Below are 125,826 nucleotides of genomic sequence, written 5' to 3' on the forward strand. Positions count from 1 at the left end.
TTGGATATTCTCGCGCCCCCCTACGGAGGCGCGCCCCACAGGTTGAGAATCGCTGCCATACGGGAAGCTTTATCCAAACCGGAGTTCAAGGGAAGACCTCCATTCGGTACTCTGCAGTTTACAAACCCTCTAAGTGAGTTTACGCTCAACATAGCTTTTTATAGTCAAGTGTATATACATATAAAAAGTAATTGCCCACGTTTTCATATTTTTTCTTTAAAAAAAGAACTGTTTTCATTTTAAGATAGCAGAATGGGGATTATTTCATGAAAAAGGGGTACAAAAAGGAGCAGATAGCCTTTTATAACTGAAATTTGAGCTCATAAAGTTTTTAATTTAAAGCTGCTTCAACGTTTATGTTGCTAATTGAAGCAATACAACTGAATCATCTTTCCTTCATAGTTGACTTTAATCCATTAGCAAAAAAATATTGCATGATATATATACGATGTTGTTCGATATTCTGAATATCGGCTAATATCATGGAGATATAACATGCTATTGGATATTTTGTGCTAATAAAATAGGCGAATTTATAATTAAATGTGCGTAAAAGAAAATGTAATTAGGTTGAAATTTCCACAACAAATAGTTAAGCGAAAAATTTTATCATTAAATATAAAAGTTTCCTTCAAAAATTTGGTAGTAAAATATTTGCTGAATTTGTTCAAGTATAGAAGAATGACCATATTAATATGGTATTCTGTTACAGCTTAGTCTTTGCAGAATTTTTTACTGTAGGATAAATAATTTCTTTAATATGTCTTAATTCATGCAAGAAATATTTTGTGCTAATATTTTGTACTGCTTGTCTCCATACCTGAACTGTTGTCGATTAGGAAGACACATGTTTAAAATGGCGGAACAATGCCATCAATAGCACTTTAAAAACATCTGTCTAATTCATTGCATTCTTGTAATTTTGATGTACAGATGAGAATATGATAAAGATCTGTATATTTTAGAGATATCAAGAAAAAATAGCATAACATGAACATTACATTAGCTTTTTGGATATAATGATATAAATTTACTCAGATATGGATGTAACAGATGTCACCAATTCAAAACCGGTTTCAGGAAAAAATAAAACAAGTGTATTGGACTGAGAAGTGTTTCTGCCGAGCTCACATTACAGACCATTTGATTTGAAATTGGAAAAAAACACCAAAATTATTGCATATTCAAATCAAGCAGAGGTCGGTCCAGAGGAGCAACATTATTGGATAATCATTTTGTAACAGGAAGTACGTTGTATTTCCGAATGAACTGTCATTGGATGTTTGTTCTTTTTAAGTAAAAAGAACAGACACCGCCTGTGTGTATATACCGTAACTGTATACTCTGCAAGATGCAGACCTTTTAGTTTTTCCTTAAAAGAATTTGATTTTAATCTAAATGCCTGGTCTTATTTTATACCCTACTATTTTTGTTGAGAAAAACTCCAACAAAAATTAAACTTTTTTATTAGAGCATTTACATAATTGACGGTATTTTAATTGCAAATTAGAGAAAAACAACAACAAAAAAAAGATATCAGTCAAATGCGATATCTATATTAAATCAATGATATGTATCAATCATCTAATTAATCTCACATTAATGAAGAATGATCATGCATATTTCAAGTTCGCTGTTGGTTTTTAAAATGCATAGGCAAGAAATAATATATAATAATATGCTACCAGGGAATCATAGAGCCTGATGAACGAAATCCTTGAATGGAAACAGGGATTCGCTTTTATTGCTATCTGATTTCATTTTGAAATAGTCTTTTACTGAAATATTAACTGAAATCTTTTGTAAATTTAAAGATTCTGTCGAAAAAGAATTTCACAAGCTGGCGCGCGTTGCATAAAGTGCAATACAGCAGATGTTTACAGCTAAAAATCTCAGGTGCAGCTGATTGCGCAATCAGAAATGCAAATAACTGTCAGGAAATGTGAAGGAAGATTCAATAAATGAATACGCATGGTGATTAACGCTCTCTATTGCCAGAATTATGTTTTAAAGAAAAAACAAACCACTGTTGTATTTTTTAAAACGGCGCAACCGGCGGAAGGTTAAATAATATTGTTATATTATATAGTTGACTGAAAACTGATCTTTTATGTGACCAAGAACTTCTTTATGAACAAGGCTGCAATAAGGTAGAATTTCAGGAAATATTCGATTTTCTTTCAGAGGTTTCTTCATAAAACAATTGGCAATGTACTTTACAGGGAAGAATCGAAAAATTTTTGAATTAAAGAATACCGTTGAAATTTTAACAGCGTTGACTGACGAATACTGCAATGAAATCCTGATTGGATTTTTCTTTTTCTTTTTGGCATATGTGATAATATTGCTGATAAAGAATAAAAAAAGTAATTATCCACCCGGTCCTATTGGATTGCCGTTAATAGGATATTTGCCTTTTTTATCAGAAGATGTGCATTTGAAATTAATTGAATTAGGGAAGAAATACGGAGATGTCTTCAGGTGAGTCATAAATATAGCTATTTGAATACACTATAGCTTATACCTTTGTGATACTTTTTAATAATGCTTTATTAAACCTTTTATTTACTAAGACAAAACTAAAATTTAGGATATTCATCTTTAAATAATATGCAAAATATTTTAAAATTAATGAATACTTTTTAATTCAATTTGAGCAATGATATATTAAAATGGTTATAAAATTTCAACAAAACGTAAACCTATACTATTATATTATGTGCAGGTATCGCATTTTATCTAGAATTTGATAATAAGTTGCTTTAGTTCCTTGAAAGATGTATTGTAGAGGTTTTATAGTGCTACATTTATAGTATTTACACAAGCATTTCTTGTTTTGAAATGATAATGCCATGTGTTAGTTGAGATTTTGTGATCGCATGCATGTGATTATATACATCTTGTTTTCGTGATAAATTAGATATTCACTGCTGTTAATAGTGATGTTAATTAATTTATTGCCTAATTAGCATGCTAGTCAACATGAATTTTCTAACACACTCTCTCGAAATTTAAAAGTAATATTATCCTACTTCCAATTTCTTAAATCTCTAATTTTTGAAATGATTATACACTTTAAAACAATGACTAATTGGAACATTGAAGATTTTTTCATTTTGCTTCATCTTTTCTTTGTGCATTTAAAACCTTCAGTTAGATATTGCGTAAATTGGAAGATACCGAACGCTTTCTCTGGGTTTGTATCGAACAGACTTAATTAATCTTTAACTTATCATTCAAATTAATCAAATATCCACAAACATCTGAAGAACGTTGGTTTCTGTTAATACAACTCCAAGCACAACATATGTTTTAATTTTTCAACCGTCTGTGGAATCTTGTGAATTAAACTGGCCTACAAAATAACAGAAGATATTACATTGCAACAACAGACGCAGAATTTAAGAATCATTGATTTAATTAATATTTAGAAATTATTAAAACTTCCATATTTTATATAACTTATTTAATAGCTTCTAATTTTGAATCTAGCATACGTCTTGGGTCTCAGAATGTCGTCGTATTACACGGAGGAGATGCCATAAGGGAAGCTTTATCCAAACCGGAGTTCATGGGAAGACCTCCATTCGGTACTCTGCAGTTTACAAACCCTCTAAGTGAGTTTACGCTTAACATAGCGCATTTATAGTCAAGTGTATATACATATAAAAAGTAATTGCCCACGTTTTCACATTTCTTCTTTAAAAAAGAACTGTTTTCATTTTAAGATAGCAGAATGATAATTATTTCATGAAAAAGGGGTACAAAAAAGAGCAGATAGACTTTGATGACTGAAATTTGAGCTCATAAAGTTTTTAATTTAAAGCTGCTTCAACGTTTGTTTTGCTAATTGAAGCAATACTACTGAATCATCTTTCCTTCATAGTTGATTTTACTGTATTAGCAAAAAATATTGCACGATATATACATGATGTGGTTCGATATTCTGAATATCGGCCAATATCATGGAGATATAACATGTTATTGGATATTTTGTGCTAATAAGGTAGGTGAGTTTATAATAAAATGTGCATAAAGGAAAATTTAATTAGGTTGAAATTTCCAAAACATATGGTTAAGCAAAAAATTATATCATGAAATATCCTTCAAAAATTCGGTAGTAAAATATTTGTTAAATTTGTTCAAGTATAGAAGAATGACCACATTAATATGGTATTATGTTACCTCTTAGTCTTTTCAGAATTCTTTACTGTAGGATAAATAATTTCTTTAATATGTCTTATTTCATGTAAGCAATATTTTGTACTGCTTGTCTCCATAACTGAACTGTTGCCGATTAGGAAGACACATGTTTAAAATGACGGCACAATGCCATCTTTAAAAACATCAATTTAATTCATTGAATTCTTATAATTTTGATGTACAGATGAGAATATGATAAAGATCAGTATATTCTAGAGATATAAAAAAAATAGCATACCATGAACATTACTTTAGCTTTTTGGATATAATGATATAAATTTATTCAGATATGGATGTAGCAGATGTCCTCAATTCAAATCTGGTTTCAAGAAAAAATAAACAAGTGCATTGGACTGAGAAGTGTTTATGCTCAGCTCAAATTACAGACCATTTGATTTGAAATTGGAAAAAAACTCCAAAATAAAAAAAAATTATTAGATCATCTACACAATTGACGGTACTTAAATTGTAAATTAGAGAAAAAAACAACAACAAAAAAGATATCAGTCTAATGTGATATCGATGTTAAATCAATGATATGTATCAATCATCTAATTAATCTCACATTAATGAAGAATGATCATGCATATTTCAAGTTCGGTGTTGGATTTAAAAATGAATATGCAAGAAATAATATATAATAATATGCTACCAGGGATTCATAGAGCCTGATGACCGAAATCCTTGAATGGAAACAGGGATTCGCTTTTATTGCTATCTGATTTCATTTTGCAATAGTCTTTTACTGAAATATTAACTGAAATCTTTTATAAATTTTAACATCACGTTTCTGCATCACCTAATTTTCCAAAACTTGCTTTTGTAATTAGTGTCTCTTATTTATATAACTAGAAATTTTAATATACAATAGCATTATACACAAATTTTTGCTTTTAAAATGCTAATTTATACAAATGTAATCTTTTAAACACAAAGTTACATTTCAATCTGAAAATACGTAGTGCTATTTAAAAGCATTTTTATAAATTTTTAATATTATCAATAAGAATATATATTCAGTGATATGTTTACTTTTCAGTTTAGATTTCAAGTTTTATATTCACCTACTATTTCTATATTTTTATAAATAAGTTGATTTGAAAGACAATCTATGCTGACAGTTAGGCCATATTACTTACCTTAAAAAAACCTTTTGAGGAAATCAATTCTCTAGGCTTTCTAGAGCCCTATATGAACTCATAGATATTCCTTTTAAATGTTTTTATTAAAAATCTGATATTCTTTGCAGCGGCGTTTTTTGGAGATAATATGTTGCTTTGGAAAGAGCAGCGTAGATTCGTAATGAAGTCTTTGAAGAATCTTGGTATTCGGAAAACAAAATTTGAAGAAGACGTAATGGTAAGTCGCAAATCTGTAATTAAAAAGAAATTTTAGGATTTCTATGCTTATTGAGAAAACAATTGAATCAAGAACAACATTTAAAACAATAAAGAGAAATAATAATAATAAAAAAACAAAAAAAATTCCTCATTACCGACAACCAAAATGAGGAAATTCAGCAACAATTTTTGTAAACTTGTGTTTTACACAGAATGTTCCAAAACTATTGTAATAAACTCTAGAATATAATACAATATAATAGATATAATATTTTTAGAACTTTAATGAAAAGTAATCCATTAAGGGAACCAGAATGGTCTTGACAATGAAAATTTCCGAAATGTCAATTGAAAATAAAGGTGATTGTTTCACAAGTAAAATTAATATCTTATAAAAGTTTTACTATATATAGAGTGAATGAATTATTTTAATTATAAAACAGCAGAAACATATTTGTTTCTTAAAGTATTTGTTTTTCGAGGGAAAGTCGAATAGATGTTGTTATGCGACAGTTTTCAAATTCATAACATAAATCTGTACACTCAGAAAAAAATAATTCCGAATAAAATCCCTCCAAAACTAGAATAATGTATGGGAGTGGATTTAATAATTGCAGTGAACTTATTTTCATTTAAATATGCTAAAATAAAAATTACAAAATTAAATTCTAATTATTATTACAAAAACTGAAAATCTAAAAAATGCATGCATGATAAGCAATCTATAAAAATTAATACTATTGCGCAAAAAAAAAAAAAAAAAAAATGTTTAGCAAATGATAATGTTTGTAAAAATTATTGTATAAAATTCCATAAGATTGTAATAAATAGAATACGTGCGTATACTATGCGCACTGCAGTTTGAAGAAGGCGCAGTATGGCCAGATATGGCTTTTGCGCCCTAAAACACCACAAAACCAAAACCAAACCAAGCAAAAAATGAGTTTCGAAATAAAGGGGGGGGGAAACTCTATCTTTCTATCACAGTAGATTCTACTAAATTCATTTTCAAAAAAAATTTATAAACTTTCAATTTTGTTAGGAAAATCCAAAATCCATCTAGGATATGTATGTTATAAAATCAAATAGGCTTGATAACAAATAGCGTTCTTTATACGATAAGCAAGCTCAAAATACAGGAGACAAAACACAGACTTTAAAGTAGTTAAGAACAGTATTTATAGTAAACAGCAGTACAGTGCTGTTGTTCTGTAGCAGAGAACCGCAAATGAATAACCGCAACAGCACAAAGCCCTAAGAGAACTCGCTGAAAATTTCGCTTTATTCAGCTGCGAACTACTCAGTACACATCTGCCCTCTTTTCTCTCAGATTTACATAGCTCCTTGAAAGTATATCGAATGTTCTAGAACAAATTTTAGAACTAAAGTTTTAATGGAGATATCGCTAAGTTTCTCGAATATTCTAGGTACTTCAGTTTTGCCACCCAAATCTGGAGATCATTGACTCGACATCCATTCGCATCCATTAATATGCTTGTAAAAATGTCTTCTTTACTAGGAAATTTATTGCTCAAGGAAGCAATGTTGCAAATTTGTAAAAATCTTCTGAAAAAATTTACTCTGTACATTTTAATTCATAAATAAAGACGCGTTTAAAAATTTACTTGTGTATTTTAACCATTTCTTTCTGTAATTCTTGCAGGCTGAAATAAATAATTTCTTAGAAGTTCTGAAGTTATACAATGGGCAACCAATAGATTTAAAGACTGCTCTACAAGCAAGCATTTCCAACAACATTTGTGCATTAGTCTTTGGAAAAAGATTTGAATGTAACGATCCTAAGAGGCTGTTTTTAGACCAAAATTTAGAAAAAGCCATGAACTCCCTTTCTATGATTAGTTCATATTCATTATTTCCTTGGATACGACATATTCCATTTTTTCAAAGATTTCTTTCCATTGAGATATCTCGAATAAGATATGACGTGTTACGCAAGCATTTCAGGTAAAGTGATGGTTGTTTTTATTTGCAAAGTAAAAATTTAAAAGAATATGTTGACATTTAATTTGTCTCCTACCGTACTCTATCACCAATTTCCTTTCTTTTTGTTTGCTCACATAATCGTGCTTCGCAGTTGATGCCCAGAAAATGGGTTGAATTCTTTTTTGTTGTTTGTGTACAGCTGAGGGCCATCGTTGTCTAGTGATAATATTTTGCTTTGGAACAGAAAGGCTTCAATTTCGATGCGATCCTCAGAAATATGTGGGTCTGATGGATATTTGATATCGAGGATCACCCAAGAATTGCTGCTATTAGTTTAATAACACCTTCTAATATGCTATACTCAGGTTTAAAATACTAGTGCATAATATTGGCTATTCCTTTGTTTGATGTACGATACAAAATTAATTTTGATTAATTTATTAGGTTGCTCAGTAATATTTTACAAGAGCGGAATTTTAGCGATATGAGTGATTGATAAGTGATATTTTGGTGATAAAAATGATATGTGTTAAATGACAACCAACATTGTAGACAATAGGGCTTTCTTTAGATATACAAATTTGATTTTACTGCTCCATCAAAAAATTTTTTTACAGTAAATACATATATTTGCTAAATAACTTACAATGAATTTATAAGTGAAATAAGAATTACTCGATCTCATTAAACTGTGTGTCTGGTATATGCACAAGAATGTAAATCAGTGAAAAAGGTAATTTTTCGTCATGCAGCCATGAAATTTTAGAAAACGATTCTTTGGGATCATTGCAGTGAAAATTCAACTCAGTTAATGTAGACAGCTACTTGAGTAAAAATTAACATAACTGCATGTAAAAACATCAGGACCCTGAAGTTACAGCAAACATGTGAACATACAAAAAGCGTAGAATTAAAGCACATTTCAGGGCAGTTTTAAAAAGGAGAGAAATCGCATTTCCAAACATTCGTTACTAGTGAAAGTGATATCGTGCATTTAAAATGGCCGCAAGAAACCATCAAGATGTATTTACACGAAGTAGAATCAGTGAAAAACTGGAAGAAAGGTGTAGTAGTAAAAAATGAGTACTGCCGAGGAGTTTTGAATTGACATAAGTGCTGTTTCATGTTCTTAGAAAGCACTTTAAAATAAATGTACATTTGTAAGAAAAGTTGATGGTAATTAGCCAAGGAAAATAGCGTGAATCGCAGACCGATATATTCACATGCTGGTGAAAATAGACAGGAACAAAAAAAAGGGGGTAGGTGATATTTTTCTGAACTTATTTACGGTAATTGGACAATGGTTTACTTTGGCCAGATGGCTGCATAAAATTGGCTTAGTTTCCCAGCGTTCGGAAGGCTGCACACCATTAACAGCAAACCATCAGAAGTACAATTTGCAATGGTGTAATTAACATAATAAAAATTCTACAATTGAGTCATGTCCTGTTTATTGATGAGAGTCGTTTTAATCTCGCAAAAAATTCTCAACGCCATTTGATATGGAGTGAAATAGGGACAACGTCTTCAACCCATTGCCATCAGGGATAGAGATTGTTGAGATGGTCTTAGCGTATTTGTGTGGGAAGGCATAGTGATGAATGGAAGAGTGGAGCTCTATGTGTTCGATGGACAGTATCTGGAGATCGTTAATGTGACAAGGTTGTTCCTCCTTGTCATAGGAGGATGGGAAACAGCGCATGATTACAAAAGTGGCTGGCAGTTTAAGAGTTTCTGAAAGATGAGTATACTCATCGAATAGATTGACCAGCTTTATACCCTGATTTAAATCCGAATGAACTTGCTTGAGATGTTTTGATCAGGCTTCTGGTGGAAAGATTATCCTCTAAAATTTAACAGACAATTGAAACAGACACTCATTGAGGAGTTAGCACTTTTGCCTCAAGAATTTTTGGTTAATATTGTGTTGATCATGAACAAGCAGTGCCATGCAACTATTGTCGCCCGGCGAGTTCATATATCTTAAATAAAGAGGTATGTTTGTTTTTCCCGTTTTTGTCCAGGCAATATTTCGTACCATCTCCATTCTATCAATAAAGTCTTTTTTGTTTCGTTCTCTAATAAATTAGTCCTATTTATTTTTTCCTATTAAACTTTTTTTCATTCCTTTTGAATTAAATTGTGCCTTTGTATACAGAATTTCATTCTTTCAATGCACGTTTTGAAGAGTTATAGAAATGCAAGGTAAGTTACTCAAGTTTTGCATATTAATGTATATTAAATCTAGATATTGAAGTGGTGTGGAATTTTGGAGAGAGGACGCTGTCTTAAATTTTTTCTTATCATCTGATCAATGTTCAAAATTACCAGGTGTGTCCCAAAAATAGCTATCATGTTTTTTTTTTAAATAGGGCAACAATACAACTAAATTAAACTAAATTCTGGATTTGAAAGAAAGCCCTTTTTACAATCATCGATGATATTTTTTAGTTAACTAATTTTCGATGAAGCATGGAAAGATAAAATTTAAAATTTCGGTATTCCTTTAAAAATAATAAAATCCATTCAATTACTAAAGTCATAGAATATAATAAATCTGAAAACGATAAGAGCTACACATTTTAATTAACATTGAATGCTTTATCATAATTTAACTCATTGGATAGTTTTGACAAAAAGAATATGAATATTCTTGATAGATGATATTTTTAATACTAAATAATACGTACATTTTATATTCTTTTAAAACCAAACGCAATTTAGTCAAATTTGCAGAAAAGGACTCACTCACATATTTAATTTATATTGAATGTCATTTTTTTTATATTGCAGAATTGAAGCTAATTTTATTCGCAAATTTCATGAATAACATCTGATAGTAGGAAAGGAAAAGATTATTTTGTGTTAAGCAATAGCTTCTCATTTAAAGCAAGAAACGTGTTTTCCTTATTTTAACTTTGTAATGCTGAATATTTTCCAAGTTTTAATCTTTTTTTATTAATTCCTTTATTTTTTCAGAAAAGAATTAGACGAGCATAAAAAAAGTCTGGATCCAAAACACATTCGAGATTATATTGACATATTTCTTTTAGCAACTGAATCCAGAAAGGGGAAAGATCTAAACACAAACTTCACGGGTAAGTTAACGGTTCAGTTTTTTTTAATATGATTTTCCTTCCATACCTTGCGTCTTCTTATGGTCTCGGATTCCGAATTCAAAACCTGATAGTTGAAATCCGAATAATTTAAATTTGATGTCCATGTCAAATGTCGTCCTAGTTGTGTGATGTGGAAATTTGGAATTCAGTCTTAGTTTAGTTCCCTTAATTTTAGTTATCCCAACACGATCAAAACTACTCGGGCATACCAAAAATGGCTCTCATGTTCCTTCAAAGCAGGAACTTAGTCATATTTTTAAGAACTTTTCAGGGCTTAGCTGCCTTGAGGTAGAATTTGATCTTGAAACCCATCTGTACCAAAGCACATACAAACTGATGAGAGGATGAATATATCAAATCGAAAAAAGAATATAAATCCGTGTGTCAGATGTCTTCAAATAAAATCGAGTACTCTGCCGGCGATGAAATTTTGGAAAGGTCGACATTGTTGTCTAACTGCTAAATTACTAGATGCGCCACAAAATTGAAAACATGCTGAAATTCAACTGAAATAAACTTATTCATAGCCTTTAAAACAATGACTTTATGTTGCATCATGGTATACTATTATTTTAACAAAAATGAAGAACTCGGCGATGATTTTAAACAAAGTAATTTGGCTTCAAGTTTGACAAATAATTTAGATGGAAGTGCCTATTTTTTATTTTCTTTTATTTATCTGATTTTGTATTAACTTTCAGCAACTAAAGGGATGGTTTTTGATTCATTTGAATTGGATGTTTATGGCTATAAAGAAAAGTCACATTATGAATGTATTTGAACAAGTCAAGAGTTTTTTTGATATAATAACAAGTAAACCAACAAATTTAATTTTTAGAAAGTGTATATTACATTTAGGGGCATCAAATATTGTAGTTGTAAAAAATACTAAACTTAGAACAGTTAGAACATTTAGAACAGTTATTTAAATTATTCTTGTAGCAGATTGCAGAGTGTTATCAGCTGTTAGGAATCATGTAGCAGTGTTTCCGAAGTGTCTGCAGTCAAATTTTCTAAAACGGTTCCAATAGTCTGGCAGCGCAATCATAATTAATAATATACTCCAATTCCTTAAGGGCTTTGGAAACTTTTTAATGCTTGTGCATTAAAAAAGAGGGAAACATCTGGGTTAAAACCAATAAACTCAGCTGATAAAAAAAAAAAATAATAATAAAAAAAAAAACCACGACGGGTAACCCTTTACTCTCGTGAGTAATCCAATGAATTATTATTGCTTTGTTATTCCACAATAAAAGTAAAAATCTTACTCCCCGATTAGACTTCCAGCTGTGCACAGTATGAGTTTTTCCTGGTAAATCATTGGATATTATGAGATATTTCAAATCTGTGCAGCGCTACCTTTCGCTAATATTTGGTACTAAAAACAAGAAACATACTAAAGAAAACTTCTTATTACGCTCTTGAAGCTTAATTTAAATGAATGCGATAGTTTGTCTGCTGCTTCATCATTGAAAATCTCCATTTCTTTTTTTGGACATGCAGTAAATACTGTCATAAAATATCTAAACAAATACCTCTAAAAATCTTTCTTATTGCAGATGACATGCTATTGGCAAACATCTTGGATCTTTTTGTTGGCGGAAGCGAAACGCTTACTTCATCAATTTTATGGTTCGTGTACAGCATGGCTGCGTTTCCGGACATACAGAAGAAAATCGTGCAAGAAATAATTGAGATTGTAGGTCCAGGAGAAAGTCCAGAATTCCACCACATGAAATACATGCCATATACTTATGCGACAATCATGGAATTAATGAGATGGAAGACTATTGCTGCATTGGATAAGCGATAGTAATCATAACTTTATTAATATTATTATATTTGAAATATGTAATTATAGAACTATTAACCATTGATACGTGAACTAGCAGGCCTATCCCCCTCCCAAAGCCAAAATCCCAAATCCCTGTATCTAAAAGGACCTATTTAACTTTTATTAAGTAAATGATATGAAAAGGAATTAATCTATTAGATAAGGAAAGCAATTATAGCATTGTTAACATCATTATATTTTAAGTGTGACTTTTTTTAGAAAGTTCATTTTATTTTGGCAAATGAAGAAAGTTCTTAATTCTACATTAAATGACTAAAAAAATAAAAACTTGAAACTTTAAATTAATTTTAGATTTATAAATGATTGACAGGGCCATCAATTAATTCTTCGGTCATTTCAATGAATTGAAATGAATTGAGTACTCTGATTTAAATATTTTGTTCAAATCTAGTCTAAACAAAATATTTTATTTATTTGTATTTTGTTTCTATAGATCTTATTGTTAGTCTTAAATTTTGTTGCATATGATTTTTTTTTATTTCATAATCATTTCTTTAGAAAATACAGAATTGGATTTTTATTGTTGCCTGTTACAATCAGATTAACATTTTTTCTCTTTAGAATTTACTAGATTCTATATTCGGCGTTTCTCAAAAGTCATAATTTCTAAATAATGCCGTGCATTTCGTGTTAACAAATATTGTCACTAATTTTCTACAACAAATACAAACATCTTTTGCACTTCTTTGTCGGCTAAAGCTCTTTGGATTAGGGCTTACAAACCAGATTGGTTAAGAAGATTCATTTAAAATTGCTCTAAAATATTGCAGAATTGCAAGTATCAAGAATTTGTTTCTAGGGAAACCAGGGGCAAATTGCCACATTCGTTCTACGCAGAGGCCGTTGAAAATTTTTAATCAGAATTTTTATGAAGTACAATTCTTATGAAAGTATCTATTCTGTATTATAGCAGAACAGTTAGTTCCCAACCGAAACAGATAATCAGAGGTTTTGAACATGTCATCCATTTTAGCTACAGTCAAACACAAAAGTCTACATCCATCCATAAAAATACAACTTTTATCAAGACTGCTTGAATTTGCAAAGTTTACAAAGGAAAAAGCACACAAACCTATTATTCTACCCTCTCAATATGTTAGAAAGGTTTTATAAATACTGGATTTGTTGTCGACAAAATTTACATATGAACCAATTCCTTTATCATCTTTCAATTTGAGGTAGCACGTGAAGTTTGGTTAATGCCGATCATCATCTCCCAAGATAGTCGGAATATTTAGTTCTATGTAAGCGATTGAATATAAAGTGAAAGATGTGGCAGAGAAAAAAACCTTCTTAGAACTGTGTTATCTAATTGTTAGTTAATTAGCAGTTTAATTAATAAAAATGGTATAGAGTATGGTAAATAGAAAATATTATTCTTTTTATTGTTACAAATTGCCGCATATCCGGGACAAGTTGTAACAACTGTCAAATTTAGAGAAAAAAATTTCTCACACGAAAATTGACAAAATGGTTTAATGCTTTATATATATACTAGCCGCCTTTGGCGACCGGCCGGTTCGCCAATCTTAATGTTCGTTAAAATTTTAATAATTAAATATTTTATGCAATTTCTACTTTAATAGCTTCTTCATCAAAATATTTTAAAACTTCAAATTTTGATTATCATATAATTCATTCATAATATTATAAAGGCCTTCAGTCATAACGTAATATGTATCTCTCTCATTTTCTGTTAGCACCCGTAGAATTTATGCTTTAAATTAAAGTGGAAAGAATTTATCTTCAATTAATATAATAGTATTTTTTACTGAAACAAAGCATTTTTTTATAATCTGATTACTGAAAATAGAGTCACTCAGCGTTTAAACTTTATGGGCACTAAAGAATATCTTTTTTAATTTATGTAATATCTCAAGAGTTGGTCAACAAAATTTTCTTAGATTCATTATGAGCAGATCGATTAGTTAACAATGTTTAAATTTAAATGCATCAAACACTAAGAAAATAAAACGAATCGTTTAAAATAAACGGTTGAAAACAGGTTTTAAAAAAACTACTTAAAAAACGATGTACTTAAAACTATAAGCATATACAAAAAATATATAACTAACATAAATACAATTTACTTACAAAAGCATGCAACTAACCCAAAAATAATTTAAATCATCCATTGATAACGTTGTCATGGCAACAATCAGAACAGAATGCGCATGCGTGAATTTTCTTCGCCGGTTACGTAACGCAAATACGTGATTTTTTCTACGCCAGTTGGGGTAACGCTATGCGGATTAGAAATTTTTAATTTCCTTTATTCTGTTTTATTTTAATTCAAAAGTACTTCAGAATGAATCTGAAAGATTGATTCATTAACAATGTTTAATTTTAAATGCATCAAACATTAAGAAAATAAACAGAACCGATTGAAATAATCCGCCGAAAAATTTTAACCCTAGCCTCATTACTGTTGGGAGAAAAAAAAACTGGAGCCTTTCTCGTTTGGCGCTGGGGATAATGGAAGATTTTTTTGGCGGAAAAGTTGGCGGTGGGGAAAATGGAAGATTTTTTTGGCGGGAAAGTTAGTTTTTAATTAATAATTAAAATTCTAATTAAAAATTCGAAAAAAGAAACCCTAGGTGCACATTCCCAACCTCCAAGGTATACATGTACCAAATTTGGAAGCTGTATGCCAAACGGTCTGGCCTGTAGAGCGCCAACACACACACACACACACACACACACACACACACACACACACACACACACACACACACACACACACACACACATTGAGCTTTATTATAAGTATAGATATACTATGAATGAAGAGTAAAGTATAAAAAATGTAGCTATAATCAAGGAATTGCAAATACATTTAAAAATATAATATTTTTCAAAAATTGCTAACGGCAGGTCCTGATCTCAATAACAGTAGTTTTATTAGAATAAAAATATAAAAAATTTCAAAATATTTTGCACTTAAAATTTGATAAAACTTCTTTGAAATGGATCTTACAAAGAATTTACATAGGAAAATGCTAGAGCTTTAAAGTGTACAAAGGCTACAATTTTATCAATTGTTTGTTACAATTCATGTTGTTTATTACTTTTTAGACATTCTGAGTAGACAATTTCGCAAGATGGCAAAAACAGATAACACAGTTTATATTTTAAACTATCGATAACTATTACTAGTGTCTTGGCAAGTCATTTGATAAAAAATGTTTTTCAAGCGATATAGTTCTTCGATATAGTATCAAGATCAAGTAAATCTTCGATCAAGTAAACAATAAATAAAAAATTAGAGACAGTTTTTTTTTAATTGCATAATTTGGAATAATTATCCAAGAGTATGTTATGAGAATTTACTTTGCCTGAACATTTCATGTTTTCTTATTTTTTTTTTTTTTTTTTTTTGCACCAAGTTATCAAATGTTGCAATAAATATTTCATATCATATATAATTCAAGTTAGAATGAGTTTGGATGGCAAATTAAATGTTTACAATTTAATGGCGAGGGGAGACGTTTCCCTGTTAATTATTTTAAAAAAGCCTTTTCTTTCTATTTATGAACAACAATTTAATCAGGGCCGATTATTTTTTTTTCTTTTTAATTTAACATTCACTGACTTCACTTGCTTCTTTTTAAAAGGATATAAGGCACATGAAAACGACAGAAAAGATTTTTTGAAAATATAATGCATAAAACATACATGTCGCATAAAATGTCAGAAAACAAATAAAATATACAAGTTCCATAATTTAATAATAATAATTATATATAATAAAATCTTCGAATCTAATATAAATATATGAGTTTCAGTCGGATTATCATCTTTTTATATACAATACCTTATATAATTCCACACCCCTTGTAACATTATCACATGTTATATTCCTTACCCCATTAAAGGATTAACTCTGCTATTAAATTTTTACGTCCATTGTAAAGAGATTTAAAGGATTTTTCGATATTAATTTCTCAACAAATCAAATATATTTTTAACTGTATATTAAAATTTAAAGAAAATTAGCTTTTCAGTAATATAATTTCCAACTTTAATAAATTTTTAAAAAGTAATTCAAGAGCATTTTATAATAATTTTTCCCTTTGAAATATTAAATTTATTTTCTGTTTAGTTATATTTATAAGTCTCGTGCTTTTGCCAATGTTGAAATTACTTTCTTCTGATACTTCTGTTTTAGTTAATTTTTTTAAAAGTTGAATTGGAGTTGAATTTGTATGTAGTACCTTTTGGCAAACGTTTTAAATTATCTTTAAAATTTTCTGAAAACGTTTTGATTGTTTGACCTTTATTGTCTCATATGTTAGTATTTAAAAAAAAAATTAATACGCCGAATCAGCAAATCACTCTTTTATTTTTGCTAATTTTTAGCTTGAGTTTATTGAATAAGATTTTATTTCACTTGATAAGTCTATTTATAAATTCAAAATCCAATAACCAGATTTTGAATATTTGATTAAATATCATAGAAAATTCGAACATTAACACACACACACACAAGCATTATTTTATATGAAGCAGAATGCAGGTGCGATAAGCATGAAGAGACTTTGTATGTTTAAGTTCGATTTATTCTCTCCCGGAAGGCAGGCATGATTTATTTACAAGAAGGCGCGGACGTCCGCAACAGCGCGTTACAAGCAGAAGTGGGACCGAGACAGAAATAAATTATCCCTCTTCTTATATAACATGAGATATTGATAGGGAATATATTTTTTACAGTGCTAATATATTATTAAGATTCTGATAGGGATTTCTGACGCAAGTCAATCACAAGTAAGGGAAACACAGGGATCTTTTAAAAAGAATGTGCTTACTGTGTGTGTGTAAAGAATGTGCTTAATTTCCATTTTTCTATCCCATCATGCGGAGCGTGTGAAAGTGCAAATGTGAGCATTTTTACAAAGCTTCTCTTGAATTAATTAAGTAGAAACAGTGGAATTGGATCAGGAAATAAGAGAATGAAATTACTACAGGCTAAATTAAGATAAAGCTTTGGAAATAAATTTGGTTTAATTAAGAGTTTAAAATAAATTTTAAATATAATATATATATATAAAATACAACCACTCTTGAATAATAAATAAATAATAAAAAAGGTCTAAAATGATAATGGAAAAATAAACACATAAACTTTATTAATGTGTAGTTCTTAAGAGTGTTCTTAGAATGAGAAGCTATCATATATTTTTGCTCTTTTTGTTCACTTGACAGTGATGATCTGGTTAATGATTCCATCATCGATTTTCGCACGAACCGTCTTGCGAGATTTCCATATATTAGACGTTTTTAATGGAGTTTATTTTGCGTGACTTATAGCGATTATGTCCTAATTTGAGAAGGTTGTATCATTCAAATAGCATTCAAATTTACGGTATGCAATAAATGTGGAACGCTTCCTTCTTTCTTCTAATTACTGTATATTGGTTCCATTATAAATGAGAGTTTTTCTTTTATTTTTTGAAGTATTATCGAATATGGATTTTTTGGTAGAGAAATTGTTTTTGAAAAAGAGCTTATTACTCATCTGTTCCAGAAGTTTAATTAGAAACAGTCGCAGAGTTTATATTAGACTCTAAACTTGTTCTTATACAAAGATTTAAAAAATGATTATCTTTTTTCTCTGTAACTACAAGGGTATAAATAAATCAATTTTGAAATCCGAAGGTTTTATTACACTATCATCAATTATTATCTATCTGGAAACAATTTTTTTGAAAATGCATGACAATCTGAAAGCTATAGTAGAAAATTCAATTCTTTTTCCAGTTTTACGATCAACTTGTAGCCATTTCTTAACCTTTTATATACCGAATTATTTTACTTTCGATTTTTTAAATTTTATTTTTGAATCGTTAAGTTTTGATGCAGAATAGGACCAAAGTAAACGATTTTTTAATTAATTAAAATAACTTATAAATTTTTAATTATTAATTAAATTAATGAATGCCTGCTGTCTGAGATACATTCTTCAAGCTCTTTTGAATACCTTCAGAAAAAAGCAGCAGAAAAATGTAATTCAAATAAGAATCGTACCTTAAATACGTATTTGTAACATTTAGAGTGGATATGACTGTTATTAATATTTTACGATTTATTTATATTTTGAATTATTGATTTGAAAGAAAAGAGACGCTATCCATCAGAATTTTGAAGTCATAATAGAAAAGAGAAAGACAACAGCTGTAGGAAAATAATTTTTCTGTTTTCGCTTAACTGCCTTGCGTTATTAGATTTTGAAACTGTAAAAATTTGAATGTAATTTTTCTATTATTATTTTAAGCTTAATAGTGTTAACTAACACAATGGTATATATAATATATATAATGGTATATTACTTTATAAAAAATAAATAGTAATGTAATAAATAAGTTTAATAAATTCTACAAATATTTTGTAGCTATATAAAATATAAGCTCAAAAAATAGTTAAAATAATAAAGATTAAATTAACTCAAAGCTCATGTTCAAAAATAAACGAGAATAATCAAGATCGTATAAACAGAAAATAAAGTAGATTGAATTGCTAATGCTACTAATACGAAATTACCATGAAAAAGTTACTAATATATAAACTAAAATTAAAAGAAGGAAGTGGAAGTGAAGCGAAAAAAAAAGAATTATTATTTTAATCAGTAAATGAATGTTCTTTAGGATACGACAGGGATGCATAGAAATTTTAAAATCTGAATAAATTATTTCACGTTAATCCCTGAACACGAATTGACTTCATTAACTTTTAAAATGAAGTTTGAAAAAATCATTTGATGTTAAACAACTTCAAAATGCAATCATTAATTATTATTACTTATTATATAATCTATTTTGTACATTAATCTAAAAAACATTTGTTACAGTACAGTGGCTGATGTTTCTATAAATGGATATAATATCCCAAAAGGAACAATCATTCTTGCGAATTTTTGGAATGCACACAACGACTCAAGATACTGGTTTGAACCTGAAAAGTTTAAGCCTGAACGATTTCTGAGCAAGGATGGAAAATCCGTGGTGAAATCAAAATATTATATGCCATTTTCCTTAGGTAATAATCAATATTTATTTATAATAATTATTGAAATAATTACTATATAATTATTTCATTAACATCCTTTATAATATAAAATTATATCAGTTAGATTAATTTCTAAAAAATTGATATTTCTTCAGCAAAATTATTTCTTTGACTTATTAAGTAATCAATGGAAATTTACTCACGTCAATTTTCTGGTATACTTTGACAATATGGTACATTTTGAGTTAGCATCGTAGTAGGTAAAGAAAATCAAACATTAATTTCATATCTCTTTTTTGTACTAATAATGTCCTAAATATTATTGTAGACTTGTAATTTTGCTGTCAAATTTATATATCAAAGTTATTTTGTAGATTACTTCATTTTAGAGTCATTCCGTACTCAAATACATGGATTTTGATACCTAAATCCTTAAAAAATTTGGTACAAAGTTTAACCTTAAATTCTTAACTAATTTTCATAATTTAATTAGGCGACACCTTTATTTTCAGGAATGTATTGTCTTATTCATTCAATTAAAAATCATAGGATACATGAAGTGTTTGTGGGTTATATGGGATTTTTCTATCGAATTATCGCAGCTTAGGATGATTTCATTTTTATTTATAAGTTTGAGATGTGATAATGCGACATCCGTAAGACTCGTGGGCCCGACAATTAACAGGTTAATATATATCTGAAATTTTGGCGATTACGCTATACAGGAAATAAAAATCAAAAAATATGCAAATGCTTCTTTTAGTTATAAAGCGAAATAGCTGAAAGAGTTAACAATGATCATCCACTTAGTAATACCCACACTCAAACTAACATAAATCTGGAACTATACATCTTTTTAATAAAAACAAACATCAAAGCGTCGAAAATGTAATATAATCTAAAACACGGAAATCACTTGTGCCAGATTTGCTGAATTTCAACAAGCTTATATAAAGTAGCCACAAGAATTTACATATGTCATAAAATTTTTTTTCTTACAATAAATAGATAAAAAAATTTTAAAAACTTCATGTCCCTAACGGTAGCGTTGAATAGTAGTTGATAGGCGTCATCGCCAAATTGGTGTGCAATTTAGCTTTTTTAAGATTCGTATAAATATGTATATTTTTATCTAAGAGACTTTTATTTAAACTAGATAGGAAATAAAACCTATAACTAAAAATGTATAGTTGAAAAACAAATATTAAAGTCATCTTCATTTATTTCCAACAGATGACTATATTATTCATTGAAATGTTTTGAAATTCTCGAAAGAGTGTATCTTTTAAAACAGTTGTGAGATTTCACTTTATCATGAAATCGCTAATATTTAAAAAAAAAGAATAATAAAAAATATCAGTATTGGTAGGTTCGATGATAAAAATATTTAAAATAAGATGAAGAAAAACCGCTTATAATAGTAGTGCAACGAAATATTTAAAATAAGATTAAGAAGAAGAGCTTATAATAGTAGTGTCCCGAAAGAGACTCAACTTTTAATATGTTCAAAAATTCCCAAAACTTTAGAATTACTTCCGCAATGTGAGTGAATTACGTTATTTTCCTCATGTTACTGATTAATGAGATAAATTTTCAACTATCTCATATTGTTACAGCACTTGTGTGTATCCCCTGATTACAGACATACAAAACTTCTCGCCGTGACGAAGGCGAAATCAAGGGTGATCAATCATGACAAGATATCGATTCTAAGATTTTCCCTGACATCAAATTACCTATCAAAAGATCTCATTTCGGTATTTTCAGAAGTAGCTTATTCTACTGATCTTGCACCATGCGACTTTTTTTTCTCATCTGAAAAAAATTGCTGAAAGGATAAGGATTCTTAAGTTCCAAAAAGGTGTAACAAGAAGTAATGAAGACACCGGAGTATTTGGGAAAAAGAGATTAGCAATATTTATTAATATCTTTTATAGACGATGCCAAAATTATTTAGTGATACAGAATAAATACTTTGAGGCAATCATGCATATTTATTTTTGGTCACCCATATTTAGAGTCACCCATATTTATTTGAGTCATCCATATTTATTTTTTGTGTCTGAAAATAAGTTCGGGAACTTTTGGAATGTAATAATGAAATCAAGCTTTACTTTCACCATGTGTAATATGCCTCTCAGTTATAATTTCTTCAGAAATATTGAATGGATTATTCGAGAATTTTTTCCTCACCATTTAGAGATCAATAGAGAATTTACCCTCATAAATTTAGTAAGATAATCGAATTCATTTGCGCTAATTATAGCGGAAATGATTTTTCTTTTTATCTTTTCCAGGGAAACGAAACTGCCCAGGTGAATCTATGGCCTATATAGAACTGTTCCTGTATATCACATCAATATTGCAAAAGTTTCGCATAGAATTTCCTAATGGAAAGAAACCAGTCATCAAAGGGAAACTGAACATTACCTACAGATCTGAGCCGTTTTTAGTGCAGTTTAAACAAAGGAATTAAAGCATTATAATAAAACATTTCAAATGCAAAAAAATGTGTAAAAAATGGATCATCCTCATTTCCTATGCAAAAATACACAAACACAATGAAAACGAATTAAACGTATGAACATTTGAAGAACTATCAGAGGAAGTATATGATAATCATAGAATAGCGATTGCATCAGATGTACAATGTTTCCACGGAGATAAATTAAAAATGTTTTTAGCATGATAATGTTTTTAGAATGGTTGCTGCGTAAATTGAACGGCGAATCATACGACTTCTGCTATATCTGAAACTATCAATTTTGGTTCGTATAAAGCATTTATTATCCAATAATTTACTAAAATGTTTCAAGTTAAATGTTTAGTAAAAAATTAATCAAAATTTTAACGTTGACAATTTTGAAGTATAATATTACGCTAAAACTTTTTTCACAAGTCATTAAAAATCGATCAAACATTAAAAATAACCAAAAAATATCAATTTTTCATGTGGTTTTTTTTTATTATGTTAAAATTCGACTGATTCTGCCAAAAATTAAAATTACGAAAAGCCTCTTCTTTGCAATCACTTAATATACAAAATGTCAAAACATGCCAAATTGGGTAGCTCTAGATCCAATAGTATGTCCCGAAAACCATTTTGCATGATTTTTTCCTCAAATATTTTGCTATTTGAAGAAAGATTGGCAGTCCGAAAACATTATTATATTAAAATTTTTAGATGTTATAAAGGTAATCAAAGTAAAATTATGATGAAGTATATTTTCGTATTAAAAATAGGAAAATTCACTTCAAAAAAATTTCGTTAGCAAAATTGTTAGGTAATCAAAGGATATATATGCATTCTAAATTATTCAAAATTTTTTTTAAAAGAATGAAAGTTTCAGGATTTTTTCAAAGGAAAGATGTTTTACCTTTTTTTAAAATCCTTGTTTCTAAAATGCTCTCTAATGTAAGAAGAAAAATAGAATTAAATTTAACAGTGATTGAAACACACTTTTATTTTACACTAAAAAATAATTTTTTGGTTTAATTTCTTTTTCTTTCTGCTATTTGTTTCAATTTTTTAATTTCTACTTTTACTTCTCATTAAAATGTTACGGTTTTTATGAATACCTCTCTGAAAGTGGTGCTAAAAGGAATAAAAACTTAAATAGTATATGAATCAATTTATTGATAATGAATTTCTGAGATTATAAAAAAAATTGTCATTGCAAACATACAAGTGTACAAAACTTGTGTAAAACTAACACATAAGGAAACGAGAGAGCAATTGAATACAATATAGCATTTGTACAAATTTGGAACATGTCGAATTAAATAAACATGCACAAATGTATTTTGAAATTATCGCTTCAATTATGTCTTTAATGAAAAAAATCCTTACTTTTGTTGCTCAATCATGAAATTGGTTTAGCACTCTATATTTTTATATTGGCAAGAACAGCATTGTTTTCAAGAAAAATTACAAACAATAAAAGTGATAACAAAATGTCTAGTCATTACGATATAGTTTAAGCGATAATTTAAGCATATTCTTGATATATTTTATCATACAATAGGAAAATAGATAAAATTCTGATAACTTTTAAATACCACTTTTTTTCCCAATATTCTTACTAGTAATTTAGTGCCCAAAGAGATGCATTCGACAGAGAAATTTCAGTTTTAATAGGAAATCACTATGGAGTATTTATATAAAACCATTATACCTAAAATGAGAAATGAAATTGGAAATATTACTCCAAAACTTGAAGTTTATCGTTATGAAATTCTGTTAGGAGTATTTGCATTCTTTTTGGCTTATGCGATTATGGTGTTTGTAAAAAAAGCAAAAAGTAATTACCCTCCTGGACCAATGGGACTGCCGATTGTAGGATATTTGCCTTTTGTCTCTAATAATTTGCACTTGGATTTTACTGAATTAGGGAAGAAATATGGTGATGTATTTAGGTAAGTTGAAAAATTCTATTGCCAGCAAAAAATAGTATTTGAACAACTGGAAATCATATTCCATTTAATAGATTATAGGTTCATTTTCTATTAATTGAATCGGCATCTATGCATCAAAAGTTGCAACCAACTATGTTTAATTCGCTGTAAAATTTAAATTACATTGTAGCATTAAATTCAGATTAAATTGCACGGAGTGCGATAAAGTTTGTAACCTAAAAATCGGTTTTGGGACAGTTTTGCAATAGAATATTATCTACAAATTTATAAAAGAAACCTCTTGCTAAAAAGTGTATTTTGGAGTTCGTTTACGATTCTTTAACTGCGCACATTTCTTTACCAGCCTTTTACGTACTTTAATACGTAGTATAGATAAAGTATTATGATCATCAAAAAATTCGATCTCGACATTTTGACAAATCTTCATGTTTAAAACTCTGAGTTCGAGACATTTGGAAAATGTCCTTCCGTCTGTCTGTGACAAAGATAATTAAAAATGTTTTGAACTAGACGGATGAAATTTGGTATGCGGTCTTTATACAAAATTTGTAGACTTCTGTCAAATTTTGAACAAAATCTGCTCAGAGGGACACATGTTGGAATATAATTTAACACGATAATTACAAAACAACGGGAGTTAGATGAATATAATTTAGTACTCGGATTTAAATTAAAAGTGTGGACATATGCCAAATTTTAAGCCAAATCTAACAACCGATTGACTGTCTGTCTATCTGTACTTTCAAAAGAATGTAAATGCGACAACTCAAAAATGCAATGACTTAAATATTACAAATTTGGCATGGGAATTTTTTGATTAGAAGTGTAGTTTTACATTTTTGTTTCAATTGGTTGGAAAAAACGAGTCTAAAACACGATATTAGTATACTATCATATATTGACACGTGATTAATAGTATATTGTGTATTAATCTCTGGTATGTGGTTAATAGTATACAATTTTCGTGTACTATTAAACCACATGCCAGGGATCATTCTCCAAAATACCCGCCAAGAATGACACGATGAATTCAGTAAAAAATGTATCAGTGACAAATTTACGCCAAAGTTGAATATTTCTTAGCTATTGTAATTCGAATGCATGGAAGGCATTTTCTGAGATAGCACCTTTATTACTGAGTATGCTAGGAAGTTTTGAAAAAAACCTCATTTCCGCTGGTTTTCATCGGTTAAGCATAACAAAAAACTTCTATCCAACTTCACAAAAATCAAAGGGAATCAAAACTCTAACAATTTATATACACAGATATGTTGCGGCAACATTAAATCATTTTTTTGTGTGTGTCCATTATTAATGCTATATAATTGGGAATAAAGATTAAAATTGTATCAAATCTTAATATTATCATACTATAATTTTCCAAATTCTAAATTCGAATAACTTTTTATATACATAGACGAGTTATTTTTGACTAAAACTGGATGCAAATGCAAGATTCACTTATTAACCCACGTAACTCATCCTAGTAGTTTATTAGAGGGATTGAAAATGACGTGATCCCATGGATACTACATGCTTTTCTATCTGTATCAAACATTATTCCATATATAATCTCAGCTTATCTGATTGGTAAAAACTCTCATTGTATTTCTCATTTATGGAACGTAATTGCACATAGTACGCTGGATTGTAAAATGAAAAAAAAAAAAGTGGATTTCTTGAAAATTTAGAATGAATAAAATTAAAATTCACATAATGCGTAAGTTGCATAACATAACATTAATATATATCGTAATTTTACAAAGCAAAATTAACTTGAAAATTAGGACAAATAGACTCCATATTAAAGGAAGTGATAGATTTGGAAGCAAATTACTATAAGTGAATTCAGAAATTTTAAAATTTTGTTATAAATTTACTCTGTTTCAGCAATAAATCATTGCATGCTATTTTCATTTTTTTAAATACTCCTTCCGCAAAAATCTTCCACTGAAATTGAAGTAGAATGATAGATAATTCAAATTTGTTGTAATATTAATAAAGCTTTCACTTTTTAGATTTAAAAGAATGGTGAATCAGAGTCGCCAAATTGCGGATGGAATTTCAAAAACATTGATAAGATTATTTAAAAGAACTCTGATAAGATAATTTAAATGAATTCCAATTCTGCATCAAATTAATGCATAAATTAAGCTGAGTGAAATGAAAGTTATTAATAAGCAATTTTCTCGAAATTGACAGCCGTTAGTGATATGCTTAAGCGCATAATATATACCAAAATATATTACAAATTTTCGAATATCATGCATGGAATAGATTTCAATGTAAAAAATGTATAAAATACCCAATAAATTTTATCATGCATAACATCGTCTTTTTACAGGCAACAATATTTGATTTGATACACATATCGTAATTTTTCACATCTATGTTATTAATATTTCCAAGAAAATAAGATATGAATGAATAAGAAATCAGAAGTTATACTTCAGCTATTAATCTTTGCAGTATTTAATAAATTCATAATAAATAGAAATGAAATGTACCGAAAAATTAAAAAAAATAGTTAGTAGCTATTTTAGAAAAGTAATCTTTATTAAAATACTTATAAATAATGTATCATGATTATACTAAAACGCATATGATTATATTAAAAGCAAATTTAATAAATTAATACAGACTTGAGTATTTTGAAAATGTTTACATATTGTTTTCAAATTTCATTAGAATTTTTCGAAAACAATCGTAAACATAATTAAGAAGAACATAATGTGTATCAATCTTCATTATGAGCTTAAAATCAAAATTTAAAAACATAAGCTTAAACTGTCTAGAAAATTGAATTAATTCAGACTTACCTAAACTCAATATTTTCACGTAAATATTCTGATAAAATAAAAAAATACAAATTCTGCATTCAATTTAGTAGTAGTATAAGAAAAGAATAATAAATTTATTTGATAAAAATGTTGCCACATTCAAAAAAATCGCATGCCAGATATGAAAAATCTAAATTATTTTGCAGACGATTTTTAAAGTAGATATTTCCATAAAATTTTCTTTTATTTTTTTAGTTAGAAAGTAAACATTTGTTCAGACAAACAATAAAAAAATAAAATAAATAATAAAAAGTACATTTTTAAAAATAATGTTATTAAAAAAGTAAATCAAAAAATATTTATTTTTGAACTAAGTCAACCGTTAAAATCATTAACAATAATTTTTGAATTTTACATTAGTTAATTTTGAAATACCTTTTTTTTTGCCAATGGAGAATCAGCAGACATTTTAAAATAATTGATTGTTGTATTGTGTATCTTAATTTTAAATTTCAAGTGTGGGACAAAAATATGTTCTAAAATATTTCCTTTATTTATTTGATTTATTATTTCATTGTGTTTTCATTTTTCTGCTTTTTTTATGCAGTGTGAAATTAGGATCGCAAAATATTGTTGTACTTCATGGAACTGAAGGGATAAGAGAAGCTTTCAACAAAACTGAATTCCTTGGAAGACCTCCATCCAATTCACTGGAGCGTATAAATCCATACAGTAAGTTCCACCTAAAATATCAAAATAATGCATATAAGTGGGATTAAGAAAAGCGAAACTTTAAAATAAATTGTTCATTGATAATGTTTTTCTCTACATCTTAATATAATATATCCTTATGACAAATCTCTCCTAGTATATCCATTTCAATATTTTAATTTATGTTTTGATATTTGCATATACAGTGGCTCCAAAAATTGAGATTACACCTTACTTTTACTCGATAAATCCGATTTTCAATATAAATAACGCATTGGCGGGAAGTGCAAACATGTTTTTATTTTTACACATAACGAATGATTTAATTTAGAGTAAAAATAAAGAAAAATCAGAGAAAAACTTCTAATTTGAAAAGTTTCAGAAGCATTTTAAATAAACATACGCAGAATTTTGCATCAAAAAATTGAGAATACACAAATGAAATTTTTGCAATATCACGCATAGAAACAAAGTGTCACTATTAAGTCGCATGTCTTTTGGCTCTTATAATGGCCTCTAAATGTCATGGTACCAATTCGATCCATTTTTGGTGGCATCTGAAGATATTTTACCCCATTATTCTTGCAACACTTGTTTTAAATGGATTTTGTTTCTAATTTTGTGTTTTTGAATCACTTTTTAGTATGGACCACGAGTATTCAATTGCATTGATGTCGGGGTATTGTGGTGGTGTGTATAACTGCTGTTTACAATGAAAAAGACATCATATGTGACGTTATGTGCATTCTTTTTGGAGTCGTTGTCCTGCTGGAAAATGGAATTTTCATCTAAACCCAAATTTTTAACACTTTCCTTTAGACTGCTGCGACCATATGGTTCATCCAACTTGTTGCAGAAACTTTTCAAATCATAGGCAGAAGTGTAAGTGCTCAAATTGTGAGAAATGCCATTAGACAAACTGGATATAAAAGTCGCATTGTTAGAAAGAAACCATTCATCAGCTTGCAAATTCAGAAAAAGCACTTGAAGTTTGCAAAACCTCATCAATTGGAGACCAATAACCTTTGGAAGAAAGCTATATTTAGTAATAAAAGAAAACTCAACATTTTTGGCAGTGACAGCCCTCGTACTGTATAGTGAAAGCCTAATACTGCTTTGGATCCAAAAAATTTACGTCCTACAGTTAAACATGATGGTGACTCCTTCATGATTTGAGGTTGCATGGCTTCATCCGGGGTAGGAAATTTAATTTTTATAGATGGCATTATAAACGATATGGTTTTCTTGGATATACTAAGCAGAAATCTAAAGAAAAGTGCTAAAAATTTGGGTTTAGATAGAAATTTCATTTTCATTTTTCGACCCCAAACAATGCACGTAACGTCAAAATATGGCGTCTTTTTTTATTGTAAACAGTGGAAACAGTCTAAAGAAAAGTGCTAAAAATTTGAGTTCAGATGGAAATTTCAATCTGTGGCCCAAAAACACAAAATTAGAAACAAAACCCATTTAAAACAAGTGGTGCAAGAAGATTGGGGTAAAATATCTTCAGATACCGCCAAAAATTAGTCGAATCGGTACCACGATATTATGAAGCCATTATAAAAGCCAAAAGACGTGCAACTAAATACTGACACGTTCTTTCTATGCGAGATATTACAAGAATTTCATTAGCGTATTCTCAATTTTTTGTGTCAAAATTCTGCGTATGTTTATCTAAAATGCTTCTGAAACTTTTCAATTTAGAAGTTTTTCATTGATTTTTCTTTATTTTTACTCTAAATTAAACCATTTGTTACGTGTAAAAATAAAAACATGTTTGCACTTCCCGGCAATGTGTTATTAATATTGAAAGTCGGATTTATCAAGTAAGAGTAAGCTGTACTCTCAATTTTTTGAGCCACTGTATGTGTGCACTGTATTTTTTTAGCAAATACGAGCACCATTTTCAATTTGCCACTTTATTGCTTTCTTGGAATGGCATCTTTATGAGACGGTATGTGAGAAAGTTTTGGGGAGACCACCTCTGCTGGTTCAATAATTAATGAATTAAATACGGTTATTTCCAGGTCCTTTCTTCGGCGGAGATTTCCACGCTTGGAAAGAACAACGGAGATTTGTGGTACAGTCCATGAAGGACCTTGGTCTAGGAAAGACAAAGATTGAAGATGAAGTAATGGTAAGAGAGTAAATACTGAACTAATTGATGGCCATTTTATGCACATATGATGCATATTTAAATCTTTAATATATGCCATAAATAATCATTATAAAATTATAATATCTTATAATCATTTTTTTAATTCCTTATCGCATGATAATTTCAGAAATGAAATCAAAATTTAATTCTCATAATTAATTTATTGATCAGATAAGTAAGGTCTAGAAATGTTTTAATTTTTCGATATCGCCGCCAAAAATTTACATGAAATATTAAAAACCTTGAGCAAATGAAACTGAGTGAATAAACGAATTAAAATATATGAAATAAATTGTTAAAAGAAAATAATGAAAAAAATTAAAAAAAATAAAGTTATATAAAAGTATTTAAAAACGGCACAGTGATCAAATTACTATATTAAGAAAGATAATACTTTAAATTTTAAAAATTCTTCAAAGAATGTTGTATACACTCGACGAACATACATTTTCCTTGGATAACTTTCAAGTTATTCCGTTAATGATCAAAATTTCTCTGGGCGTTTATACTTTAGATTTTATTGATAAGAACCATGAATGTTGACTGCGACGGTACATCCACTTTTGACCACATATTACAATTGATATTATTTGACCATAAAAATGTCGAGGTCAAAAAATCACGAGACTTATTTACTTTCTAGTGCATAGTATAATCATCAAAAATTTGAGCTCATCAGCTTGGACCACAACCGAATGTCGGACTTCTCTGAATGAAAAAGAAATTATATTTATGTCTATCTGCCTATAAACATGATAGCTCGGAATAGCTATAATGTAGGTGAAAGTTAAAGTTCATATGAAATTTTCATCAAAGCTGACTTCCTTTCAAATTTCGATTAAAATCTGTTTATGATAATTCTGATGGTCTCTCTATACATGTTATACGGATACGATAGCTCAAAAAAGTGACAAGAAAAATAAATGAAATATGTCTGATCATTTTCTAATCAGAAAAGTAGATGGTATCAAATTTTGGTTCAAGATTATCCAAGATAATACAATTTTTGACCTTTCAATATGTACACGCATTGGCAGATTTCCAACTAAGCTGACAAGATATCTGCTTAATACGTCTAAGCTGAGTGAATATCGCTAGCAGGTTAATTAAAATGCTTTATTTTTCTACTTGACAAGTGAATAAATTTGTAGTCAATAAAAATTTTCTGAATTTCAATAATATTAGCATTTTATCAAATATAATTATTTAGGTTCCCACATATTTCATTAAATTTGCTTAATTATAAGAGTTTTTAAACATTATCATCTTCTTTATTAATATTGCGCACAATGTGGATGTAGAGTAATCTTGATTCAGTATAAATATATTTTATAAAATACATCTGCACGAAGTTAATTGAATAAAAAATTAGTAAATTAAATCATTAATTTGTTGATTAAGTAAAAATATATTGAAATGCAAAACTAAATCGACAAATTTTATAGCAATGCTCTATAATGTGTATATGCATTGCCTAATCCACCATTTAATGCACACAATATTCAAAAAGACAGCAATTAATTTAATAAAATTTGATTGTTTCAACAGTAAAATTACAGATCTATATGAAATTGCGAGTCTAAATAGCCAAAAAAGACGTAAATGAATATCAAATTCTCTTCAATGTAATACGAAGTAAAATACAAAATGGACCATATTCAAGAAATATACGCTTCGCAGAACACGGGCCTGCCTACCTCAAAAGGTTAAATCTGTCGAAGAGTGATCTGTGCAGTTGTGTTGGGATTGACGCGGTACTTCATTATGCTACAGAATGCATCCTCACAATCATATATACGGTGTATGAAAAAAGCCATCACCAAGCCTTAAACAAGAATGGCTGAAAAGGGTCAAGAGCAACTTCCTTTCCAGGCAAAAAATCCATAGGATCATAAATTTCATCAGTGAAAATAGATATCTTTTCTTGCCTCCCTACCTTTCAATATCAAAGACCCATAAGGACTAAGGAGAAAAAAAAGCACCAGTTTCTTCACGTACAATATTCATCAATATCTTTCAGAGATTTTCTTTGTTACCATTAGCCAAATTATTTTTATAACTGCATTTTCATCTAGTATGTTATGATAACAAGTAAACACATAATTCATTTTTTTTTCATTCATAATATCTTTAATCACATTATTATTCCAGATTATTTTTCTATAATATTTCAAAATAGAAAATAAACGGCTTTATTTTATTATTATTTCTTATATGTTTGTAAATTCTGTACATAGTTATTTTTGTTTTATTTTCTGAAAGTATTCTGGTATTTAATAAAATTCCTGTAACACGTTCATCAAATCGTTCAGTGATCAGAATGGTTACGGATACGGGGGTATGAGACGGCGCTCTATTCTGTGGAAATATATGAATAAAGAGAGAAAACTCTGTCGTTTTTTCCTTTTATATAATTTTTTTTGTTTTATTTACAATTAGCCGCCTTTGGCTACCAGCCGGTTCGCCAATCTTAATGTTCGTTAAAATTTTAATAATTAAATATTTTATGCAATTCCTACTTTAATAGCTTCTTCATCAAAATATTTTTAAACTTCAAATTTTGATGGTCATATAATTCACTCATAATATTATAAAGACCTTCAGTCATAACGTAATATATATATACATATCTCTAATTTTTCTCTTAGCTTCCGTAGAATTTATGCCTTAAATTAAAATAGAAAGGATTAATCTGCAATTAATATAATAATATTTTTTCTAAAACAAAGCATTTTTTTATAATATGATTACTGAAAACAGAGTCACTGAGCGTTTAAACTTTATGGGCACTAAATAATATCTTTCTTAATTTATGTAGTATCTCATGAATTTGTCAACAAAAGTTTTTCATATTAATCTTGAGCAAGTATATTAATTAAAAATGTTACATTTTAAATGCATAAAACACGAAGAAAATAAAACGAATCGTTTAAAATAATAGGTTGAAAACAGGTTAAAAAACTACTTAAAAACGATGTACTTAAGCATATACAAAAAATATATAGCTGCATAAATACAATTTAATTACAAAAGCCTACAACTAACCTAAAAATAATTTAAATCAAGTCCGCATCCATTGATAATAGTTGTCTACAATCAGAACACAATGCGCATGCGTGAATTTTCATCGCCAGTTACGGTAACGCAAATGCGTGAATTTTTCTATGCCATTTGGGGTAACGCTATACAGATTAAAAATTTTTAATTTGCTTTATTCTGTTTTATTTTAATTCAAAAGTACTTCAGAATGAATCTGAAAGATCGATTAATTAGCAATGTTTAATTTTAAATGCATCAAACATTAAGAAAATAAACAGAATCGTTTGAAATAATCCTGCCGAAAAATGTTAACCCTTTGCCTCATTACTGTTGGAAAAAAAAATCTGAAGCCTTACTCATTTGGCGGTGGGGAAATGAAAAGATCTTTTTGGCGGGAAAATTAGTTTTTAATTAAAAATTCAAAAAAGGGACCCCAGGTGCACATTCCCGACCTCCAAGGTATGTATGAGCCAAATTTGGTAGCTATAGGTCGAACAATCTGGCCTGCAGAGTGCCAACACACACACACACAGACGCACACACATATACACATTAAGCTTTATATAAGTATAGATATATGACAGAAGATATAAATTTTAATAAATGTTTTTCATTTTCAGGATGAAGTAAATCATTTTGTGAAGGTCTTAAAAAGTCACAGTGGGCAACCAATTGATGTAAAGAAGCCTCTGTCTCCAAGTATGTCCAACAATATAAGCGCTTTAGTCTTTGGGAAACGATATGATTATGATAATCCTGATCGCCAATTCTTGGACGAAAATCTGGAAGAAACGAACGAATTCGTCAGTGAGACTTCTTTAGAATTTTTGTTTCCCTGGATAAAACACATTCCTTTTATTTTTAAGAATCTGAATATTGAGAGGTCATTCGCAGCATTTCAAAGAATTCATATATTTTTCAAGTAAGGAACTTTTTTGATTGGTTAGTTCTTAACAGAAAGTCTTATAAAAAATTGTTTAACGAATTTTATCTGAAATTTTGTAATTTTATAAAATATGATCTTTATCAACAGTTTAATTGAAAGTGCGTAAAATTAATTTAATCCTTAAATGCCTAATTATTTGTTTTTAATTTTTAAAAAATCATTTATTATAGAAAAATAGTTATAGGTTACATAAAAAAATAAATAAATCCAAGTATAAATTTATTTTGAAAAATATGTATGCAGACTTTTGGTAACATACAGTATTTCCAAAAAAATCGAGCTTGTACCTAATATAATTTTCAAATACAACATCAAACATTGATAGCTTACCTGACAGCAGATGAGAAGTAATTTTTGAAAAATTAGATAGATCATTCCTTTATAGGGAACTCGGCAATAGAAACTATTTCTTCAAGTAACACTCTGAAATTTATCAGTCGTCACATTCAAATGTAAAAAATAAACGATGCAACTTACCTGCTAAAAATAATGTCAACTTATTTTTTCACACGTTATTTATTGTCTATGGTTATCAACGTGCTTTAGGAAACGGACACACTCGGGTTTTTGAATAAAATTAAGTGGAACTGATGTAGACAATTGACAAGAATCTACATTTAAGGGTTAAGCATTAGGTTGATTCAAACATAATTTAAGAATTTCGAAAACATATAGTTTAGCTACCTTTTAAAACAATTTCTGAAAATCATACTGCTTATTTCTTTTGATGTTACAAATCCTGTATTCGATCTTTTTGCTTTTGCTTAAGCATTAAAGCTTTTCCTAAGTATGTTTTCTAACCAATGGTTATATTAATTCTTTGAATGTGTTTTGAATCAGATAAACGGTTCAAAATTCGCCCATTTTAAGTATGGTCATTATTTGAAGCCAGTTAATGTTGTGGGAATCGGAATTTAGGTGGAATGGCGGTTTTGGCTTGTGGATGTGGTTCCATAACAGTTGTGCATGTCTAACTTTTTGGAGTTGTTGGAATTCGAGATTTCATTCATTTGTTGTTGTTGTTTCTTATGGCACTTTCCATGGACAAGCCCGCTGTTACGAAGACAGCAATTTTAAGCCGGTGGGATTTATAGTAGCGCCAACTAGAGCCAAGAGTACGACTTTGATACTCACGCATCACTCATTCGCTTGCCTAAACCTCTTTTGCACAACCCAGGACGCCCAGATCACGAGGAAGAGGCGCTACCCCTATGCCAGGACGCCAGCATATCATTCAGTGAACCCAGATGCCCAGATAGGAAGGGGGTTATCTTTGTGATTATAATTTAAACCTATTATTGTGATTACATATTAAACTTATTATATTACACAACATATTCTTTCACCTAGTTTTATTCAACGTTTTTTAATTTTATCTTAATTATATTAGCCTCGTGTTTTGAAGAAACGCTAGGACTCTTTCAGAACGGACCATTTTCTGTAAAAAAACCTATTTGAACAGCTGTCAGATTACGAGGATGTTATCAAAGTTGATGTCTTTCTTCAAGAGAGCATATGACTAACGAATTTAGCAACTGTCACACCCATTTCCAAGATAGTTCTTCAGACCCCATTAACATGAAATCAGAAGAAGATAGTTTTTTGTCATGTTTTGCTTTTTTTATTTTCGCTAAAAGAAAAAGTTATTAATGGCTGCAAACGGATACACGAGAAAGATTCCAAGTTCTTTTTCTTTCTTTCTTTCTTTTTTTTTTTTTTGTTAATGTGTACCACAAATTCTATAAATGCAGGATATTGAATTTGCAAGAAAGAGGCCAAATTGTTATTGAACAAATCGAAATGCATGTCACTTTCCGTTTTGATAGATAAAAGTTCTTATAAAATTAAACTGTGTTGATAGATTGAGTTTAAACTTTGAAAAATTAAAGTTCTATAAATATAAAACTTCGCAGATAAAAATTCTTCCATTGTTGCAAGATTAGTATTTTAATTCACTGGGAAGAAGTTAGTATTCATGCATCGATCTAAGAAGAATAAATGAAAAATTATGGCTAAGCAGCCATCAGAATAATAAGATAAGAGAATTGTGATTTTGAGATGGAAATTTTAAAGTTTTAAACAGTTTCTTTTACGTCATTGAAGCAGGAAAAAGTTAGCAAAGAAAAAGGAAGTGTTTTGAAAGGCGTAAGATACATGGAAGTTGATTGTTTTGTGTTACGTTTTGGACTCGTCAAACTACCACCAGTAATCCATTGAAGTTTAATCTTTAAGCTTTCAGTTTTCTAAGAATAAACAACAGTATGAAGAGGTGTAATGGTAGCTCATGAATGATGTTTAAGCTCACTTGTAGCGACCCTTTCACCTTTGATTTGGCGTAAGAGGAAACCCCTGAGTTCAGACTGTTTTCTCGTGCGAACTGGACCAAGAAATAGATGCTCCACTACTAAGCAGGAGACGAAATTCTCTTATTTATTATTGTTCACATTTACCTACTATTAAGCAAGGGTGGGTTCTAATATTTCAATTTTTTGATGCTTTTTAGCATTAATCAGATCATAATTTGGCATATCTTTGTTGAATTTCACAATAAACTGCTTAAAAAATTACTTCCCATTTCATTTTATAGAACTAGAGATAAACGTAAAGGGTATCGATATCTGTTTATAGATTTTGAAGAGTAGGATATTGTAATACTCCCATTTTTTATCTAGTTAAAAAGTAACTTTCCTATGTTGCTTTTATGCAAGGAAACTTATTTCAAGACCTTCAAATATGTCATCAGTAATCCAAGAAAAAAAATCGTTAGTTCGATGAAGAAAAAAAAATCTTCCGGAATTCACAAGTTGGAAAAATATTTTTAATGATAGATATTTACAAACACTTACAAAGCTATGTTGATAAAAGGTATTTATGCTCTAGTATTTTAAAAAGAAAGTCTAAAAATAGCATGTGACTTATGATGAAATTATATCAACAAATAAATAAACACTTAAAATATTATGATGATTAAGAATATATACTATTCATGAGAGCTAATAAATAGACTTTAAAATATTATTAAAAGAATGGTACATTTAATATTCGAATTAATAGAAATTCTTTTCCTCCTCTTTTTTTTACAGAAAAGAAGTAGACGCGCATGCAAAAACTTTGGATCATGGTCTTGTGCGAGACTTCATAGATCGATACCTATTGGAAATACAAGCCCAGAAAGAGAAAAATCCAAATAGTACCTTTCATTGTAAGCACTTAGAATGAAAGTAAATTTTATAATAATAAGTAATGAAGTAAATATTGTAATGATAAGCACTTAGAACGAAAGTAAATATTGTAATAATAAATACCTAGAACGAAAATAAATATTGTAATAATAATTACTAAGAATAAAAGTAAGTATTGTAATGATTAGTACTTAGAACTAAAGTAAATATTGTAATAATAAGTACTTAGAATGAAAGTAAATATTGTAATATTAAGTACTTAGAATGAGAGTAAATATAAAATAAGTAATTTAAGCATTTCTTCTTTGTTTTCATTTTTATATGGATAGAAACTCATTTCTGAATAAAAAATATTTTATCATAAAAATTTGAACACACTGAAATTTTTTTGAATGCTTAGGATGTTATAAGAAATTATAGATTTTTAATATCATTAAAACCAAGCTGTAATGCATTTTCTTTGTTTAAGAATTGTTTCATTTGCATATTTTCTCAGTCATTTTTTTATTGCGTTACAAATTTGAGGATCAATCAGCAATTCCTTCAATTATCAATTGCGAAGTAAAGAAATTAATAGTATTGTATTCGATAACTTTATGTTTTGAAATTCCCTAAGTCAAAATAAACCCTTTTTGGAATTATTGGATTATTTGATTGGACTGATTATTGGACCGAGAACTTGATAATACAAAATAAAAACCGAGATAGATAGTCTTAACACAAAATTGCACTCTCTGAACAAAATCCGTGAAAGAGAAATATGACTGTTTGTCTATCCGTGTGCATCTGAAAACTCGACACTTCATATCTAAACATCGTTTCGATATTAAACGAAACATTTTACACTCAGAATTAAGAAAATTCCGTATGCTTAGTGATGTATCACTCAATCAACTGCAGATTCTATATATACGATTGCGAACTAGTATAAGAAATAGAAGAAAGGAAACGTAAATTATAAGAATATCATAAAACAGAGAAAGGAAAAAAACTCTCGAAAATATTTATTCTTTTGGAACAAGCAGCATTTTTTTCTTCTCATTATTTTGATAGTTTTTAAGATGTAATAATACTAGATCACCATGACATTCTATGTCTGTTGTAATCTATTGCCGCCATTGTGGGGACATTGGGTTGCATGCGTATTTTAAGTTTTAAACACATATTGTATTTTTTATTTAAACAATGCAGGCAATCTACTGAAATCACAGTTTTAATTTTAAATGCCAATCAAAGTCTTTTAAGATATTTAACTGACTAATGCGACCAGCAAAACATTATAAACCGCCAATGAATTTCTGAATAGCAAAAGGTTAAAGATTAAATGCTGAAAATACCTTTAACCGTACTAACTTTATGGCAGAACAAGGTTTTATGATCAGCGAATACTAATTTTTATTTCGCAAAGAAAATCTACTTAGTTAAATTAAGGAAAAATAAATTAAATTAACATTGAGTCTTATTTTTTTAAAGATTATTAATTCAATATTTTTAACATCGTTCATAACCTTAGAACATAGTCGAACTTGTTTACTTTTTCAGATGACATGTTGATAAGTAATGTGCTTGATATATTTGGAGCCGGCAGTGAAACCGTTCGCACTTCTATTTTGTGGTTCATCTACTGCATGGCCGCCTTTCCTGACATCCAGAAAAAAGTTCATCAAGAGATCATGGAAGTTTTGGGTTCAGATAGAAGTCCAGAATTCCAAGATCTGAAAAGTATGCCTTACACTCATGCAGTTATGCTGGAAATAATGAGATGGAAGACCATAGTTCCACTCAATTTACAACACTAGTGAGTTCCATATAAGTAAAAATTAATTACATGTGATTCAGATAACTATAGGGTTGGCAACTGATTGCGGATTATGTCAATAAATGGTCTTAACACATTCTTTCGTTTTGTCAACAACGCAGATTGGATTATAAATCATCATTAAATTTTAACCTAGAAACCAAACGATAAATTGAAATGTGTACGTTGAATTACTCGCCAAACTGAGCGACGCAACTCAAGAAATGCGGCCAAAATTAGCAAATCTTAAAGGTGTTGTTTTTCGGAATGATACAGCCAAATCCCATGCATCTTTGATCACTCGCCAAAAATTATTGGAACTAGGTTGGGATGTGCTATCACATCCACTTACCTTGCGCTTCAGATTACCATTTATTTCGTTCCATGCAGAACTCCTTAAATAGTAAAAATTTTAATGACTCTGATGATATAAAATCACATTTAATCCAGTTTTTTCCTGGGAAAAATCGGAAGTCTCATGAACGTGAAATTATGACACTGCTTCAAAGATGGCAAAATATCATCAACAAAAACGGACAATACCTAATTGAATAAAGTCATATTTTTAAGCAAAAATTTTGAATTTTCCTTTTTATTTAAACTCTGCAATCACTTAGTTGTCAACCCAATGTATTGGGAGTACCGCATGTCAAATGTGAATGATTTTTTTTTCTTTTTTATTATTGTTGATGTCTTTACTAACTTTCAGAAGATTAAGTTATTAATTGGTTAGAGCAAACTTTATTAAACTTATGAAATGAAACACATTGTGTATTGATGTGGAAGAATTGTTTACTGAGTTGCAGAAATCTGTGAAGATGTTGCTCATACGGCAAGTTCGATGATTATAAAAAGATCTAAAAATTATGGGCGATGTTACAGAGATTTTTGAGATGAAGATGCAAAGAATGAAAATTATAAATGCAATATTTGCAATTTTATATTTTCTAATATGCACGAGTATAGGCTGCCATACTATTTGCTAATTCTGACCTACATGATAAATTAAAGCTCTACAAACAAACCATGAGATTTAGTACTATAAAATTTGGCTTAGAGCTAATTTTCGAGCAACAGGTGTTCTCTAAAAATGGGAGTTCCTAACTTTTAATTAGAAATTTATTGATATGTAATTTTTTTCCACAATTATTTCGAACTGTGTTATTATATAGAATAGTTATTATTACTATAATTTAAGAGTACAGTTTTTTAAAAAAATATGGAAGCAGACGAATTAAACTTAAAACACTATAGTGATAAATGCCTCGGTCCAGATATCCTAATCTCACTTAATTTATCCTCTTTATATTTTTATAAAATTGTACAGATTTCACTCTGTAATGAAATTGATATTTATAAAAATACAGAAATACTATGGGTAATTATTGTAAGAAACGGTGCTCGTATCTTTTGTATATTTTGCTTTACATATTCATTTGTTATGTGAAATGCATTTAAAGAATTCATCACTGTTCGAGAACTTCATTTCCCATCGAAGCATTTAAGATATATTTAAGCATTAAGAAGCATTAATATATATTTTTAGCTTCCATATTCCAAAAGGCAAACATTTATTAAGATTCAAAATTTCGGAATTCGTCAATTTTTTTGGGCGAGTGTTTGGCAAATATAATTCTAACGATTTTTTATAGCAACGCTAAAAGTCTTTTGTTACCATTTTTAAAATTTATCTAAAATGGCTGACTTCCGGCGAATGTTTTTGAAGGTTGGCGAAATTTTGTCGTGCTTGGTGAGAAATGAGATATTAATCAAATTTTACCAATCCTAACTAGAATATGAATAAAATATTCAATACCATTAATGTGCATTCTCATTTAAAAAAATGTTACTTTTGATCAAATTCCATTTTTAGTATAGTATTCTATATTAATAATTTTATAAAATTTTTTATGAATTTATGCATTCAGGCTTTTTTAATGTATGATGTCCCTTACAGTACTTTGGGTGATTCCACTGCTGGTGGGTACGATATACCTAAAGGAACAATAGTCGTGGCCAACTTCTGGAACGCACACCACGACCCTCGATATTGGAAGGAACCTGAAAAATTCAATCCAGAAAGATTTCTTAGCAAAGATGGCAAGTCTGTCGTCAAGTCAAATAATTTTATGCCATTTTCCACAGGTAACTAACTATCTTTAGTATTAAAACATTTAATTTTTAAAACATAAACTTTTAATAGTATACTAAAAAGTAGAAAATGATTTGTTCCTTCTTCTGTAATATGGCATTAAGTACAAAAGGATAAATGTTTGATGGGCAGATAGAAATATTCTAAATGAATTGAACTTTAAATCCCATTTATAATGCATTTTGATTTGTAATTTATATTTAGTGATAATAATATTAATTATGGTTTACATTTTCTTAGAAAATTACTTTCAATTCTTGCTTTAACTTTCATATTTTTGATAAAAAGAATTAATTTTTCGTTTTTTAGGGTATTAATAAATTTTTATTTTTACAATATTTTTTCATTTATTAATTTCTTTTTGTATTTTTTCATAAATTTTATTATTTACTTATTGTGGATCGGGTGATCAATATTTTTCAAATTTATTGCCAAATGTAAATCATTATGGTATGTGCTATCACATGTAACCAAAATTTTATTAAAATTGGATTAACCTTTTTCTCTCTGACAATACAAAAAAAATTTCGGTTGAGTTTATTTTGATGAAGGGATGGAAGCGAATCAAATGTTGCTGATTTGATATGTTGCGTTTTTTATAATGCGAACAGCTATAATGAGAGGCAGAAAAGAAACGCATCGACTTCAATATAATCATAATTTTTACACTCTTATTATTTCTCAGTGATCTGTTCTCCATTTCAATCTATTCCCCCCCCCCTCTGCAATTGAAAGGTCGGAAGACTGCCACCAACTCATCAAAGCTCCATCTATAACAGCTTATGAGAGCTGACTAGATTTTTATCCGTGAGGAAAGAAAATGGCAGGTAAATCAATAAAATCAAAAAGATAAAATAAAATGCAAAGTATAAAAATGAAATCCTATAAATGCTATTAATTTAATACAAATCGTATGAGACTAAAATTAATTTTAAACTTTATTAATAAGAAGCTTCTTACTTGAAGGAATGGTTTATGGAAATAGAGCAATAGAAGGTTTCCAGAAATAAAAATTTTAATCAAATGATGAAAGAGTAAAAAAATGTCTGACGACCACTGCTGTTTTAGATGGCCACAACCGCGTGTCAAGATCATACTTATTATATTCTCTGATAGAAGTTCCAAAAAAGGTATAACTGATATGTTATTTTGAACACTAAGGAATAATGATATATTAAGTTCCCCAACCAGTTTGTGTTTTTTAGTCAGTAAGACAACCTGCATGTTGGCAGAATAAAATTTTTCAATTACTTTATTATGTTTTTCAGGTAGAAGAGCTTGTCCTGGTGAATCCATGGCATACATAGAGATGTTCTTGTATTTTACTTCGATACTACAGAAATTTGAAATAGCTTTTCCGCCTGGAGCTAAAGTCGACTTCTCTGCAAAATTAACAGTCACATATAGACTGGATCCATTTATGGTGCGATTTATACCAAGGAACTGAAGAAACCCGAAACTGTATTAGAACAAAAATTCCATCAACAAGTCGATGTTTAAAACCCATGTGGTTCTTTGTATGAATACTATTAATAAAGGAAATAGGCAATTTGATTATAAAAAAAATTGGACGGTCTTCTGAAGAATGTTATGACTGCTTTAATTATATGGTACATTATGCAAGTATATCTATCGATTATAATTAAAAAATTTCATTCCAGATAAATAAAAGCTGTTTTTTTCCAAATTTCGATTGCCAATAAAAACATAAGAATAGAGAGGAAAATGAATTTAAACAAACATGGATAATCTTCAGTGTAATCTCCATGAAGATTCAGGCATGGTATGGTATGGTATTTTGAGGTTTAGTGGCGAAAGAGCCAAAAATGGCTATACTGCGCCAAACAAATGGTAAAAATGTGTCTAATACAATTCAGTCATACAATTTAAAATTAGAAATATGATTATATGGAAGACAAATAATGAATAGTAACAGTGGTATTAAAAATGCAAATTACATCCCAGAAAGGAAAATTTTCCCAAAATGTCAAAAGATTAAAATATCAATGAAATTTAAAAAGATAAAAGTGCAACTCTCATAATAAAAAGACAGGTACAAAAAATTACGGAAACAAGTGAAAAATATCATTGTAACCTTTTAATTCGATGTTTCTTCAAGTATTTCTTATGAATAGGTGTATTTGAAGGTTGACTGTAAAATTTTTTTGGGTCAACCCATTGAACCATACTTTTTTGAAGACTTTGTCTAAAAACAGTTTTGTCCACTGTGCTGGAATCGGTAGAAAGTTCCGGAGCAGGTGGGGTTTCATCAATTGTTTCATGAGGATTATATATTATTGCATTATCAGATTCTATTTCGCTATCAGTGTTTTGGTTGGGTTTATCTGTGGACATAGTTTCAATCACAGAGTTGGCTTCGTCCATTTTATCATATAATTTGGATTTAATGGTCGAAGAGCTAAAATTAGCGACTGGCATAGATTGGGAGACTTCTCGAGGTGAAGTCTTCCAAAATTTAGAACTGGATACATTTTCAGAATTTTGCTTGTGTTCTTTATATTTTTTCTTATATGTAACTGTTTTAAATTCATGAAGGTCCTGTGGCATTTCACTGGATGGGACATAAGTTTCACATTCATGACCAGTTGGCTGAGAAAATTTTTTAGAAGCATTTGGAGTATTTTGTGAAGAAGCTATTTTGGGATTTTCACGAGGCGATACGACATAAAATTTTGAAATTTTTTCAGCCTTGTTAACCTTTTTTGTTTTAACAGGAGAAGCCTTTTTCACCTTTTTCGTGTCCGTAACAAGTTTAAAACCAGTTAAATCAGGTGAAGCAGAAACGACTTCACAAACTGGGGGAACAGAGCGTGGAGAAGGTATTAGAAGATTATTTGATTGGACTGGATTGGATTGTGCAGAGTCGGACTGTTTCAAACTAATGCCAGAATTTAGATCATTTAGATCCCATTGGGTCGATATGGTAGACAATTTTTTGACGACAGAAGCATAATCATTTCCAGCGGTAGAAGTTTTAGATTTTATTAATTTTCGGGCTTCTTGATAAGATATTTGGTTTTTTACTTTAGTTGAAATGATTTCTTTTTCCGGCTTCCAGGCAAAACAGTTCCGAGAGAAAGAAGTATGCTCCCCTTTGCAATTCACACACTTCTCTTGAGCAATGCAATCAGTACTGTCGTGACCGACTTCTGCACAACGGGCACAAGTCAAAGTCCCGCGGCAAGAAGATTTGGAATGCCCGAAGCGTTGGCACTTGAAACAACGTAATGGATTGGGAACATAAGGTCTGACAGCAAGGCGCATATAACCGGCTTTTATGTGATCTGGTAATTTAGAGGAAGTAAACGTCAAAATTAAATGCTTAGTGTTCAGAAGCTGGCCATCTCTCCGTATAGATATACGCCGTACATGGCTCACCCCCTGTATTTGCAATTCTTTAGTGATTTCCTCAATCGGAACATTGAACAGCTCCCCACAGGAAATGACTCCTTTAGAGAAATTCAGAGATGCATGGGGAGAAACAGTGACCGGGATATTTGAAAGTGCTTTCATTTTAACAATTTGTTGAGATTGCTTGCGAGAACATACTTCGACCAGTAAATCACCACTTCTGAGCTTTTTAGTGCTTTTGACTTCACCAACAGTACTAGTAATAGCCTTTTCCACCAAAAACGGAGAAACAGAATGAAATGTTTCATTAGTGTCCGATGATCTTTTAATTACAAAAAAAGTAGGAAAATTTGTTGCTGTTGAGGTGTTGGAAGTAATTTGTTGCCCACCGAAGGGAGCCCGTTTGGTTTTACCCATACGACATTGACTTAAATTCAGGTCCGACAGCACCGCCCACCATGGAGCCCAACAAGGGAAGGCAGCCACCGGCTCTGGCCATTCCCAGCCTCGGCGCTTACCCTAGTGCTAGCCGGAACCTATACGCTCGGAGTTACCCCCGGGGACAGTGACCACCCTTAACGCCAAGCCCAAGGAGTAACCCCTTTGCTTGATCCCTAGCAGACTAGCCACTCAGGTGACTAGGTACCAGCCGATTGATACACCGGGGACCACAGTGCACCACCCGTCTTTCTGATGGGTCACCACGCACGGCCAACACGTGGGGTTTTGGCTGTCCATGAGAAGCAAGAAGCAAACAGAGCGGCGACAGCTTCTCATGGAGAGCTCCCTCGCTTGCCGTCGAGGGAAGGAAAAAACAGCAGAAAGCAGAAGGTGTAGGGGAGTTTGAACATGAAGGGAGTAAAGATCCCTGGGTACCTCGGGGTTGGGACACCCGTACTCACCTATAGTAGGTGAGCCCCTGAGGGGATGAAGATTCAGGCATCTGTCATACTGGTGAATCAAGTTTCCTATCCACTCTTCGAAAAACGTTGGCACCAGTAATGTTAGCTAGGCTCTGTCGATGCTGCTTCGTTTAGTGGTGGTAGTGTGATCAGCTGTACACAAGTAATGTGAGCTGTACAGTAGTTTTACCTTTGAAGCTCCTCATCAGTCTGGAATTATTATTTTAGCATCCTTAATAGTTTTTTCAATGAAGACAGGAAAACCAAATCGGTTCTAAGCCGCATCCTCTATGTAAAGAAGACAAGGGTGCGAAATTCTCGCAACGGAAGTTCTTGTTCAATAAGTGGATGAAGTCCTTCGAAAGAAAAGAAGTATACTGAGCAGCCAGCCAAAATTGTGACTATGGAAATTGAATGCTTATACATTCGTATCTTTAGGAATGTATAAGCATTCCTATCTTTCCTATCTTTAGTTAAAAGATTTTTCCCTATTCCTTACTTAAATTTCCAAAAGGGGGAAAAGATAGGAAAACTAAACACTACGGAATAATTTTTTTGGTATAATTTATAATATTTCCAAGCAACGCAGTCATTTCACCATCATAACCTTTTAACCGTCGTTTTAATTTATACAAGGAAATGTCATTGTTATAATTCTGCTGTCATGTGTTTCATTCGCATTAAAGTTAATATCAGAAAAAAAAATTTAGTATTTTTTGAAAACACTTTTATACATTTATGTGTCACAAATTTAAAAAAGAAATAGTCAAAAATGTAGATTCCAAAAAAAAAAAAAATTGCTAAAGCGTTAGACACTTACAAAATTATTCTGTATTAGTCTATTCGGCATTTGTCTTAATCGCATGCTATTGGCGAATATTCTCAAGTTTTAGCTTCTACTAGTATGGTATTTTTTTTTTTTTTTTTTTTTTGCATTTAGTCACTGGCATGCAGTTAATACATAAAAAACCCATATTCTGGAATTCTAGAATATGGAACATTTTATAATGTTAAACACATATTTTTTTAAAATTCTTTTCAAAATATTTTGAATTTACTCTTCGGATATTCATACAAATTATGTTTCTTTTTTTTAAAAATTTTGGCGCATTGAGAACTGAATGATAAATTTACTATAAAATTTAATCCTTACAAACAGGAAAAAAGTTCAATTGCAATAAAAGTTTAAAAAAAATGGCGATACGTGAGAATCTGGCACCATAAGACACATGAAAGATCTAAACATTGTGAAATAATTAGCACCACACATAGTTTATGACTAAAATAAAAAATATTCTTAGAATAATTTAAAAAAAATATTCAATGGAATAATATAAATTAGCAAACGGTACTTTCGCAGTTATTTTCCTTGTCAATTACATACTTATCTGAATGTTCAGATGTTTTAAAAAATCCCGAAACTCAGATAAATCGAAAGAGCCAGCTTCTGATTCGTCAAATGTCGAATAACATCCTCAGGATAATCATCAGAAATGACATGCTTAGAGTCTTTTTAGAATCAGAAGTAAGTAAAAATAACTGACTATAGGGGTTTTTACGATTCATTCATTCTTTTTTTTTTTTTTTTTTTTTTTTTTGTAAGGAAATGTTAGTATATTTTTTGGATTTTCGTTTATAGATAGATAGCACAGATGGGATTTAATTGTAATTTGTTAATAATGGCAAAGCAGATGATATTTAGTTGTATTTTTATCAATATAAATAAAAGGAGAAAGGAAAGGAGATTTTAAGAAAAAGAGAGAGAAAAAGAAAAGATACGATTATAATTCCAAACTGAATATTGTTTTTTTTCTTATTTATTTCTAATTAATTTTACTCCATCTATTCTTATAAGTGCGGATAATTTTATAGTTTATTTAATAAATTATTAGTTTGGTTTACTGAATCTCTCGAGTCTTAACAAAATAGCATACCTTGAACGAAAAGTTTGGAGGCACATGCAACGTACTGTGTTCATTTTCCATATTTTCAAGGCCCTCCCCGTTTTTTGATGGTGCTTCAAATTTAAAATAAAAAAAATAAAGATATTTAATTTAGAGTTTGACCATGTAAAAGTGATAATAACTCAAGTCGGAAACCACTTAATGTGCTATTAGAACTTTGGAGCTGCAACATTCTATGAAATTATTTTTTTTCTTAAAGTGGTTTTATCCTATTTGATTATATTTATCAATACTCTGCTATGAATGATCAACTAAAATGAATAAATAAATATGTAACAAAGGAAGAAGAAAAAAAATGAATAAACAGGATTAACCCTTTCGAGACTGGAGACCTCTGTCGTAGATGCACGCACGCGACGGTGCGTACGCGAAAGGAATCATTCCACGAGACGGGGGTCTTGCGTCGCTAAGCCTAACTTTGAAATTAAAAAAAAAAAAAAAAAACCTCACACACACACACACACAAAAGTTCAAATCCTAACGTCGTCATTTTTTCTGCTTTTTTAGATTATTAATTCATTTACAATGCGAACATATTCTTCCTATCACAAATCGCGTTTTTTTTTTGCTATAATAAACCGAAACTAAGGTTTTCTGTAATAAAAAGAGATGTGCTTGAAATGTATTCAAAATCTACGCAAAGTACAAAAGAACGACGGTAAAACCCAAAAAGACTAGTTAAGGTTTTAAGGTTACACAGTAATAAAAAAGAAAAAGAAGAAGAGAAGAATTCGGAAGGAGACCAGAAAATCGAATGATTCTATCAAGTGGAAAATTACACAACCCAGCTCTGTTTATTTATATTACTCTTACCCCCAAAATAGCTGATGAGTTAAATACAAAAGGCTGAATATGAGCAAACTGAATTTCAGGATATTAAAACTATATTTATTTCAAAAGTAGTGGACACGGGGAGCCATATAGTGGCGCTTAAAAATTGTTCCAGTTTAAAATGCATATATGCATCACCGCCCCATGAGTTTGATATTCCGAAATACACGGGTGTTACGCCCGGCTATGAGAGACGTGCGAGGGTTAAGGATAGATGTTCACCCGGTGCAATCATATTACTTTTTCGCCCTTTCAGCATATTATTCTTTTAAAATTGACATTCACGCATTAAAGTTTTGTCTCCATTCTAAGAATAAGTTTGGGGCATGTATGCCCCTCCTCGCCTTATCCTCTGTCACTAAACCTCTGCGAACAGGGCAAGGATTTTACTATGACGTAAATAAGATGGAAAGGCGATATCGATGAACGTTAAGTAATTACTGTTAAATGTTAAAAAAGAAATCATTCCTTACCTAACATTCCTCTCAAGTTCATCAGTAGAAAAGTAGAATTAAAAGTTTCAATAAGACAGAGGAAAAGAGAAAACTCCACTAAAAAAAAAAGGGAAAAATCTCTCCATGAATTCATAATCCATTATTTAAAATATGATAAAGTCGGAGTACACTAATATTCAGACTAAAAGGAAATCATTCAACATCTCTTTAACGCGTGTGATCAAAGAAGATTTTATATCAGCATTAAAAATTACAACAATGATTAAAAAAGGATTATATTGGTGTGATATAAACAATCTGTAATTGGTTTACTTCGCATAATATTTCAAACTTTTAATTTCAGCATAAAAAAAAAAGAGAAAGGGAGAGAAGAGAGAAAAAAACCCAAATATGAAATAATTTTTCTTGAATTCTTCTTGAGAATATGAATTTCACATTCGAATCTCTGTCATCATCAATGCGACTTTTTCTGACTTAATCAATAGTGCTGCCATCTATTGATATTAGATTAAACTATTTTCAATAATTTTCACTTCGCCATTTGAAATTGTTCATTACAAATTGATTATTAAAAAAAAAATGTTTAATTTACTTAATTTATATATCTCACGATATATCATGATTAAAAGACATGAGATTTTTAAGAGCAAAATAATTTTTAAATCACAACTCTCGGATATCTGCATAAGTGATCCCAATTTCTATCATTTCATCCGCTTTATTCATTTAATTAAGATTATCTATATCTATCAACCAATCAACCAACTATCTATCTGCATATTATTTCCCATTAAACAAAAATAAACATCAGAATAAAAATTTAAAATATTCTAAAAAAATTATAATGATTGCAGTCAACAATTAATCATATTATAGCCAATTAAAAAAAAGAATATGATAATAATATTCGGGTTGCGGGAACATTTAAAATTCTATCATAATTAGAAGTCTGTTACAATTTCCCTTGTATATGTAGCAATTTGTAATAGCTTTGAGAAATGTTTTAACAACAACAACAAAAATTATTTTCGTTTCAGCATTTTTTAATTACATTAAAATACATAAGACATTTCGTTATTATTATCACTCGGCATAGTAATAATAAATGATATCAAGTGAGAACAAATTATATCATAAAAAATATAAAAAAATTGTTAAATCAATTTACTCAACCGTCAGTCGGCATTAGAATTGCAGTAAACACACACAAATAAAAAGCCGCTTCCTTGAAAACACATTTCATAGCCACATTTTGCATATTAATCACCGAACTATTAAAAAAAATCAGAATTGCAAACCACGGTGGGCTGGTGGCAATAACTTGCCTGTTTTAGATTCGAATCCTGGTTCCCGCGAAGAACTGCTATGTACGCGGATCAAAGTTCACTATAACCTGCTGCAACCAAACATTCTACTGCAGATGTGGTGAAGAATCGAAGACTGTCGACTCAGACACTGTCCTCGTCATCTGATCGCTATTTAAAATTATAGGATCTGTCTCAATATAATCCTAATCCTGTTTCAAAACAGAGTGTTGATGAAATGAATACAATATATCCCCATCGATGCTTATTTAGTTTTTGAGATGCCCCACGCATCTCTGAAAACTAAACAAATCCATTCTTTCTTTTCGGAATCTGCAAGTTAGTTCAAATCCTCTTCTCTCTTTTGTATTTTTTATATCCAGATCTTTCCTTTATTCTTTCCTTCTCTCTCTCTCTCTCTCCTTTTTTTGTTCACTATAAAAATCTTAACAGATTATTAACAATTTTTTTTTCTTGAAAATACTCTTAGACATAAGGAAGGATTTAGTAAAAAACTTTTACCTTCCTTTATAAGATGGGCGTCTAAGATTTGCTTAATAAACAGAATGTTAAATATCTGAAAGATGGAAAGAGATATATTTAAAAAGATTTATATAATCATATTGATAACGAATCCTTTCTTTAAAGTTGTTGTTCCCTGTTACATAAAATTTATCAGAATATGACTACTTAAATGGTCGATGGCGATTGAAATTCACGGTTAAAAACGTCTCCTTTCGTATTCTATGTTATAAATATTTATTTAAGTTGCTATTTACAAGGTTTAACCAAGTGCAGTACAATTGTTTTAAAATTGCCTACAATTTTTTGGGAAAATCAGTTTTCGAGTGGTCTTTAGAAATCGCAAAATCATTTTTGGGAATATTATAATTTTCAAGAAATTATGAGATATGAAAAATTTCTGTACTATTCGATTTTAACTGATTTATTGAAAATAGAAAGACATTGTGTATTATAATACTTTATAATAAAATAATCTTTAACACTGAAAATAAGGATAGGAATGATTTATTTAAAAACTGTTGGTTTATGGATGCAATGGAGTTCCATTAATTGCTAATATCGTTTGTAACCGTAAACAAAACTAGTTAGCGCTGGGCGCCAAAAATTATTACTACTAGGAAAAAAACAAAACTCTTAAGGAAAGAAGCTTAATTGATTTAAATCTTTTTAAATAAACAATAAAGTACAAAACACACGAAAAACAATAATAAGACAAACAATTAATACAAACATTTAAGGAACAGTACAATTCTAGGTATTGAACATAATGCTTCATCTCTGACTCCAGAGCACTGATTGAAGTTACATCAAGCGGCTACTATGTGGCAAGTAGAAAAACTTGTTCAGTTATAGACTCCCCCTCTGGCTCGCACGACTTTTCGGCGAAAAGTCAGCAAGGAATTTCTTTGGTCTGCCACGTCTAGTGCAACATTCCACCGTCTCTAGCAACTGGGAGTTCATATGCTCGTAAGGCTGAGCTGTGGAAAGTCCAAAGGATTTAATCTGGATTTGCTGGGTCAGAAATGTCATACGTAGTTGGTGAACGATTAGTAACCACTAAATAAGATTGCGACTTTTCTTATTTTGTGATTTTCTAACAGGATGTAATGTCACCCATACTAGATCACCTGGCTTGTAGAAAACTTGCCATCGTCGACGACCAAAATAAGCTTTACGCTTGTCTTGCTTTTGCTCGACGTGGTCTTTAATCTCTGCAGTCAAATGAGCAAAGCGCTTGAAATATGGGCTTATCTCAGATACGAAGTTATCATTGTCAATCAGTGCTATTAAGTCGTGTGTGACATCATCTGTTGTCCTTACTCTCTACCAAATTGCAAATAAGCTGCTGTGTGATTTGTGGTTTCACACTTGGCAGTGTTTAGTACGAAGCGAATCATTGGTAGTTTTTCATCCCAAGTGTCGTGTTCATCTCTGACTAGTGTGGCTAGTCGGGGTTTCAGATCTCTATTTTTACGTTCGGATGGGTTAGATTGGGGATGATACACAGAAATAAGGTCTCGCTTAATGCCAAGAAAATTGCAAGTTTGTTGCATTACAGCATTGACAAATTGTGAACCATTATCACTGATGAGTCTACGTGGAAGTCCATACTTAAGAAGACTTCTTCGACTAAAGTTTTAGCGCAATTAACAGATGTTGTTTCTTATAGGGCAAATAACTCCACCCATTCTCTATTGGTATCTTCTACGAGAAAAATCCACTTCTTACCAGATGAGGTCTTCGGAAGAGGTACAAACAAAACAATAACGATAGTTTGAAATCGCTGTGCATTTACTGGAGTTCTCAGAAGTGCTGTTGGCTTTTGATTACTCGGTTTATAACGATTACAGTCCAGGCAATTTTTGGCATATTCCGCAATATATTTCCGATTTCCTGGAAAATAGGATCTGCAAGCGACTTTATTGTAAGTCTCTTCAGCCCCATAGTATTCAGCTGTTGGAACATCATGGTTCTCTTGCAACACTCTTCCTCTTTCTTGGACAGAAACTACGAGTTGTGCTTTTTCTGTTTCTACTTCGGCTGAATAACGATACAGAATCAACTTTGATTAATTAAATAACCTCGGCTTGTCCAGTCTGCAAAATTCTCATCTTTTGAACTGCTTTCAAAATAATCAATTATCTTTTTTAGTTCTTCTTTTTTAGGACATCTTCATCTAAATTGGTAGGCCTAGACAACATGTCTGCAAGGACATTGGACTTACCAGGCGTATACTTGATTTCGGGATTAAAAAATTGGATCTGAAGAGCCCATCTTGCCAAAAGACCTGATGGTGACTTGATGCTCATAAGCCATTTCAAAGGTTGATGGTCAGAGGCGATTATAATTTCTTGGTTTTCAACATAACCTCAAAATTTCTGAAGAGCCCAAACTACTGCTAGTGCTTCTCTTTCTGTAGTTGAGTAATTCTGTTCCGCTGGGATAAGCAGACGACTGTCATATTCAATAACATGCTTTTCTGGACCTTCTCCTTGGGTAAGGACGGCTCGAAGAGTAAAACTGCTTGTATCTGTTCGGATACGAAATGACTTGGATCCATTTGGTTGTTTTAATACTGGGGGAGTTATTAATCTTTTCTTCAAGGTTCAATGAACCTCTACTTTTTTATATTGGAAGAGCAGCATTGTTTCGACGAAAATTGCAAACAACAAAAGTGATAACAAAATATCTAGCCCTTACGATATAGTTGAGACGATAATTTAAGCATATTCTTGATACATTTTATCATACAATAGAAAAATAGATAAAATTCTGATAATATTTAAATACCACTTTTCTTTCCAATATTCTTAACTAGTAACTTCGTGCCCAAAGAGATATATTCGATAGAAAAAAATACATTTTTAATAAGAAATCACTATGGAGTATTTATATAAAACCGTTATACCTAAAATGACAAATGAAATTGGAAATATTACTCCAAAACTTGAAGTTTATCGTTATGAAATTCTGTTAGGAGTATTTGCATTCTTTTTGGCTTATGCGATTATGGTGTTTGTAAAAAAAGCAAAAAGTAATTACCCTCCTGGACCAATGGGACTGCCGATTGTAGGATATTTGCCTTTTGTATCTAATAATTTGCACTTGGATTTTACTGAATTAGGAAAGAAATATGGTGATGTATTTAGGTAAGTTGAAAAATTCTATTGTCAGCAAAAAATAGTATTTGAACAACTGGAAATCATATTCCATTTAATAGATTATAGGTTCATTTTCTATTAATTGAATCGGCATCTATGCATCAAAAGTTGCAACCAACTATGTTTAATTCGCTGTAAAATTTAAATTACATAGTAGCATTAAATTCAGATTAAATTGCACTGAGTGCGATAAAGTTTGTAACCTAAAAATTGGTTTTGGGACAGTTTTGTAATAGAATATTATCTACAAATTTATAAAAGAAACCTCTTGCTAAAAAGTGTATTTTGGAGTTCGTTTACGATTCTTTAATTGTCCACATTTCTTTATCAGCCTTTTACGTACTTTAATACGTAGTATAGATAAAGTATTTATTTTACTGAATTAGGAAAGAAATATGGTGATGTATTTAGGTAAGTTGAAAAATTCTATTGCGAGTAAAAACAGGTAATTGAAGTAAAGTAATATAAAATGCTATCATATATTGACACGTGATTAATAGTATATTGTGTACTGTTAAACCACAGGGATAATTCTCCAAAATACCCGCCAAGAATGACTCGATGAATTCAGTAAAATATATATTAGTGACAAATTTACTTCAAAGGTGAATATTTCTTAGCTATTGTAAGTCGATTACATGGAAAGCATGTTCTGAGATAGCACCCTTATTATTGAGTATGCTAGGAAGTTTTGGGGAAATCATTTCCGCTGGATTTCCTCGGTTAAGCACAACAAAATACTTCTATCCAACTTCACAAAAATGTTACTCAAAATAACGCAATTCGAATCATGTATTTAATTAATACTGCCGCATTGAAAAGTGGCAGTGGACTTTCTATGGTTAAATGGTCTTAGCACTAGTCTTATAATCAAGAGATCGTAAGTTCGAATCACGCTGCAGACAATGCGATTCACGGTTTGTGTAAATATTTGATTCCTTGATTTTCTGTTTTCCTTTATTTCATTTTAAAGCAGATTCTGGACCTTTCTTTAGTTTGCCAGATAAGTGTTCTGGACTTTTCTTACTGTCTCCAGAAAAGTATTCTGGAACTTTCCCTGTTAGTAGAAAAGCAGAAGATTTATCCGTCACTGTGTTCTCAGTTGAGTTAATAAATTGTCTTAGCTCTACTTCTTGTGTGTGTCATTGCGTTCCACACTAAAATACTTACGAGATAATATGCTTTCAACTGTAGAAATAAGTAAAGAGCATTTTTCTTTGAATGAAAAATTGAAAACTATTTTGTTAGAATCTTTTTTTAATATTTTCTTCCAGTTATCATTGTTATAGTGTAGCCAGTGAAATCGGATAAACTTTTGTGCCATGCTATGTTTATATTTGTTGGGTTATTTTAAATAATTTATTTATTCTAAAAATTTCTAGATAGTAATGCATAGTTAGTTGAAAATAAAATAAAGTTTACACTTTATTTGGAAGCACTCCACATCTGTTCAATTTTTATTGAACTGAATTTATCTTCATCAACATTTTGAATTTTACAAATTTTCAAGACTGTAGAAGATGAAGAATTTAATTTTTTTGTCTAATATTGTTTAAATTTGTGAGGAATGAAGCTCAATAAATATGAATTTTAATGTTAAATATTCAGTTTAAATTCTCGTACGTGAAGTATTAAAAAAAGTATTGCAGTCGTCTAGCAATTCGAATTCAAGATTTTGATGAAGTTACGTGTTTCACCTCACTGGGACCAAACATATATGGAACTATGAATTCTGTCAGTGTGCAAGCACAATAATTCAAAAGCGCTTTGAGCTATACATATGAAATTCAGTATATGGAAAACACCAAATTTGCTGAATTTTATCAAATTTTAAATGAAATCAGTATACGAATCCTATTTTCTGAGGATAACCTTTTGACCTGTTGTCCGAGTACAAATGAATACGTTTACTAGAAAACGCAAAGAACTAGATAAATAAAATTTGGAACATAAGTTGAGTATTTAATTTTGATACGGATTTACATGTGTAGACAGTGTCAAAGTCAAGGAGTTGATGAAGCCAAATCAGTCAAGGAGTTGATCGTCTGTAAGTCTATACAGATATTTAAACCCTCTAGTTAAAAAAGTGTATCAATCTAAATAAATGAAATTTAGTTCACAGTTTTTTATTTAACGGATAAATTAAAAACAAATCTGACAAGGGGTTGACCGATTATTGGTCTTTATTTCCATATTCCAAACGTAATAACTAAGAATTGCAACGATTTAAATAAAAGAAATTTAATATATGATCTAGGGGCTAAATTTATAATCTCAAATCAAATTTGATTTTAATCGACAGGAAAAGATGTCAAAAATATGCTGTGGAGTTTTTTGGTATGCACTAATAACGAATTAGCGATTAGTCGCCAAAGAAAGTAGATTAGATTCAACTAATTCTTTTTACTGATTTTAATAAATTTTAAAAAGCATTTTTGATTATATTTACCAATAATTCTTTTTCTGTTTTAATTACTGTATTTATATACACAGATATGTTGCGTCAACATTAAATCATTTTTTTTCTGTGTCCATTATTACTGCTACATAATTGGGAATAAAATTTAAATTTGTATCAAATCTTAAATATTATCATACTATAATTTACCAAATTCTAAATTCGAATAACTTTTTATATTCATAGACGTGTTATTTTTGAATAAAACTGGACGCAAATACAAGTTGCATGTGATAACTAACCCTAGTAGCTTATTGGAGGGATTGAAAATCACGTGATCCCATGGGTGCCACATGCTTTTCTATCTGTATCAAACATTATTCCAAATGATCTCAGCTTATCTGATTAGTAAAAACTCTCATTGTATTTCTCATTTATGGAATTTAATTGTACATAGTACGCTGGATTGTAACATTTTTTTAAAAATTTGTATTTCTTAAAAATTTAGAATGAATAAAATTAAAATTCACATAATACGTAAGTTACATAACATAACATTAAACAGTATGTATATCGTAATTTTACAAAACTAAATTAACTTGAAAATTAGGACAAATAGACTCCATATTAAAGAAAGTGATAGATTTGGAAGCAAATTACTATAATTGATTTCAGAAATTTTAAAATTTTGTTATAAATATACACTGTTTCAGCAATAAATCATGGCATGCTATATTCATTTTTTTTAATACTCTGTCCCTAAATATCTTCCACTTAAATTGAAGTAGAATGATAGATAATTCAAATTTCTTGCAATATTGATAAAGCTTTCATTTTTTAGATTTAAAAGAATGATGAATCGGGGTCGCTAAACTGCGGATTGAATTCAAAAACTTTGATAAGATTGTTTAAATGAATTCTGATAAGATTATTTAAAAGAACTCTGAAAAGTTTATTTAAATGAATTCCAATTTGGCATCAAATTAATGCATGAATTAAGCTGAGTGAAATGAAAGTTATTAATAAGCAATTTTGTCGAAATTGACAGCCATTAGTGATATGCTTAAGAGCATAATATATAACAAAATATATTACACATTTCCGAATATCATGCATGGAATATATTTCAATGTAAAAAAATGTATAAAATACCCAACAAATTTTATCATGCATAAAATAGTCTTTTTACAGGCAACAATATTTGATTTGATACACATATCATAATTTTTCATATCTATTTTATTAATATTTCCAAGAAAATAAGATATGAATGAATAAGAAATCAGAAGTTATACTTCAACTATTATTCATTGCCATATAAATAAAGTCATAATAAATACAATTTTAATGTACCCAAAAAGTAAAAAAAAAAATTGTTAGTAGCTATTTTAGAAAAGCAATCTTTATTAACATACTTATAAATAATGTATTATGATTATACAAAAAGCATATGATTATACTAAAGCAAACTTAATAAATTATTACAGACTTGGGTATTTCGAAAATGTTTACATATTTTTTTCAAATTTCATTAGAATTTTTCGAAACAATCGTAAACATAATTAAGAAGAACATAATGCGTATTAATCTTCATTATGAGCTTAAAAACAAAATTAAAAAACATAAGCTTAAACTGTCTAGAAAATTGAATTAATTCAGACTTACCAAAACTCAATATTTTCAAGTAAATATTCTGATAAATTAAAGAAAAATACAGATACTTTATTTAATTTAGTAGTAGTATAAGAAAAGAAGAATAAATTTATTTGATAAGAAAGTTGCCACATTAAAAAAAATCGCATGCCAGAAATGAAAATCTAAATTATTTTGCAGACGATTTTTTAAAATAGATATTTCCATAAAATTTTCTTTTATTTTTTTAGCTAAAAAGTAAACATTTGTTTTGGCAAACAATAAAAATAAAAATAAATAATATGAAATAAACAATAAAAAGTACATTTTTCAAATAATGTTAAATCAAAGCATAAAATAAAGTTAATAAAAATTAAATAAAATTACATTTAATAACATAAATAAAATTACGAGTTAAATAAAAGTACATTTTTCACCTAAGTTAACCGTTAAAAACATTATTAATAATTTTTGAATTTTACATTAGTTAATTTTAAAATACCTTTTTTTGCAGATGGAGAATCAGCAGACAATTTAAAATAATTGATTGTTGTATTGTTTATCTTAATTTTAAATTTCAAGTGTGGGACAAAATATGTTCTAAAATATTTCCTTTATTTATTTGATTTATTTTTTCATTTCATTTTTTTATTATTTCATTGTGTTTTCACTTTTCTACTTTTTTTATGAAGTGTGAAATTAGGATCGCAAAATATTGTTGTACTTCATGGAACTGAAGTGATAAGAGAAGCTTTTAACAAAACAGAATTCCATGGAAGACCTCCATCCAGTTCCTTGGAGGGTATAAATCCATACAGTAAGTTCCACCTAAAATATCAAAATAATGCATATAAGTAGGATTAAGAAAAGCGAAACTTTAAAATAAATTGTTCATTCATAATATTTTTCTCTACATCTTAATATGATATCTCCTTATGACAAATCTCTCATAATTTATCCATTTCAATAGTTTAATTTATGTTTTAATATTTGCATATATGTGTGCACTGTATTTTTTTAGCAAATCCGAGCACCATTTTCAATTTATTACTTTACTGCTTTCTCTCCTGACATAGTTAAGTTTATAATTCAGTTTCATAGCTCATCATATTGTTTTTATAAATTATATAATAATGTCAAAAAAATTAATCAACTCATAAAATAAAATAAAATTGAAATAAAACGCTTGACAATTGGAGATAAAAAGTCATGAAGGGAAACAGAAAAAAATTTTTAGAGATGAGAATAGTTTTGTGAAAAGATAACTGCTTTTTGTTGAAATCCAGAATGAATGTAATTTTTTTTTGAAAAAAAAAAAAAACCTTATCTTTTTACTTTAAAGCTTCGGAGCAAAATACATAACATACAAAATTATTTGACTATATAGGCGTCCATTTCGAGTTGAGCCCTGGGTTTGATACTTTTTTACTATGCCCTTTTCTTCGGGAGTTTTCTAATCTTTATCATTTCCACAACTTATTTTATGGTATTTAACTAAATAAAAATTTCTTAAAATATATGAGACATTTAGGGCTTATTTATCAAATTATCTACTTACTTCTGGAATAAATTATAATATCGATAAATTATTTTAGTTCAGAATATAAATTCGATATATGTACAGGGAATGACGATTAAGTTGAATGATTAAAGTTTTACAAATACAAATTTGGTTTTTTCTGAAAATTTTTTAATGTGTGATTTCGATAGTAAAAAAGCAAAATAGTAACAACGAGAGCGAAGATAAAAAATAAAATATTTTCAAAGTATAAATACAAAATAAAAAAAAAATTAAGGCGTAGTAAAAATTAATTAAAAATTAGCAATTTCTTAGTTAGAGTTTTTAAAATTAAAATCTTACTTACATCTAGTCAGAAATTTAAACATCCTTTTCGAGAGATTGTACAAGTAAATGGATTCAGCTCTTAATTTTTTTCAGAGCAATCCACTCTAGAGAACAAAGCCCGCACCTCGTGTATTCTTTCAATAACTCAAAGTAGAAAGGGGGATTACAGATTCTAAAAGGATATTCTGGCAATCTCCATACATTGATTGAAAAAGTATTTCAGAATTAGGCATTTTTACTTTCTTGTATAAGAAGCATAGAGAAAACATAGTAACCGTCAAAAAAATTTGAACTGGAAATTTTGACGAATCTCCCGAAGTTCAAAAAACACATTTTTGGAAAATGTCCCTCTGTCTGTTTGTGACAAAGAGAACTCAAAAACGCTTTGGGCTAGAAGGTTGAAATTCTGTAGACAATCTTCACGCTAAATTTGCAAATTTTGAGTAACATCTGTTAAGAGGAATTCCGTTTAAATATAAACATGATAATTACTAAACGAAGCGAGCTAGATAGATAAAATTCGGTTGTTGTTGTTTCTAATCGCACTTGTCATAGACAGGCCCACTGACTTTAGAAGTGAGTGATTTTAAGTCTCTTGTCAGTCAGTCGCTTGTTTTTTTCAGAAGCGGCATCTAGGCCGAGAGTACGACTTAACTACACAAACGTCACAACACTTTTTACGGGACGGACTTCATTCATGCATTTCATTCACTCATCCACAGATCGTAATTTAGACCAGAATCAGAGAACGATCATCCCTGATCCAGTAATCCCAGTGGTATTACTCTCAACATGGAGGACTTTGTGATCACAACAGATTTATACGTGCGCCAGCCACCACACATGGGGAGAGTCTTCTGCCGGCAGTATTCGAACTCCCAACCCAAGGTACGCGAATCCAACACCCTACAAACCAGGCTATCTCTGCCCTAAAATTCGGTACACAAATTTAGCTTCTATAGTGTAGATCCTATCAAATTTTGAGCCAAATCCAACAAGGAATTGACAGTCAGTTGGTCTGTACTTTCAGAAGAATGTAAGCACTATCATTCAAAAATGTAATGACTTAAATTTATGAAATCTGGTACAGGATTTTGCGACTAATGGTGTTGTTTTGCGTTAAATTTTTGTTTCATTCAATTGAGAAAAACGAGTCTAAAACACAAAATTCAAATACTATTAACGATGTTAGGGATTTATCGCCAAATAACGCACCGAGGATGAGACGACAAATTCAGTCAAAATACTAAATTCACGACAGAAGTGGATATTTCGTAACTATTGTGCGCCAGTGCCATGTAAGGCGTTCTCAGGAATGACACCTTTATGAGACAGTATGTGAGAAAGTTTTGGGGAGACCACTCCCGCTGGTTCAATGATGAATGAATTAAATGCGATTATTTCCAGGTCCTTTCTTCGGCAGAGATTGCCATGCTTGGAAAGAACAACGGAAATTTGTGGTACAATCCATGAAGGACCTTGGTCTAGGAAAGACAAAGATTGAAGATGAAGTAATGGTAAGAGAGTAAATACTGAACTAATTTATCGCCACCTTATGCACATATGATGCATATCTAAATCTTTAATATATGCCATGAATAATCATTATAAAAATATAGTATCTTAAAATCATTTTTTAATTCCTTATCGAATGATGATTTCGCAAATGAAATCAAAATTATTTCAGTGATAAGTAAGGTCTAGAAATATTTTAATTTTTCGTTTTTGTCTGCAAAAATCTGCACGAAATATTAAAACCCTGGAACAAACGGAACTGAGTGGAAAAACGAATTTAAATATATGAAATAAATTGTTAAAAGAGTTTAATTTAAAGAATTAAAAAAAATCATGTTATATAAATGTATTTAAAAACAGCACGGTTATCAAATTACTATATTAAGAAAGAAAATATTTTAAATTTTAAAATTCTGAAAAAAAATGTTGGATACACTCAACGAACATACATTTTCCTTGGATAACTTTCAAGTTATTCCGTTAATGATAAAAATCTCACTGGGCGTTTTTATTTTGGATTTTATTGATAAGAACCATGAATGTTGACAGCAACGGTACAACTACTTTTGACCACATATTACAATCGACATTATTTACAGGACCTTAAAAATGTCGAGGTCGAAAAATCGCGTTATACGGTTACGATAGCTCAAAACGGTAACAAACTAGATAAATGAAATATGTCTGATCATTTTATAATCAGAAAAGTAGATTGTATCAAATTTTGGTCCATGATTATCCATTTTTGACCTTTCAATATGTACACGCTTTGACATATTTCCAACTAAGCTGACAAGATATCTGCTCAATACGGCTAAGCTGAGAGAATATCGCTAGGAGGTTAATTAAAATGCTTTATTTTTCTATTTGACAAGGGAATAAATTTGCAGTCAATAAAAATTTTCTGAATTTCAATAATATTAACATTTTATCAAATATAATTATTTAGGTTCCCACGTATTTCATTAAGTTTGCTTAATTATACGAGTTTTAATAAACATTATCATCTTCTTTATTAATATTGTGCACAATGTGAATGTAGAGTAATCTTGATTAAGTATAAATAAATTTTATAAAATACATCTGCACGAAGTTAATTGTATAAAAAATTAGACTAAATTAAATCATAAATTTGTTGATTAAGTAAAAATATATTGAAATGCAAAACTAAATCGGCAAATGTATTAGCAATGCAATGTGTTAGGTTATATATGCATTGTCTAATCCACCATGTAAGGCACACAATATTCAAAAACACAGCAATTAATTTAATGAAATTTGATTGTTTCAACAGCAAAATTACAGATCTATATGAAATTGCGAGTCTAAATAGCCAAAAAAGACGTAAATGAATATCAAATTCTCTTCAATGTAATACGAAGTAAAATACAAAATGGACCATATTCAAGAAATATACGCTTCGCAGAACACGGGCCTGCCTACCTCAAAAGGTTAAATCTGTCGAAGAGTGATCTGTGCAGTTGTGTTGGGATTGACGCGGTACTTCATTATGCTACAGAATGCATCCTCACAATCATATATACGGTGTATGAAAAAAGCCATCACCAAGCCTTAAACAAGAATGGCTGAAAAGGGTTAAGAGCAACTTCCTATCCAGGCTAAAAATCCATAGGATCATAAATTTTATCAGTGAAAATAGATATCTTTTCTTTCCTCTCTAGTTTTCAATATCAAGTGTCATACTTCAAGTGTCAACCACAGTTTCTTCACGTATAATTACATTCATAAATATCTTTCAGATATTTTCTTTGTTACCATTAACCAAATTATTATTATTTGATTTTTATAACTCCATCCTCATCTAGCATGTTATGATAATAAGTAAACACATAATTCATGTTTTTTTTTCATTCATAATATCTTTATTCATATTATTATTCCAGATAATTTTTCTATAATATTTCAAAATAGAAAATCTTTGTAAACGGTTTTATTTTATTATCATTTCTTTTATGTTTGTAAATTCTGTACATAGTATTTTTTGTTTTATTTTCTGTAAGTATTCTGGTATTTCATAAAATTCCTGTAACACGCCCATCAAATCGTTCAGTGGTCAGAATGGTTACGGATACGGGGGTATGAGACGGCGCTCTGTTCTGTGGAAATATATGAATAAAACGAGGGAACTCTATGGTTTTTTTCCTTTTATATAACTTTTTCTAAAGTTTTATTTATAATGACAGAAGATATACATTTTAATAAATGCTTCTCATTTTCAGGATGAAGTAAATCATTTTGTGAAGGTCTTAAAAAGTCACAGTGGGCAACCAATTGATGTAAAGAAGCCTCTGTCTCCAAGCATGTCCAACAATATATGCGCTTTAGTCTTCGGGAAACGATATGATTACGATAATCCTGATCGCCGATTCTTGGACGAAAATCTGGATGAAACGACCGAATTCGCCAGTGACACTTCTTTAGAGTTTTTGTTTCCCTGGATCAAACACATTCCTTTTATTTTTAAGATTCTGAATATCGATAGGTCATTCGCATTCGAGAGGGCATTCGCAGCATTTCAAAAAATTCATACATTTTTCAAGTAAGGAATTTTTTTTTTCGTTAGTTCAAAAAGAAAGTCTTATAAAAAAACTTGTTTAACGAATTTTATCTGAAATTTTGTAATTTTATAAAATATGATCTGGATCAACAGTTTAATTGAAAGTGGGTGAAATTAATTTAATCCCTAAATGCATAATTATTTGTTTTAAATTTTAAAAAATCATTTATTATAGGAAATTTGTCATAGGTTACGCAAAAAAAAAAAAAAAAAAAAAAAACTCCAAGTAAAAATATGGTATATTTATTTTGAAAAATATGTATGCAAATTTTTGGGCACATACAGTATTTCTCAAAAATCGAGCTTGTACCTAATATAATTTTCAAATACAGCATCAAACATTAATAGCCTACCTGACAACAGATTAGAAGTGATTTTTTAACAATTAGATAGATCACTCCTTTATAGAGAACTCGGCAATAGAAACTATTTCTTCAAGTAACACTCTGAAATTCATCAGTCACCACATTCAAATGTAAAAAAAAAAAAAAAAAAAAAAAACGATACGACTTACTCGCCAAAATAAAAAAAACGATACAACTTACTCGCCAAAATGTTTCAACTTTCTTTTCACACATTATTTACTGCCATGTTTATCAAAGTGCGTTAGAAAATGAACACACTCAGGTTTTTAAATAAAATTAAATGGAACTGGATGCAGACAATTGACAAGAATATACATTTGAGGGTAAAGCATTAGGTTGATTCAAACCTAATTTAAGAATTTCGAAAACATAGTTTAGCTACCTTTTAAAACAATTTCTGAAAGTCAAACTGCTTATTTCTTTTGATGTTACGTATCCTGTATTCGATCCTTTTGCTTACGGATTAAAGCTTTTCCGAAGTATGGTTTCTAACCAATGGTTATATTATTCTTTGAATGCCTTCTATATGTTTTGAATCAGATAAACGGTTCAAAATTCGGCCATTTTAAGTATGGTCATTATTTGAAGCCAGTTAATGTTGTATAAATCGAAATTCGGGTGGAATGTCGGTTTTGGTTTGTGGATGTGGTTCCATAACAGTTGTGCATGTCTAACTTTTTGCAGCTGTTGGAATTCGAGATATCATTCAGTGAAACCAGATGCTTAGATACGAAGGGGTTTATCTTTGTGATTATAATTTAAACTTATTATTGTGATTATAAACTTACTTATTACTTATATTACACAACATGTCCTTTCACTTAGTTTTATTCAAAGCTTTTTAATTTTATCTTAATTATATTAGCCTCGTGTTTTGAAGGAACGCTAGGACTATTTCAGAACGGACCTTTTTCTGTAAAAAATCCTATTTGAACAGCTGTCAGATTACGAGGATGTTATCTGAGTGGATGTCTTTCTCCAAGAGAGCATATGACTCCAACGAATTTAGCAACTGTCACACTCATTTCCAAGATGGTTTTTCAGACTCCATCAACATAAAATGAGAAGATAATTTTTTTTATCATGTTTTGCTTTTTTTTATTTTTGCTAAAAGAAAAAGTTATTGATGACTGCAAGCGGATGCACGAAACTTATGGTATTCATAATTAACATGACTTGCTTGTCAAATTATCACACTGTTTAATTTACAATATTTCTTTCTGCTAATTTTTCATTAACAGGAGATCAATGTTTCAGTTGACTAATTCAAATGAAAATCCCCAAATTATTGCAATATTGATTCAGATTGTCGAACATAAAAGTAGTGAAAGATTCTAAGTTTTTTTTATTTTTAATTTTTGTTAATGAGTACCAGAAGTTCTTTTAATGCAGGATACAGATTTTGCAAGAAAGTTGACAAATTGTTATTGAACAAAACGAAACAAACGAAAACAAACACTTATCGACTTCATAGATAAAAGTTCTTTTACATTTAAACTGTGTTGATAGATTCAGTTTAAACTTTGATAGATAAAAGGTCTTATAAATATGAAAATTCACAGATGAAAGTTCTTCCATTGTTTCAAGATTAGTATTTTAATTCACTGGGAAATATGATGGCCAAACAGCAATCAGAATAATAAGATTAGAGAATTGTGGTTTAGAGATGGAATTTTTACAGTTTTAAATAGTTTTTTTTTACGTCATTGAAGCAGGGAAAAGTTAACAAAGAGTACGGAAGTATCTTGAAAGGCGTAAAATAGATAGAAATAGATTGTTTTGTGTTAAGTGTTGGACTCGTCAAACTACCACCAGTAATCAATTGAAGTTTAATCTTTAAACTTTCAATTTTCTAAGAATAAACAACAGTATGAAGAGGTGTAATGGTAGCTCATGAATGATGTTTAAGCTCACTTGTAGCGACCCTCCCACCTTTGATTTGGCGAAAGAGGAAACCCCTGAGTTCAGACTGTTTTCTCGTGCGAACTGGACCAAGAAATAGATGCTCCTCTACTAAGCAGGAGACTAAATTCTCTTATTTATTATTGTTCACATTTACCTTCTATTAAGCGAGGGTGTGATCTAATATTGCAATTTTTTTTATGCTTTTTAGCATTAATCAAATCATAATTTGGCATATCTTTGTTGAATTTCACAATAAACTGCTTAAAAAATTACTTCCCATTTCATTTTATAGAACTAGAGATAAACGTAACGGCTTTCAATATATGTTTATAAATTTTGAAGAGTAAGATATTCTAATACTTCCATTTTTTATCGAGTTAAAAAGTAACTTTCATATGTTGCTTTTATGCAACAAAACTCATTTCAAGACCGTCGGAAATCTCATCAGTAATCCAAGAAAAAAATCGTTAGTTCGGTGAAGAAACAAAAATCTTTCGGAATTCACAAGTTGGAAAAATATTTTTAATGACAGAGTATTTACAAACACATACAAAGCTATGTTGATAAAAAGGTATTTGTGCTCTTGTATTTTAAAAAGAAAGTCTAAAAATAGCATTTGATTTATGATGCAATTATATCAACAAATAAATAAACACTTAAAATATTATGAGGATTAAGAATATATACTATTCAGGACAGCTAATAAAAGGATTTTACAATATTATTAAAAGAATGGTATTATTTAATATTCGAATTAATAGAAATTCTTTCTTTTTATTTCACAGAAAAGAAGTAGACGAGCATGCAAATACTTTGGATCATGGTCTTGTGCGAGACTTCATAGATCGATACCTACTGGAAATACAAGCCCAGAAAGAGAAAAATCCAAATAGTACCTTTCATTGTAAGCACTTAGAATGAAAGTAAATATTATAATAATAAGGATTGAAGTAAATATTGTAATAATAAGCACTTAGAACGAATATAAATATTGTAATAATAAATACTTAGAACGAAAATAAATATTGGAATAATACTTACTAAGAATAAAAGTAAATATTGTAATAATTAGTACTGAGAATGAAAGTAAATATTGTAATAATAAATACTTAGAATGAAAGCAAATATAAAATAAGTAATATAAGGATTTCTTCTTCTTTTTCGTTTTTATATGGATAGAAACTGATTTCTGAATAAAAAATATTTTATCATGAAAAATTTGAACACACTGTATTTAAGACGACGGTGTCAGTAAGACATACATTTATTCTTCACAACAAGTAGACGTACAAGCTTATAAGTAATTTTAGAATAACAATAAAACCATCTGATGCCACTCAAGCTAAAGTAATTATACAAAATTGTTTGCTTGCTTGCTTGCCGCAACATCCTCCCCACCCTGGTCAACCTCCAGAGGTATGACCAGTTGAATTGGACGGGTAATCTCCTTTCCTTCGACACGAAGGATGCAGGTTTGAATTCTTCCGTCCCGGCCATCGATTAATTTCACCACGAGAGCTTTCTTCCACATTTGTCGTGGTCGCAGATCTTCTTGTAATAGGACCAAGTCACCTACTCGTACTCGTGGTGATTGCTTTACATTCCCTACTTGATGAAATGTACGTAACTCCAAAAGATATTCTTTGGGCCATCTTTTCCAAAATGTATCCAGTAAGTCTTGCTGTTGCCTGTAAATATTTGTGAGCTTGTCATTTCTAGACTCAGGTCCGGATGGGACAGTGGTCAACTTTCAACCAGTTAGGAAATTAGCTGGGGTCAAAGCTTCCTCCGTATCATTCTCACCACGCTCATAAATCAAAGGTCTACTGTTGAGTGAGGCTTCTATTCCCACTAATACCGTAGATAAGGCTTCCTCATCTAGTAATGAGCGACCAAGGGATTTTCGAAGGCATCGTTTGGTTAGACCTATTAGTCGCTCTCACCATCCTCCCCACCAAGCTGCTCGTGGTGCAATATACTTCCACTTTATACCATTGTGAGCATAGAATTACTGCACTTTCGCTAAAGTCAATGTATTCCAAAGGCAAATGAGTTCTTTGTTTGTGGCATGGAAGGTAGTGGCGTTGTCACTGTATATAGTATGTGGAAGTCCTCTTCTACTGACAAATCGTTGCAAGGCCAAAAGAAACTTGTTTCTGACCTTTCTGTAGACAAGTTCGATATGCAAGGCTCTAGTAGTAGAACATGTAAATAGCGTGATGTAAGCCGTATTTGAAGGTTTAAAGGTCCTAATATAAACTGGGCCTGCAAAGTCTTTTCCAGTAGTATCGAAAGGCATACAAGGAGTAAGTCTGTCAGCTGGAAGAGGGGCTTCTATTTCATTAGAACTTAAAGCATGAGACAGTTTGCACGGTAAGCAGGTTTTAATCACTCGCTTTATAGCTTGACGACCACGGAGTATCCAAAACTCGGAGCGTAATTCTGAAAGAACTACACGAACACCCAAATGATGTAGACGAATAATGTGCGTGTGTCTAATCAACAAGCGCACAAAATAATGAGACCCTTCAAGTAGTATTGGGTGTCTTTGTTCAACTGATATTCGTGCGAATTGTAGCCTACCACCAAGTAGTAAAATGTTATCTTTTAGAAATGGGCGGAAGCGAGAAATTTGAGGATTTAGGTAAGGAACGATTATGCTCTAGTGCGTTGATTTCTACAGAAAAACTCTGTTTCTGTACAACTGAAATCCAATAGTTTCTTGCCTTATTCAGCTCATCAGTCGTCAATTCTGAAGTAAAATGTTGTCGAGATTTACAGTTGTTCAGAAAAAGATAAATCCAAGCTGTAATTCTCAAGAGTTTTGTGTATGAACTGAAGCGGGATATATCGATTAAAGTTTGGATAGTTGATGTACACAATGTTTGGTTTGACGAGCTTCTATATCCATTAGTAATTTTTCTTCATTTGTCAAAATGTTTTGGACTGGCCAGGCATCTGAAATTTGTGCTAACCAACTTGGGCCGTTCCACCAAGTTTCTAGATAAGGTAATTCTGCTGGGAATGCACCACGGGAGAGATGATCTGCTGGGTTCTGTGTGCCTGGGCAATGTCGCCACTGCGCTGGAAAAGTGTATTGAAGAATTTCAGTGACTCGGTTACATACGAATGTTTTCCATCGATTAGGATCATTTCTTATCGAACTTGATACGACAGTTGAATCACTCCAAAGTGTTGATGTTTGATTATCTAAACCAGTTTCCTTGCAAAAATAGTGAAGTAAATGAGCTCCTAGTAAGGCTGCCAAAAGTTCTAACCGTGGAAGTGTCACCCTTTTAAGTGGAGAAAGTCTATTGCAACTGCAAACTAGGCGAACCTTTGTTTCTTTAAGCTCAGTGAAACAAATGTATAATGCGGCACCATAGGCCTTTTCCGAAGCATCACAAAAGACATGGATACTCATGTGAGAAGTACCAGAAATTCCAATCCAGCGAGGAATATGTATTTTGTTTAAAGATGATATTTCAGATATCCATCTGTTAAAGCTTGCGGCAATGCCTGGAGGAAGAATTTCGTCCTATTGAACTCCCATGAGCCACGTGGTTTGAAAACGAATTTTTCGAACTACTATTGCTGGTGCATAGAGGCCTAAAGGATCATACACCTTTGATACAATTTTAAGAAGTAAACGTTTTGTTGTAGGAACAGCAAACTGATAAACACTTTCGTTTATATCTTCGTTTTCGTTTTCGTCTTCTTTGGTGTTCCAATTAATTCCTAATACTTGCGTATTACATTTAAAGATGATATCCTTTAGTTCCCAAATAGCCTGTAGGTTCTTGGAGTTTGTACTCCATTTAGCCAAAGGTAAACTTATCTGTGTCATTAAATCTTGCATTTCTTGATAAAGAGTTGTTGCTTGTTCAGCAGTATCCACTCCCATAACAAAGTCGTCCATGAAAATATTATTCTCCAGGTGTTTAGCTAAAGTAGGGTAGGAAGCAGAGTGCATATTAGCTAATTCACGAAGAGTGGCAAAAGCAAAAAGGGACTAGAAGCCAATCCGAAAGGTAAACGAGAAAAACGATAAGTGAGTATTTCATTTCGCAAATGTATTTTTCCATTTGCATCCTTTTCTGTCCTAAACCACAGGAACCTAGTACAGTTTCTATATCTTCATCCAAAATAAGTTGCAAGAATGCTTGACGTCCGTCGCTCGTGATTGCGAATTTATGAAGTCGAAACCGTAACAATGTTGCAAATATTTCTGGAAGCAAATTCGGACCCTGCTCAAGAGCATCATTTAAGGAAGGATGTCCTGGTGTATGAGAAGAATCGTCAAATACAATTCGCCATTTCTTTTCGTCATTCTTTTGTTTTTTCACTATATGATGAGGCAAGTAAAATAGTTTTGATTCGTTGCAAGGACTATTATCGGCAATTTCAACATGTTGGTTATCGATATAAGTCTGCATCTGTTCTGTATAAATATCTCTTAAGTCTGAATGAGTAAAGAGTTTGTTACGGAGTATTTGAAATCGTTTGAGTGCTATTTCGTAATTATTCGATGAAAGAATCACCTCTGGTTTCCATGGCAATTTTACAACACGGCGGCCATCAACTTTGTAAAATGAATTGTGAAAATCACTTAAAATTTTAGAATTACGAATGGTCATCCCTTTATCTTGCATAGTTTTAATGCCAATTGTTTCCAAGTCCCAAAATCGTCTCACGTGATCGTCCAGATCATGTACCAAAGTTTCTGAGCTAATGTTGTGAACTGAAGAAACAGAAGAATATGCTATAGTAGTAAACGAACGGTTGCGGGAAAGAATCCATCCAAATACTGTAGGTATTAACACATGAGTCGCAGAAAGTCTAATAGGAGATTTAGTATGCACTAAAGTGCAATAAAAATCAGCACCTAACAGAATTTCTATAGGTAAGTCGTTTAAGCTGTCTGATGGATCAGCAAGTTTCAACTTTTGACTATGAGCAAAAGAAGAGACAGGTTGTGGAGTAGATGGATGAAAGGCATAAGTATTTGAACTTTCAAATGCTTGTATATTTATTTTTGAGTTGCTCCAAATGCTTGACAAGATAAATTTGACCTTCCGTCTCGTTTCAGTGTTTGTTGAAATGGATTCGAATGCTTGAAGGTTCAATATTTCTGAGCTAGTGATTTCCAATTGCAAGAAGTCAATCAAACTAGGATGAATGAAGCTAGACTGACTCCCACCGTCTAAGAAACACCGCGTTACTTTTGTTTTACCAGTTGGGCCAATTACATATACTCAAGCAGTTTGCAGATGAGTAAATTTGGGAGTTATGATATCAACGTTATTAGTAGATGTAACTGGAATGGTAGTTAAATTCGGATTTTCAGTTACAGTTTTACAGATGGAAACATGATGCCTTTTTTTGCATTTATAGCAACGGGCTTTGTCTTTCCGGGGACAATTATTTACGTTATGGCCACGGTTTGTGCATAAAAAACAACGATTACTATTTTTTAACTTTTGTTTACGACTATCTATATCAGTTACAATGTTACAGTCTTGCGGCCAGTGTCCATTAGTATCACAGAAAGCACAAAATGGAGAACGTTTTTTAATTGGCGTAGTGTTCTTGGAATTAACATACAAGTTAGCAGCGGAAGGTTTAAAATCATATTGAACAGACTGCTCACCTCTAATATTCAGAGTAGTAAGTGCGCCTTCTACCTCTTCCGAGAGAAATTGTATTAATTTTGTTATGTCACCTTCCGAAATTTTCTGTCGTTTTGCAAAAATAATCCAACGACGGCAAATGTCATCCGGAAATGCTCGTAACATTTTAGGAGTTAAAATTCGGCCATAAGAATTAACATCCTCTCCCAAGGCACGTAGAGCTTGTAATCTTCTATTACACTCAATAAAAACTTCGTTTAGTGAAGTCGGTGGTGGATTTCATATTGGCGTCAAATTTTCTAAAAAGTCCAAATGAGCTTGAATGATTCTGTTTTTATCGCCATATTTGTCCATAAGGAGTTTTTTAGTAGCTTCATATGTATCGGCAATAATGCTTATGCCATCTACCAATCGTTTTGGTTCATCTTGTAAATAGCCTCTTAAAAAGACATGTTTATCAATTACTGAAAGATTTGGATTATTATCTATGGAAAACTGAAATTGTTCCCAAAAACTTTGCCAAAGTTCTAGTAAACGGTTCTAGTTTAATTGTAGGCAGTTTTACAGTATACGATTGAATAGCAGGCGTTGTAATGCAAGGGTTTAAATTCATCGCCAAATTATTGTGATTAATAGCCAAATCAGTAAAGTTATTTGTAGTTGGCGCTAATTTATTTTGAATTATTTTTTTGGCTTTAAAAATTGCAAATTCAGCATTATCGTTATAGCTTTCACATTGTAAAATATCGTTTTCGTATTCTTCATCAGAAAGTAAATTGTGTATTTCATTATCCGTTATTTTCATTTCATTTAAGGTAGTAGTTAAACTATTACAAGTATATTCCACATCTTCAATTGAAAAATCATCTTTTAAGTTACTTATTTCAACAGAAAAACGAGTAATATTACCGCGAATAGTTTTCCGTTCTCGCTTGAGTTGCGCCATTTTGTTTGCAGTTTCATCCGGCGTCGCCATTGCAGTAATCCGAAGTATAACGCAAAAAAATTCAGTAAGAAAAAAAACTTGCCGATATTTCGTAAGAAGCAGGAAGTATAAATTCACGGTCCTGATTCAAATAGAGTTTTCGGCACCATATATTATAGACGATGGCTTAAGTAAGACATACATTTATTCTTCACAACAAGTAGACGTACAAGCATATAAGTAATTTTAGAATAACAATAAAACAAGGTGATGCCACTCAAGCTAAAGTAATTATACAAAATTGTTTGCTTGCACACTGAAATTGTTTTTGGACGCTTAGGATCTTATAAGAAATTATAGATTTTTAATATTATTAAAACCAAGATGTAATGCATTTTTTTTGTTTAGGAATTGTTTTATTTGCATATTTTCTAAACCATTTTTTATTGCGTTACAATTTTGAGGATCAATCAGCAATTCCTTCAATTACTTGCGAAGTAAAGAAATTAATAGTATTGCATTTGATAACTTTATGTTTTAGAATTCCCTGCGTCAAAATAAACCCTTTTTGGAATTATGTCTTACTGCTTATTGGACTGTTAACTTGATAATCTATACTTATAATAAAGCTCAATGTGTGTGTGTGTGTGTGTTGGCGCTCTACAGGCCAGGTCATTTGACATACAGCTATCAAATTTGGTACATGTATACCTTAGAGGTCGGGAATGTGCACCTGGGGTCCCTTTTTTTGAAATTTTAATTAGAATTTTAATTATTAATTAAAAACTAACTTTCCCGCCAAAAGAATCTTTCATTTTCCCCACCGCCAACTTTTCCGCCAAAAAAATCTTCCATTATCCCCAGCGCCAAACGAGAAAGGCTTCCGTTGTTTTTTTCTCCCAACAGTAATGAGGCTAGGGTTAAAATTTTTCGGCGGATTATTTCAATCGGTTCTGCTTATTTTCTTAATGTTTGATGCATTTAAAATTAAACATTGTTAATGAATCAATCTTTCAGATTCATTCTGAAGTACTTTTGAATTAAAATAAAACAGAATAAAGGAAATTAAAAATTTCTAATCCGCATAGCGTTACCCCAACTGGCGTAGAAAAAATCACGTATTTGCGTTACGTAACCGGCGAAGAAAATTCACGCATGCGCATTCTGTTCTGATTGTTGCCATGACAACATGTATATGCTTATAGTTTTAAGTACAACATTTTTTAAGTAGTTTTTTTAAAACCTGTTTTCAACCGTTTATTTTAAACGATTCGTTTTATTTTCTTAGTGTTTGATGCATTTAAATTTAAACATTGTTAATGAATCGATCTGCTCATAATGAATCTAAGAAAATTTTGTTGACCAACTCTTGAGATATTACATAAATTTAAAAAAATATTCTTTAGTGCCCATAAAGTTTAAACGCTGAGTGACTCTATTTTCAGTAATCAGATTATAAAAAAATGCTTTGTTTCAGTAAAAAATATTATTATATTAATTGAAGATAAATTCTTTCCACTTTAATTTAAAGCATAAATTCTACGGGTGCTAACAGAAAATGAGAGAGATACATATTACGTTATGACTGAAGGCCTTTATAATATTATGAATGAATTATATGATAATCAAAATTTGAAGTTTTAAAATATTTTGATGAAGAAGCTATTAAAGTAGAAATTGCATAAAATATTTAATTATTAAAATTTTAACGAACATTAAGATTGGCGAACCGGCTGGTCGCCAAAGGCGGCTAGTACGAAATAAAAACCGAGATAGATAGTCTTAACACAAAATTGCACTCTCTGAACAAAATCCGTGAAAGAGAAATATGACTGTTTGTCTATCCGTATGCATCTGAAAATTCGACACTTCATATCTAACCATCGTTTCGATATTAAACGAAGCATTTTACACTCACTCAGAATTAAGAAAATTTCTTATGCTTAGTGATGTATCACTCAGTCAACTGCAGATTCGATATATGCGATTACGAACTATAAAAAATAGAAGAAAGGAAGCGTAAAGGATAATATGAAAAAGAGAAAGGAAAAAAAAAAAAAAAAAAAAAAAACCCGAAAATATTTATATTTATTCTTTTTGAACAAGCAGCATTTTTCTCTTCTCATTATTTTGATAGTAAAGTTAGTTTTTATAGTTTTTAAGGTGTAATAATTCTAGATCACCATGACGTTCTATGTCTGTTTGACTTGTTCTTGTCTGTTTGTCTGTAGCACTCTATTGCCACCATTGTAAGGACATTGGGTTGCATGCGTAATTTAAGCTTAAAACACATACAGCATTTTTTTTTTTATTTAAACAATGCAGGCAATCTACTGAAATCACAGTTTTAATTTTAATTGCTAATCAAAGTCTTTTAAGATATTTTACTGACTAATACGACCAGCAAAATATTATAAACATCCAATGAATTTCTGAATAGCAAGAGGTTAAGTCAACCATCTAACTCTCCGACCCGCCCTAAGGCACACGGATTTAAACCATAGAACTGAATGACCGGACCACCGCAACAGCAATTGGCGGGAACTGTGGTTGAGTCCTAAGGGCCGTCACCGGCCACGGTACAACCCTCCCCGAAGGAAGTACGTCCCGTCATCGATGGGAGGAGCCAGATCCCCCACCTATTAGTGTACCCTCCAGGGTGGCGAGATCCAACCACCATGCTGGAAGCCTCTCATCCTCATTTCGAGGTGCCCCCCCGGGGGTCTGGCAAGAGGTTAAGCATGAAATGCTGAAAATACCTTTAACCGTACTAACTTTATGGCAGAACAAGATTTTATGATTAACCAATACTAACTTCTATTTCGCAAAGAATATCTACTTAGTTAAATAAAGGAGAAATAAATTAAATTAATATTAAGCCTTATTTTTTTTATCAATTCAATATTTGTTTTAACTTGTTTCTTTTTTCAGATGACATGTTGATAAGTATTATGCTTGATATATTTGGAGCCGGCAGTGAAACCGTTCGCACTTCTATTTTGTGGTTCATCTACTGCATTGCCGCCTTTCCTGACATCCAGAAAAAAGTTCATCAAGAGATCATGGAAGTTTTGGGTTCAGATAGAAATCCAGAATTCCAAGATCTGAAAAGTATGCCCTATACTCATGCAGTTATACTGGAAATAATGAGATGGAAGACCATAATTCCACTCAGCTTAGAATAGTGAGTTCCATATAAGTGAAAATTAATTATATATGATTCAGATAACTATTGGGTTGGCAACTAAGTGATTGTGGATTTTGTCAACAGATGGTCTTAACACATTCTTTCGTTTTGTCAATTTTTGTCAACAAAGCGGGTTGGATTATTAATCATCATTAAATTTTTACCTAGAAACCAAACGATAAATTCAAATGTGTACGTTCAATAACTCGCCAAACTGAGCGATGCAATTCAAGAAAAGCGGCCAAAATTAGCAAATCTTAAAGGTGTTGTTTTTCGGAATGATAATGCCAAATCCCATGCCTCTTTGATCACTCACCAAAAATTATTGGAACTAGGTTGGGATGTGTTATCACATCCACCTATCTTGCACCTTCAGATTACCACTTATTTCGTTCCATGCAGAACTCCTTTAATAGAAAAATTTTAATGACGCTGATGATGCAAAATCATATTTAATCTAGTTTCTTGCCGGGAAAAATCGGAAGTCTCGTGAACGTGAAATTATGACACTGCTTCAAAGATGGCAAAAAATCATCGACAAAAGGGACAATACATAATTGAATAAAGTTACATTTTTAAGCAAAAATTTTGAATTTTCCTTTTTATTTAAACTCTGCAATCACTTAGTTGTCAACCCAATGTATTGGGAGTACCGCAGTTCAAATGTGAACGATTTTTTATTTTGAATTATTATTGAAGTCTTTACTAACTTCCGGAAGATTAAGTTATTAATTGGTTAGAGCAAACATTATTAAGCACAGTGTGTATTGATGTGGAAGAATTATTTACTGAGTTACAGAACTCCGCGCAGAATGTTGCACAGACGGGAAGTTGGATGATTATAAAAAGATCTGCAAATTATAGGCGATGTTACATAAAGTTTTGAGATGAAGATGCAATAGAATAAAAATTATAAATGCAATATTTGCAGTTTCATATTTTGTATATGCATGAGTGTAGGCTGGCATACTATTTGCAAATTTTGATCTACATGATAAATTAAAGCTCTACAAACAAACATGAGAGTTAGAACTATAAAACTTGGCTAGAGCTATTGGTTTAGAGCTAATTTTCGCGCAACACGTGCTCACTAAAAATGGGAGTTCTAAACTTTTAATTAGAAATTCATTGATTTGTAATTTTTTTCCACAATTATTTCGAACTATGTTATTATATAGAAAATAATTTCATACCACTCTGCATTGCATTATAAACAGAGTTTTAAATGAAAAAAAATTATAAAAAGAGAAAAAATGAAGAAAAAAAATGCTTTTTAGTGATGTTAATTTTATTTTCAGAAACTTCACTTAATTATCGTAAATGTTTGAAATAGTTATTAGATACAGTATACAATATTATTTTTCGATATTTGAATAACTGAATTTTCATCCGTGCAGTTAGCAAGAACATTAGTTTGGGCGTTATTATTACTATAATTTAAGAGTACAATTAAAAAAAAATAATATAAAAGCAGATGAATTGAACTTAAAACACTATCATGATAAATACCTCAGTCCAGATATCCTAATCTCCCTAATTTATCCTCTTCATATTTTTATAAATTTGTACAGATTTAACTCTGCAATAAAATTGATAAGTTATATTTATAAAAACACAAAAATACTATGGGTAATTATTGTAGGAAACTGTGCTTCTGTTCTTTTGTATATTTTGCTTTTCATATTCATTTGTTATGTTAAATGCATTTAAAGATTTCATCACTGTTCAAGAACTTCATTTCCCATCTAAGCATTAAAGATATTCATTAATATATATTTTTAGCTTCCATATTCCAAAAGGCAAACATTTATTAAGATTCAAAATTTCGCAATTCGTCAATTTTTTTGGGCGAGTGTTTGGCAAATATAATTCTAACGATTTTTTATAGCAACCCTAAAAGGCTTTTGTTACCATTTTTAAAATTTATCTAAAATGGCTGACTTCCGGCTAATTTTTTTGAAGGTTGGCGAAATTTTGTCGTGCTTGGTGAGAAATGAGATATTAATCAAATTTTACCAATCCTAACTAGAATATGAATAAAATATTCAATACCATTAATGTGCATTCTCATTTTAAAAAAAATTTTACTTTTGATCAAATTCCATTTTTAGTATAGTATTCTATATTAATGATTTTATATAAATCTTTATGAATTTATGCATTCAGGCTTTTTTAATGTATGATGTCCCTTACAGTACTTTGGGTGATTCCACTGCTGGTGGGTACTATATACCTAAAGGAACAGTAGTCGTGGCCAACTTCTGGAACGCACACCACGACCCCCGATATTGGAAGGAACCTGAAGAATTCAATCCAGAAAGATTTCTTAGCAAAGATGGCAAGTCTGTTGTGAAGTCAAATAATTTTATGCCATTTTCCACAGGTAACTATCTTTAGTATTAAAATATTTAATATTTTAAACATAAACTTTTAATAATATACTAAAAAGAAGAACATGATTTATTCCTTCTTCTGTAATATGGCATTCAGTACAAAAGGATAAATGTTTGATGGGCTGATAGAAATATTCTAAATAAATTGAACTTTAAATCATATTTATAATGTATTTTGATTTGTAATTTATGTTTAGTGATAATAATATTAATTATGGTTTACTTTTTCTTAGAAAATTAATTTCAGTTCTTGTTTTAACTTTCATATTTTTGTTAAAAAAATTAATTTATCGTTTTTTAGGGTATTAATAAATTTTTATTTGTACAATATTTTATCATTTATTAATTTCTTTTTGTATTATTTCATAAATTTTATTATTTACTTATTATGTGATCGAGTGATCATTATTTTTCAAATTCATTGCCAAATGTAAATCATTCTGGTATGTGCTATCACATGGAACAAATTTTTTTTTAAATTAATGAATTAAATTTATAACAGAAGTCTGGATATATTTGAATATTGTATTGGCATTGGAAGCACATAACTGTATAAAATTTCAGATCTCCAGAACATCAAAATGTAAATGTCAATTCTTTTATAATATTTCATTATTATCATATTCCAATTATTTTCATGTTTACAAACGTAATTAAAACGAAGTTACATTAAACGCGTACAAAATGGAAGTTTGAATCTTGGATTAACCTTTTTCTCGCTGACAATACAAAAACATTTCGGTTGAGTTTATTTTGATGAAGGTACGGACGCGAATCAAATGTTGCTGATTTCATATGTTGCGTTTTTTATAATGCGAAAAGCTATAATGAGACGCAGAAAAGAAATGCATCGACTTCAATATAATCATAATTTTTACACTCCTATTATTTCTTAGTGATCCATTTCAATCTTTCCCCCCCCTCTGCAATTGAAAGGTCAGACTTTCTTTCCTCACCAACTCATCAAAGCCCCATCTATAACAGTATATGAGAGCTGACTAGATATTTATCCGTGAGGAAAGAAAATGGCAGGTAAATCAATAAAATCAAAAAGATAAAATAAAATGCAAAGTATAAAAATGAAATCCTATAAATGCTATTAATTTAATACAAATCGTAAGAGACCAAAATTAATTTTAAACTTTATTAATAAGAAGTTCTTACTTGAAGGAATGGTTTGGGAAAATAGAGCAATAGAAGGTTCCGAGAAATAAAAAAAAATAAGCAAATGATGAAAGAGTAAAAAAATGTCTGACGACCACTGCTGTTTTAGATGGCCAAAACCGCGTGTCAAGAACATACGTATTATATTCTCTGATAGAAGTTCAAAAAAATGTACAACTGATATGTTATTGGGAACACTAAGGAATAATGATATATTAGGTTCCCCAACCAGTTTGAGTTTTTTAGTAAATAAGATAACCTGCATGTTTGCAGAATAAAATGATTCAATTACTTTTTTTATGTTTTTCAGGTAGAAGAGCTTGTCCTGGTGAATCTATGGCATACATAGAGATGTTCTTGTATTTTACTTCGATACTACAGAAATTTGAAGTAGCTTTTCCGCCTGGAGCTAAAGTCGACTTTTCTGCAAAATTAACAATCACATATAGACTGGATCCATTTATGGTGCGATTTATACCAAGGAACTGAAGAAACCCGAAACTGTATTACAACAAATATCGCATCAACAAGTCGATGTTTAAAAGTCATGTGATTCTTTGTATGAATACTATTAATAAAGGAAATAGGCAATTTGATTAAAAAAACTGGAAGGTGTTCTGAAGAATGTTATGACTGCTTTAATCATAGGGTACATTATGCAAGCATATCTATCGATTAGAATTAAAAAATTTTTATTCCAGATAAATAAAAGCTGTTTTTTTTTTCAAATTTAGATTGCCCATAAAAACATAAGAATAGAGAACAAATGAATTTACACACAATCATGGATAATTTTCAGTGTAATCTCCATGAAGATTCAGGCATTTGTCATATTGGTGAATCAAGTTTCCTATCCTCTCTTCGAAACATGTTAGTACCAGTAATCTTTGCTGAGCTCTGTCGATACTGCTTCGTTTAGCGGTTGCGGTGTAATCAGCTGTACACAAGTAATGTGAGCTAGACATTAGTTTACCTTTGAAGCTTCTCATCGGTCTGGAATTATTATTTTGGCATTCTAACTAGTTTTTCAATGAAGTCAGGAAAACCAAATCGGCTCTAAGCTGCATCCTCCATGAAAAATCCAAAATTGTCGCAACAGAAGTTCTTGTTCAATGAATTGATGAAGTCCTTCGAAAGAAAAGAAATATACTAGAATACCATGCAACAAGTTGGCTGAGCATCAAGCCAAAATTGTGACTATGGAAAGTGAATGCTTATGCATTCCTATTCCTATCTTTAGTTAAAAGATTTCTCCCTATTCCTTACTTAAATTTCCAAAAGGGGAAAAAGATAGGAAAATTTAACACTACGGAATAATTTTTTTGGTATAATTTATAACAACTCCAAGCAACGCAGTCATTTCACCATCATAACCTTTTAATCGTCATTTTAATTTATACAAGGATATGTCATCGTTATAATTCTGCTGCCATGTGTTGCATTCGCATTGAAGTTAATATCAGAAAATAAAAAATTTTGAAAACACTTTTATATATTTATGTGCTACAAATTTAAAAGAAAAATAACAAAAATGTAGATGTTAGAAAAAAATTGTTAAAGCGTTAGGCACTTACAAAAATATTCTTTATTTGTGTATTCGGCATTTGTCTTAATCGCATACTATTGGCAAATATTATCCAGTTTTAGCTTCAACTAGCATGGTATTCTTGACATTTTGTTTTTGCAATAATTCACTGGCATGCGGTTAATACACAAAAACAACATATTCCAGAATATGGGACGACGTTTTATAACATTAGTAACATATTTTTTTAAATTATGTTTAAAATATTTGTGAGTTTATTCTTCGGATATTCATATAAATTATGTTTCTTTTTTTAAATTTTGGCGCATTGAGAACTGAATGATAAATTTATTATAAAATTTAATCCTTACAAACATGAAAAAAGTTCAGTTGCAATAAAAGTTTTAAAAAATGGCGATACGTGAGAATCTGGCACTGTAGGACACATGAAAAATGTAATCATTGTGAAATAATTAGTACCACACATAGATTTATGACTAAAATAAAAATATTCTTAGAATAATTTTTTAAAATATTCAATGGAATAATATAAATTAGCAAATTGTACTTTCGCAGTTATTTTCCTTTTCAATTACATACGTATCTGAATGTTCAGATGTTTTAAAAAATCCCGAAACTCAGTTAAATCGAAAGAGCCAGCTTCTGATTCATCAAATGTCAAATAACATCCTAAGGATAATCATCAGAAATTACATGCTTAGAGTCTTTTTAGAATCAGAAGTAAGTAAAAATAACTGACTATAGGGGTTTTTACGATTCATTCATTCTTCCTTTTCTTTTTCTTTTTGTAAGGAAATGTTAGCCTATTATTTTGATATTCGTTTATCGATAGCACAGATGTCATTAATTGTAATTTGTTAATAAAGGCAAAGCAGATGATATTTAATTGTAATTTTATCAATATAATTAAAAGGAGTAACTTGTGTAAACATTTTCAGAAAAAGAGGGAGAGAGAAAGAAAAGATATGATTATAGTTCCAGACTGAATATTGTTTTTTTAATTTATTTCTAATTAATTTTACTCCATCTATTCTTATAAATGTGGATAATTTTGTAGTTTATTTAATAAATTATTAGTTTGGTTTACTGAATCTCTCGAGTCTTAACAAAATAGCATACCTTGAACGACGAGTTTGGAGGCACATACAACGTACTATGTTCATTTTCCATATTTTCAAGGCCCTCCCCGTTTTTTGATGGTGCTTCATATTCAAAATGAAAAATAAAGATATTTAATTTAGAGTTTGAAAATGTAAAAATGATAATAACTCAAGTCGGAAACCACTTAATGTGCTATTAGAACTTTAGAGCTGCAACATTCTATGAAATTATTTTTTTCTTGTAGTGGTTTTATCTTATTTGATTATATTTATCAATACTGTGCTATGAATGGTCAACTAAAATGAATAAATAAATATGTAACAAAGAAAGAAGGAAAAAAAAATGAATAAACAGGATTAACCCTTTGGAGACTGGAAGCCTCTGTCGTAAATGCACGCACGGGACGGTGCGTCCGCGAAAGGAATCATCCCACTGGACGGGGGTTTTGCGTCGCTAAGCCAAACTTTGAAATAAATAAAAACACTCACACACACACAAAAGAAAGTTTAAATCCTAACGCCGTCATTTTTTCTGCCTTTTTAGATTATTAGTTCATTTACAATACGAGCACATTCTTCCTCTCCCAAATCGTTTTTTTTTGTCATAATAAACTGAAACCAAGGCTTTCTGTAATAAAAAGAGAAGTGTGAGAAATGTATCCAAAATCTACGCAAAGTACAAAAGAACTGACGGTAAAACCCAAAAAGACTAGTTAAGGTTTTAAGGTTACACAGAAATAAAGAAAAATTAAAAAAGAGAGAGAGAGAGAGAATAATTGGGAGGGAGATCAGAAGCGCGAATGATTCTATCAAGTGGAAAGTTACACAACCCAGCTCTACTTATATTACTCTTACCCCCACAATAGCTGATGAGTTAAATACCAAAGGCTGAATATGAGCAAACTGAAGGTCAGAATATTAAAACTATATTTATTTCAAAAGTAGTGGACACGGGGAGCCATCTAGTGACGCTTAAAAATTGTTCCAGTTTAAAATGCATATATGCATCACCGCCCCATGAGATATCCCGAAATGCACGCCCGGCTATGAGAGACGTGCGAGGGTTAAGGATAGATAGGCACCCGGTGAAATCATATTACTTGTTTGCTCTTTCAGCTTATTATTCTTTTAAAATTGACATTCAAGCATTAAAGTTTTGTCTCCATTGCACCTTCTAAGACTAAGTTTGGGGCATGTATGCCCCCCTCGACTTATCCTCTGTCACTTAGCCTCTGCGAACAGGACAAAAGATTTCACCATGGCGTAAATAAGATGGAAAGGCGATATCGATGAACATTAAGTAATTACTGTTAAATGTTGAAAAAGAAATAATTCCTTACCTAACATTCCTGTCAAGTTCATCAGTAGAAAAGTAGATAAAAGTAGTAGTTCAATAAGAGAGAGAGAGAGAGCGAGAGAACTCCACTAAAAACGAGAAAAAGTTCTCCTTAAATTCATAATCTAATAAATTAAATATGATAAATATAATAATTTAAAATATGATAAAGTTAGACTACACAAATATTCAGAATAAAAGGAAATAACTCAACATCTATTTAACACGTGTGATCAATTATGATTTTATATCAGCATTAAAAATTACAATGATTAAAAAGGATTATCATGGTGTGATATAAATAATTTGTAATTGGTTTACTTCGTAAAATGTTTCAAACTTTTAATTTCAGCATAAAAAAAGAGAAAGGGAGAGAAAAAAACCCAAATATTAAATAATTTTTCTTGAATTCTTCTTGAGGACATGAATTTCACATTCGAATCACTGTCATCATCAATGCGACTTTTTCTGACTTAAACGATCGTGCTGCCATCTTTTGACATTAGATTAAACTATTTTCAATAATTTTCACTTCGCCATGTGGAATTGTTCAATACAATTTGATTATTAAAAAAAATATTTAAACAATCGTGCTGCCATCTGTTAATAGTAGATTAAACTATTTTCAATAACTTTCACTTCGCCATTTGGAATTGTACATTACAATTTGATTATTAAAAAAATATTTAAATTGCTTAATTTATATACCTTACGATATATCATGATTTATAAGACATGAGATTTCTAAGAGCAAAATAATTTTTAAATCACAGCTCTCGTATATCTGCATAAGTGATCCTAATTTATATCATTCCATCCACTTTATTCATTTAATTAACAATATCTATATCTACCAACCAATCAACCAACTATCTGACTATCTATATATTTTTTCCCATTATATAGAAATAAATATCAGAATAAGAATTTAAAAAGTTCCAAAAAAATTATAATAATTGCGATCAACAATTAATCATATTAAAGCCAATTAGAAAAAAGAATATGATAATAATATCCGGGTTGCGAGAACATTTACAATTCTATCCTAATTACAAGTTTGTTATAATTTTTCCTTGTACGTGAGGCAATTTGTAATAGCTTTGAGGAAAGTTTTAACAACAACAACAAAAAATATTTTCGTTTCAGCATTTTTTAATTAATTAAAATACATAAGACATTTCGTTATTATTATCACTTGGCATAGTGATAATAAATGATATCAAGTGATAACAAATTATATCATAGAAAAAAAATGTTAAATTGATTTACTCAACCGTCAATCGGCATTAAAATCGCAGTGAACACACACAAATAAAAGGCCGCTTCCTAGAACACACATTTCAAAGCCACATTTTGCAAATTAATTACCGAACTTTTTTAAAAAATTAGAATTGCAAACCACGGTTGGCTGGTGGTAATAACTTGCATGTTTTAGATTCGAATCCTGGTTAAAGCGAAGAACTGCTATGTAAGTGGGTCAAAGTTCACTATACCCTGTCGGACCCAAACATTCTACTGCAGATGTGGCACGGAATAGAAGACTGTCAACTCAGACACTGTCCTTGTCATCTGATCACTATTTAAAGTTATAGGATCTGTCTCAATATAATCCTAATCATGCTTCAAAACGGAGTATTGATGAAATTAATACAATATATTCCCCAGCGATGTTTGTTTAGTTTTTGAGATGCGCCACGCATCTCTGAAAACTAAACAAATCCGTTCTTTCTTTTCGGAATCTGCAAGTTAGTTCAAATCCTCTTCTCTCTTTTCTATTTTTTATATCCAGATCTTTCCTTTATTCTTTCCTTCTCTCTCTCTCTCTTTCTTTTTTTGTTCACTATAAAAATCTTAACAAATTATTAACAATTTTTTTCTTGGAAATACTGTTAGACATAAGGAAGGATTTAGTTAAAAACTATTACCTTCAATCACGTGGTGAATTTCGCCATTAAATAAGATGGGCGTCTAAGATTTGCTTAATAAACAGAATATTAACTATCTAAAACATGGAAAGGGATATATTTAAAAAGATTTATATAATTATATTGATTGCGAATCCCTTCTTTAAAGTTGTTGTTCCCTGTTACATAAAATTTATCAGAATATGACTACTTAAACGGTCGATGGCGATTGAAATTCACGGTTAAAAACGTCTCCTTTCGTATTCTATGTTATAAATATTTATTGTAGTTGCTATTTACAAGGTTTAACCAAGTGCAGTACAATTGTTTTAAAATTGCCTTCAATTTTTTGGGAAAATCAGTTTTCGAGTGGTCTTTAGAAATCACAAAATCATTTGGGGGAATATAATAAATTTAAAGAAATTATGAGATATGAAAAATTTCTGTACTATTCGATTTTAACCGATTTATTGGCAATAGAAAGGCATTGTGTATTATAATACTTTATAATAAAATAATCTTTAACACTGAAAATAAGGATAGGAATGATTTATTTAAAAACTGTTGGTTTATGGATGCAATGGAGTTCCATTAATTGCTCATATCGTTTGTAACCGCAAACAAAACTAGTTAGCGCTGGGCGCCAAAAATTATTCCTGCTAGAAAAAAAACAAAACTTTTAAGGAAAGAAGCTTAATTGATTTAAATCTTTTTAAAGAAACAATAAAGGACACAACACACGAAAAACAATAATAAGACAAACAATTAATACAAATATTTAAGGAAACTTACTATTCTCGGAGTTAAACATCATGCTTCCTCTTTGACTCCAGAGCACAGACTGAAATTTCGTCAAGCGGACACTAGGTGACAAGCTGGAATGTTACGTAAGCATGTTGCCCCGCCTCTCACTTGTAACGCCCTCTAGCGGTATATGTAAAAAACGATCAGTCTTTGTAACATCATCGACGAAGCAGCAACGCCGAAAGGCAAGGCTCAATCCAACTCCCGAAAGCGGAGAAACAATAAAATCTTTAAAATACAAAAAAGGTCCGTCATCATTATCGAACCTCTCCACTGGAATAGTTGTCCGGTTACACATTTAGATTTTTAATTTTTACTTTACGATGTAAACAAATTTAGTTTACAAATGTTGAAATTTAAGGAAGATTTTACTTAATTTTTTTCCAATTAATTCCATTAAGAATTTAAATAAATCAAACGATTTTATCAGGGAGCTAGATAGCCTCGAATAACTTTTTTTGTCAAAAAATGTAAAGGTCAAATTAAAAACTTATAGAAGTGGCAGACGCTGAAAACAATATTGTAAAAAAAAAAAAAATTAAAAATCCTTAAAAATCTTTAGCATTTCTCAAAAAAAAAAAAAAAAAACTTACTGTAAATATTTTTATAATTTCAATTTGTTTTGAGTTTTATTCTTTACATTTCCCATATTCTATAAATTTTTTTATCTCTAAAATCAAATCCTAGATAACAAAAACGATTTGAGTTGATTTAACCCACAATAATAAGACTTTCTGGATTTTTTAAATATTCCTATAAAGTAAAAAGAAACATTTTGGCCTTTGAAGATAAGCAGCGAATCATATGAAGAGTCAACTAAGGAGATGGGTGAGGAAAATGATGTAATCTGAAGTGATTGTTTCGTTCGAAAACCTTGAAAGGTTGAATAAATGTAGAGTTCTTACTTCAGGATCCTGCAATAAGCTAATATACTGTTTAGGGGATGATTAACATTCTTTCAAGGATAAAATTTGTCTACTCTATGACCTTGAAAACTAGTTATGAACAAAATAATAATAAAGCAAGTAATTTTTCTCACTATGACGCCGTGGCGGATTTGGACATTTTGCGGCCCGAGACAGGGCACATTGTTAGGCCCATTTAAAAAAAAAAAAAAAAAAAACTGGTGTATTTAATTTCCTTTTTTTTCATTTTTTTTAACTTAAATAATATGATGATAATTTTTTTTTTAGTTACTTTGCTTTGAAAACGCATATATTTAAAAATGTATATGCCTTTTATACTTATTAATTATAATTAAGCGTGGTCCGAAATTATAGGCAATTATACTTAGGCAGATTCTAGGAACTTATAAATATTGTAAAAATTAAGTGACTGTAATGAAAAAAATAGGAACCTAGATAATTATATTTGACAATATGTTTTTATTATCCTAAAATTTTATGATTTATTTTAAAATTTTAAAAATTTATGATTCTGCCTAAACGGAGAATCAATACAGCTATTTTATAAAACATGGATTTTTAACATCGATACTTCAATCTTCTTTGAATTTGAACACTTTCAAAATTGATTTTTTCCCGGAATAAAATAAAATTTTCATTCAAATTGGGTTTTTATTTCAAAAATGCTGATATCTATCATACATACGACACAGTTTTAAACAATTATGTTTATTAATGTGCTATAGACAGATGCATATATGCATATAGGAACAAAATTAAAAGTATGATTTTTAAAAAATTTTATTAAAAATAACTTATTTTTCACAAAATCATTTCATAAAGATACCCGTTTTTTATTTTTCTGTGCAATTTTGGAATAATTTTTGGTAATTTTATAATAATATTCGTCTCAGTAAATTATTCGTATAGTTAATTCTTTTTTTTTTTACCATTTTTATAATAATTTGAAAAATTCACGAAGTAAAATAAAAATTAATTTTTCGGCAATATCTAAACTACATTCTTTCCTCGTGCTAAAAACAAGCGCTCCTCTTTCAAATTTTATGAACAGATTCCAATTTTTTAGTAAACAGAATTTAAATGGGCTAAACGCACTTTCTAAGCTTGGTTAGAATGAAAATTATTATATGAATTTCTGATGACATAATAAAAAGTGGAAGTAGTTTTTGCTTCTTGTATTTTAAGATTTAAAGATCAGCTTTTTATTCGATTTCTGACTGCCTTGCCAATTCGTTCGTTAGGTGTGTTAAAAAATGGGAAAATTGTGACAGCATATAATTGCAAAAAAAAAAAAAAAAGCGTTTTTTTATCCCGAATGATTTTTTTTTACTATATTTACGCCATTATATGAATTTTGAGTAAGCTGCAATAAATTTTGCTTGACATGTGTACAATTTGCTTTGCAAAATTAAATCAGGTACAATCTTTTGCACAACAGACTAATTATATGCAATAATTAGTCTTGGAAAAAGTTCAAAATTAGAATTTTATTTCAAAACTTTGCTGAACATCTATATCAAATATAACACAAGCTTGGAACAAAATTAGAAAAAAAAATTTACAAAAATTAAAAATACCGAATTTTATAAAATAATGAATTGCATAAATACCAATGAGTAAAAAAAAGTATGATTAATTGAAAAATAAAATGAATAAATGTATGCAAAAAAGTCTTGAGATATTAAAAATGTGATAGAATTGTTTCATAAAAGAAAGCTAATCGATCTAAAAAATGATAAAATTAGATTCTAAAAACGCTGAAATCCGCGATTCCTTGGAAATGGGTCATGTCTGCTCTACTAAAATGGATTATATATTCTGAAGAAATTCCTCAATACGTTATTAAAACAAATGTTTTTTTAAAAGAAAATCAATACGCGATGACCATGACGTAAACAAAAAAAGTTGTATCTGAAAATATATTTAGATTTGAAACAAAGTAACTGATTTTTTTAGAACAATCGGAGATTATCAATTAGAAAAAACTTCGAATGCCAATTGTATCTTATCATTATATTTAAAAATTACATAATAAAAAAAGGAAAACAAATTAAGCAGCTATTTTTCTAAGAATGACAAACTTGTCCTTGATTTTGATGTTTAAAATTTCTAGTTGAAATTTTCTTTTCTTTTATTCTTTTTTGATGGCGAGATGACACATGGAGATAGAAAATATTTGGTTTTTTACGCTTGATTTAATATTCCTTCTTCTTTTAAATTTGCATCCGTCTGCGCGAATTTGAGCAATTATTTCCTGATTGTCATATCAAAAGAAATATTATTTCAGAGCTTTCCATAAGTATGACATAATTTCATCATCTAAATGGTCTTTTAGGAACCACAACATTCAATCATATTTGCATTTTTCAGTCATTTCATTGAAATTAAGTTCAAAATAACGCTTTGTAACCTTATTGAGGAAATTCGATTGACAAAAAAATTTTAAAAATAGATTGAGCATGAAACTGATTTCAAGTATAGGATAATATTATATTGCATTAATCTGATATATATCATTTCAAGAAGTTGAAATTTTGTTTTAATTATTGAAAATGCGCATATATAATTTAGGGATTTTCTACCAAACAGCAAGATCCCAAAGGACATAAAAGGATTTATTTATTATGTTGTCAGTCTCAATCATCTTCCGACGCGTGTTAAAAGATATGCAAAGAAAAAAAATACAGTTTTTTTTTAAATCCATATTTTTTACATTCATAAATAAATCAGCCGGAATGGTTTCCCGAAACATTTCTCATATAATCTCTAATAAACCTATCATAACAGAGAAGGATTTACATGACATTGGCTTACAATAGGCACGAAATATTTAGTTTAGGCGTAAATTTAACGTTTTTATTGATTCTGACGTGTCATCCTTGGCGCGCTATTTGGCGATTAATCCCTGTCATTTGTTAAAAGTATCCAAAATTCGAATTTTGTTTTAGACATGTTTTTCTTAACCGACTGAAACAAAAGTTTGACACGACACTGCACTTGTAGTTTAATGGACACTAATGGGCACTTTTTGCATAATAAACAAAATCCCATACCAAATTTTATATATTCAAGTTACTACGTTTTTGAATTATCGCGTTTACTTATTTCTAAAAGTACAGACGAACAGACGGTCAAACTGTAACTGAATTTGGATCAAACTTTGATAGATGTCTAGACTATAGATGTTAAATCCGTGTACCGAATTTAATATATCTAGCTCTCTTCGTTTTGTAGTTATTGTGTTAACTTATATTCGAACAACCGTAAAGACGGACTTCCTCAGAACAGAATTTATCAAAATCTGATAGAAATCTGCAAATTTGGTGTAAAGACCGTATATCAAATTTCAACCGTCTAGCAAATATCGTTTTTGAGTTACCTTTGTCATAGACAAATAGACAGTCGGACACTTTCTAAAAATGTGTATTTTGAACTCAGGTAGGTCTAAAACATGGAGATTCTTAAAAATCTTGAGTTCGAATTTTTTGACGGTTACTATACTTTCTCCATACTACGTATTCACGAAAGTAAATAAGTGGCTTATAAACAGTTAGCGCGTGTACTGTATGTTTATAGCCATCTCAGGAGAAAAGGTGTAATTTTTAAGGTAATTTTTTTAAATCTAGATATTTGTACAGTTCTTGAAATTATAACATGAAGCAGCCACTTGCACTCATTTCTATAACTGATGAAAGGACGGTAACAAAAAAATTTGAATATTACTTTTAAGAAAAAGTAAATGCTGTTAGATTATGAGTGACACTGACCTTCAACTACGAAAGAATAATCTTTAACAACACTTCATTTCATATAGTTAACATAAAGCCACATTGTATGCTTGTTCCTTTAATTTTCCCCTTCAGTGTATTTATCCAGTGCGATAGAATCTTCCATCATTTTGAAGGTCATTTCTTTGTTTTAAATTCTTTCCTGGTGTCATAAGAAAACCAAATTTCAGAATAAATTTCACTGCACATTTTTAATTAACATGACTTTATTAGTAGAGAATATTTTTTTAACATTAGGAAATATATTTTTATAAAAAGTTCTAGGAGCCAAAATTCTTAGAGAATGAGATACTAATAGAAATACTTTAACCAATTAGGAATCCATCCAAAATTTTGATTAAAAAATTCTACCTTTTAACATAAGAAAAGATGTTTTAGTTTTTTTTCCATTTAATTTATTAATTATAAATTTTTTCTTTTCATTCTTTAATATAATTCTCAAATCGTTATTATAATTACTGAGGTATCTTATAAACATTTTTTTCTGAAATTCACTACCAGATTTCTCTTCTTATATTCAAAAGTTATTTTAAATTAATCCATTATTTGAAAGTTAAAATATCGTTTGGCCACTAGGAACAAACAAAAATATAAAAAAACACAAAAATCAAAACATGAAAGAAGTAAAATAAAAGTAGTATATAAAATGGCGGCAGATTCGAGTAATTAAATTTTATTTTTTTGTTACTAAATTTTATTTTGGAAATTAAAAATTGCTTTTAATCGATTAATTGCATTTATTTTCAATAAAAAATAATATGAATTTAAAATAAATTATTGAATAAATCATACAAATAAAAAATAAAAATCATATAAATATATTGAAAAGTAAAAGTTATCCTTGTAAGCTTCAGTAAAGAAATTAAAAATTATTTTCTTGACAGAATTAATATTTTATATTTTTGTATTCGTCTGAAAAACTGAATTCCTGCACTACTCAAAATTACGATTAACACTGTTGTTCCTTCACAGAAATTCATGTTTAATATTTAAAGAAATTAATCTATAAAAATTCAGAAAAAAAATATCCAAAAGTGATGAAACTCTTCATGGATGATTGAAATAAGATTTTAACAATGAATTAGCACAAATAGCATTGAATCAGGATGTTAAATATCTGACTATTGATAAGATCCTGCCAGAAATTTGATAAATTTGATGCTAAAAAAAATAAAAAACTAGGTTGTAAAAGCAAAATATTTTTAATAGAGATAAGATTTTCATTGCCAGTTATCTAAGTAATACAATAAAAAGGAACAAACGGTACTTACTATCTAACCCTTTTTAGAGACGCTTTTGAAGGTCGAGTGACGTAATAAATTTTTTCGTTTGCAGGAAAAAGACGGCACATCAATTTACATTTCTCACTTTTAATCCAAGCTTTATTGAGTAAACTTCGATTTCATTTAGATAATCATGCAGCTAGACAATATCCTTAATGTTCGGTATGAAATTTGGATCGCCTTTGGCGTAACAGTATTGGTAGCTATAATTAGTTCTTTATTAAAAAAATCACGACGCAATTTCCCTCCTGGACCATGGGGACTACCCGTTGTTGGCTACATACCTTTCTTGTCCAAAGATGTCCATTTGAAATTTATAGAACTCGCCAAAAAATACGGAGATGTTTTCAGGTCAGTGTGTTTGTTTTTAACTATATGTATTTAAAATTCTAATTTAAGACCAATTCAATCTAAATGTGCTCAAGACGGTGATAAAGAGCATTCATTACAAAATTATTCACTATATAATTTTAAATGATAAAAATGTTTCGACTGACATTATATAATTTCATGTTTTTATGTTATTATAAAGACATTTTTTTTTCTCTGAAACTGTATCAATGGAAAAGTCAGAGTCATAAAAAGGAATTCTAAAATTTTAATATAATAGATTTTTAACATTCTGACGTTATTGAAATAAATAGTTGTAAATTTGTTTAACTATAGGGTTTCCCCTATAATTAAAAAATTAGTAAATTTAGATTTCAACATTATTAAATTTTCAAGAACTACATTCGTATTTCTGTTTTAAATTCAAAGGTAACATCTCGCATTCTTTACTATTTTGATATCATTTAGTATCATTTTATGAATTTGTAAATATAATTTAAAACCGATACCGAAATACTATAAAATAAACAAAAACGAAAAATATAAAAATAATGCTTTTTATATTTAAAAATGTCTTTATCTGCTATTTTTTTTATGTAAATTTCGGGTGATTAAAAAAATGTCGTTGCTTAAAGAATGAACTATTGATCAAATACAGTCGGATGGTGATAAGCAGATGAATGAAGTTTAAAATATTCTTAGTGTATCGTTCCGCTCTAGAAGTTTGTTTCGTTTTATTTTTAATTGTGTGTTTTTTTCGTTTTATTTTGGTACCATGAAAAAATCTGTTTACTTTGAAAAATAAAAAATAAAATCAGTTTTGAACATTGAAAATTATAATTATTTTGTTTGAAATATACTATATTTCGAAGTAATTTTTGTCCAGATATCTGATAGATATTTCACAAGCATTTGTGATATTACTCAAATAGAATAAGCTTTCTGAATGTATATACATAACATAATTATTTTCAAAAAATAAACTAATTTCATTCGAAATGGAATTTGGCATCGTTTAGGACTTATGAGAATGCATTAAATTCTTTGATTTACTAAGAATTTTTCCCTTACTGATATAAGGAAACTTACAAGAAATTTATTTAATTAAATTAATTTTTGTTCTCTGTTTTGATTATCACAGTGTTTCATTAAAACTGCCTCGTTTTAATAAATATATTTAAAAAAAATTTAATTCATAAAAAATAAATTTTTACTTGTTCTAAATATCTCACTCTTTTCAAATTTTTTCAGAGAAAGCGTTACTCTTGAAAGTTTGTTTTCTTTTATTCAGGTTGTCAGGCCGATGACAAATACAAATATAACAACTTGATATTTAAATTGTTTATTTTATCTGCTGGTCTTATCTGTTATTTATAAAAAGTAAAACTTATCGTCAGATAGTGATAGTAATATGCTTTAAAAATGCTGAATCAGCATTTAAGATATCAGCTGAAAAGATTGCTAATGATTATTTATTGCTAATGATTATTTATTTCCATATAAATTTAAATGCAGTTTTCAATATATTTAGATAAAATTAAGTAATAATTTTAAAATTAAATTGAATGTATTAAGGCATACCGAATTGCTACAAAAATGCAAAAAAAACAAAAATAAAAAAACCTTATAATAGTTTTTTTTAATAAGAATTGAATATGCTTTTATAAGAAATGAATATAAAGAATATTTTGGAGGAAGAATTCTTCTTTTATATTATTCTAATAAAATGTTAATATCTGTGCAATGACTAATGTGTTATTACTATATTAAAAAATCACTACTCAAATTTTTTTAATTTGAACTATCGAAATTGGTAATTTTCAGGTCAGACGAGATGTTTGATATTCGATTAATTCAACGTATATTAAACTTTTATATATTGCGGTTTTTACCGATGAATCGCGAGCACGAGATTCTACTGAAGTCAAACATTCATCATAAAGAAGGATGTAAAAATTAATTGGCAACAACTTTCCTTTCCTGATGATATATTAATTAATAAACATATATGCATTATAATATTTTTCAAAATAATCAATAAAATATTTTTAATTTTTCCTCGGCTGCTTTTTTTTGCTCTGTATATTGTTTGGTAAGAAAAAGAATTGATATTTAATTATAAATGATATAACCAAAGACATGGATTATTTTTTAAAAAATAAAGGAGATCGGAGCTTTTAATTTGATTTAAGCATGATAACATTTTAAAAATGAATCACTTATTTTATTTTTTAAATGTATTCTTATTTATATAGCAACGATAGCATGTGTGAAACAAAACTTATTTAATAAATTCGAAACACGCATGAATATAACTGAATTAACTTAAACAATGGAAATTATTGCAGTGAAATCGTGAAATACACTTACAATTATTTTTTAAAAAATTATTAAAATTTAAAAAATAATCGAAAAAAAATTGGCATCACTGAAGGGTTGAGTTTTAGAATTTTAAAGTGATGAAGCAATAGTTTTTGACAATATATGCCCCGATGTTAATGAGAGAAACATTAAAATCTGGGCTAATTTTAATAAAAGAAATCCGATAAAATTTTGAAAATCCTTTTATAATGAATACCTATTAGCCAAAAAAAGTAATTAAGTGCCAAATATGGTAAGCCTACAGAATGTTTTGAGCCTTATTACACATGAATTTATTTATTATACACAAGTTAGCTGCTGAACCCTGATTAGAGTGCATATCTTGTATGTATTAAACCATGTTTGTCTTAAATAAAACTGAGTTCTTGAATTAATAATATAACTAATTAAAAAAGTCACTGAAAACTTTTTCTCGTATTTATTTTTTAAAGAAAATAACACATTTCATATGATTTATTCATTTGATATAGACACTCGCTGGAAATTACAATTTTCTAAATCTAATTCGCAGTAAAATTAACTTAATTTTGTTTTAGTAAAAATAAATTTTATTTTTATTTTGAACGAAATAAATTCTTAAAAAATGTGGCTGAAATATCTTTTAAAGAAAATTCATTAAAAATAGAAACTTAAACACGCACATTTATTTTTATTATAAATATAACTTAATTTTAAAATTAAAACATTAACATCATTAAAAAGTTAATTTTTGGAATTTTAATTTTATGCAAAAATTATTTTTGTGCGACATTTCAAAAATTAATGCGAAAAAATGCCAAACTTTCGCTTAATTGTTAATTAATAAAATTCTAAAAACAAAAAAAAAATCCCTTTGACTTCCACATTCCCGATCTCCAAGGTATACACGTGCAAAATATGGTAGCTGTAGGTCATACAGTCTGGCCTGTAGAGCGCCAACACACACACACACGCACGCAGCCACTCACACATTTCCTTTACTATAAGTATAGATATAGATATTGATGTCAAATCACGCTTTTTTGTAATTGGTAGATGGTAATTATCTATATGCTTTATAATGCTAAAAATTATTATTTATCTTATGGAATTTCGTAAATATATTAGCAGCTGGCGATAATCTTTCAATATAAAAAAAATAATGATTTATCCCTTCCTCGCTGATAATATTTGCAATGTCTAAGCGCAAATTTTAAATGTTTTTATGCCTGCCTAAGGATTAATACGCATACCTAATATTCACATGATGATAAATGTCAGGGAATTTCATATTAAGTTCACAATATTTGGACGCAATAAGGCTTATGTAAAGAAAGTTGAGATAGGATCCTGCGCTTGCGCATTAACAATTAATTTCTAACTCGAACCAAAAAGCATTCAGACTGGATTTCTTAATATTGCAGTTATTGCATAAATGGATATTCAAATTATACATGGGTATAAATACGAGGCTGGTGTATTTATATTTAAAGACAACTTAAATTTTTCTTTTGCGATGGTGAATGTTTGATTCAACAACTATTTTTACAGCCTTCGCTTAGGATCTGAGACGGTTGTGGTTTTAAACGATACAGTATCCATTCGAGAAGCATTTTCCAAGCAAGAATTTCTTGGCAGACCTCCAAACAGTTGCTTTTCTGTGTTTGATGTGAAAAGTGAGTACTTGACAATTTAATGTTCATTCTAAAGGACCTTTTTTATCAACATTTTTGATATTTTTATTTAGTATTTACATATCTTTTGATTCTATCAATTTGAATTTTAAATTAGTGACCCTTTTCGTTCATTACATTTGCATATAAAAATGCATTGTAGAACATGTTTTTGATTTTGAATTTTTTCGAGGATATGCATAATTTGCTCCTAAATATTTATTTAGGCACATTTGTGGATTCAATATTTTCTTGATGACGATTTTATTTTTATCATGGATCATTATTCTTGATTCCATTATTATTCTAAATAATTTTTTTTAAATAATATAAACTAAACCTTACCCTAAGCGATTTATATTATTTTGTTTTTCAAATACAGTTGTATGAATATGTGCTGGCTTTCAAAATGTAGTAAGGGCAAATCAGTTATAATGTAGCATAGTATAGTGTCTGTATATATATATATATATATATATATATATATATATATATATATATATATATATATATATATAACCAATCTTAAGTAAGAAAAAGTTTGAAAACGAAACTAAAATGAAAACGAAACAAAAACAGTTTCGAAATCGCAACTAAAATTTATAACCTATTTAAACTAAAACCAAAAAAGAACTTCATAGTATTTAGAGAGCGCAAATGCAGCTACTTCTAAAACACAGATGAATTGATACAAAAGTATTAGAATCAAGTTAATAGGAAAAACAAAAAATCAAATAAAAATTAAACCAAAAAAATTATAAAAAATATAAAAAAAAGAATCCGGCCTGAAGACTTTTTCAAGGGTCACCCTCAGGCAGGGATTCAAAGAAAGGGATTTTTTCTGTGAGGAAATACAGACATTGTCTAATAATGATTCCTCGTGACCCGAAAATCCCCTGAAATTATGCTCAAGAGATATACCATTTTAACAGAAAGGAAATATAAAACAACAAATTAGAGGAAATTAACCACAACAAAGTAAAAATACAATAACAAAAATAACAATAAAAACAAAAAATAGCACTAAAATTAAAAATTAAAAACGAAAAGGCCAGTACATACCATCAACAGTCAAGGAAACTTTAAACTATCGATTGTGATTCCCTGTGGTATGTACTGGCCTTTTCGTTTCGTTCGCCGGATTCTTTTTTTTATATTTTTTATAATTTTTTTGGTTTAATTTTTATTTGATTTTTTGTTTTTCCTATTAACTTGATTCTAATACTTTTATATATATATATATATATATATATATATATATATATATATATATATATATATATATATATATATATATATATATATATATATATATATATATATATATATATATATATATAATAGTATTTGTTATAATGTAGCATTGAAATTACTTGTCCCATAATTCGTATTTAGTACCATTTATTTTAGAATATTTCCTTCTTAAACGTCATGTCCTTATAATTTCAAGATTTAAGTAGGTTTAAAATTCTTAACTAAAATTTTCAACCTAAAAAGAGTTCATTTTCAATCCACAAATATTAGCTTAATACAGTTATAAACAGCACCATTATTAATGTAGTTTTTTAAATTAATTTCTTTCCTTTTATTATAAGCATTTCTATATCACTTGGGGTTCACGTGAGAGTCTCACCCCCCCCCCCAAAAAAAGCTACAATTGTGTTCTATCCTGCAGTTTCATCTCTATAAATGATTTGATTTTGGGCAGTGTAATTTCAGGACTACGAAGAGTAAATAGGGGTGGAGATAGAATCCTTCGATCAAAAATTAAAAGAATACATATTTGAATTACTCAAATATGTAGTGTTTGCCTTCTGATTTACTTTATAAAAGTGATATTGATTATAAATATGGATTCGAACATAAATCAAATGAAAATTATAGAAATATTTCATTTCCTATATATAAATAAAATATGAATATTTTTTTAAAATGTATATTGAATTTTCTGATTTAATGATAAACTTTATTACAAACTTGACCGATTCCAGTCAATGTAATAAGTAAATTAATTATTCCTTGCTATAAATTTTATTTAAATAAAGTAAATCAAACATTTTTTAAAACCTTTCTTTACTGCAGTACTAAAGAAGTTAATTGAAAATACTGTCTACATTTTATTCTTTAAATAATAGTTTATTGGTATAAATATTATGCAATTTAGAAATCAGTTTTTTCCCCTCTAATTCATGAAGTTAAAGGAAAAAATTTTGAACAATTGACATCAATATTGCATAAGCATATAAATTTCAAGATTTTATAGCACAGTAGAAAGTTATAATAAAATCACTTATCAAATACTGTCTTTATAATCGTCTATTTTTCATAAAATAAATTAAAAGTATCGTTTGTAAAGTTAAAAATAAACGAGCACAAAAAAAAAAAGAATTAAAAATCAAGCAATAAAATGTATTGCTATGCTATAAGTTAAATAAAGATGTATTAAAAATAACCAAATATCAAGTGACATAAGTATGTATTGCTACACAGTATATAGCTATCTTATGAGAAAGAAAAATATTTATTGTTTATATTTTCAGGTCCCTTTTTTCTTAACGATATGCACATGTGGCAAGAACAGAGGCGGTTTGTTATACAATCTTTGAAAGACCTTGGCTTAGGAAAAACTAAAATCGAAGAAGAAATGCAGGTATTATCTTTATTTATCTCAAGGCAAACAAATGTGGCTGTCAGAGCTTATTCCAAAAGGAATTTCGATAGATAAACAAATTTAACATTGAATATATTAGCTAGGCTTTTATTTTGGTTTTTAACTAAAAAAAACATTGGGTTTGAGTTTGTTTGTGTTTCATAGCACAAAAGCCAGCTTTGGTTAAACTGCACCACATTCATGGAATTAAAATTTTTGTATCCATTTATAATAAAATCGAAACATAGAATGTCTAGAAAATTCAAATGTATAAAAAGTGCAAAAATGTCAGCCATGAAAAAGCACAACAATGATGTAAGGTATGGTACAATAATAAAAGGCGAGGTTAGTTTTATATATGATTATAAAAACCAATATTTAAAAAAAAATAAAAAGGTTAACATGCGAAGTTTTGGAAAGCAACTCACTTAAATCATGGTGAGATTCCTGGAAAAATGTGAGACGCTGTAAAGAAAATCGTGAATATTGTTTAAGAATGGAAAGCAACTCACCGAAATTATGGTGAGATTCCAGAAAAAAATGTGAGACGCTATAAAGGAAATCGTGGATATTCTTTAAGAATAGAAAGCAACTCACCTAAATCATAGTGAGATTCCTGAAAAAAAGGTGAGACGCTGTAAAGAAAATCGTGGATATTCTTTAAGAATGGAAAGCAACTCACCTAAATCATGGTGAGATTCAAAAAAAGGTGAGACGCTGTAAAGAAAATCGTGGATATTCTTTAAGAATGGAAAGCAACTCACCTAAATCATGGTGAGATTCCTGAAAAAATGTGAGACGCTATAAAGGAAATCGTGGATATTCTTTAAGAATGGAATGCAACTCACCTCAATCATTGTGAGATTCCTGAAAAAAGGTGAGATGCTGTAAAGAAAATCGTGGATATTCTTTAAGAATGGAAAGCAACTCACCCAAATTATGGTAAGATTCCAGAAAAAAATGTGAGACGCTATAAAGGAAATCGTGGATATTCTTTAAGAATAGAAAGCAACTCACCTCAATCATTGTGAGATTCCTGAAAAAAAGGTGAGACGCTGTAAAGAAAATCGTGGATATTCTTTAAGAATGGAATGCAACTCACCCAAATCATGGTGAGATTCCTGAAAAAAAGGTGAGACGCTGTAAAGAAAATCGTGGATATTCTTTAAGAATGGAAAGCAACTCACCTAAATCATGGTGAGATTCCTGAAAAATGTGAGACGCTATAAAGGAAATCGTGGATATTCTTTAAGAATGGAATGCAACTCACCTCAATCATTGTGAGATTCCTGAAAAAAAGGTGAGATGCTGTAAAGAAAATCGTGGATATTCTTTAAGAATGGAAAGCAACTCACCCAAATTATGGTGAGATTCCAGAAAAAAATGTGAGACGCTATAAATGAAATCGTGGATATTCTTTAAGAATGGAAAGCAACTCACCTAAATCATGGTGAGATTCCTGAAAAAAAGGTGGGACGCTGTAAAGAAAATCGTGGATATTCTTTAAGAATGGGAAGCAACTCACCTAAATCATGGTGAGATTCCAGAAAAAAATGTGAGACGCTGTAAAGAAAATCGTGGATATTCTTTAAGAATGGAAAGCAACTCACCTAAATCATGGTGAGATTCCTGAAAAAATGTGAGACGCTATAAAGGAAATCGTGGATATTCTTTAAGAATGGAAAGCAACTCACCTCAATCATTGTGAGATTCCTGAAAAAAAGGTGAGACGCTGTAAAGAAAATCGTGGATATTCTTTAAGAATGGAATGCAACTCACCCAAATTATGGTGAGATTCCAGAAAAAAATGTGAGACGCTATAAAGGAAATCGTGGATATTCTTTAAGAATGGAAAGCAACTCACCTCAATCATTGTGAGATTCCTGAAAAAAAGGTGAGACGCTGTAAAGAAAATCGTGGATATTCTTTAAGAATGGGAAGCAACTCACCTAAATCATGGTGAGATTCCAGAAAAAAATGTGAGACGCTGTAAAGAAAATCGTGGATATTCTTTAAGAATGGAAAGCAACTCACCTAAATCATGGTGAGATTCCTGAAAAAATATGAGACGCTATAAAGGAAATCGTGGATATTCTTTAAGAATGGAAAGCAACTCACCTCAATCATTGTGAGATTCCTGAAAAAAAGGTGAGACGCTGTAAAGAAAATCGTGGATATTCTTTAAGAATGGAATGCAACTCACCCAAATTATGGTGAGATTCCAGAAAAAAATGTGAGACGCTATAAAGGAAATCGTGGATATTCTTTAAGAATGGAAAGCAACTCACCTCAATCATTGTGAGATTCCTGAAAAAAAGGTGAGACGCTGTAAAGAAAATCGTGGATATTCTTTAAGAATGGAAAGCAACTCACCCAAATTATGGTGAGATTCCAGAAAAAAATGTGAGACGCTATAAATGAAATCGTGGATATTCTTTAAGAATGGAAAGCAACTCACCTAAATCATTGTGAGATTCCTGAAAAAAAGGTGAGACGCTGTAAAGAAAATCGTGGATATTCTTTAAGAATGGAAAGCAACTCACCTAAATCATGGTGAGATTCCAGAAAAAAATGTGAGACGCTATAAATGAAATCGTGGATATTCTTTAAGAATGGAAAGCAACTCACCTAAATCATGGTGAGATTCCTGAAAAAAAGGTGAGACGCTGTAAAGAAAATCGTGGAAATTCTTTAAGACTGTGTCAAACAGACAGAAGACTGTTAGAAATTGAGCAAAGAGGTGTTGATTCTCCCAACACCCATGTTGATGGGTGATTTGGGTGTGCCCAATCCCTAACTTAGAAAACACTGAGAATGAATAAATCAATAAAAATAATTTTTTTAAAAGTTCATCTATTACTGTATTAAAAGGTTAATTTATCTAATATTTAGTATTTTGACACTGAATCATCTAATTTATAACTTATTATAACTATTATGGAATATTGCACCTATATTTTTCTCAAATTCGGGACTAGTGACTATACTCATATGGAATTGTAATTTAACAAAACGTTTATTAGTCGCTCGAATTTCACAAAATATGTTTAAAACTCATAATATTTATTTATGTTTAATATCCATAGAATTTAAAATCTATTAACATAAAAAACTCAGCATTTTTTTTAATTCAATGATTTTTTTAAAGAAATAAAATTATTTACACACTAGTATTTTTAAACTTATATTTATCTTTACTTGTATATTCAAGCAAGATAAAGAGAAGTTTCAACGTAGATATTTAAGAAACATGTCAAATTTTGTAGAAAAAAGACAAAAAAAAGGAATTTTCATTTGTTTTTTATGGTTATGAGGCTTTTATTCATCATAATTATAAATAATAACTAATATACGTTTTCAAAAGCAGTAATATTCCTGATTAAAATTTATATACAAGGCGTCCAAACTGTAAGAAGACAATCATTTTTTTTTCTAAATATTACATCTAAACATATATTTTCTATTGCAAAGTTTCTTTAAATAAGTTGGGTGATTGTATGAAAACACTTTGGCTTCTGTGAAAGCTGATGATATAAGTTTACAAAATTAAATTTCTGTTCGACCCCTATTTTGTAAAAATGTTGCTTTTATATTCATCTATACATATGAGAAGTTTCATACTCTATTTACAAAATTTGCAGATTGTTTCTAAATTTAAATGGGTTTATCACAAATTTGGAAGCAAACATTTATTTGAAAAATGTTTATTAAGTTAATATAGAAAAAAAGTCACGTGCAGATGTTTGTTTGGAAGCACATAATGAAATCATCATGGCTTGAAATAAATGTTTATCGCGCATACTTTTGTTCTATTTGACTCATCGACTGTTACAACTTCGACTTAATAAAGAAGGGGGAATATACTTGAGCAATTAAATGTTTAAGGTATTTCAAAGAAATAATATTATTCCGAAGGAAAAAAAGTAAAAATAAAATTTTAATCAGTTGAGTGAATGATATAAAATTTTTTTTAAAAAACAGTTATATATTTCGTAACAAGAAACATTTTCAAATGATGATGATCTATATTATATGTAATTATACTGAAATTGCATGTGTGTGGAAACATCGTTGGCAGAATGTAACTTTATACAGTTGCCGAAAATATTCATTTTGAAAAATTTTGTAAATTTTTCCAACGTTGATATTTTGGAACTTTGAAAGTTTTTATTCGAAAAGCTTGGTTTTGTAGATTTCAGTTAATGCATTATCCGACTATATTTTGCACATTAATGAAAGCTTATAAATACATTATCATTTTCTGATTCCTCCCCATTATTAATTTATTGCGATAGGTATATTGCTCTGGAAATGTGTAACGAAAGACCCGTTGTATAATTTTTGTCTTTCGTACTCGTCAACTATATATGAAGTATGAAAAAGCAGTCTAAATCAATAAATTTGTCTTTTAACAACTTTACATATATTGTAGATAAAACCGTGAAATGTATTGTTTGCAAACATGAATGTAAAAAGAAGTTTTATTAATTAACACTTTACACAATGAAAAATTTAATCATATATATAAAAAATTAAAAAAGTAAAAAGTATTAATTTCTTTTAAAATAAAAAAATAATATAAAATAATAAAATAAAATTTCATTTCATTTACTTTTTATTATAAGCCTCCACAGAAATATTTTCATTTAATTAATCACCTTATTTAATGAATGGAAGTATATTCCTAGGTGAAATATTTAAAGAAATAAATATTTATACCATCTTTTGAAACACCCTGTATAATAATTATATGACCGCCTTATGAAAAAACGGAGTTTTCTCTGATATATTCCTGGTCCAATGTATATTTTATTCAGGTTGTTTGGTAATATCTTTCAAAATCGAAAGTAAAACGGACAACTGCATTTCATCTGAAGATAGAATTTTTCATTCTATTCAGTATTTCAATCTTTTTTTACTAAAAACATTACCTCATTATTCGATGTACTGATAAGTCTTCAATTGTATCTTTTATAAAAGGTTTATAATCTTCAAAAGCCTAAACTGGCACGAGAAGAAATATCAATTTTCGGTGTTAATTTAAATCTAAAACGGGGAGGACAGATATTTGACACACTTGGCATAATTTCGTTCCATTGGCATCCTTGTATAAATTACTTGGGATCATTACTATCTTTAGATTCGATTCTAGAGCTTCTGAATCATAAATCTATACTTATATAAAGCTCAATGTGTGTGTGTGTGTGTGTGTGTGTGTGTGTTGGCGCTTTACAGAAAAGACCATTTGACCTACAGCTACCAAATTTGGTACGTGTATACCTTAGAGGTCGGGAATGTGCACCTGAGGTCCCTTTTTTGAATTTTTAATTAGAGTTTTAATTATTAATTAAAAACTAACTTTCCCTCCAAAATTTCTTTTCATTTTCCCCAACGCCAAATGAGTAAGGCTTCAGTTTTTTTTCCCTAACAGTAATGAGGCTAGGGTTAAAATTCTTCGGCCGATTATTTCAAACGATTCTGTTTATTTTCTTAATGTTTGGTGCATTTAAATTTGATGCATTTAAAGTTAAACATTGTTAATTAATCGATCTTTCAGATTCATTCTGAAGTACTTTTGAATTAAAATAACTCAGAATAAAGAGAATTAAATATTTCTAATCTGCATTGCGTTCCCCAACTGGAGTAGAAAAATTCACGCATTTGGGTAACTGGCATTGAAAATTCACGCATGCGCATTGTCTTCTGATTGTTGACAATATTATCAACGGATGATTCTTGATTTAAATTATTTTTAGGTTAGTTGCATGCTTTTGTAATTAAATTGTATTTATGTAAGTTATATATTTTTTTGTTTATGCTTATAGTTTTAAGTACATCGTTTTTTAAATAGTTTTTTAAACCTGTTTTCGACCGATTATTTTAAACAATTCATTTTATTTTCTTGGTGTTTGTTGCATTTAAAATTAAACATTTTTAATTAATCGATCTGCTCATGATGAATCTGAGAAAATTTTGTTGACAAATTCTTGAGATATTACATAAATTAAGAAAGATATTCTTTAGTGCCCATAAAGTTTAAACGCTCAGTGATTTTGTTATCAGTAACTCTGCTGTTTCAGTAAAAAATATTATTATATTAATTGCAGATTAATTCTTTCCACTTTAATTTAAAGCATAAATTCTACGAGAGCTAACAGAAAATTAGAGAGATACAGATTACGTTATGACTGAAGGCCTTTATAATATTATGAGTGAATTATATGACTATCAAAATTTGAAGTTTTAAAATATTTTGATGAAGAATCGATTAAAGTAAAAATTGCGTAAAATATTTAATTATTAAAATTTAAATGAACATTAAGATTGACGAACCGGCTGGTCGCCAAAGGCAGCTAGTATTTAATAAAAAAAGATGCCCTCTTTTTATTAACACGATACTTTACATCTCCATGACATTGTTTGATATTCTGAATCCTGTATAATTTCGTGGAGATATCATAATAATGTTATAAGATGATTTGTGCTAATAGAACTGGATCTCCTTCCAATTATATGGGCTTGCAGTCTTCTTGTTCACTAGCATTACTTATTTTAAAATCAGAGGGATTGTTCACCCAGAAACTTTCTTGCATATTTTCCGATTAATCGCATATTCTCCAATGTGCTTAAAGAGAAGAATATGAAATAACTACATACAAATATGAAAGATTATAATAAATTACATCTTTTTGAAAAGTTATAATGCTCAGTAACACAATTTATTAAATGCTTTTCCTACATCTCTTTAAGGACGAAATCAACCACTTCAATGAAGTTCTAAAGTCCTTCAAAGGCAAGCCGATCGATCTCATCAAGCCGTTGACTCCGAGTATGTCAAATAACATCAGTACCTTGATTTTTGGAAAGAGGTACGGATATGACGAGCCAGAAAGAATGTCTTTGGATGAAAACTTAGACGAAGTCAGCAAAATCATCGGACAAACTGCTGTACATATATTTTTTCCATGGATCAAACATATACCTTTCCTTCTGAACTGGCTTGGTTTCGAGAAAGGCTATAAACTATTTAGGGTATCTGACGACATATTCAGGTAAGTGTTCATTGGTTTTTAAATTGGACAGATGTGTATTAATTTATAGATTTTACGAGGGTCACTCACCCGGGAAAAGTTTCCAATGGTTCATAAAAAGAAACAAAACTTAAATAACCTGAAAAGATTTATTGCAAAAGACAGAACAGTATTTCATTTACTTCTCGAAATAAGAACAGCATAAAAGTTTAGAGAATGTAATGAAACAATGTTAAGGAAACTTCACGAGGTCAAATGATTTTTGTTATCTTATCTCTATTAAACGCTTTTGTTTTGAATTAATATTGTTACGAATCTGTGATGCGGCTTCCCAGCATAGTTTGTTCCATCATAAGAAAGAATGTTTTACAGTCATCTGCATTGGACGGAGTCTGGGTGTCGCGTCGGAGGTCCCGGAGCTTGGCGACTATTTGACGACTTGGCAACGAATTTGGAGACTTTGGCGCCGAAATAGATTATACCCGAAATATTGAGAACTTTCCCGATACGTCCAATAGGAACCGAGATACGCCTCGAACGTTCCTGATTGGTTGAGAGGCTTCTAGCCCCGCCTCCTGAGACCTATAAAAGGGGCAGCTGCAGCTGCCCAGGTCGTCGTGAATTGAGTGGTAGTCGTGAACCAGTGGAGTCGAAGAGTAGTCGGAATCGACGGTGAAGAAATGGTCTTCCAGGGATAAGCGGAGCAGCGACGGAGTCAAGCTAGTGCTGAACTAAGCTGTGCGTTACTGTCTGCAGTAGATTCTTGTTGTAGGCTGCTGTGTATGCTGTTGCATGCTGCACGTCTCGGCTGAAGATAATCGTCTTCTGTGCTGTATATAGTTGTCGTCTTTGGCTGTCCTGTGTGTCTTCGTGTAAATAAACGTCGTTGTTTCTTTCTCTAGTGCCGCCTGCTGGTTGAGCGTTCTCCACACCATATCCCTTCCACTATCCAAACGAACCCCCGGGAAATTTCGTAACAATATATTTAATATTGTATTTGCTAGTTGAATGGAAACTTGTTCGCCGAGAATAATAGCTATATTAAATTTAAATTAAATCTCTTGATGATCACAATTCTTTTAACAAATTATTTTTAAGTGTTTATTATAATAAACATCACCATCAGCGGCGAACAATGCATACTACATTACTACAATCTTATTTAGCATGAAAACTACATAAATAGTAAACCAGATCCTTCTTGCTTAATTTTCAATAATTGCAGAAAACAACTTTATTAAATGATTTATGAAATAATGAAAAAATTTGAATTTCACTGTAACAACAAAAATCATGTAGGAAAAATGTGTTTAAAAATTACCAAAACTCAGAAGAAAAAAATTATGCGAAAATTAAATATGTATCAATAAATAGATCATTTTTAAAATTTTAAAATGATTTAAAAGTTATACTTGCGCGTTCATGTGCTAAAATCTTACCAAATATTTCATTAATTAAAATTCAATATGAAAATACAGTTTGGATTAAGATGATTCTTACTATGATTAAAGAAGTTTCTAGACATTTTTCTATCATCTACTATATAACAAAGCAGGTTTAGTGAGTTTCATAACAATTCCTGGATTGTTACGTAAACAATATATTATATATTTAAAAGGCACCTAACTTCTTATTAATTTCTGACATACGAAATATATAGTCAGAAAATAGTGTAATCGTAAAAAATTTCGAACTCGAAGTTTTGACAAATATTTTCTATAGAACTCCTCACCTCCAAATCCGAAACAGGCACATTGTTGGAATTGTATCTGCATATAAATATGAGAATTCAATAACGCGTTGAATTAAACTGATGAAATTTGGTATATTGTCTGCACTCCAAATTTGTAAATTTTCATATTTTGAATGAAATATCAGAAAATTAAGCTTTTCGGCTACCCAAATATATAAAAAAAAGATTGATAACTATGAAATGAAAAGAGCTAGATAAATAAAATTTGGCACATATATTTAACATCTAAAATATTAAATATGAATAGATATCAAATTCGGAAGAAGAAATGAAGGGTTTATCCATCTGTCGGTCAGTACTTCAATATGCACGTAAATGCGATAACACAGAAAACAAATTTGAAATTGCAATGTTGTTGTACAATTGTAGTTCTTTGTCAAAGAAGGCCTCAAAAACATGTTTCCGTTTTTCTGGTGCTTTTGAATTAACGACACCCAAGCGATTAATTACCCTTCTCCCCCCCCCCTAAAAAAACATACCTACGATCGTCCTCCAACGAGTTCTTTCTCAAATATTTTATGTCAATGCATACATACGATTAATAAAATATTGTTGTTTCTTATGGCACGTGCTATGGACACGCCCGCTGTTACGAAGACAGCGACTTTAAGCCGGTGAGGGAGCGTCTCTCGTTTGTACAGTAGCGCCATCTAGGGACAAGAGAACGACTTAGCTACACACACGTCACAAAACTTTTTACGGGGTGGACTTCATTCACGCATTCACAGCTCGTAATTCAGACCTGAATCAGAGAACGGTTAAACCTGATCCAGTACCCCCAGTGGCATTACTCTTGACATGGAGGACTCGATCTCGATGATAGCTTATCGGGGCATCCGTCCTTGGAATAGGACTATCCCCTTAAATGACAAAACTGGTGAAAAACTTGACTTTTAATATATTGCCATGATTACTGTGATGGGTCTTGACTCTGCGGTGGAAGGAGAGTAACTGCCTTGGATCTTCAAACGAATTTTGGTCTTTGCAGGTGAGGGAGAGTGGGTGAGCTGTCTCGGCCAATAGGAAAGCAGGTTGTCAGGGGAGTAGGAGAGGGTGATGCAGTGGGTTTTCGGAGCTCGGTGACCATGACAGATTTATACGCGCATCAGCCACCAAGCAAGCGGGGTATCCTCGACCGGCGGGGTTCGAACTCGCAACCGAAGGGGTGAGTATCCAAAGCTCTACCAACCAGCCTATCCCGGCCTTCCTTTATTACATACCTTTGTGGAGAATATATGAGAAAGCCCCAGGGAAGCCAGTCCCGTTATTATTCCCCCCCCCATCTTTATTTTTCTCGTGAGTTTATATTTAGGTTTTGGTAATAATAGAATCTACTTTTTTTCAGAAAAAAAGTAAACGAGCATAAGAAAACACTGGATAAAAAGAATATTCGGGATTTTATTGATAGTTATCTTGTTGAAATGGAAGTCAGACAAAAGAAAGATACCAAGACAACATTTAATGGTAAGATTTTTTTAAAAATATTTTATCTGATAATGCCTATGGCATCTAAAATTTTCTATCAAATTTTTATATGATTTTTGAATTGAGAAAGTAAATAGTAAATTTTAACTTTTCAAATATTTTGCAAAGAAGAAAAGTTCTAGAAGCAAATTGTTTTATGAATTTTATTTTTTAAATAACCATCAAAACGTTTTTCTTATATAGTAAGGGTTTTGCTTATTTATATAAGCTTACTCAACTAGAAGGAAAGTTCGAAAACCAAAAATTAAGCAAAATTTTCATTCGGGCAGTGAATCGCAAAATATCGTTAACCCTGTGAACTTGTAATAATATTGTGAGATTGATGGTCAATTGGTTTCAAGGAAATCATGTTGTTTCCAGTTTCATCTTATTGCTCCAATGTAAATTTGGTTTATGGCAGAAATAATTTATGACAGATAACAGAATTTGCGACAGAACTAGCAAAAACATCTATTCATGGAATATGTAGAGTAAGCCATATCACTGAATGACTGGATCACTGAAAAACTGAATCACCGGACCGCCGCTACGGCATTCACCGGCCACGGGACCACACTTCCCTAAGGAAGTACGTCCCGCCATAGATGGGAGAAGTCAGACCCCCACCTTTTCGTGTACCCTCCAGGGTGGCGAGAACCAACCACCAACTGACAAGTGCCTTAATATTAAATGGATTAATTAAAGAATCTACAAAAGCTATTTTTTTATTATTATTTAAGCCTTAATACATAAGATCTTTAAATTTCTTTTAGATGAAGTATTGTTGGGATGCGTGTCAGATATTTTTGGCGCTGGCAGCGAAACTGTGCGCACTTCAATCGGATGGTTAATGTATGCAATGGCTGCGTACCCGGATGTACAGAAAAAAGTACAGAAAGAGTTACTTGAAGTCGTAGGACCGGAAAGAAGTCCGGAATACCAGGATCATAAGTCGCTGCCATTTTCTTATGCTGTTATGCTAGAAGTCATTCGATGGAAAACTATCGTACCTCTGAACCTCCTCAGATAGTAAGATCCGTATTTTGTTTTACTTTTTGGCTGTGATTTTAACATCGAATTAATTATTAAGAAGTTGTTCATATATATCATCATTTATAATGTTAAAAGTTACATATCAAAAATTTTATTTGCTTGGATTAACTTCATGCTTCAAAAAACGCCAAAAAGCAAGATAACACTGCGACTTGGCATCTGTTGGCGATATCACTGATACCAACTAACGGATTTCAACGAAATTTAATTTTTTAACAAATGACATTTTGCATCGTGAGTGACGATAAGCAGGGAATTCATGTCACTAGCAGGAAAAATAAAAATGTGTTATTGCAATCTAATCATAGCTATAGAAATGTGATATGAAAAAAATTTAATAGCACACTTTTATTATTGTACAAAAAAGTAAAAATATTTCATTTTATATCCTAATTTTCAGTTTAATTTATAATGTGTTCTTATCTTTTATTGTATTATGGACATCTCATACTATCTTTTTAAAACTAACTATCAGATGGCGCCACGGGCCATGCCATAATTAAATCATATTATTCGATTAATTAATAATAAATAATTTTGAAAATATTAAAATAGAGCAACTTTATCAAAAATATATCAGTTTACACATTTCATTCATTCTAGTGTGTCAGGAAATAAAGAAAAAGTCGTTTGAAAAATTTCATTTTTCAAAACATGAGGCTAATGGTATTAGATAAACATTTATAGCCAAATTTATTTGCAATAAAAATAGAATAAGAAAACGCAGAACTTTTTTTTGCTAGGGAATTGCTAATTCACTGTCCGTAGAACACCGACAGATAAAACAAAATTTGAATACTGATCTACCATTTTCTCTAAAATTGGAATTGGAAAGATAATTACATGAAAAATTCTCTAATTCTTGTGCAATTGGAAAGATAATTACATGAAAAATTCTCTAATTCTTGTTCGCATGAAAACACATTCTTACAGCTCCCTAACACACACAGGCATGTCTACCCTATAAAAGCCCTCTAAGAAGAAATATGCGTACTTTACCTGTTTCATCCATAGTGGCCCTTTATAAATGGAACATAATTATATAAAAAAAATTACATTCATTGACTTCAAGCATTTAATTGTGAAAAAAAATCAAAGAAGAAATATTAGATTCCATATATTTTCCCAAGTTTATTAATATGTGATACCTGTACGTGAGTTTATTTGATCGTGGTTTATGGCGCAAGACAATCATTTGTCCATTTTGTACCTCAAAGTCGTATTTATTTTGTACCAAAGACAATTGAAGATTTGAAGTTATTCAAAAATTCCTTGACGAATGTATAAATTTGATTATATTTTTATTTAAAATTGCTTTATATCCTTAATTTTTGATTTTTTTTCATTCTCAATTACTCGCATAGTTTATTTCTAATCTTCTTGAGAATAAACATAATTTAAATATCATTTGTATAATATAAGATTTGGCGATTCGATGATGAAAAATTATTGAGCCGAGACATTCTTTTAAAAAATCCCTATAATTCCCTTATCGAAATCGACTCGTGTAAAGAAATCCCTATCACAATCTCACAGTATATAATCACAGGGATAAATCCTTCATTATTTTTTTTTTCATTTCTCTTTTGTTTCGTTCTGTGTTGATGTGCTCGCCACTTCTGCTTGCGCCGGCGTCCTGGCATAGGGGTAGCGCGTCTTCCCCGAGATCTGGGCGTCCCGGGTTCGAGTCCCGGTTTGGGCATGGTTGTTCTTCTGTTGTTCTATCTGTGAGATGTGTGAATGTGCCCTCCTGTAAAAAGGGGTTGTGCAAGCGAATGAATGAAGCGTGAGTGGCAAAGTCGTACTCTTGGCCCTAGTTGGCGCTGCTATAAAAAATAAGAGACGTCCCCCTCAGGCTTAAATCGCTGTCTTCGTAACAGCGGGCTTGTCAGTGGCAAGTGCCATAAGAAACAAACAAACAACTTCTGCTTGTAAATAAATCATGCCTCACGGGATGGAATAAAACGAAGTTAAAAATTCAAAGTCTCTTCTCTGTCTTCGGCCACGATTCTTTTTAAAAAATGATTACATATATATATATATATAATGGAAATTCGTCTTGGCAAATCATCACGTTTCAGACTTCCTTGAGTCCGGAAAAAAAATTCAGAAATATATTTGTCTGTCAGTCTGTCTGAACACGATCGCTCGAAGACATTTTAAACTGAATAGATGAAATTGGATATATGATCTTAACAATGAGTTTGTAAATTTCAGTCAATTTTTCAACAAAAATCCTGTTTAGGAAACCTGAATTAGCTGACTGGCTGTCCGAATACAAATGAACATGAGAACTATTAAACAGAAACAGATGAATAAAATGTAGTATATAGATTTAGCATCTAAATAACGGATTTTGTGCCAAATCCATTAAAGAGCTGTCTGACTGTCGTTGGTCTGTTTATTCGCATGATTGTAAATGACCGTATTAACTCGCCAACTCAAAAACGCAACGATTTAGGTAAATTCAATTTAGCTTATTTCTATTATTATATCCTACTAAATTATTAATAAAATTATAGCTCTGTGCTGAATTTTGCTCTGCCAGAAAAAAAAGGCGTTGTGGTGAAAGCTTATAAGCCAGTTAACAGCTACGCTACCCGAGCAATTGCTTTTGTATCGTGGTCATGTTACTGGGCTGCAAACCACAAGGTCCCAGGTTCTATCCTCATTCATCCCAATGTCCAAAACGGATGTTCGATTTTCTTTACTATGATAAGAAGCATAGGACTTACCATATGCAGGACTCTTCAAAATATGCATTTGTGTTGTAATTGGCGTTGGGCGAGGGCTACAACTTTAAGTAGAGGTGAGAAGGGCATAACATCGTTATTTAGAGAATATGTGAGAAAGAGTCGGTGAGACGTTACTGCTGATTTTATAATGGATTTCCTAAAATTCCATAAAAATCCCCTTTTTTTTTGCAGCACTTTAGCAGACACAACTGTTTCTGGATATGATATACCAGCAGGCACCATAGTGATGGCCAACTTTTGGGCAGTGCATCACGACCCCAGAAACTGGAAAGATCCAGAGAGCTTTAAACCAGAAAGGTTCCTCTCATCTGATGGTAAAAGTGTGGTGAAGTCACCTCACTACATGCCTTTTTCAGTTGGTAAGTCATTCTAATGTTGTCACATTCATTATACTGCCTGTGCATCTTGCTTAGGAATTAAATCTGCTATATATCAGTCATTATAAATGCGGGTTGTTCTATTTCAAATAGGGAAAAAAGAGCGAAAAAGGGATAAGACCTATTTTTATAGGAACTAGCCGAGTTTGGCGACTAGTTTGTTCGCTCAGTTAATTGACTTTTTAGGTTGTTAAGTTATTAACATGGAATGCAGTTTTTAAAAATCATTTTGTTATTTGATATGAATAAAAAATACGAATGTTATTTAATTAATTTATAGCATGGTTTAAAAGTATATGCATTATGAAATAAAGCGGAACTGAAAATCCTACTACGGAGTTACAAGAAAGTGACTGAATGTTTTGATGAACGAGTTTGAATTTCATTACAATGTTTAAAAACATTGTTACATTGCGTATCCAACTTAATTAAAAATATTATTAAAGCTAAGAGACAAAATTTTATGGAAATAGTTTTGATATCATTAAAAGAATAATTTACTGAGTCCTAAAATAATACAAAGCCCATTTTTGTAAGATAACTTTTTTGAAAATACAAACATTAATTGCCATAGACAAATCATAACGATTGCCCGCCCGGTGTCAGTTAAACCTATTTGTATGCCCAATTAAACTTTTTGTTTAATGTCTATATTTGATTTATTTATACCTTTTTTTCTTATAACTCACTAGATTCTTCAGCAACACGACAAACTCGGAACAACTTTGATATACAGCCATTTTCACCAAAAAAATAGTTTATCGCCAAATTTTAGTGAACTGTCGAATGTGGCGCGAACGGCAGGAATAGCGTAACAGTAGCAAAAGCGCCACCGAAAAACTGCCAACCACGCAAGGCGCCAAATGACTGTATATCAAAGCTTAACCGATAAGCTCTCTCTACAAATTTCTATTAACATTTTGAAGTTCCATTAATTAGATAAGTGAAGCCTTAAATTAAATGCAGCTTTAGAAACGTTCAGTGAAACAGTCTGAAATGTAATTTATTTATATTTGACTAATGCCATTCGACAATCTATACTTATAATAAAGCTCAATGTGTGTGTGTGTGTGTGTGTGTGTGTGTTGGCGCTCTACAGGCCAGACCATTCAACCTACAGCTACCAAATTTGACACGTGTATACCTTGGAGGCCGGGAATGTGCACCTGGGGGTTATTTTTTCGAATTTTTAATTAGAATTTTATTTATTTAAAAATTAAGCTAAATTTTGGCGTGTTTCTGTTACAACTTCCAAAAATATTATCGCACAAAAAAAAGATTTTTACATGAAGTTAAAGATCAAAAATTCATCTTTTAAATGATACCAATGTTTTAATCTTAAAATTAAATTTCTATTTTTAATGAATTTTTAAATAAATATTTTAACTATATTTTTCAACAATTTTTTTCGTACAAAATAAAAATAAAATTTAAGCTGCACGAGCACGTTTCGCATTCATGGGAAAAAATTAGCTTTTTTCAAAGTGTTGTCATCACATTGATTAAAGCTCCAATTAAAAATAAATTAAATCTTTTTGGAAATGAAATCTGCAAAAATATAATTTTCGGCACGTGTCTGTAGGAAATGAAACAAATATGAAATATTATTTTTTCTAAAAAATAAATTTAAGAAAAATTATTTTATGATCTTTTACACTCTCTATATTATTAATCCAATAAATCAGTTTTATTTTAAGGCAAGTTTTGTTTAATATGAACAGGATATCCATTCAAACCAGGGCCACACAGCTAATTTGTAAACCTTTAGTAAGACACATATCTGCTAAAATGGTCTAAATGGAAAATGATTATATTTTATGTAACATGATTCAATAAATGCTCTAATAAATAAAGAATTTTTGATTTTACATAAAGCTTCTGCTGTGGAAATCACGATTAACAAAATGTTCTTGAAACACTAATATTTTAAATAAAAAGAGTTAATTTCCAATCAACTAAATCAATCACTTAAACTGACTGATTTATGAAAATTTGAATATCACTATTCAATAAAAAAAGGACAATTTTAGATTTTTCATCGATCATTTCAAAGAAAATATGTCAATCAGCGCGCAGGTTTCTCAAGATGAATTGGCCTAAGATTATGAAAATGTTGAGTTATTCTAAATTTTTAACATTCAAAACTTCATAAATAAGTCTTAGTTGATAGTGGAAAATAGAAACATTCATTCATTTATTTAAAATTTGGTGTGTCCTGAATATTTCTCAGAATATGATACCTTACTGCATTAAATTTAGACTTCATAATTTTTGAAATATATTTATAGGCCGGATCAAAATATTATTATTGATTTCATTTCAATCCTTTTGAAAGCAAAACTAAAAACTGAATTTTATGCTGAATCTGAGAAATTTTTGTTGAATTATTCTTTGAGATATTACATAAATTATGAAAAATATTTTGTAGTTCACATAAGGCTTAAATACTGAGCGATTCTGTTAGCAATACTCATATTCAATAATAATAATAATAATAAATAAATAACAATAAAGATGATAAATAAAATAAAACGCTTGGTTTTATTTAAAAATATCTTTATATTAATTGAAATTTCATCATTTCCACTTTAAATTAAAGTTGAAGTTTTACCGGAAATGACAACAAATTAGCAAAATATATATAGTAAATTGAACGGAACGATCTAAACAACAGTATAAGTTTGGTATGACTATCAAAGTTTGAAGATTAAAAATGTTTTGTTTGAGAATCTATTAAGAGACCAGTTACTTAAAATATTTAATTGAAAATGGTAGCGAGCGATAATACTGGCGAACCGGCTGTTCGCCAAAGGCGGCTAGTAAATAATAAGAGCGATTTCTGTACCATATATATGATAGTGTTATATATAGAGATTGACTAAAGCAGATATGGATTTGTTATTGTTTGGGACACGGTTCTGAATTTAGATGCATTATCAGAAAAGCATATGAATTTATTAAGATTGATTAAATTTGTTTTATACCGGAAAAATTTTAAATATAATCACTGTATGTATAATCATTGTTTTTTAATTGTTTTATTTTTTAAAATCAATTATTACAAATTTATAGTTAGATAAATTGATACCAGTGATTGTCAAAACTTATAAATAGATTTTTAATGAATTCTTATATTACGCAATTTATATTTTAGGCATTTAATCCACGTATTAAAATACATAAATTTTACTTTCGTTTATATGAAGAGAAAGAGGTATATTTTTATCATTTAGATTGTAAAAAATAGTTATTCTTCGGCGTTTAAAGTGGGTGTCCCAAATTAATGCAAGATTTGAATTTGCCACCATTCGTGCTTTTAACTTTGACCCTATTTTTTATAAAAAAATCCATTTGACAGATGATAATTTAGGATTAGTAAAAAAGGAGCGTTACACGATAGAACAACGTGCTTTCTTTGTTGAACAATATTTCAAAAATACAGAAAATCTGGCGACCAGAGTTCGAAAATTTGAGAATTGGCCCTCCAGATCGTATGATTTACACCATTGTATTTCTTTTTATGGAGTTATTTGAAGACAAAGATCTGTACCAAGAAGCTCACAAGCACGCGTATATCGAAGGAGGAAATTCAGTGCTGCATTAACGAAATTCAGCCACATTTATGCAAAATGATCATGGAAAATTTCGACAAAAGACTATGTATGCATGTTCTAACAAAGCCATGGGGACTATTTGCCCTATGTGTTATTCCATACATAACTCTATCCTGTGCAATTTACGATTCAATAAAAATATAACAATTTAAAGAAAAAAAACAGTTTTTTAAAATTTAATTCAAGTCTTATGTTACCCCGTTGTTCTATCGTGTAACATTCCATTTTTAAAAACCCTAAACTATCAGCTGTCAAATGGTTTTTTTAAATAGAGTTGCCAATACTTACTGCACAAATGGTGGCAAATTCAAATTTTGCCTTCATTTTGGAACCCCTTTACTTTTCAAATAATAAAAACTAGTTTTTCAATAATTAATTACTTTTTCTATTAACTTATAACCTCCTACTAGTTATCTACATCCTAAATGAGATTTTCATTGTCAATAATACCATGTAAGACTATAATAGACCCTTGAGATAGCCACGTGTTATAAAGTAATTACAATGAATAAAAATCACAGATCTTTGTAATTATATGCATTACACATGTTACGCATGAAAAGTTTGAGAAAAGCATGAAAACATATTATTACTTATCTCTTTCTTGTTTCACTTTTAGGAAAACGAGCTTGCCCTGGAGAAACCATGGCTTACATGGAAGTCTTCCTCTACTTTGTTTCCATAGTTCAAAAATTCGACGTCCGATTTCCTGAAGGTTATAAGCCTACTTTTGAAGGAAACCTTACGATCACTTACAAGCCTCCATCGGCTAAGATCTGCTTTATACCCAGAAACTGAGAGTATCAGTTTTACTTATTCATTTTGTATATAATTCGCCACTCTGATTCTACACGCTGCAACATTAACTTGCTGATAATCCATGCTTTGATTCATTTGTTCTTTTTTTTTAATAAACTGATGTCACAATACTGGATTAATAAACAAAGAACGAAAATGAAAATGTGTTTTGTTATTAGACTTTCCCATTTTGTTATAAATGAAATTTGATGAAGTTCGAACGCACTTTTTAACACACTGTAAACACTTGTTTTTCAGATAATTTTTCTCTTTTTACTTTACGTACTGAAGTACAGAGGAAGTATTGTAATCGACAAAAAATTCGAACTCGAAATGTTGACAAATCTGCATTTTAGACCTTCCAGAGTTCGAAAAATACATTTTTGAAAAATGTCAGTCTATCTGTCTGTGATAATGACAACTCAAACAAAATTTTGAGCTGGATGGGTGAAATATAGTCTTCAGATCAAATTTTTAGATTTCTATTAAATTCTCAGCAAAATCCGTTTAGAGGAAATCTGTCTGTCAGGCTGTCCGAATAAAAGTTAATATGATAACTACAAAACGAAGAGAGTTAGATTGATAAAATTTAATTCATAGATTTAACATCTATAGTGCAGACATCTGTCAAATGTTGGGCCAAATCCAACAAGTGGTTGATCATCTGTCGGTCTATACTTCCAAACACATAAAAAACTATTGGGTATTTCATATATTTAAGACATGCGCGGTAACTCAAAAAGACAATGACTTAAATATGCTATGCGATTTTATGGCTACAATTGATGTTTGAATCTGTAGGGGAAAATGTATCTGAAACACCAATTCTGTTTTCGGATACAACATACACACACACACACACACACAAAAAAAAAAAAACCTTGTTAATGAGCACAAGATAGATTTAGTTAAAATGGTAAATTCATGTCAAAGGTAAATATTTCGTAACTATTGTATGCCAATGCCACGTAAGGCGTTCTTTGGCATTACACTTTTATCAGAGAATATGTGTGAAAGTTTTGGAGAAACCATCACCTCTGACATTGAAATTCACTCATTTGTCCAACATTTCAAGATGCAAATCCAGATAATGAAACAATATTCATATAGCTTTTTAATTTTAATCAATCAACTATGATAGAATAAAACATTTATTGGATATATATATATATATATATATATATAGTCACCTATTATTGGCAAGATGTTAAAGCGGATTGAAATGAGCGAGGATAGAACCTGGGACCTTGTGGTTCTCACTCCAGTAACATGACTACGATACAAAAGCAATTGCTCGGGTAGCGTAACTGTTAACTGGCTTATAAGCTACTCACTACAGACTCTCCCTCCAGTGAGTTGGAGGGGAGATGAACGATATGGCTGTTGAGTGGTGATATATTAGCTGTTGAGTCTAGTGCGCCTGTACCCATTTGAGTAGCGCCAAGCGTTATGGCGAGAGTATGTGGGTGAGTGGTTGCTGTTGTTGCGTCAAGTGAATCTGACGACTTTGGGTTGCTGTGAGTAGATGGCGCCACAACAGCTATACGAAGTTTGAAAGATCATCGTCCGAAGTCACCAATGTGGCGAATTGATGTGCGCGAGGATAGAACCTGGGACCTTGTGGTTCGCAGCCCAGTAACATGACCACGATACAAAAGCAATTGCTCGGGTAGCGTAGCTGTTAACTAGCTTATAAGCTACTCATTACAATGTATCCTGTTTGAAAGACATGTGAATGTCTCATGTTTATATATAACATCAGTGGCAAATCTCCTACTAGACAGACTAGGCTGCTGTCTAAAGTAGATGAGGTGAGAGGTAAAACAACTTTTTGTATCGTTAAGAGGCCGATTAAAAATATTATTAAATTACTTTCAGAATAAATTTATAAAAAATACAAATTTTTTGAATTATAAAACATTAGGAAAATATTCATACTTTGCCAAGTGTAATTGATCTGGTTTCAGACTTCTTCACTACATTCACAAATTTATTACAGTTTTGTAAACTAGTGTTTATACTTTGATAGCATTGTGGATACCAAGGATCAGGGATAGTAAGAAATAAAAACACACAGGCATAATTAATATTTCCATCAAATTAATAAAAAAGCGTTGAAACATTAAACTAAATTTATCAGTTTATTAAAAAAAAAAAGGCGTGATAATGTTTACATCCTGGCCAGTGCCTAAAGCCGCAAAAAAAAAAAAAAAAAAAAAAAAAAAAAAAAACTTGAAGTACCTAAATCTACCTTTGGAACAAATAGTCTAAAGTCCGATTTCCAAACTGAGAGTACATTACATTTTTTTCTATTTCTATTATTTTGAGCAATTAGTATTTAAAACATAATCTACACGCTTGCTACTTATTATAGGAAGATCTCGTCCCATTTTGACAGAGATTACGAAGCACAAACGTATGATTTTGATTCATCAATTATTCAGCATGCACTCGAAATATAATCTAAAAAAATTTCTACTTCTCAATGAAAAATATGATTTTTTTTTTTTAAATAAAGGTTTTGATTTTATTATTTTTTTTTGTTAATTTATGTTTATCAATGAAAAATGGAAACAAAAAGAATGCTAAATATCTGAGAACTATCATAATTTTTTTTTACTTTAAAAAGTTCGAAAATTACAATGCTCTGAGACTTTGTTAATAGTTTTTCATATCATTTTTTTGTTTTTTGTTTTTCGAACCTCATAACAGTTTAGTATTCAAATGCTGATATAACCTCTTATGTCAGCTGTTAAAAAAAAAGACGTCGTTTAGAATAGCCCTTGCGAAAAGCAAGACGTGCTTAGAGATGTTGATATGTGCCAAAATTATCTTCAATGATAAAATTCCTCGGAAAATGCAATGACCTAAAATAACGAAGCATTCCTAAAGGAAATTTTTGAACTACTTTCTTTCATGTAAATTCTTTTTTGTGTGGCCTCATTAAATTGTGCGTTTTTTTATGGTAATTTAGTACCTACTTTTGACTCCAACTGCTTAGAGCAACTGATTGTTAATTAAATACATCATGGCAACAAATAGTAATTGGATTTTTATGAAATGAATTTTATTAAGTCATCTAATGTTATTTATAGATTACAATTTCAATTATTTTAAAGTTTACAAACCTTGATGACACACATTATTAGTAGGAGAATTCTTAAAATCATTCTCTTTTATTAAAACATCGAATGCGAAATGAGTGAGGGAAGAAGTGTCGTAAAGGTCAAAAAAATTTGACATCGAGATTTTAATGCATCTTGACATATTAAATCTCCTCCCACCTCCACGCCAAAAGGAACCCCTTGGCTTTTAGTGAATACATATGCAATTTAATTAAAAACTGCTTTTGATTTATCGCTTGAAAAACTAAAAACAAAAATTAAAAATTTTTTCAAGGGTGTTCAAACATTTAGTATTTATCATAGATAGTAAGTATTTATCGTATTGTAAGTATTTATCGTACATTTAGTATTTATCGTAGATAGTAAGTATTTATCGTACATTTAGTATTTATCGTACATTTAGTATTTATCGTAGATAGTAAGTATTTATCGTACATTTAGTATTTATCGTAGATAGTAAGTATTTATCGTATCGTAAGTATTTATCGTACATTTAGTATTTATCGTAGATAGTAAGTATTTATCGTACATTTAGTATTTATCGTAGATAGTAAGTATTTATCGTACATTTAGTATTTATCGTAGATAGTAAGTATTTATCGTACATTTAGTATTTATCGTAGATAGTAAGTATTTATCGTACATTTAGTGTTTATCGTAGATAGTAAGTATTTATCGTACATTTAGTGTTTATCGTAGATAGTAAGTATTTATCGTAGATAGTAAGTATTTATCGTACATTTAGTATTTATCGTAGATAGTAAGTATTTATCGTACATTTAGTATTTATCGTAGATAGTAAGTATTTATCGTAGATAGTAAGTATTTATCGTACATTTAGTATTTATCGTAGATAGTAAGTATTTATCGTAGATAGTAAGTATTTATCGTACATTTAGTATTTATCGTAGATAGTAAGTATTTATCGTACATTTAGTATTTATCGTAGATAGTAAGTATTTATCGTAGATAGTAAGTATTTATCGTACATTTAGTATTTATCGTAGATAGTAAGTATTTATCGTAGATAGTAAGTATTTATCGTAGATAGTAAGTATTTATCGTAGATAGTAAGTATTTATCGTATCGTAAGTATGTATCGTACATTTAGTATTTATCGTATCGTAAGTATTTATCGTACATTTAGTATTTATCGTAGATAGTAATGTTTCCAGATTTATTCGTCTATCTTAATTTAAAAAATTGTCTCTTAATTATATAGTAGCGATAACAGAAAAAAAAACTGTTTAATATTGTCGCTACGAGCTTGAATAAAAATTCAGTTATTAAACTACAAAAAGTATTGTTGTAAAATATATTTAAAAATGTTTTTAAAAGACTATTGAAATAAGCGGAAAATTTTTCATTCAAATTAAAATGGTATTAATGAAAATTTTATTTTTTTAATTGTTAAAATAGCATGAAAATAATTGTTGCGAAATTAATTTTATTTAATTAATTTTTAATTATAATATAATTTAAGTACTTATAACTACTTCTTAGTGAGCATCCAAAACTATGTAATAAATACATTGACCTCAGGATTTAAACTTGTAGACCTTCGACGACAACCTGATTTTATTCATCGTTTTATGAAACTCAAAAAATTGTTTTGTATTAACTTTGAATAAAGAAATTATTAAATGCATTTTCAATCACTGCACTTTTATTAGGATGACTGAAATTCGTGTAATATATTTAAGGTTTCTAAATGTCATGTATACCTGAGATTGTCTCTAAATTTCACTACTCAGTTTCCATTTTGTTTCTAAATTTTGCATGAGATAACCAAAATGTGCATATTATTGCATTTTTACAAATAAGAAATATTGATATTAGCAGCATAATGATTCTATTTAACCAGTTTGTATAACTAAAAATCCTTCTGAGAAAAATAATGCCAATCAAAACTAAAAAGGAGCTATAAAATTGAGTATTGAACTTTTCTTTTCTTTATATACAAAGTATATTGATTAGAAGTCATGCCTCATAAAGCTATGCGAATGCATATTTGCCATTCCAGCCCACAAAGTTAATGTGAAGAGAATATATTCTCTAATGTTACTTCAATAGTCGTTGTTACTACAATAGTTCAATAGTTGACATTATAATTTTAAAATGATTTGTGCTCAGTTTTATATTTACATGAAGAAAGAAAATGGAAGAATTACAAAAACAAAATTCAATTAAAAAAAAGAATAGGCAGAAAAAAAAAGCTTTGCAACTTTTTATTATTTTACATGTTTATTATATTAGATTGCAGTTATTTCATTGATTTTTTATTAGAATAAAATAAATCACCATTTATCCACTTTCTTAAAAAATTATTAATTTAGCACTAAAATGTGTTTATTTAGTCTGTGGTTTATTTAGTTTGAGGTTCGAACTCGCAACGTTAGGTTTCATAGCCGAGTAACAAAGTCACTAGACTAAAGTGTACACTCCTTGCCGGAGGTTGTTATCTTGCTTATGAAGTAACCACCTCAAGTCTATCACTCAAGAAGTGATAGATTAAAAGACAGTCTACTATTTGGTAGAGCAGTCCCAAAATTTGATGTTAATCTTTAATTCTTATGATAAAATTTTAAATCAAATTTCATCCATGAACCTCTCGCGTTTGCAAGCATGGGATCGGACAGAATACAATAATAAATTGCCTCATTCAGATTTTGGCCAAAAAATTTGATATGCTTTATTTTTTGGGGTAGAACCATATAAGAAATTGTATCGTTCTAACTCAGTCCAATATTGAGTCTATTCACCCAAATAGACAGGCAAAATTTCACAAACATTTTTTTTAACATTAAGGAGATCTAAAACATGAAATTTAGTGAATTCACAAGGGTAAATTATTTGATGATTACAGTACTTTGTCTTGTAAACTTCGTACACGACAAAATAAAAAAAAATCTAGTGAAATAGAAGGGCAGTGGGGGATGTTAATTCCGGTAACGATTCATTTCAATGCCATAAATATTAAGGTGCACTGTTATTTCAATCAGATAAGGTCAAAAAAATTTTCTTTCCGATATTAAACTTTATATCTATAATTTAAAATCCTAAACTCATTTATTCATAAATCATATATTGACTTTATTAATATATTCAATACATTCATGTCATTAATTGGCTTGATTAATATACTGTTGATATCTTTTTAAAACCAGACGCATGATATCTTTATTATAAACAAAAAGTATTCATCAGTTTAATAGATTTCCTGTCTGATTAATAATTTGCCATTACGTGAATAAGGGCTGATAAGTTAATTAACTTAAAATGCCATTACGTGAATCGATTTATTACCAATGTAGTAAAATTTAAAAACTGGAATCAATGCATTTCATTCACAACAAAAATTTTTGGGTATTATTAAATTATCTAAAACGATATTAGCCATAGAGATGGATTATAAAATATTGTTGGAAGAATCTCAGACCTCCTCACAGAAAAAATGCCTTATTTGAATCCCTGCCTGAAAGTGACCCTTGAGAAAGTCTGCAGGCCGGATTCACAATATATATATATACAAAAGTATTAAAATCAAGTTAATAGGAAAATAATAATAAAAAAAAAAACCAAATAAAAATTGAACCAAAAAAAATAAAAAAATTTAAAAAGAATCTGGCCTGAAGACTTTTTCAAGAGTCACCCTCAGGAAGGATTCAAAGAAAGAGATTTTTTCTGTGAGGAAATGCAGAAATATTTTTTATTATTATATAATATATTTATTATATATATATATATATATATATATATATATATATATATATATATATATATATATATATATATATATATATATATATATATATATATATATATATATATATATATATATATATATATATATATATATATATATATATATATATATATATATATATATATATATATATATGACATCATTTTATGTGAAGCAGGATGCAGTTTGAAGGCAATGAAGATACTTTTAATTTCGTGACGTCGTTTTATTTCATTTTGAAGAAGCAAGCATATGTACAAGCGAAGAGCACACAGAACGACACAGAAAGGAATGAGGAAAAAGCTCTTGGACATTTTATCCCTGGTCTTATATAACCTATGATTTTGATAGGGAAAATATTTCTTTACAGTGCTAATGTATTATGAGATTTCGATAGGGATTTTCGTTACACGGGTAGACAAGGTAGGGGAAACACAGGGAGATTTTAAAAAAAGAATTTGCTTGATCAGCGGTATGTTATCTCTTCATGCGTAGTGTTGGAAAGTTAGATTTTAGCTGATTTAACAATTTAACAAAGCTTCTCTTGAATTAATTAAGTAGAGACAGTGGAATTGGATCACGAAATAAGAGAATATTTTAGAATGAAGTTACTATGGGCTAAATTAAGATGATGTTACTATGAAAATTAATTAAATTGAAATTAGAGTTAAAATATCATTACATATATATATATATATATATATATATAATGGAAAATTCTTATCTTAAAATAATAATAAAAATAAATATTAAAAAAAATTCTATATTTTTTGAGTCTAAAGTTGTAGAGTTATGAAATTTTGAATATCACGACCATAGACAATTTTAATTCTATTCAAAGACAATCTCAAGGGAAATCCTTTAATTAAAGCCCACACGGTGTCTCTTCAAGGCGGCTATTAATTGGCTTTAAATGATGTAATTCAGAGCTTCTTAACTAATTCGGTTTCGGTCGCAGAATAGAGGAACTTTTTAGTTTAAATTCGTTAGCGAGGAAAGATTAGTTACAAAACGGGACTAATAAGATTGGGGAGCAGGTTTCTATAAAAATTTAGATTTCATATTTTTTTAGCAGTCCATTCATTGAATCATGCAATAAAAGAATATAGTACCTTACGTTATTTAAATCCTTTTTCCTATTGGAAGTATTTATGTATCTACTATTTATTTCTATTTATATCCAATTTATCTATAAAAATTTAGATTTCATATTTTTTTAGCAGTCCATTCATTGAATCATGCAATAAAAGAATATAGTTCCTTACGTTATTTAAATCCTTTTTCCTATTGGAAGTATTTATGTATCTACTATTTATTTCTATTTATATCCAATTTATCTATAAAAATTTAGATTTCATATTTTTTTAGCAGTCCATTCATTGAATCATGCAATAAAAGAATATAGTTCCTTACGTTATTTAAATCCTTTTTCCTATTGGAAGTATTTATGTATCTACTATTTATTTCTATTTATATCCAATTTATCTATAAAAATTTAGATTTCATATTTTTTTAGCAGTCCATTCATTGAATCATGCAATAAAAGAATATAGTTCCTTACGTTATTTAAATCCTTTTTCCTATTGGAAGTATTTATGTATCTACTATTTATTTCTATTTATATCCAATTTATCTATAAAAATTTAGATTTCATATTTTTTTAGCAGTCCATTCATTGAATCATGCAATAAAAGAATATAGTTCCTTACGTTATTTAAATCCTTTTTCCT

The 125,826-nt window shown here is 29.9% G+C and overlaps 3 protein-coding genes and 1 long non-coding RNA gene across 5 annotated transcripts; 3 read left to right on the plus strand and 1 right to left on the minus strand.

Moving 5' to 3' along the window:
• The first annotated feature begins 1,804 nt into the window (after positions 1–1,804).
• On the plus strand, positions 1,805–42,271 carry LOC129971757 (uncharacterized). The gene is made up of 16 exons (XM_056085732.1): positions 1,805–2,481; positions 3,493–3,617; positions 5,453–5,562; positions 7,207–7,508; positions 10,467–10,585; positions 12,166–12,418; positions 19,306–19,493; positions 21,761–21,927; positions 23,602–23,879; positions 27,267–27,391; positions 29,401–29,510; positions 33,191–33,492; positions 36,600–36,718; positions 38,241–38,496; positions 40,454–40,641; positions 41,917–42,271. Exons 1-16 carry the CDS (start codon positions 2,210–2,212, stop codon positions 42,093–42,095), a joined length of 3,093 nt encoding a protein of 1,030 aa, XP_055941707.1. The 5' UTR covers positions 1,805–2,209; the 3' UTR covers positions 42,096–42,271.
• Positions 42,272–52,816: 10,545 nt separating this feature from the next.
• Positions 52,817–79,427, plus strand: LOC129971105 (cytochrome P450 2J2-like). The gene is made up of 8 exons (XM_056084590.1): positions 52,817–53,150; positions 57,885–58,009; positions 60,446–60,555; positions 62,794–63,113; positions 66,187–66,305; positions 74,888–75,140; positions 77,339–77,526; positions 79,011–79,427. Exons 1-8 carry the CDS (start codon positions 52,882–52,884, stop codon positions 79,187–79,189), a joined length of 1,563 nt encoding a protein of 520 aa, XP_055940565.1. The 5' UTR covers positions 52,817–52,881; the 3' UTR covers positions 79,190–79,427.
• On the minus strand, positions 57,649–85,421 carry LOC129971106 (uncharacterized). Of its 2 annotated transcripts, none has more exons than XR_008784759.1 (3): positions 85,379–85,419; positions 82,687–82,771; positions 57,649–58,020 (listed from the first exon to the last, which is right to left on the minus strand). It is a non-coding gene; the product is annotated as an uncharacterized LOC129971106 (long non-coding RNA). The 2 variants fall into 2 exon arrangements; XR_008784760.1 differs by lacking the exon at positions 57,649–58,020 and adding an exon at positions 79,479–79,828 and having other exon boundaries at positions 85,379–85,421.
• A 6,003-nt stretch (positions 85,422–91,424) lies between these two features.
• Positions 91,425–117,389, plus strand: LOC129972878 (cytochrome P450 2J4-like). The gene is made up of 8 exons (XM_056087182.1): positions 91,425–91,738; positions 95,609–95,733; positions 98,271–98,380; positions 105,131–105,432; positions 108,510–108,628; positions 109,402–109,657; positions 112,609–112,796; positions 117,048–117,389. The coding sequence occupies exons 1-8, from the start codon at positions 91,521–91,523 to the stop codon at positions 117,224–117,226; spliced, it is 1,497 nt and encodes a 498-aa protein (XP_055943157.1). The 5' UTR covers positions 91,425–91,520; the 3' UTR covers positions 117,227–117,389.
• Positions 117,390–125,826: the final 8,437 nt, after the last annotated feature.

The sequence above is a fragment of the Argiope bruennichi genome, chromosome 6 (genome assembly GCF_947563725.1).
Source record: "Argiope bruennichi chromosome 6, qqArgBrue1.1, whole genome shotgun sequence".
NCBI classification, from domain to species: domain Eukaryota; kingdom Metazoa; phylum Arthropoda; class Arachnida; order Araneae; family Araneidae; genus Argiope; species Argiope bruennichi.

What these genes read in the sequence shown, in the direction of transcription:
- LOC129972878 (XM_056087182.1), top strand. Translation starts at nt 91,521, where the DNA reads ATGCAGCTAGACAATATCCTTAATGTTCGGTATGAAATTTGGATCGCC. An exon ending in GTATCTGACGACATATTCAG is followed by an intron (nt 105,433 to 108,509) that starts GTAAGTGTTCAT and finishes ACTTTTTTTCAG; the next exon opens with AAAAAAAGTAAACGAGCATA. An exon ending in TACCAAGACAACATTTAATG is followed by an intron (nt 108,629 to 109,401) that starts GTAAGATTTTTT and finishes AATTTCTTTTAG; the next exon opens with ATGAAGTATTGTTGGGATGC.
- LOC129971757 (XM_056085732.1), top strand. Translation starts at nt 2,210, where the DNA reads ATGTACTTTACAGGGAAGAATCGAAAAATTTTTGAATTAAAGAATACC. An exon ending in AAATACGGAGATGTCTTCAG is followed by an intron (nt 2,482 to 3,492) that starts GTGAGTCATAAA and finishes TTTTGAATCTAG; the next exon opens with CATACGTCTTGGGTCTCAGA. An exon ending in AGATTGAAGATGAAGTAATG is followed by an intron (nt 29,511 to 33,190) that starts GTAAGAGAGTAA and finishes TTTCATTTTCAG; the next exon opens with GATGAAGTAAATCATTTTGT.
- LOC129971105 (XM_056084590.1), top strand. Translation starts at nt 52,882, where the DNA reads ATGGAGTATTTATATAAAACCGTTATACCTAAAATGACAAATGAAATT. An exon ending in GGAGGGTATAAATCCATACA is followed by an intron (nt 58,010 to 60,445) that starts GTAAGTTCCACC and finishes GATTATTTCCAG; the next exon opens with GTCCTTTCTTCGGCAGAGAT. An exon ending in TTTTATGCCATTTTCCACAG is followed by an intron (nt 77,527 to 79,010) that starts GTAACTATCTTT and finishes TATGTTTTTCAG; the next exon opens with GTAGAAGAGCTTGTCCTGGT.